This window comes from Zeus faber (genome assembly GCF_960531495.2).
Source record: "Zeus faber genome assembly, chromosome: 11".
NCBI classification, from domain to species: domain Eukaryota; kingdom Metazoa; phylum Chordata; class Actinopteri; order Zeiformes; family Zeidae; genus Zeus; species Zeus faber.
The window spans coordinates 3,611,477-3,755,655 of NC_137205.1; the positions used below are offsets into that span (position 1 = coordinate 3,611,477).

Consider the following 144,179-nt stretch of genomic DNA (forward strand, 5'->3'; position numbering starts at 1 on the left):
CTAGATTCTATCATGGACCTTAGTATTGGAATACAACAACAAAAAATCAATCCCATCATTGTGAATACAATCAAAAGAACTAATCCTATTTGAGCCAATATTGTTCCCCATTTTCCCATACGCAGTTCTAGCCATGACATCCAATCATTCCCATGTCCCGCATTGTCTTTAACCTCCTGTCTTTGCTTTTTAAGTTTATTCATGGCAAGTGTGAATGTTCCGTTCGGTGAAGTATTATTTGGGATAAAGGTACAACACATTTCGCCTATGAGTTCACACACTCCTCCCTTCTCCGCTAAGAGCCAATCTAATGCTTGCCTGTTTTGCCAAGCCACAGCGCTTGTGGCTTCCAACTGTTCACCTAGGGCGGATAGAGCATCATCCGTATAGTTAATAAATCGTTGTTGATTGTAATAAATGTAGTTAATCCATTCTGCGTTTTTTACTAATCCTATTATTGGCATGATGGCTTCAAATCCTGCAGCTACTTCGTTCCTGGCCTTGTATATGCTTGGTATACCTCTGGGTTGTCCTATTTCATCAATTTTAGTTCCCTCATCCGGTTTGTATTCTCTTTTTTTCCTATCTAATCTATTGGTCTCTAAATTTTTGACATCCCTGTCTAATGCCGGAAGTAACACAATTTCCGTTACGACTTGTACTCTTGCACACCTTCCATACCATTGCACAGGTAGCATGGCACGAATAATTTTGGTCCCACAGATCCAAAAATGGTCTGCTATTACTTTATCCTGCTCTAGTAGTACACCTTCATACCACATGTTTGCCATAAATGATTCCGCTGCTATTCGGGCAGGGTCTGTTGGATGTTTATCACTTTTTATCATCGGTGGTGGGCTTTTGTCGGTCTCATACATGGCAACATTCCAGGTTGTCTTACATTTAGCTTCTTCCATATAGCCCACATCTACGGCATTATCTAGCTTTTTGTTGTTTTGATAACAGTCTAATCCTTCCTCTACGTAAAAATCTGTTTCTAACGGAAGTGTTGCCTTGCCTACTTCGTGGGTCAGAGTTACATCCATTTCTATACATTTGTTCATTGTAATTCCCACAGGCCAATTTTTGTGTATCAAATATTGGGAAAACCTTTCTGTTCCTAGAAACATTAAACATCGTAGAGGACACAACTCGTAATGATATTGATTCTCGTCCCAGGATATACTCGTTGTTACTCGTAATTTATTTAGTTTGGCTAGTCCTTCCATCACTTCCTCCTCTGTTCCTTGGATCTGTTTTTCGTTGGTTCTGCATTCTTCCCAATCATGTTCATAGTTTACTACGTATGATGCACTTTGACGATTTTTACTACATAAATAGCAATTATCTGCATCTATCTGTTCCCCAGTAAACTTAACCCATTTGTACCAGCTATTTCCTATTGCTTGATCATACAACCGGTCTACAGTTATTACTTTAATTTTTCGTTTGAAGTGATCAGATATATCTTGTTTAACAGATATATCCTGTTTTATGGCTCTTGTTGTTTTATTTGATCTTTTTTCAGGATGGACATCCTCTAATGCTGTCGCCTCTGTGCTTAAGACATTTTCTCTTGGAGCTATTGTGGTGATTGTCCATTTCGTCTGAAAAATGGATAGGGCATCATCTGTTGTTATCACACTACCCTTTACGGTGGCGCTTGTTATATTAGTATTATTATTAATTATGTCCGAATCCATAGTTAATATTTTATTTGCCTTGGTCATATCATTATTCTCTTGTATTATGCAAGAGGCATTTCGTCTTAATAAGGAAAATATTTTTGTATCTTCACGTATATTTAGAATCTGCAGTTTCGTCATTTCTAGTCTGTAGTGGTTTATCTCATAGTTCCATTGATTTGTAGGTTTGACTGTAAGACACCAGTATGCATGAGTTTTTGAAATACTTATTTTGCATTGTTCTTGTCCCCAGATAATTGGTTTGAACTTCTCAAGCATCATTACCGCACATTGACGTTCTCCATCTGCCATAATACTTAAGATAATTTGTTCATTGTCAAATTTTACTCCTTGTGGGGGTGTTTCAATATGTAAGGCTTCTCTCTCTGACCTCTTTTTCCTTACACTGTTTACTATTCCTCAATATCTCGGGGCTAGCCTTTCCTGCAACACTGTCATGTTTTCTCTGTTGTTACCATCTGATTCCTGGTTGTTCTGCTCTGTTAGTGTGATTTCATCCTTCCTCTGAATCCGTCCTTGGGCCACTGGGGTCTGCCCAAAGCCGTAGAGGATCAGGAACAGCTTCATCAGCTTCAACATCATCATCATCCTGGCTGGGCTAGGTCTGGTCTTGGGGTGGTGGGTCAGTATCGGGTGCGTCTGCATCCAACTCCTCCCCACTCTCTTCCCTCGTCCTGGGCTGCGCAGCTTTCGTGCAGTGGTTGAGGTGGTACCAGGTGGAACTCCCTTCCACCTGGATGGCAGTTGGGGTTGCATTGGTGACTTTGTATGGTCCTTCTCTCCTGGGCTCGTTCCACTTTCTCCGGAACACCCAACACAAATTTCCCCTGTTCAATCAGTTCAGTAACTTTATGATGTGTAAAAATAGTTACCGGATATCCCATCGTGATGGACGAAGCTTTGTCATAAGCATATTGTACCGCAGCTAATCCCTGATGACAGGGTGGGTAGCCTTGTGCTACTGTATCCAATTTTGAGCTGTAATATGCTATGGGTTGATTTCACCTCCCACTGCAGGATTCTTGCATTAGTATTGCTGATGTGTGGCACGGTGGCGCAGTGCATTGCACTGCTGCCTCACAGCAAGAAGGTCCTGGGTTCGATTCCCGCAGAGAATCCATTTCACCGGCCACCATCAAAGCGTGTGTGTGTGTGTGCAAGCATGTGTTGTAGTGTGGTGTGTTGCATGATAAATAAAGACTTCTTTCTTTTCTGATACGTACCCCTGACTCCTATTTGCTACATACAATAGGAATGGTTTTGTATAGTCTGGAGTTGCCAATACACTTGCTCCCTGAAGTTCTCGTTTGATGCTTTCAAACGCTGCCAATGCATCTGCATCCCACATAAGTTTAGCTTGAAGGTTAGGTGTTCCTACGTTCTTCATTATTGCTCTTAATGGTGCAGTTTTAAGGGCATAGTCCTCTATCCAATCTGAAATAAACCCTGTCATCCCCAGAAATGTCATCATTTGTCGTACCGTGTCTGGTTTAGGTGCTTTGCTAATCCCCTCGAGCTGATTGGGTGCTATGGCTTTAGTTTGGTGTGCTATCAGCCTCCCCAAGTATTCAACATCTGTCTGGCAGTATTGTAATTTTTTCCTGGACACCTTGTGCCCCCCTATTGCCAATCGTGTTAATACAGCCATGGAGTCCTCATGACACTATTCCAATGTAGGAGAACAGATCAGGAGATCGTCCACATACTGTATCAGTGTACCATGTAATACCAGTTCGTTCAAATCACTTTTCAACCTGATTAAACAAATGCGGAGAATGTTTAAACCCCTGTGGCATTCTTGTATAAGTGTATTGTTTGCCTTTATATGTAAATGCGAACAAATATCTGCTTTCTTCTGCAAGAGGTACACTGAAAAATGCACCACGTAAATCAATCACTGTGAAATACTTGGCATCAGGAGGAACGTTGGTCAGCATCGTGTGTGGATTTGGAACTTCAGCCTGCATGTCCTCAACAACGTCATTGACAGCTTGCAAATCATGCACCAACCGCCATTTTTGTTTATCTGCTTTTAGCACAGGAAGCAAAGGAGTGTTACAGGTACTTTTTGTCTCTATTATAACACCTGCCTTTATTAGTCCTTCTATGGTGGGAGCTATACCTGCCTCTGCCTCGGGTTTCATATAATATTGTTTTCGCCATGGCAGTTGAACGTTTGGTTTGGTTTGGATTTTTACCGCGTTAGCTGAATGCACTAAACCTACATCGGTGTCAGATTGTGACCATACCTGTCCAGGTATCGTCTCTTCCATTTCTGTCCTCAACTCCATCTGTCTGTCTCTGAGTAGTTGTCCTGCTGTTAGTGGTTCCTGTTGTTTTTGAATCACTTCCACTTCCTGTAAAACGCCTGTTATGTGTGTATAGCACAATATCTTCAAATATTTTTTACAACATGACCGGAGAATTAATTTGTTATCCGTTTCCTCCCATTCGAGTTGTTTTTCATAGGACATCATTGCCCCCAGGTGTTTAGCTTCGAAACCCTTGTTTATCAGTAGGGTAATGTGAGGTGCTCTGTCAGTGTCTGTGAACCAATCTTTGATTGCTGTCGACTGATCCGCATCTTGTGCCGTCATAGCAGCACCTTGTGGTCCAATTACTATGTGTTGCAATTCAATTGCCTGCTGTTGATCATATATCAGGGTGCAATGATATCCTATCCTTGACTCTCTTGCTTGGGGAATTTGAGCTCTAATGTATTTTCCCCATTTGTCCACTGTTTTGCTGACTTGCTCGTGGATCTCACCTATCCAGTAAATATTTGCAGTGTCTGGTTTTGATACCACCATTTGAGGTGCTATCCCTGTTGATTCAATTAGTATGCCTTGTAGTGTGCATAATATTTGTATTCCTTATTTACATAGTGCATCTCTTCCTAATAAATTGACCGGTGTGGTGTCTGAAACCAAGATGGGTATTGTAGCTACACGTTCGTGTAGCTTTAATGTCACTGGAGCTGTCATGGGTGTTAACTGCGTTTGTCCCGAAAATCCTACAGTTTTGGCAAATTTTCCTGCCATGGGGAGATGAGAGGCATCTTTTTTACTTAGACATGTGTAAGTAGCTCCAGTATCAACCATCATCGGTGTGCCTCTATCATTTATCAGAACCTGCAGTGTTGGTTCCGCTTCAGCATGTTTCGTAATTGCTACATGCTGACCTTCCCCCTGAGGATTCTCTGGGCACCCCTAGTACCCTTGACCCATAAACGGTCCTGTCTGTCTCCACTGACCTCTTCCTTGACCTTGCTGACCTTGCCACTGCTGTCCCTGCTGTTGTCTTGGTGAGGAAGGGTTGGTTAAACACTCGTTTCTTGTATGTCCTTCCTGGTTACATCCCCAACATACTATAGGCCCTCTGTACTGTCTCGGGGGCCCCCGTCCCATGGTGTAACTAGACTGTCCCTGCTGCTGAGCATACCTTGGATATTCTCGCTGTCCCCTATACTGGTTCTGTGTGTTTCCACCCCTCGGATTCCCACTATTCTGCGTATAAACATTAACCACAGGTGGGGTGAGTGACCCTTGGCTCTGAGTCTATCGTGCCGGGGGGGGGTAGTGTCTGTTGAAGAGGTAGGATCTGTGGCGGGGCCTATTGGACGTTTTGCATTGTTGCAACATCTGGTTTCACAACAACCGCCTGCTTTTTCTTTTCTTTCTTCGTGAGTTCTTCTACCTGAAGCTGAGTCAGCTTTCTCTGTACCTCTTTGCTTTGTTCTTGAATCTTCTGTTCGTTTTGTCGATATCTCTCCACTGCGTGGACCAGATGATCGCTGAACTCTTTATGGGGCATTGATGAGGTCAGTCCCACCCCATCTCCTAGCTTGCTTTTGCTAGTTGTTAATTACAATACCTTATCTTCACCTATATCTCTATCTATTACTTCTAGAACTCCTTCTCTCAGCTAATTAACTACAATAGACGAAGACAAACACAATTCTCTGACTATGCAGACCCTTTCTCTCTTGAAAGGCGGTATCCCAGATTTACCAACACATAACAAAGCTCCTAACTAACACAAAACAACACAAAATAACTCTTTCGACCAACTGGGCCCTCTCGTCAGAGGGAGTACCCCAGATTTTTAAACTTCAAAACAAACTTAAAATAGATAATCACATGAGTGATAAGCCTCTGAGCACTGTCCCTATGCTTTTAATGGACTTTCTATATGATTACCCGCAGACAAAATTAAAGAGATCTATACAGGACGTCTCTAACCTGCTTACCAAAAATAGATCTTATACAGGAAAAACAAACTTATAATAGATAATCACATGAGTGATAAGCCTCTGAGCACTATCCCTATGCTTTTAGTGGACTTTCTATATGATTACCCGCAGACAAAATTAAAGAGATCTATACAGGCCGTCTCTACCCTGCTTACCAAAAATAGATCTTATACAGGACGTCTCTAACCTGCTTACCAGAAATAAAAGAGATCTATACAGGCCGTCTCTACCCTGCTTACCAAAAATAGATCTTATACAGGACGTCTCTAACCGGCTTACCAGAAATAAAAGAGATCTGTACAGGACCTGTTTCCACACTCTGCTACAATGTGTATAAATCACAGAGCGTTGTGTGTGCATGCATGCGTCAACTTCATTCCAAGCCACTCTCTTTCTCTCTCCTCCTTCTTTACATATATGCTTTTGGTTCTTTTTGGAGAGACACAATACCTACCACCGGGTGTGAGAATCGGGCAGACAATGATCACACAAATTTACTAAACAAATAGGTAAGAACAATGCTTACCTTTTCAAGTTGGGTGGCCACCCGTTTTTGTGTGACCCTTGCCGGTCCCCGACCCACAGCCCAGCAGCCGGCGGGTCCCTGTTCTTCAATCCTGCCGACAACGCCAAATATGTAGTGGAAAAAACCACATCTAACAATTAAACTGAAGAAGAGAAGTTCGAGAGAGTCGAGGTCTGAAGATATAAGACTTTATTATCACTTGCAAGAAGTGACAACAGAATCTGAGTTGGTTGGACAAAGAACTGCCGAGCCGCTCACGGACTCCTTCTTTTAACCTCTTTCTGTTGGTCGAGAATGTACATCTGTTTACTCAATTAGGATCCCTTCCTTCCTCCTATACGGTCAATAGTGCAAAGAAGCCATTTGTCTGCATTCCTCCCGACACTAGTCCAGGCCACATTTTATGAGGGGATGTTTGCATTCACACACCTTCCCATGTCATATGGCCCACAGTCAACAAAGCACTTATTCATGTCTTTGCTGACCCTTGTTTCACACAAACTTACTTCATTCATATAGCATATGGGCAAGATAACGAATGTGCTTTCTTATTTAATGGTAGAATATAATGAACATATTTCTTTTAAATGTACTAGTAAATTTCTCCCATATCGGGCAGCTCCACGCCCCCATCAGGCCCCTGGTCAGGCCCCAGGCCTCGAGCATGTGGACTACAGAACAGAGGGTGGCAGACAGCACCCCCATCCACAGCCCGACCCCCCAGCGAAGAGCGCCCCGCGCACCGAGAGCGCCAGAAGGCAGGTACCCCAGCAGCCCGGTGTGATGACAGGAGACCGCCCCAATGAAGGAGGCCACATGGTGAGCCCCGTGCCTAGCACAGCCAGCCAGATTCAGGACCAGATGGAACGTCCAACCAGCCCTGGCACGACGGGCCAGCCCCCACAGGATGCAGAAGGATACACGACCCCAGCGGCGTGCCGACCCGCCGACCACGGGGCCGAGACCCAAACCCGCAACCCGCACCCAACCTGAGCCCCAGCACCCACAACCACACCCGGAGCCAACACACAGATGCAAGCTGCAGGTACTCCCCGTGATCCACGGGGAGTACCTGAGTGACCATCTCTCTCCTGGCCAGAGCTCGGACGTCGCGGCACTGCAGCGGCGCTTTGCCGACATGTTCTCTGCCCTGCCAGCCCTACGCCCCACATACTCCACCACGTGGAGATGACCCCGGGGATGAAGGTGCGCTCCCAGCTGTATCGCCTGCCCAAAAATTAGTGCAGGAAAATTTGAGAGGCCATGCTGGACATGGGGGTAATAGAGGAATCTACGAGTGAATGGTCCAGCCCCATCGTGCTCGTGGGTAAGACCAATGGGTCAGTGCAGTTCTGCCTAGATTACCAGGGGGTGAACGTGGTGTCAAAGTTCGATGCCTACCTGATGCCCTGTGTGGACGAGCTTCTTGACCGGTTAGGTACGGCTCATTTTTTTTTTATGACGCTGGAACTTACTAAGGGTTACTGGTATGATAGGGAAACCTGCCTATCCTGCCTATATGGTTTAAGTTTAGTTTTGCGTGCCGACGATTATTTATGTTCAAACTGTCATGGAGGAAACCGACTGTGGCGCCGAGAAAGCTGAATAAGACAGCTGGTCAGCAGCAGTGGTCATCAATAGTGCAGTGGGCAATACAAAAATAAAATTCCTCAGCCGGCTCCTGAGAGAAAAGTGCCGAAAACAAGCATGTGCATAGGTATATAAGAGTGTAAAATTGTTGGAGAGAGGAGCTCTTCTGCAGAATTGCTTGGCCTTCATGTTACTTCTTTAAAGTTGTAATAAAGGTATTTTTGAAGTGAATTCCTCGGTTTTTCCTGTCTCAATTTGTTAAGTGTTGTTTTTCCACAAGCTTTTGATTGGCGTCACAAACAAGGATTGAATAAAAGGGACTAATGCAGCTGCTGAGCCACAGGTCCGGGTTCGCACGGGTCACACAAAAACCGAGTGGCCACTCATTTGAGAAAGATAAGCAATGTTCTTACTTATCAATTTATAAAAGGTTTGTGTGATCAGTACCTACCCGATCCTAATGCTTAGCAGTAAGTAAGTAAGTAATTAGTCTCTCCAAATTTCCGAACCATAATACATAAGAGAAAAGAGAAGGATGAATGAATGTGCATGCATTAATCATAACATTCTGTGTTTTACTAAACTGCAGATGAAACATTATGAAAGCCTGGTCATTTGTTAAATTTCTGACAACATTTTTGAAAACTTTGTAGTTGGATAAATTAGTGATAATATTTTCAACAGCTTTGTAATTTACTGAAATTGCTGATAAGGTTTTAGAAAGTTTTTGTTGGTATGCTAAAGTGCTGATTCTGTATTGATTTCTGAAAGTTCTGTGATATAATATTGGTGATATTTTTTAAAAGCTTTTATAATATACCGGACTGCCGAAAAGGTTTTTGAAAGCTTTGTGATTTATTAATAAATTGCTAATTAGGTTTTTGAAAGTTTTTTTGGTATGCTGAAGTGCTGTTGATATTTCTGAGAGCTCTGTAGTTTACTACTGATATTTTCAGAAGCTTTATGGCTTACTGCTGATATTTTTGGAGCCTTGTGGTTCACTGTTGATATTTTTGAAAAGCTCTGTGATTTATTGTAAATAAATAAATAAATAAATAAATACTTATATATATATATATATATATATATACTAATAAATATTAATTAATTGATTAATTGGTTAGTTGATTGATTGATTACATGATTGATTTATTCATTCATTGGTTGATTGATAGATACATTTTTTGATTGATTAATTGATTGATTGATATGTTGATGGATAAATTGATTTGTTTGTTGATTGATTGATTGATTGATAGATTGATAGATAGATGGATTGATTGGCTGTTGATTGATTAATGGGTTAATCGGTTCATTGATTGATTGATTGGTTGATTGACTGAAATAATCATAATAATTTAAAAAATAATAATAATCATAATAATAGTAAAATAATAACCTTTGAACACAGCTTTATGGGTACAAATTAGAGGAAGCAACTATAAAGGACAGGAGATACCGCCTAAGAGAAGAGTCTCTCAAGAGTCTGAATGATGGGAGGAAGTTTTACTTCTGAGATACCGCCTCTAGTAGAGAGGGACTGCTTGGTCAGAAGTGTGTTTTTATTCTGAGATACCACCTCTAGTAGGGAGGGTCTGCTTGGTCAGAAGTGTGTTTTTATTCTCATATACCGCCTCTAGTAGAGAGGGTCGGCTTGGTCAGAAAAGTGTTTTTTTTCTGATATACCACCTCTAGTAGAGAGGGACTGCTTGCTCAGAAGTGTGTTTTTATTCTGAGATACCACCTCAGTTGAGTGTGTGACGAGTGGGCCTGTAAGAGAATACCCTGAGGAGCTATATCCGTAACAAGAGGTCAGATCCAGAGGTCAGAAGCAGAGAGGGAGAAAGAGGGAGAAAAACAGAACATTGGAATAATTAATAAAGTATAAGGAATAAAGAATTAACTTTGCGGTAAAATAAAAATATATACTGGTTTATTAGGAGGAATATTTGCCCATAAGTAAGGATAAAATCCAGGTATGACATTCTGATGATAAACTAAAAGCAAATCAATTAATGTAAAATTATATGTTATATACAGGTGGATTAAAAACGATAGAAATAGATAAATGAATAAGCAAATATTTGAAAATCTTGTGGGTGCCACCTTCTTTCCCCCTCTTGCAGGAGGGACTGGACAGACGAGAATAGCGTGAGGTTGGGTTGAAACCACATATACCACTCCGTCCATGTCAGGGACGGAGGGCTGGATAGGTGGAGTAATTGTAAAAATCATTCATACAACAACAAATTATAATTTGTCATTTTAATCTTGTGTAAAAAAAATTTAACTTGTATAACTTGTTGTTGAAGTTATACATTTTTAATTGTAAAAAATATAATATATATAAATGTAGTAAATAATAATAAATAAAAAAAGTGGCAATAGTTAAGTGTCAGGCACATAAAAAGGAAATGATCATTATCTTGGGAAACGTGTGGCGGATGAGGGAGCAAAACAGGCAACGAAGAGTGTACCCAATTTGAACACATTCCCACACCTGAGGGACCATTCAGACATCTGGTCTTAGACTATTGTGAGAGAAAAATGATTACGATCAACTATTTTGAATGAGGACAAAGGGCTCTACCTCCAAACATTTGTGTCTGTACCCCCAGGAACCCCCCGAGACAATGTCAATTCTAATATGAAAGAATAAGATCACACTTGGCCCTATTTACCTTTTATAGAGATGAGGGACACTCAACAGGGGAACCTAGAAGTGCATTGTCATGCAACCTGCTTCTGCCAGGTCAAGTTTGCAAGTACCTGTTATTTCCATTGTCTAGGAAGGGGGGGCACCCAGGAAGACAGTTGGGGGGGGGGGACGCAGACTCGTTGGAGACTTCTGACCCAAACCACACCCTATTTTTCCTGTATAAAGCCTCCTGTCTTTTTCTGTGATATCAGATTGATCCGAGCGCTGCTTTGTAGCAGTACTGAATCTCTCTCTTTATTCTGCAGAATAAATATCTTGAACATTCTCGGTTGTTGTTTTCTTGTAGCGGGCAGACTAACCTCACTGATCTTTGCAGAAGAATTTCCTTCACACTATGTAGTCATTAAATAATCCATGGGAAAATATATACACTGGTGGTGATTGACAGGTTGAACAGATGGGTGGAAGTGGTTCCCTCAGACCAAGGAACAGGAATGGTGATAAAGTTTCTGACCAGAGAGGTGATGCCAAGGTTTGGCATTCCAACTGAGATGATCTCAGATAATGGTTCATCGTTCATTAAAAAAAACTGTGAAACAGGTGACACAGCATTTGAGGATAAAATAAAGATTAGGTAGTGTGCACCATCCTCAGTCACAAGGGAATGAATGAATGAATGGAACACTAAAGACAAAAATAAATAAAATTTGTGCAAGCGCTAAATTGAATTGGGTAGATGCACTACCATTGGCACTAATGAGTTATCGATGCAGGCAAACAGAATCACGCATCTTACTCTGCATGAGATGCTCCGAGGACCCTACAAAGGTCCACCGCTGGAACAATTGGAAATGGAACTAAAAGAATATATCAGGCAACTAACTGATATACATAAAGTGCTATTCCAACAAGAGAAACGCAGGATTCCAGAGCCCGAGGAAGAGACAGTAAGGGAATCAGGTTATCTGCTTTACCTGAGAGACTTCAGGAGACTGTGGAACGAGCCAAGGAGGGAGGGTCCCTACAAGGTGGTCAGAGTGACTCCAACAGCCGTTCAGGTAGAAGGACACACCACATGGTATCATCTTCACTACTGTAATAGGGTGCCACGACAGGGATTCAGACCGCAACATGAGGAGGAATCAGGCTCTGGTTCCGGAGAGCCCTAGACCAGTCCAGGGCAAGGAGAGCCCCAGGAGGAACCAGCCAAATCCCCAGGCTCTGATCATACTCAGGCTGCTGATGATCAGCTGCGGACCCTCCAACCGCAGGTAGATAAGACGGCCGCGACCGCGACCACACCGAGACCCAAGACTAAGAAGGAGGTAAAGCAGTTTTTGGGGCTGGACGGATACTATAGGAGTTTTGTGCTGGAATTTTCGGCACTATCCAGCCCTTTGGCTGACCTAACTTAAAAAAGTGTGTTGGAAAAATTTTCTTGCGTGGTCGGTAGGAGGATTTCTCCAACAATTTGGTGACGATGATGGTACTCTCTGATTGACTCTGTTGGACCGCTTCATGCCCAGGTTTTGTGCACAACGGCAGTCAGAGACTGGCCGTTAGATATCCAAGAAGGAGTCATCTGGATATGACAGATCCAGAAGAGACAACACGGGATCCAGAACAAATTAAGAAACTTGTGAGGGCGCATACTGGCGCACTAGATAAAATAATATTAATTAATAACTAAAGTCAAATTGATAATACTAATAAATAAAGCTGCCTGTTGGTTGTGTAGTGTATTGGGACACAGGTTTAGGAAATGTGTACTCACACTATCATGTGATTAAAAAAAAAGATGTGTATATATATATATATATATATCTATATACAGCATAAAATGTGCCTTAAATATTACAAAGAAATTCACGCTTTGCCACGCCCACATCGTGTGACAAAAAAAAAAAAGATTTAAATAACTTTTAATCATGAAGGTGTCTTGTAGACACTCGCCAAGTTTGAAGCTGAACGGATAAATGGTCTCGGAGGAGTATGCAAAAGTACAAAGCATGGAAATGACTGGAAAGTGACTAAAATTTCACATTTAATCCAAGATGGCAGACTTCCTGTTGGGTGTCGGTCATGGCGACAATATCACTTTTTTTAAGTCTAGTGATGTTACACAAGTGTCCCAAATTTTGTAAGTTTCATGGTAAAAAGTGAATAAGTTAGATTTTTGGAAATTTTAAAGAGGGTGTGGTCGGTCAGTTTGCCACAGCCATGCACGGGAGCCATATAATATTGATGGGGGTCTTAATGGAATCCCAGTAAAGGTAAGCTCAACTGAATTTCATTCCTGCCATTAGTGATGACGGGAATGCGAGGGCGATCACATGGTGTGACAAGACAACCAGGTGACTGGCAGTGATCTGCGACTTCTGGAGTAAAAGCTGGAACTGCCAGATTCCTGGGACCGTTCCAGATCCTCCTCACCGCAGCAGCAGTTAAGGTGGCAGAATGACCAACGTGGGTACACGCATCTTATTGCAAGAAAGTCCACAAACTTCCAGAGGACCGGATAAACAACAACGGAGAATCATTGGACGTGAACTGAGATCACGATCCCAACATAGGATCATTGGACGTGAACTGAGATCACGATCCGAACGGAGTATGTGCTAGTAACCTTGAAAAGGATGACACCCCGTCAACAGGCCCCCTCATCAACATTGTCATCGTCCTGTTGATCATCCAACCCTGGAACACAGTTCCACAGTGAGACTTAAATAATAGCCGCTCCCCTGCCGCACTCTCGCTCACACCAGATCCAGAAGTAGAGCCCCAAGTGAGAAATGAACTGTGTCACAAACGTAGTCCACCCATGGTTAAATGTTGACTCCACTGGACATTCATTTCAACAAAATATGTGTTGGAGGTATTTGAATCATTCATTAAAGAAGAGTATGGTGCGGATCATTCATGTATGTACTAAAATGCCTCACTCAGTGCAAGCACCATTCCTTCTCTCAGCTATATGAACTTCATGGGAAGAATCTAGATGTTTAGCATGTGCTACAAGTTTTCCAACCTACTAATATGACTAAACTAATATATTATCCTAGATATTGATGGAGACACTAATTTATTTGGCTAAGAAATGCATTTGGACCATGGATTTCTACTCTCATAAAAATATTGATACCTGTAATGATAGTGTTTGATGCTATGTTGCTGTCTAGAGTGTATAATACCTATCCTAATATAATGGCAGGACAGTTTGTCTCCATACCACTAGATGATTGGAAACTACCTTATAATGATTACAGAGATGTTGAGACATTGAAATGTGAAGATGTTTGTCTAAAAATGTCACGACCAGAACTAGGAGAGACCCAAACGCACGACACGGGGAGATGGGAGGTAGGGAAAAGATGTTTATTAGCCCGGACAGTGGAGCTGGCCGGGGGGACCTGGTCAGGTAGGGATGGAGCCTGACTGGGCAGGGATGATGATGACCAGGAGAAGGGGTCCAGGATCTGGGTGGAGAGACGGGGAACCAGGCTGGATGGAGAAGGATGGGCAGCCAACCATCGGTTTGAGAGCGCTGGGAAAGTACTGCTCCTACACCCGTGTCTGAAACGTCCACCTCTACCACGAACTGGAGGTTGGCGTCGGGCTGGGCCAAGACTGGAGCCGACGAAAAGCGGCTCCTGAGGTCGAAGAATGCGGCCTCGGCCACGGGGGTCCACTTGAAGGCCACTGCGGTGGAGGTAAGGGCTGATAGGGGAGCGGCGATGCGGCTGAAGTTACGGATGAAGCGCCAGTAGAAGTTTGCAAACCCGAGGAACCGTTGGAGCTGCTTCCTATTGGCTGGGGTTGGCCACTCTAACACGGCGGCCACCTTCTTGGGGTCCATCTCCAGCCTCCCTCGGCCAATGATGAATTCTAGGAAGGAAATGGACGGAACATGAAAGACACACTTCTCGGCCTGAAACAGACGGTTCTCCAGGAGGCGCTGCAGCACCAGGCATACGTGTTTTATGTGGTCGGAGAGGGATTTGGAGAAAATCAAGATGTCGTCAAGGTACAAAGACAAATGAGTTGAGCATGTCCCGGAGGACATCATTAATTAGGGCCTGAAAGACCCCTGGGGCATTTGACAGACCAAAGGGCATTACTAGACACTCGAAGTGTCCAAGCGGGGTGTTGAACGCGGCCTTCCACTCATCCCCTTCGTGGATGCGGACCAGGTGGTCGAGCTTGGAAAAGTGGGTGGCACCCTGGATGGGGACGAAGACTGAATCCATCAGGGGCAAGGGGTACTTGTCTTTGATAGTGATGTCATTAAGTCCCCTGAAGTCAATGCAAGGACGGAGGGTCTTGTCCTTCTTGGCAACAAAGAAGAACCCTGCACCTAGCAGAGATGACGAGGGGCGAATGATCCCGGCAGCGAGAGAGCTGCGGATGTAAGTTTCCATGGCCTCCTGTTCGGGAGACGTTATACAGGCGACTGCAGGGGAGGGGGGCGCCTGGCAGGAGGTTGATTGCGCAGTCGTAGGGGCGATGAGGTGGTAAGGATAGCGCACCCTGCTTGCTGAAGACCGGGGCCAGGTCCAGATATTGCGATGGAACCGAGGACAGGTCAGGGCTCTTCGGGTCCCCCGGCGGTGCGTCCGGCGGGGTTGAGGCCGAGCGGAGGCGGTGGGCATGACAGTGTGTGCTCCAGGAGCTCACGCTGCCTGAGCGCCAGTCCATCTGAGGGTTGTGGGTCTGGAGCCAGGGGTACCCCAGAACCAGGGGGTTCAGTGGGGAATCTGTGAGGAAGAACCTCAAGGACTCACGGTGGTTGCCGGAGAGTAGCAGCTTGAGGGGGGCTTGACCTGAGTGGTGCGGGGAGAGGGACGGGTGTCAGCCCTAGCTGGCGTGCTAGTCCCGGTCGAGAAAACTTGCATCCGCCCCGGAATCTATGAGCGGAGGAAGAGAGTGTTATATCCCCCCCAAATGAGATTTTATATAGGACAACAGCCTTTTCTCCTTGGTTTATTTCATTATGTATATCCCCCCCACATTGTTTTATACAAAAACAGATGACGGACAAACATACCAAAACAAAAACCCTCCTTTTGTTGTACTCATGAGTTCAAATCATTGTAGTTTAACTTTTTAAGAACTTCAGTAGCAAGATCTGGGTGGGGTGAAGCCACAGGGGCTATCGCTGTTAAGCAATCATGTGAATCTCCATAAGAGTGAAGAAGAGAAGTTGGGGTAAACAGAGTGAAAGTTGTACATGTTGATGATGGAGAGCTTATGTCTGAGAGAAACAAATTGGTTTGCTTCGTAGGAAGATAAAGGCTATAGCATGTAATCAACCCAATGAACCCGGCACCGAGTTGCCGAGCATAGTATGCAACAAGACGTAATTCATTTCCATGAGATTGCAACAACACAGCTTACATTAAACCTAATCTTATTCATCCACAGTTAAAGTAATCCAGCAAACCCAACATGGAGCTGGTGCAAAAAAACACTTGTAAAAGCAACAAAAGGTTCTACCGTGTAATGGCTTGGTAAGCATTGCCTCGTTCCATGATCCAAAAACAACAATAACCACAACAGCCAAGAAAGGCCATGCCAGGGTGCAACACTGAGGAGACAAAATTTAAATTAAATAAATGTCATGACTCAAATAATGAACATTCTTTTGTGCCGGCTGGAGTTATAAGGGGGGGAAAAAAAAAACTGTAAACATCTTGTTCTAAGTATTTTAGGAATTCCTGTGTATCTACGACACAAGTAGATCAATAAACTACAATATTCTAATAAGTGTGCTGCCATTGATAAATTGAAAATTAGTCAAAATAAATTTCTGTAATGTGGCAGAAGAAAACATTTCCGGGGGCTCCACATAACTTCAACAATGAGTTAAGCAACTAGAGAGGGTAAGGAAAAATGTGATTCACATACTAAAACATTTTTATATTTAGCGCTCAATACTATATTCCCATTTTAATTTATTATTTATTTATTTGTATAATTCTTACTTATACCCTTAAAGGTACAATTAAAAACCGCAAACAATAAGCCTGAGATTTCAGCAGTCACCAATCTAATAGAACCCTAACATCATTAATATAATAGGAGCCTGACTGGCGTTGATAAAAAAACCATTTGATCAACTATCGATTTCTCATGGTTAATTTACATTACTCAACTCCTAAAAATAACATATATTATGTGCTCAGCTTTGAACTGCTAGTCTTACCTTTTGGACAGGGAGTATTCAGCTATAAGTCCCATCATTCTGCAGTCTGATTAGAGAAAAATGGAGAGGTTATTTAGCATTCCAATCAAGTTAACACCTTTTTAAAACAAATATATATGTATAATGACAATAACAGAGCCAGCATTCAAATTGAGACCACTTATAACCTAGAAGGGCTATAAATAACATATTTGTCAATTAATGAAACAATCACTTTCGTCTATAATCTGTGCCTAATTATGTCTCTACTTAATTATTGAATTTACAAACTATTCAAAACCTTATCCAAAAATTTTGGAAAATTATTTAATTTAAATTTGGCAATAATCTTAGTAGAATGTAGTTTTTCTTAGAGAACAGGAAATAATCTGTGTACTATAGACAGATTGATAAAACAATGGCTGAGAACACAGAACACAGAAGCCGTCCTTATGGTAATCACACAGATACCATTTCCAGCAGGATCAGGTGGTCAGTCATTCCATAGCTCTCAGTTGGAAGAAATTCCAATTGCGGTTATTCAGTTTCATCTTGTCTGATGCATCATTGAATCCAGTTCCAAAGGAGCACAGTTGATGAGGCTCCTCAACTGTGCACAACATATTTTCCAATTGTGCGTCTGCTGTACTTGGCGGCCAAATACTTAATGTTCGTTGGTGGAGGGAAGGATCAGGAGTCAATGCTTGCATTTGATTTTCCATAACAGAAGCTTTTTCGTTGTTCAGAAAATGTCCCAAGTCTTTTCTTTTTCTATTCAGCATGATGTTGGCCAAACTGGATCTCTGTATACAAGGTTTTCACAGACCTTCTCTGAAATGCCTCTCAGCAGGATATCAGGCTTTTGGTTTTGTGTGAAAAAACCCTAAGGTGCTTAATGTATTGTTCTCATACATTATCATAAGATGAAAGGAAAGGTCTACCACTGTAAGAAGCAGTGTCATAGAGATAATCACTCCAGGGTGCTCTGACAACAGTGTCCCTGAGTGTTTACACAGTAATCCCGAACTCAGCTTCTGAAGATTGTTTCAACAAATAGACTAGACAACTAGAATGTCATATTAAAATAAGAACTAATCAAGAATTATTCTGGTTCTATAATGCACTCTATAATATCTGATGCTTTTATACATTTTAACGATTGAGCTCAATATGGGATATAGCGCTAAATTCCAATCAAAGTCTCTCCATTTATGTACTTGCATGCATATCATCTCAAAATAATTCCAATTGAGCCTATTAAATAATCAAATTTGCAAATCAGTTAAATACAAATAGTAAAAACATCAATGATGTACAAGGACCTTTGAATGCTGGACATGTTATGGCCTTACTCAATTGTAGAGCAGTTCTCTTTGATCTGATCTCTTTGTCAGTCCTCCAAGTCTTCTCAATCAAATGCAGTCACATGTACACTGGTCAAAAGTCAAAACTGCAGTCAGTGGATTCCTGTGTAAACTGCGGAAAGAAAACACTGAATAAATGGGTTAGTTAATTCATCAATATATCATTACAACATATCATTCAATTTGTTACTGCTGTAACACCGCAGACTATCCCTCCGTGGGATAGATAAAGGATTATCTTATTTAACCAGCAGATCACTTTGACACAAGAACACAAAAGGGAAAAATAAAGTAAATTTTAAAAAGAAAAACTCTTTATAAACCAAAAACTATTTAATTTCTGCTGCTACTATGCATCATATCTGCTCTCCGCGATGTCTTAAAACATATTTTGGAAGCAATTTTCGTTTTAATTTATATTGATCAATTTAGTTTTACCAATTTTGCAATGCCTTTCCAAAAAATCTATTAACAAAGTGAGGTGTCTGGGAATGAGTAGCGTCCCAAGACAGTGCCCATTGTATAAAATAATAATTATTAACAGACGATGCCAGGGGTCTCAAGAGAGAGACAGAGCCCATTGTCAGGGGTCCCGGTGATAAGGGAGGTGAAAACGTGAACGGTGACCTATGTAGGGGAATCAGATGGTCAACATTGTATCTGGCTTAGCATTTCAAGATTCAAGATTCAAGATTTTTTATTCGTCACTTACATATACATACTTTCATACATATATGCAGTGAAATGTAATGCAAAGCACCCGGTGATAACACACAATATGTCCTAGGAAAAATTTATTTCTAATAGACCAACTAACTGACTCCTAAAACGTAATACAGTAAGTCGAATACTTATAGAATAAAGTAAAAATATATAAAATAAAATAAAATACAATGAAAATAAAATGAAATAAAATGGAATAGATAGAGGGAATATGCTTATGTATATGGAATATGAAATTTTGTATATACAGATATGTGCATTAAAGTGGCATGTGAATAAAGTGAGTTAGTGTTTGGGATAATACAGCACAGTATACAACAGTATGGCGCAGCAATACGGCATCACGAACAACCCTGAACAGTGACACAGTATGCGGTACAGTATGCTACATATAGTACAGTAGGTAGTGGAGCCTATGTTTATGGCTCAGTGAAGACCCCTGGTGAGGTCAGCATTGACAGTTCTAATGGCTTGTGGGAAAAAACTCAGTCTCAGTCTCTTTGTTCTCGCTGTGTGACTGCGGAGGCGCTTGCCTGACTGCAGCAGCTGGAACAGTCTGTTGTTGGGGTGATGAGGATCCTTCATGATCCTACGGGCTCTGCTACTACACCTCCTGGTGTATAACTCCTGCAAGGGGGGGAGGGTAGTTCCAATGGTACGTTCAGCTGAACGCACCACCCTCTGCAGGGCCCGCCTGTCCTGAGCAGTACAGCTCCCAAACCAGGCAGTAATGTTGCCTGTCAGGATGCTCTCCACTGCTCCAGAGTAGAAGGACTTGAGGATCCTCACCGAGGTGGTAAAGACGCTGCCTCGTCTTTCTCACCAGAGTGTCTGTGTGTACAGTCCATGTTAAGTCCTCTGTGATGTGGACTCCCAGGTATTTCAAGCTGCACATAAAAAGCACCAAAGCACCAAGCACCAAATAGCATAAAAGCACCTGCCTGAGTGTCATTCGACAGAGAATCCATCTGGCTCGGTTCTCTCCTGAGCATCCTAGGCAAGTCCTGTCTGATGCTGTTCTTTTGTAATAAATCTATTATTTTACTCAAGTCAGCGTCAGCGGTCTCTCCTTCTTCATCAACACATCAAATTCATCAAGAAACTACAAAAGCACCAACTATAGTTCTTAAAAAAAAAAAAAAAAAATCACTCCTAACCTTACCTAAGTCGCATTGAATGAACCAAAAACAATTTCCAGCAACTTAAAACCCTGCTTCAACTCACCACAACACTATTATCACAATCATCTCTCTAAACACAATCCAACAGTTCAAACCGTGCAATATCTATTCATACTACCACAGCATAGATCTCTGTTGTACAACATTTGACTATTAGTTAAATTATTCAGTTCTGCAGCTTCCTCTGCTGAACCAATATCCTACTAAAATGACTTTTACACACACTCTTGAGGTGTCTGGAAGGTTTGAGGTGAATAGGTCACTGAGCTCCCAAAGCTGAGATATAGTGCGGGAATAATAGTAAAGTATGTTACTGTAGATTTATTTTAATCAAGTCAGCGTCAGCCGTCACTCCTTCATTCTTCAACACATCACACCCATAAAGAAACTACAAAGTGGCGTCACAAACAGGATCTGTTGGGCCTCATCTGCCGATGCTGCCTGCTCCAGCGGACTGCCGCTCTCAGGGTGAGTGACCTCTCACAAAATTTAGCTGTTATGTGGGCTGGAGCAGTTGTGTTTTTGGCAAAGAGACTGCACTGAGATTATGCGAAATGGAGATGATGTGTTGAAGTGTGAAGTGAGTTTCCATCTAAATTGGGGTTAATTAAGATGTAAAAGACGTAAATAAGGGGAATAAGAGAATAATAAATGAAGAAAAAGAGAATTAAGTTGAAATAGAGAATAGAGACGAGAGAAATAAAAGTTAAAAGTTAAAAGTTGAAATAGAGAATAGGGACGAGAGAAATGAAAAATGAAGTTAAAAGTAAAAGTTAAAGGCTTAAAAGATGTGGAGAAAGTATAAATAAAAAAGTAATTGTAGAATGGTAGAACTAGTAGCCAAAAGTTATTTAAATAACCATGCAAGATTAACGAAGACAGGGCCCGTCTCTCGTTAAACAGTAAGACATGTGTACATTAAATGCTGCGTGAAAGTTGGCCGAATGTAAATATAATATAGTCAAATCTAGGTAAGAAAAACAAGAGGAAATAACCCTGGCCAGGGGAATTGACTCAAAATAAAATTATATGAATAAAGATGAAAAAGGTGAAAGTAAAGTGAAAAAGAGATAAAAGTTAAAAGCCTAAAGTAAGATGAAAAATATGAAAAGTGAAAAAGAGATAGAAGTTAAAAGCCTAAAGTAAGATGAAAAGTGAAAAAGAGATAAAAGTCAAAAGTCTAAAGTAAGATGAAAAAGATAAAGTGAAATAAAAAAGAGTTACAAGTTAAAGGCTCAAAAGATGAAAAATAAAGTTTGAGAAGAAAAGTGAGGGAAAACAGGGCAGAACCTGCTCTGGAGAACTAGTGAACATGCATGATGAGAGAATCTGATTAAAAATAATTTGTTTAAAGTTTGGCCAAAGTAAAAATTTAAAAGTCTGTCCAAAGTGAAAATTTTGAGGAAATTAGAAAAGTAAAAATGAGTCGACATTAAAACATAAAGCTAAGCGCTGTTGAAGTCTCTGGGGGATTAGATGTTCTGCTGGTCAGACATATCTTTTTCTTTTTTTTTCTTTTTGTGTGTGTGAGTGTGAAAGTGCCGCGGCTGCAGAGGTAGAAGAGCTTTGTGTAATGTTTTGTGTATGTATAAGTGACATATAGAATATATATGTTATAAAATAGGTATACATATGTGGTGAGCAGTTGAATAATACATAAAGAGAAACATTTCTTGCCCTTTAGGGATATACATATATGAGCCTGTTTACGGACTTTGTAAAGTTGATAAAAATATATGAGCATTTCTTTAAGGACTTTTGATAAAAATATATGAGCCTTTCTTTAAGGACTTTTAATAAATATATATGAGCCCTTTTTCCAAGGACGTTTGTGCATTTTATAAAGGATATGAACCTTTACAGGACTTTATATAGTTGATAACAAAATGAGCCTTCTGAAGGACTAGAGCCACAGTCTGCCTACACATACATGTACACATCCAGAAAAGAAAAGAAAGTTTGATTTGTGATTTGCGTGTGGGTTTTTTATTTTTATTTTTATGCTTGGGGTGTGTGTTGCTGTGATTTCTGTGAGTCCTGTCTGGTTAAAAGAGCAGATGGTCTTGTTGGGGTGAAGGGAGACTCTGGTTCTTGATGCAAGAAAATGGGTTTTGTGTTTCGGCTGCTGAGAGAAAACAGCTTTGATTTAGGACTGTGCATAACTGCATTGAGCTGGGCTGTCCCTAGGGGAGCCAAAACAGGATGTTCACTCGCTGACGACCGGTCCATAATCTTTTGCTGAATCTAAGAGGTGGAGCAAGGGGTGGTGCTTCACACAAGAGTGGAACTTAGTTAACTCCTCCTGACAAGAGTGGCTGGTGAGCCCCCACCCCCCTCTACTCTTTTCTCTCAGTAGAAGAAGAAAGAATAAAATATAGAATATAATAAAATTTAAATAAAAATAAATAGATAAATAGATAAATAGAATAAAAATAACAAATTAAAAGTGATATGAGATTGACTAATAGACTCTTTGGACTAATAAATGCATTGCATGATTAAAAGTAACCACTGCTTTATTTCAAGTTTGCGCAAAATAAAAAAGCTGATAATGTATGTCACACTGAATTGTATCACAGTGGGTATAAGAATTTAGAGTGAGCCTGAGGCATTGAACTCTTCTGTTGTTCTCTTTCTTTTTACTTTCTTCCTCTCTTTTACTATGCTGAGTGAAAGCTGGGGAAAGACAGAGAAGATGGAATGAGTCTGAACTGAATCATCCGTAGGGCAGATGACAAGACATCTGACAGAGCTTCACAGACACTGAGGCTTGCAGATGACAACGTTCTGGAATCCCGAATCCATCCAAACCAATTTAAAGCCAGTACGGTTTTATCCACAAACTCTTTCAACAGACCTCACCTGCATTTACCTATATGCCTATAAATTTAGTTATAATATATGTGTTTAGCTTGTTTTCACATATGGGTTTGTAGTAGTTCTTTTTCATACATTGCATTTGCAATTATTTAGTGAGAGACTTGGCAACGGACTGACTAATTAAGGCATTTGCCTAATTAATGGAGTATTATTGATTAATTGATTGATCACATATGGAAAAGCTGATTTGATTTAAATACTGTTCTGTGAATATTGGTTTCATTATCTGGGTATGATTTATATATGCTGTTTTGAAAATGAACAGGGATATAATTTTGACGATTTGACATAAATGAGTTTGATCAGATGCATCAGATGGTGAACAAGTGAATTGGCTTTCACAAGTGGGAAGCGATTGGTCTCCTTTAAAGTTGGCAAATTCAGCTGTTGTTGGTTGAGTGTGATTACATGGGGCTTTATTAACAAATGTTAAGATAATTCAATTCAATTTACAATAAAAGAAAAATAAGAGGGTCATTAGGATGTCAAAAATGGATACTAAAATTACAAAAGTAATCACTCCTATTGATGCAGTGCAAAAGAACAATCCCCTTATTAAAGATATTGCAAAAATATCAGGAAAATGGAGCAAGCGTTGGCCTGACATTGAACAACCATGGCCAGTTGAAGGAACTCTTAACCCGGATGTGATTAAAACAATGCAGGTGCTTGTGTCCACATATAAAGTAAATCAAAAGAAAGGCAAGAGAGGAACGAGACGCACAGAGAAAAGAAAAACAGAACTTGGCATTCTGCAACTGTTCGCAAAGGAGGGACAGACATGGTTCGAAGCTGCAAAGGAAAAAAGAGAACAAAGTAGACAAGAAATAAAGAAAAATGAAAAGGAAACAGAAAAATTGATGGAGAAGATTACCGCACCCTTCTCACATACAGTATCTGTAAAGAAGGAGGTGAAGTTCACTGATGTTTATCCCCAGCTCCCAGTGATTACACAGGAAGGCAACTATCTCTGCAAAGATGAAGATGAGCAAATTATAGAGATGGGCAAGGCTAAAACAACCATCAAGATGAATCCGAGCTCCAACAGTACCAAGAGAAGGAACCGTCTGGGAAGCAGACAACGAGTCAGAAGTCTGGAAATAGGAGAAGAGATTGGGAGTGACTCTGACGAAGCTATTGGAGGATACGACCCAGCAGTCAGACGGATGTTGGCTGAAGCCGAGAAAAAAGGAAATTGACCAGTGAGGAAAATGGCACCAGGAACGGACGACACGGATGAAAGTGAACAGGGTGAAAGCGATGAAGAATCAGAGAAAGAAGGTCCTTCCTGTTTTCAACAGTTAGCAGCCAGCACTGTGGTATGGGATGACAGATGCATGGTTTTAAGAGAGATTAAGAGGAGTATAGACAGATGCCTCAAGGACATAAGTGACTCCACCTGTCCAGAAGTTCAACAAGTATTGGAAAAACAATTACACGAATTGCAAATAACAGAGAAGAAACTCCAGAAGAAAAAGCCTCAAAAGCCAGACACGTTGAGGAATGGGCTACGTCCAAGAAAAGGAAAGAGACCCAACAAAATGTGTCCAGTGATAATTACAGGACAAAATTTAGAATACAACCTTAGCAGAATACAGATATGTCTAACATACCTGAAAAGTTACCCACTCTTCAAGATGGAGCACATCCCTGGATCTCAAAGCTGGAAGAGGTTTTGGTGGGAACACAGCCTGCCATAGGAGATATTAAGAGACTTCTGACTAGCCTCATTGGAGTCCCAGCTATGGAAGGGATCCTGCAGACGGCTGGCCTTAACAGATACGTGGCAACTGCAGTATATGACCCAGAATTGTTTGCTGCAAGCAGAGGTCGGATGTGGAGAGCATTGAAAGATGCTTTTCCAACAAATGTACACCCAGACAACATCTTTATCGAGGCATTGGGCTCTCAGGAAAATCCAAGAGCTTATGTGTCAAGAACTCATCAAGTGTGGAGAAATGTCACAGGAAATGATCCAGAACTGAATCAAATGGAGAAATCAATTCTCCGAGCAAAAAAACAGAAGGGGCTGCCTCCACAAGGAAGGAGCAAATTGGCAGAAGTAGTTGGTCTTGGAAGCATGACCAAAAGTATTTATACGGACCACATAGCACATCAATTGGAGCTATATCGGAAAAAGGAGCATGACCAGAAGGAACAGGATCAGGAGACTCTCAGAAAACTCAACCAAATTCAGTTGGTGGATAACAAGAAGAAGGAAAAGAAACAAGCTGTGATTATGCAGAGCCAGTCACAACCAAATCAATTACCACCACAACCACAGCAAGAACAGATTCAGGTTCTACCACCTGTGGTCCCCACTGTCTCCTTTCCACAGCCAGTTTTTGACCAACCACAAACATGGAGAGGAAGAGGCCAAGGAAATTTAGGAAGAGGAAGAGGAGGAAATTTCCAACAGTCTCAAGGAGCGTGTCATAATTGTGGACAACTAGGTCATTTTGTACGTGACTGCTACAGGTTCAGAGGAGGCTTCAGAGGCTTCAGAGGAGGCTTCAGGGGACAACTACAGCCACCCAGGGGACCGGTGAACCCTTACAGGGGTCCGGAACCTGGTTTCTAGGGGTGCCCAGAAGACTTGAAAGGGAGGTGTCAGCTGGTAGTATCAGGGCCGGAGCAAGATCCAAAAATAGAGGTGAAAATAAACGATAAGGCATTGGAAGTAATGGCAGATTGCGGAGCAGCTTTCACCTGTGTTCGGCCTGAAGATGCTATACATCTCCCCATGTCTGACCAATTGGTACGGACAATCGGATTTGAGGGTGTGAGACAGCTGATTCCTCTCACAAAACCAATTGAGCTCTGCTGTAGAAATCGGAAAATCACACTACCTATTTTGGTGTCAGAACATACGGCCATTGCACTCTGGGGAAGAGATGCTATGTGCAAACTAAATTGTACAATACGGTGTACAACGGATGGCTGTCTGGTGGATGTGCCACCTGATGTCTACCACCAATTATTTATCGCACCAGAGACCTAGACTTCTTCAGTATATTGGATTGGAAATCTTAGTCCAGCCAAGATGTGGGAGAAGTTCGTTGTGGCAAATATGCCTGATGCTAAGCCCCCTGAGTACCCACATCACTGCACGCTGAAATATTTCAAAAAAGCTGACCAATTGGATCCAGAAGAATGGTGAGAAGTCAACCGAAGCATGTTCCACTGACCTCATGCTGCATAATTGTGGGACCACAAGGAGCAGCTATGAAGATAAACACCAATGAATATCTTGAGAAAGAGTATGGCATTGAGAAAAGTGTGCCACATGTGACTTTAATGGTGGCTGAAGGATTTGAGCAGAAGCATATAGGAGAAATGATGGCAGAAGCTGAGGAAACCATTTCTGCACCAATAAAGGAGAATCTTGCTATCTGGATAAGCGAAGAACAGAAGTTCATGAAAATAATGATTTCAGCTCAAGGACAAGGACAACCACAAGTGATACAGATGACACATGAGTCAATGTTCAGCGCTAAATTGGACTCAGACAGCATGAGAGAGGAGATGCTACAACAAATTCCAGAATGTTTGTGGTCACGACATAGTACTGACATCGGACTTGTGAAGTCAGCCCAACCGGTGAGAGTTGAACTGAGACCAGGAACCAAACCTCCTACCCACTAAAGGAGGAGGCAATCAAAGGGATTGAACCACAAATTGAAGGACTGTTAAAAGCAGGTGTAGTGGAAATATGTTTGGATCCTCAGAGCAATACGCCTATATTGCCTTTAAAGAAACCAGATGAGTCCTATAGCTTGGTACATGATTTAAGAGTGAGAAATGAAGTGGTGCAGGATTTTCCAGCAGATGTACCAGATCCACATACCTTGTTAGCCCAAATTCCTCCAGAGGCTACACACTTCACAGTGTTGGATTTGTGTGGAGCATTTTTCAGTGTTCCACTGAGCGAAGAAAGTCAAGGGTTGTTTGGATTCACATACAAAGGGCAAACCTTCAAGTACAAGGGGCTCCCTCAAGGATTCAAACATGGCCCGCACATTTTCAATAAAGTATTGCAGGATGACTTGGCTGGGATTGAACAGATCTTGAAAAGTACTGTCATTCAGTATGTGGACGACATTGTCATCTGTTCACCAGATAAGGAAACATGCCATGAGGACTCAATCACACTGTTACAGCTATTGGCAGACAAAGGACACAAGGCCTCTCAGAAGAAGCTACAGTATTGTCAAGAAAAAGTCGTTTATTTGGGTCAAACAATAACCCATGGACACAGATGCATCTCTGAGAGTCATTTGGAAGCCATTCGAATGGCACCAAAGCCTAGAACAGTCAGAGAGATGATGACATTTCTTGGCATTGCGGGATAATCTTCAGCCTGGGTAGAAGATTATGCCTGCCTAACAGGGCCTTTGAGAGCCATGATAAAAGAGACTGGGAATGCTCAACTCCATTGTAACCTCACCTGTATGCAGGAAGGTCTTATGGCATTTGAAACGATCAAACAGAGGCTACAAGAAGCCCCAGCGCTAGCACTGCCTGACCACTCTCAGAACTTTTTGCTGTATGTGGCTACGTCCACTGGAGGCAAATATGCATGTGCAGTTCTTTGTCAGCCCACAGGTACAGGGACAAGCCCTCAACCTGTTTCGTATCATTCTACTGTCTATTCAGAAGTAGAATCGGGGCTACCACGGTGCTACAGAGCAATGGTGGGAGTTTATCTAATGTATGAGAAAGCATCATCAGTAACTATGGGTTACTCAGTGACAATTCTTACCCATCATAGTCTCAGAAATCTTTTGAACTTCGGCAAATGTACATTGACTATGTCTAGGCTAAGAGACTATCATAGGCTCTTAGAGCAGGAAGATGTCACCTTAGTAAGGCGCGTCACGGTAAATCCAGCTGAGAATTTACCAACACCAGGGGATGGAGAGCCACATGATTGTATTCAGGAAGTAGAGAGATATGCAAAGCTCAGATCATACTTGCAAGCTCTCCCACTGTATGTGTCAGATGTGGAGTATTGGACTGATGGGTCCTGCTATCGAATAGGAGACACATTGAGTGCTGGTTATGCAGTGGTCAAAGCCCAGGGAACTGAATTTGTTGTTGAGAAAGCCTAAGTAATACCACAACCTGCTTCTGCACAGCTTGCTGAGCTTGTGGGCCTGACTGAAGCTTGTCTATTGGCCCAAGGCAAGCGAGTGACAATATATACAGATTCGGCATATGCACATAATGTGTGTCATTTATTTGGATCAGTGTGGAAAAATCAAGGATTTAAGAAAACCGATGGTTCTTTGATACAGCATCATGCCTAAATAATGAAATTGTTGCATGCAATGATGAAACCAAAGGAAATAGCTGTAGTTAAGTGTGCAGCACACAAAATGTACACGTCAAGGGTCACACAAGGTAACAAAGCGGCTGATGAGGCTGCAAAAGCAGTTACAGGAGCAAACAAAGCAGGCAAGGTTCTTCTGGTCACTCATGAAGTGGACTTGTAAGATAAAATCACGTTCAGAGATGTGATCGCGATGCAAGAAGCGGTGTCAGCCATAGATAAACAATTATGGTTGGACCGAGGGGCCACACAAGATTCTGCTGGTCTGTGGAGAAATCATGAAGGACTGATGGTAGCACCCCCCCTGACCTACTAGGTCTGATGATTCAGGAAGCACATGGGTTAGCCCATGTTGCAAGGGGGGAGGTAAGGAGAAAAATCATGAAAGAGTATGGTTTTAGGGCACCGTACTTGCTTGAGCAAATTGATTATGTCATAGGCAGATGCACAATCTGTCTTAAAAATAACGTTCGGAGGGTTGTGTTGAGTCCACCCGGTCACATTCCAACTCCGACAGGTCCTATGCGTGAGTTGGTTGTGGATTTTGTTTACATGATAAGACCAGAAGGAGGTCAAATATACATGTTAGTCATCATGGAGAGATTTTCACGTGGCCTGAGGCATGTCCAACCAAGCGTAAAGATGCTCAGTCGGTTGCCAAGTCCTTGTGTCGTGAGGTCATAAGCAGGTGGGGACTTCCAGATCGGATATCCTCAGATAATGGGAAAGAGTTCGTGGATAGAACAGTAAAATTAATTCTGCAAAGATTAGGAATTAAACAACGTTTAGGAGCTGTTTATCATCCGCAAAGCCAAGGAGTTTTTGAAAAAATGAATGGTGTGCTGAAAAATCGCATTGTTAAAATCTGTCAGCACCCAGGTCTGAATTGGGTAGAGGCGCTTCCGTTGGCATTAATGGTGTGCCGTTCAAGTGGGCTCCCCACACCCCATGAGTTAGCCACGGGTAGACGGATGCCAACACCGTGTTTGCGCACAAGTGGAAAGGGTCCAAGCTTAGCCCTTTTAGAATACAAAATGCGAATGTATGTTAACTACATGGCCGCACTGCATAAGAAAATACACACATATGTCTTTGACAGGCATAAACAAGAGGAGGTGCTAGAGCGACATGATGAGAAAAAGTGGAACGCGGTGCAACCTGGAGACAAGGTATTCGTGAAAGTGTTTAGGAGGAAATGGTTTAACGAACGCCGCGAAGGACCATTCAAAGTTGTTCGCAATACAGGAACTGCGGTTCAGGTTGAAGGTTCTCCTACATGGTACCAATGTTCGCATTGTGTTAGAGCGCCAAAAGAAGAGGCGCCACGATCACTGAGCAGAAATGTTGAAAGCTCAAGAGAGCCAACAGAAGCTGCAGACACAGCAGAATTTCATGAGGACCTCCGAGGTCAAGACCCAGAAGAAGGGATTGACGATGATGTGGGTGTGCTTGATGTTGATGAGCACACTTTTGATGATCCCAGAGATGAATTGTCAGTCCCTGAGCAAGAAAGACACTTCGGTGACAATGATTTACAACATGTCCCAGACACAACAGAGTCTAATCCCAGAGATAATTAGTTGTCAAAGACTCCAGAGGGCTGTGACACCTCTCCAGGAAAGTGCACCGACCCAGTTGGACCCAGGAGTCCAAGACAAACTCGAAAAAGGGTTAAACCAAAACGATACGAGGACTAGAGTTGAAGTGATTTTGTGAAAATCAGTTCAGCTGCCATGTCAGTGTACCAAAGAAAATTATGAAAAAGGGGAAGTCCGAGTCCAGTGGGAAGAAAACCATGGGAAGGTAATTGACTTGTCGGGAACGTCACCGCTAAAGAAGTATGTGCTGCTAAATGATTGACGAAGCCTGAAGATGGAGGATGACTGTAGTCTTTATCTACGTAGACCCCAGATTGAAGATCAAGGAGACTACAAGTGTTCTTATTATGATCCTAAATTTGTGAATGTGAGAGAGGATGGAGTGCAAACAAAGCCTGACTACAGATATAAAATTGTGACTCTTGTGGTATTAAATGAAAGTAAAATTGTAGAGCCCAGAGTTGTTGAAGAAGTAGGAAAATTAACAACTGAAGTATCAACTCCCCCACCAACTGAAGAAACAAAGCAGACGTCCGCCTTGTTAGGTTTGAAAGTCACCAATGTTTCAGAGGAATTGCAGTTAACTACTGCTGCGCCTCAGATGATTCCAACAACTCCAATTTCAGTGAATACTGTGATTAGAACTAAATAAGGAAATACAGCTAACCTTCCATGTAAATGTACTGGTGGAAATATTTCCCCCAAATGGAAAAATGCGCGTGGTGAAGACATAGTGCTAGCAGGACCTGATGTTAGCAGTGTGCCTCGCAATCAACGAAAGTATGTGTTGATGAATGACAGGAGAGGGGTTAAAGTTCAAAATGACTGTTCGCTTGTAGTACATAATGTACTATGGGAAGATCAAGGAGAATATACATGCCCATATTTGGATCCAGAGTTTAAATACGTCCCAAGACAAAATTACTGGGAAGCGGGATACAGAACTCATAAGATAATGCTGGTAGTAAAAGGTCTGGTTACTAAAGAAATAAATATGATTGCTAATGAAACCCAAAAACAACTAGTCACACCAAGGGTGACTGTTGGACCGATGACATCTATTTCCTTAGCTCGGGGAATAACTGGTAGTATTAACGTATCATCGTCAGTTACCACTCTAGCTCCAATATTGGCAGAAAAGGATGTTACTACTACGATGATGACAACTTCTACTTCTGTAACTCTCGGTAATCATACAAGGGAGGTTGTGAGGATGAGATCCACCACCTATAAAACACTGATGACTTCTTTGGTGTCTACAATATCTGTAGATAAGACACTGACACCTATCGCTACATCCATGTTGCTATATGGCACAGTTGAAACTTCCTTATGATGTTTTTATCCTTCAGAAGGGACAAAAGACAGATGAGGGTGATTCTGCAAAGACTTCCAAATGTTGGAAGAAAAGAGAGTTGGCACAATTTCCCAATTTGGAGTCTTATCATTGGAGGATATGTTTAGGAGAAAAATGGGCTATAGGATTGTTTCCATGGTATGGGGTTACATTCTTAGCTGATCATATTGATAATATCACATATACTCTACAAGGGTTTGCAAATGAGACCATAAGAGGTTTTGGCTATTTGTCGAACGCCCAGAGGAGTCATCGATTGACGTTGCTGAAACACGACATGGCTCTTGATTATATTTTGGCCAGACAAGGTGGCCTCTGCATGGCCACCTTATGACAGGCATCTCTAACCGGAGATGCCTGTTATACGTTGATTCCTGATGTCTCTGACAATATGACTAACGTCATAGATGCGTTGAAACTTATAAGGGATGTGTTTGGGCCATCAAAAGGAGCTGGGTGGTCAGCTAATGCTTGGCTGCAAGACAAATTAGGACCATTAGGAGCTATAGTAGTTCAGGCTATGGGGGCTGCTCTTCTATCACTGTGTGTGATGTTTTGTTTTTGTACAGTGTTGTTGACCTTTGCTAAGGCCATGATATTGAGATGGGTAGGAGTTATAATGCCGGGAGAAAGTGTTCAGATGCCACTATTGGGTGGTAAGGGCGTCAGTGAAGATGAGGAGGAAATAGTGATAAAGGAGGAGCTAACGCTAGCAGAGAAATACCCATTTTGAATATCTGATTCCATCATTTACTCAACACTATTGTTAATTGAGAAAATGCATGGACAAAAGGGGGAAAAGGAAAATGTAAATCATATATTGGAATAATAAAAGTTAAAGTATAATGCAAAAGTGAAATTATTATACTGTATTTGATGTTTGTGCAAGATACTGGCTGGTGATTCTTTCTTTCAGGACCAGTCAGAGGATGGCTGTGTCCAGAGATCCTAACAGCCTAATGGACTTGAACACTCAAACATGGACACTCGAAAATGGAGGATGGAAAGGGACGGCGGACCCTGAATGAGGACATCATGATCAGGAGTGTCGAGTGAAATATCATTAAAAGTTGATGGTGTTAAAAAAGCAACAGTTCAATACATACATATGTGTCCTGAATGTTTTTATAATATTGGAGTTTGTTTACTACAATGTAACCTCTATTATTGATGAATATCCTGTACTCTACGCTAGATATTTTTAGCAAGACATATTACTTTGATTTGCTATTGTTTTCTTTGAGTTGTCTGTAGTAGGATGAAGTGAATACATTGGGACCTCAGGTATTTTCTTTTTTTGCGGTTTTTGAGGGACATTGGTGCTAGGCAGGGAAAGGTCCACTGGGAGGTCCGATGGGTCGACCAGCCTGACTTTGGACAAATTTTTGATTTATTTCTGAGGCTCTAAATATATGCATTTATATGTAACATCCTATACAGTATTCTAAACCCTTCGTCTTTTTCTGTTAATTGGTTTGGAGTACCCTAGGTGGTTGCCTGGGGCAGAGGGACCGTGAGAGAATTTTCCTGTCTTGATTGATTGATGGATGTTCTAAGAAAGAAAGCTGCCAGATGGGTCTTTCGCTCTCACACTCCACAAATTGGCTGTATTGCTATGACTAAGCATGGTCAGAAGGGTATATTATAACCAATTGTGTTTGTCATTAAGTGATTTCTATTAAGCCAATTAACATTGTATGTTCAATTACTCTTCTCTCTGTCGAGACTTTGTATAGTCTCGAAGGGGGGAATATGAGGTGTCTGAAAGGTTTGAGGTGAATAGGTCACTGAGCTCCCAAAGCTGAGATATAGTGCGGAAATAATAGTAATGTATGTTACGTTCTTCCAGCTCGACCAGAGGAGGAAATGTTTAGATTTATGACAGGACAGAGGCTGAGCGGGCACCTATGGGTTGGAACCAGCTGTAGGATGTTATCTCTGTACAGCTTTAAAAGTAGTGCAGGGTGTCACTTGGCAGAGAATAAATCCGGCTCCTGTTCTCTCCCAGGACGTCCCAGGCAAGTCTGGTATGATGCTGATTTGTGTAATAAAACTATTATTTTAATCAAGTCAGCGTCAGCGGTCACTCCTTCATTCTTCAACACATCACACCCATAAAGAAACTACACTCTTCTCCAAGTTTCATCCTAAACAAAGAATCCCAAATGAATCATGGGCAAACTTTCCAACTTTCATTGTCAAGATTAAAAAAAATAAATAAAATGTGCGAATTCACTTCAAACCTTACGGTATCCTTTCTAGCAATCCTACCAGATATTTCAGATTATAATGCTACTTTTACACCAAGGACTATTGTGTTATGTACAGCACACATACCATGCTTATCTTGCGTTTATACATTTGCTTGTTTCATTGAGATTTTTATCAGCCAGGAGGCTAAACAAAACCCAAGAAACTGATATAATCTCTCCAAACTCATCTCATTCATATGTGCTCCAGAGTGATCAATCGGCCAGACACCAATTTGATCACATAGGATTCATGTGAAAGTGTATTATACTGCAAATAGAGTCACACAGTGGGCCCTTGAACTCCGTTCTCCTAACTATTTAAAACTTACTGAAACTAGTTAGAAAGTAAGTCGTATAGCTGGATTATCAATTCCTCCAAAATGAAAATTAAACAAAATTGTAAAAAAACAATAAAAAAAACAATAATTAAAATTATAATAATAACAATTATCATTATTGTTTTTGATTTTATTTTTATTCCCTTTTTCTTTAAAATCAATTTTACTCTAGTTATTAATTACATTTATTGTATTTCTACAACACCAGAAGTTTCTCAGTGCATCTGCTAGGAGGAATCAAAAATACTCTATAATATTATGTATTCAATAATGTTGAGTTATTTTTGAATAAAAAATATATATTAAAAAAATAAAGATGAACAAACAAAAACCCACGAACCTCTTGATCGATACAGTATTGGCCACTTTTTCGGTCCTCCAGACCAATTATCCGCTACCCCGTCCTTGTTGTGCCACATGCAAACAGGCCATACGTCTATGTGAGGGGGGGATTCCAGAGTTAACAAAGAAGTTTTACTCAGAGCCATTTCTTACACAATAGCTTTTCCTTCGATCTTCTCTGATCGGTACAATATCTGAGTTAGTCCTCACCTTAATTTTTCCAAGATCTCGTGTTGCTCTCTGCTGGATCTGCCAGTCATGTCCAGGCGACTCCTTCTTGGATGTCTTTACAGTCGGTTCCTGCCTGCCGTTGTGCACACAATCTGGGCATGAATAGTTCCAACAGAGGCAAGCAGAGATCCTGCCGACAACGCCAAACTGTGGAAGAAATTCTTCCGCAATGATCGGTGAGGTTAATCTGCCCCCTACAAGAAAACAAAACTGAGAATATTAAAGAGTATTTATTCTGCAGAATAAAGAGAAAGGTTCAGTACTGCTCCAAAGCAGTGTTCAGACCAGTCTGATCTTATTTCTGATCAAGAGGGCTTTATACAACAACAGAGGCTGTGGCTTGGGTCAGAGGTCTGAAAGAGAGGCAATGCACCCATAGGCTCCTCTGTTGAGTTTCTTCATCTCCATAGAAGGTAAACAGGGCCAAATGTGCTCTGATTCTTTCATGTTAGAATTGACACTGTTGGGAGCAAAAACATTTCTCTTAACATAAACTCTGGGGGGTTCCTGGGGAAACAGAGACAAATGTTTTGAAACCCCCCTCTTGAGGTAGAGGCCTTTGTCCTCATTTAAAATAGTTGATCGAATGCATTTTTCTCTCACAATCTATCCTGGCTTGTCCTTCCTCCGGGGGGCAACATACAGTGATGCACCCAGTACCAGTTACAAATGTCCAAATGCAATGGTATGCATGTTTTTGTTGGGGGTCCTTACTGATGTAACATGGAGGAAACCCCATGTGAGCACAGGGAGAACATGTAAACTCCACACAGAAAGGACCCTAAATGGGAGCTAACCCACTGGAACCCAGGACTTTCTGCTGTGAGGCATCAGTGCAATGAACTGTGACACTGTACCCACAGGTGTTAGTAGTAGTAGTAGTTCTTGTGTGTACCATGTGGTTCTGTTTTCACATACGTATAGTTCTTCTTTTTATCTTCTTTTATGATTATTAAGTTTGAGCATTTGCCATAGGTTAGCCACGGACCTTTGACCTTACACTGCACTGTATGTAAAAGAAGTCTTTTTTGGGGACTGCCCATTGTTCTGACTGCCTGTTATTCCTAAACCTCAATAGTGCGAAAAATGTTGGGTTGGAGGGTTTTAGGTAGGTAGGTTTTAGGTATAAAGTTAGAGATGGTTAAGATTAGGTATATACTTAGAGATGGTTAAGTTTTAGTATGAGGTGAGAGATGGTTAAGTTTAGGTATAATGTTAGAGATTGTTAAGTTTCGGTATAAGGTAAGACATGGTTGAGTTTAGGTGTAAGGTTAGAGATAGTAAGGGTAAGGGTGTCATCCGTGTCCAATGGGACATTTTTTGGACTATTGTGGGGTTTCAGAATAAAGGGCCGTTGGAACAATGGCATGGCACCTTTTTTCATGGTGCGTTCAGATTCCTCTGAACCTCTGAGACTTTTTTATACACAGAGACAGCCTAAAACCAGGTCCAGATCTAAAGCTTTTGTACATATGGCAGTCAAACCTGGACTAGGTTATTAGAAGCCTATGTTGAATTTCAAACACAATTTCTGATTTGTGAAAGTTTTATTCTATTTGCGAAATCAGGAAAAGGGTGCATTTTACTGGATTTTTCCCACACTGGTCACTCAGGACCAGGTATATTTAATAAACTACTGCACTTATAGTATAGTTGTCATACCTGGACTAAAATTAAAATAAGTCCATGATGCATTTTAAGCCTCATTTCTGATTTTTGAAAATGTATTCTATTTATGAAAACAGGAAAAGGTGGATTTTACTGGAGTTTTTCGACACTGGCAACTCAGGACTAATCTATGCCCAATCTATTTCAAGACAACTGTACTTATTGTTGTCAACCTGGACTAAATTAAATGGAAAAAAAAGGCCTGTATTGGATATTAAACAACATTTCTGATTTGTAAAACATTTATTATATTTGTGAAAAAAGGAAAGGGTGGTTTTCACTTCTTTTTCTCCACCTAAATCATGTTATCTAATTGTCTTTGACTGTCTTAACAAGATGTTCGCATCCAGAAACTACAATTCCCAATGGCAGTCGAAATGGGAAACGGCGCTTTTGTCCTTGCACGCCACCCGTACTAAGCGTCACGAGACACGACGAGTTTGTTCGTCTGTTGTGCTGAGGGACATGGGAGTCGAGGAGCCGGCAGACGCTGCGTGTTGCTAAATATTACCGTGACTGTTCAAGTAGACTCTCTTAAGCACTACCATGGCAAACATCACAAAAAAGGTCTCTTGGTCCAGCCGACATGACGAGCCCGGTGCTACTGGGGAAGGGACGCCACTGCTCAACGGGTCCGAACAGCCCAGATACTCCAGACAGGTAACTGTTAGCTTGTTAGCTTTCGTGCGAAAATCCACCGAAAAGCAGCTTTTGTTGTTTATTTATTTATTTATTTTTAAACATCATTGCTTTTTAACCGCATGCAGTGTTAAGTGTGGCACGCGAACAGGTCAGTGTGCATGTTGTCTTGCAAAGCTTTTGCAAGCCACAACAAGTGCATCAAAATGCCCCCAAATAGTGATGAGACGTTTGACTGTCTTTTTCCAACTCTGTTCCTGAGGAGTCACTCGGTATAAAGAGTTGTTTCATTCAGTTTGCACGACATGGGAAGAAGGGCGAACCCTGGACGACTAAGAAGAGCCGGTTGGCAAATGAGTTGAGAATGGAATTCTCACGAGAATTTTTTAATTCTGTGAAAAATTGGTTATTTAGGCAGAAGATCGAAACTTGTGGATCCCAAAAAATATTTAACATAATTCTCTCATTTTAGCAGATAAATGCCATGTGTGGGGGACAAAAATAATTGACTTACTGTACGTCAAAATGATTTATTTTTGTGTAATGGAAAATGTGTAAATCAGTGATTCAATATAAATTATCCCCAAATGCATTGGCATCTTTTGCCTTGGACTTTAATCTGGTCCTCAGTAATAACTTTACAATTTGTCAGTCAAAGATTCACTCGCTCGCCCACTCTTTGCCCGAGAGTGATTTCTGATTAATTTAAAAGATCTGTTCGCTATGAGCGAATCGTTCGTGAGGCTTCATCACAACCCTTAAACACGTCGTTATATGTATGCTTCACATGAGTAAAATAAAGGCAATATGAGAAATAAATTCTCTAATTCCTAATTTAAATTCTATCAATATTTTTTGAATGAATCCACTCTAAATCTCTTGTGACAAATGAATAAATAATAAGAAATGTAACAAAACAATCCACTACAACGGTACTTATTGAGTGTATAATTTACATTTGATCCAGTCATATTGAACTTTATTGATGTCTGAATGTATGTATGTATGTATATTCGTAGAAGAAAAGTGACAGAAATAAAATAGCCACTGACCCAAGACAATGTTAAATGGTGTAAACACTGGAAATTCCAACTTCCCTTTTTTTCCTCAAACGGAGTCACTGCAACCAGTCTGTCAGTAAACTAGCATATTGTGGTCAGGTTTTCTCGTTATAAATAGTTTAGAAATCCAAAAAGTTTCAATAATCCATCACAATCAGCCATAAGTACCGCACATACACACGTACTATGTATTTTACATTCTAAATTCATCTCTTTCATCTGCTAGGTGGCACTGATAACATCTGTGAATTATTACATGTTTAATTGTAGAATGCAACACATAGCACGATGTATATTTGTTTGCGGTATGTAATGTCTTTGGTTCATAGCTATCTGGAGGAGGCATATTTCAGATAGGCAGACTGAGCACGGTGGATTTGGATGAAGAGGTGGCATCGGACCAGGTAAAGTCTCAAGTTTGGATTACATTCTCTCAATCTCTTTTTTACTTTTGTCATGCATTGCTTCGACCTTGAAGTTAGGGGCTGGTTTGATGGGTTCTGGAATTCCTAGTGAGTAGTCCTTCATTTAAAATGAGAAAATTTGTCTACTTAACCTCTGCTAAGATGAGGCGAAGAGAATCACTTGTCTTGCAAGATTTGCTCAGATTCCATCTTGGCTGACCATAAAGGATGTGACCATAAAGGATGGGTTTGCTCTTTTCAAACCTCTCCCAACGTTTCTTGACTGTTGATAGTTTTGCTGCAGCTTCTCAATGTTTGTAATTGCAGTCCAATGGCACAAACGCGATGCCTAAGAGGGGAGTAACCCACTGATAAACACGGATGGCAATAATGCAGCTGACTCATCGGCTGTGTTTTTAGAGGTGGGAGCACTTTGTGATTTCCACCGTGACACACACACATTTGAAGGTTAAAAATCCACAATAAAAAAATAAAAGATATAATAAATATAGCTGCAGGCAGCAATACACAGGGTCAAGGTTAGTCGTGTTAGATATGAATTTGTTTCCAGAGTTCCTGTAAAACACCATCACTTGTATCTACACCAATTAACAATTTTCGAGTTCCAAATAACGTAGCATCAGTTTCGCGCAGTCGCTCGGCTTGACATCAGCATTACTACTAAAAGCGAGTTACAATTTTCAGAGTTTCCATTAAACAGCATCTGCTGCGGTAATGATGCAGGGAGTCCTGGTGATGCACAGAATTTCTACTCCAAGTTGATACACTTGCGTGTTACAACTTCATCCTAAAAGTTAGGTGGCTGTCTACTACCTGTAGTCCACAGTCCTTCCTCACCATGTCTCTGTGGAAGGATGACTGTGGAAGTTCCCAACAACACGGTTCCTTTTAAAAAAAATATATATATTTTTTCACCTGTGCTGTCAGCATGCTGGGCATACAACAAGGTGTATTTGCATGCCATTGCCTGCCCATTTGTATGCCCAACAACACAGTTCCATTCAAACGGACGTAACACACTGCATGTCCCTCAGAGGCATTTCATCAACTTTTTCAACTTTTAGGACTAAAATAAAATGGACACGATTCAGACCCATTGCTCTGGAGATGCCAGCAAACTCCATGTGTGAGGACACAAACACAGAATATTCTTTGACTGTTTTAGACTCCTACAGTTTGTGTGTTACGACTGGCTTGAATGCCACAAAATAAGGAGGGACACAACACTGCACCTAACACCGAGTTAGATGCAAAAAGGGTAAAGAGATAAAATATCAAACGAAAGGCCCTGCCGACATCAAGCAGGTAAGACAATATACACACACACACACGCTCACACATACACAACGCAGTTTGCAACCGCTATAGACCGATGGAGTCTACACCACGCACCTCGCGAGACGTAGATTTTCGCCCACAGCCACAATTTGCAATTACTAAATTGGATGATGTCATAAAGCGCTCCGCTCCACAAACTCATCTCACTCCACCACCCGACCAGAAGTTTTAGAATGTTGGCGTATGAGGGTGATGCACAAATGTTCTGTATATGTAGATGGATATGGATCAAACTTAAATATATATTACATTTAGCGACTTACAATTGTTCAAACACTGACGGACGCAGCCATCAGGAGCAATTAGGGGTAAAGTGTCTCGCTCAAGGACACTACAACATGCTAGCAGGAGGAGCCTGGGATCGAACGAGCAACCTTTGGGGATATATGGGGATGGTAGCTCAGGAGGTAGAGCTGGTGGTCTAGTGATCTAAAGGTTGCTGGTTCGATCCCAGGCTCCTCCTGCTAGCATGCTGTAGTGTCCTTGAGCAAGACACTTAACCCCTGATTGCTCCTGATGGCTGCGTCCGTCGGTGTTGGAACAATTGTAAGTCGCTTTGGATAAAAGCGTCTGATCAATGACTAAATGTAAATATAAATGTAAATGTAACCTTTGGATCACTAGACCACCAGCTCTACCGCCTGAGCTACCATCCCCGAAAAACCACGAGATGTCTGAGATGTACCGGTTCTAACAAGACCTAAACCATGTCCTTGGGTTCAGCGATTGTCGTGTTCCAGACACTTTTAACCTGAAAAATGCCAAGGAGAATACTTACAATAATAATAATAATAAAAAATGTCGCTGCTGGCAGCAATACACAGAGTCCAGTTTAGTCATTCGAGGTATGTATTTCAGTATTCCGGGTTCTCAGTGTGGACTGAAAAGAAAAGGTTGGTTCCTCCAATGGTTCTTAGAACTTCCTGCGGTGTGAAAACATCTTCCTTGAACGATTTATAGTTTTTGAGGTTCTGTAAAACGTAGCATGAGTTTGTTTTCCGAGTTTGCTTTAAATGCAGCTTTGGCTCAAGCTGTGTCTAGACGTCACACTCGCAAGTGACTGGAGGGTGATGAGAGATGAAGCTTGGACTCGTATAACTTCTGATGATGATGTCACAAAGCGGCCCGCTCATGAAACTAATGAATCTATGACAGTTTTTCAAAAATTTAAACAAAAACTGCTCATATTGTAGAATGATATTGATCAAACTTCAACGACAAGACGTCTGAAACGTCCCGGTTCTAACGAGACCTCAACCATGTCTGTTGCGTACTACTGTTGTCGTGTTTCAGATGCTTTTAGCCCAAAAAATGCCAAGATTAAAAAAAAAAAAAAAAAACCGCAGAGAAATAAATCCCAGCAATAACAAAGGGGTCCCAAATATAAACATGATCAATGCTAATGTCCATATAACCAGAGCTTTTCCTCGAGCTTCAAAGTTTAGTGCTGATAAGACGTTAATTTGGTTCTATTTGCTTAAACAACAGCAAAAAAAGACACCTAATATAGAGTGGGGGAGGGTGCACTGTTCAGGCCACCTTATATGGAAACTGTCTACTTCAAAGGGACCTTGTGACTGACGCACAAGCAGTTTCATAATAAATCCATTTTCCAACCAGAAAATCAAAATGCAGATCCAGCACTTTCAATTTTCCTTGTGTTTGAGAACTTGTGATCTTTTTTGAAAAAATTATATATATGTATATATATTTTCTGATAATTTTTTTTCCTCGTTTCGAGTGATATTTGCTTACTTTCTTTTTCCCAATGCATGTCAAATGTTAACTGGCTTGTCTGTTTTTCTCTCTGTTTATCCGATTGTTATCTGCATCTGCATCTGCATGCAGTTGTGAAAGCAACTCTTTGGGATTGCCTGCCACTGGCTTGAGTGACTGTTCCTCTTCTTTTCTTGGAGTGACATGGTTTCTGTGGCTTTTACAGCTTTAAAACCGGTCGATCCTTGAAAGCTGTCATTTAGCAAAGCACCATCAAGGCAGCACACAAACACACATACACACTCTCCACATCTCAAGGCAAATGATCACATTTCTTAGTCACCGAGTACATCGTTCAGGGAACGCGGTCGTTGGTCGTAGTGACAAGATTTGGATTCACAGTCGATATACACAAAAACTGAAAAGTGTTAACGAAATCAATCCACATGGGTTGATTGTGAACTCCCCCAGGATCCAGATGTAGGAATATTCTACATTATTCACTGGTGGAGCTACGTGTAATCTGTAGACATACAATCAATACCTTTGTCGGAAATGGCTGAACATCGGATAATAATTGACATCTGTCAATTTTACTGTAAAGAGTCCTCCTGGAACATTTCATGACATATATTATCCTGCCCTTTTCAGCGTTGCGTAGCAACCGACCGATGTCTGAAGTAAAAGCTGGTTCAGTTGAACTTCAATTCAAATAAACATTTACTGTATTTACAGTAAATACCTGCATTTATTGTAACGGGAGTTTACTGAAAATTGACTGCATTTCTATTGTAAATGCACTGCATTTATATAGTTCTTTTCTAGTCTTGCGACTACTGAAAACGCTATACAATAAGTGCCTCACATTCACCCATTCACACACCTATGGTGGCGGCAGCGCCTCATTGAGAGCACTTAAGGGGTTAAGTGTCTTGCTCAAGGACACTTCAGCACCCTACCAGGAGGAGCTGCGGATTGAACTGGCAACCTTCGGATCACGACATAACCTAGTAGCTCTACCTGAGCTACTGCCCCCTACGCTGCCCTACAGTAATGTCTTAATGTGATCCCAGAGGGGTCAAGGGTCAATGGTGTTCCTTAGTTTTCATTTTTCTTTATTTTTCTTTCTGACCTGTCTGACCCCCTCCCATCGCAGGACCATCTGCGGAGCCGGCCGAAAGAGATCCCGCACAACGAGAAGTTGCTCTCGCTCAAGTTTGAGGTAAGAAACAAAACTTGTAACTTAACACATCTGCACTCTGCAGGTCCATACACACAGGGACTGAATACCAAAAATCAAGTGAAACGTGTCATCAGTTCAGAGACTGAAAATAGGATGGGGGGAACCTGGACGGGAAGGCATTGATTGAGTTAATTGATTGAGGTTGACATGAGTGCATGTCGGAGCAAAAAGTCAAACCATGAGGTCAAAGGTATTATCAGTAGACATCTGAGACGGGATTGTGTCCAGGAACACATCCGGGGAAGGCTACCAAAAACATTGAAGTCTACAGTGGTGCACAGTTTGAATGTGTTCTTTTTTTCCAGAGTCTTGACTATGACAACAGTGAAAACCAGCTCTTCCTGGAAGAAGAAAGGAGGATGAGTTATATAGTGAGTTGCTTAGACATAAGCTCATACTGCTATATAGTCACTGTGTTTCTGTATTGTACAGTAAAACTACTATTGCCATTCTTTCCTACCCCTCGGTCTCTGGCTCTCCGGCACGTTGACTTTGCTTCTGTTATTGAAATGTACATACATTTTACTGTCACCCCATCCACTCTTTCTCTGACTTCCATTCTTTCTTTTACTCCTTTGTATGCATGTAGGGTTTCCGTTGCCTGGAGATAAGTCGTTGGGTGGTTTGCGGTCTGATCGGCTTCCTGACCGGACTCATTGCCTGTTTCATTGACATCGTGGTGGAGCAGCTTGCCGGCATGAAGTACCAAGTTGTCAAACAAAGTATCCTCACATGGTCGAAGGTAGAAAATAGGTACTCGGCAGATTTGTATTTTGGACAACGTCTTGATTCAAGCACTCGTGTCAATTTTAATTCCTTAGAGCTTCAGATTATGTGGTTACAACACTTGCACAGTTAACAATGGTCTCCACTGACCATTGAATGCCTTTTGACTGGGGGTATTTGCGAACGATTACTTATGTTTATGGCCTGGTTAACTTCTTGGATAAAACGGTTCCTGAGAGCCAGCTAGAAAAGATGCCATCTAGGTTACCATGATAAACTGATACTTTCCTCTGAGCCTGGTCAGCCCAGGGTAGTTTGACAACGTGCAGCTTGAGTGTTTCTATTTAGAAGTCCAATAAGAGTGAGAATTGTTAACTTTAATTATGCATGAATTTGCCAATATGTGAAAAGGCAATTGACAGGAAAATTTCAATTGCATTTGCGTAAGAGAATGAATAAATAAATTAATATTCAGTCAAGGTAATTAAAGTGTATTCATTAGATTTTTTTTCTTTCACGGTAATTTTCACAATGTTGGAGATGAAAATTGACCAAAGCCACAGTGTGCCGCGTAGTGCCTAAAATGTGCCCTTTAAAGGGGCACATCAGATGAGATTTTTACTCTGTTGTAGGCAATTCATTTTTTTCTCTGAGATACGTCAGATACTCGGATGGGTAAATGCAAAGAACTCATTTCCCCACAGGGATTAATAAAGTATACATTATTATTATGACACAATCCTCGAGAGTTGGAGAGGGCGCGATCGGAGCGAATTTTGTGCACCTGTTTCCCTCTCCAACGGTACAGACGATGCGCGCTAACCATGTGCGTGCCAGTGATGGGTCGCCCACGATCAGTGCACCTAAACCTGTGTATTGGGGACACTTTCTCCGTGACTCTCTCCCCGATAACCCCCTCTCCATGTCTTATGCGCAGAAAATAATCTTTACGAGTCTAGGAGCGTGCCCTGTCCTCTGTGCCCCGTCCCCACATTGTTTTTAGTTGTTTTATTTGGAGGAATGGGGCACAGCGATGGGGGTGCACCGGAAGCCGTGTTCCAATTCAGACATATAACAAATATATTTATGATTCCCCTTATTTATGATTCCTCATTGAAATGTTTTCCCTGTGCATTTTGTAAGCTTGTATCTGTTTATCCTGTTATTGTAATGGACACTGACTGGGGGAGAAAAAAACAAACAAAAAAACCAACTGCTTTACTTGAATCTGTCATTTGAAGGGTTTCTGACTGATGATTCGACTTATATGACTTATATTTTATATGTATTGATATTATGTTATAGGAAATTATATTAGTGGGCCTGAATACACAATAGGTGCACATGCAATGCAATTATTTGCAACACATTTTCTTTTGATTCAATAGATAATATTTTTAATGCATAAAAACAAATGACAAAAAATAGGTAACTTGGTGTTCTTTGTATCAATTTCTTTTAAAAGAAAAATATCTTATTTTAAGGGAATGCAATTTAGTATAAATGGAAAATCCACATGCACAACAATGGATGCTAGTATGCTATTTCTCTAATTATTTCCCTATTTGATATGCCCTTGTGCTTAATTCTCACGCTTATGAATGCGTTGTTTTTTTTTTGCTTGCTTTGCTGTTTCAGTAAACTTTACAGTTTCAGTAAACCTTTCTAAAATTACGTTCTGATTGATTTGTTAGCATCTTTGGCTAGGGTAATTCCAGAGCTTTGACCCACAGATGGAAGCTACTCCCGTGACCCTTTTCCTTGACCCACCAACCCCCCTGTCATAAAGATATTGAGAAGTTCACAGAGGTGGGTGGTCTGTCCATCTCCCTCATCCTCTGGGCCGTCCTCAATTCTGCTTTCGTCATGGTGGGCTCCATCATAGTAGCCTGCTTTGAGGTAAAAAACAAAACCTGAAGCATTTAACAAGGGTGTTTATTTTCCGTGTAAGTTTAAATTCTCATATTTTGGTGTTTCAGTGGGAGATTTACAGAGATTTATATGTGTATATGCACACACACGATTTTCACCATAATGTCCTCTGACCTCTTGCTGTCTCTTCCCCACCCTGCACACTCAGCCTATAGCAGCAGGTAGTGGAATACCTCAGATTAAATGTTATCTAAACGGGGTCAAGATTCCCAGGGTGGTACGACTTAAGGTACGTGTGTGTATTTTTTATTAACATATATTAAGGAAGCACTCGTGCAAATAGAAAATAATCCTTATCAGAATGTATTTAATGTCATTTCCACTATAAATAAGCCATTATCGTTCTCCCTTTTCCTTCGCAGTGAGCCAGTTGCTAGGATTAACAAGCCTGTTGACATGAAATGCTATATTAAAATAGAGACAATACACTACCGGTCAAAAGTTAGAGAACACCTTAATTTTTCCAGTTTTTATTGAAATTTATGCAGTTTAATATCTCAATGTACCCTGAAATTAAAGCATAGAACTTGTATCTAAATCTTTGACTCTTCAAAGTAGCCACCTTTTGCAGATATAACAGCCGAACACACTGGCGAGCACGTGGCATTTTTTCTACAATGGAAATCAAATATTGTTGGGAATGTTCTTCTCAACACTGTTGCAGAATTTCCCACTATTGTGTTGCAATTTTAGGTTGCTTTGCTTTCACCCTTCTGTCCAGTTCATCCCAAACCAGCTCGATGGTCTAGAGGCTGTGCTGGCCATTCCATGATTTGAAGCCTACTGTCTTGTTCTTCCCTTCTAAGGTAGTTCTGACATAGCCTTGGGGACTATGTCAGATGTTTTAGGTCATCATCTTGCTGTAGGATGAACCCTTGACCAACTAGGCTTAGACCAGAGGTTATTGCATGGCAGTGCAAATACTGCAGTAGCACTTTTTGTTCAGGATGCCAATCTGGATCCAGCAAGATCCATCATGTTCCTCCTCCATGTTTGCAGTTGGTCTCACACACTGAGGAACCATCCTTTCGCCTACTCCACGGTGTAGAAAACCCTGCGTGATGAACCCACGGTTTCAAATTTTGATTAATCGGTCCACAAGTAGTAGTCCACTTGTGGTGCTTCATGGCCCAAGAAAGCCTCTTTTTCTTATTTTGTGATCTGAACGATGGCTTTCTTGCTGCTACTCGACCTGTCAAACTTACAGCTCCAAGTCTTGTGTTTGAAGTTGTTGTTCTGTGAGCCACCCATCACGCAAGCTGTTGACTCTCATACCCCTTTTCCACCGCAAAAAAAACCAGTAACACACGGTAACATCTGGCATTTGTCATTAGTGGGAGAGGTTACATGTGGGTTTCAGTCCCGGGACAAATGACCCTGCAATAGACACAGGTTTTTCGGCTCTAGTTCTGATCAGCTCTGATGGAAACAGGACACCCGGGTCGACACGATAATTTTGGCCCCTTACCGGCGTGATGTGACGCTCGGGAAAAGTTCTTGACATTGGTGCATAAATAGACTGGAATATCCGTGTATCATTCGATCATTTCGTATCCAATTTAGAATCCTAAACAGAAGTAAATTACCTTTTTTTCCCACATCTGGGATAATTACATGTTTTGAGTTGAGACCGCTCCATGGGGACCACATCGGAGAACCCCCACGCTCCCCAAGAATCGGATCGTTCACGAACGATCAAATTCTTTTGAGCGGCTCTTTTGTAGGAACGAAGGGAACAGTCTTGCTGGGTGTTGAGCCGAGTGAGTTTTACAGTTTTATGTGGTTGTTTGTTTAAGTTGCTGTCTCTAATGTTTATTTTCCCAATCACACTGGAACCATGACACCCTTTTCTGGCATGTTTGTGACACACCAGAAAAAAAACTGCGTTTCTCCTGGCAATGGAAAAGGTTTCAATCGCCCATTTTTAGCGGGTTTGCCCGCATTGGAAAAAAATAAATAAAAATAACTAAACCCCTGTATTATAATTATGATGTGAAAACAGTAATCAACAAAAGTTGGGACACCTGTAAGAATGTTGTTTGCATCAACTTTCAAGGCTTAATTTACTGCCATTGCTTCTCAACAGCTGTAAGTTGTTAACCCATTACTTGTTCGCTGAAAAAGAGGGTTTTTGAGAATTCTGAAGTGTACATTATTTTTCAGTGTTTGGGAACCTAAACTTTTTTTCAGCCTCTGGCAGTGTACCTTTGTACCATTTCAGGTTATTCACTGGACTTAAATTGCCCAAATTAAAAAAAAAAAAAAAAAAAAAAAAAAAAAAGAACTGGAAAAATGGGGGTGTTCTTACGTGCGTGCGTGTGTGAGTCAATCAGCCAGCATATGTGCTTGTAATGTACACTGATCAGCCACAACCTTAAAACCACTGACAGATGAAGAGAACATTGCTCATCTTGTTCCAATTGCACCTGTCAAGGGGTGGGATATATTGGGCAGTAAGCGAGCAGTCAGTTCTTGTAGTTGAGTTGGAAGCTTGAAAAATGGGCAAGTGTAAGGATCTGAGCGCCTTTGACAAGGGCCAAATTGTGATGGCTAGACGACTAGGGCAGAGCATCTTCGAAACGGCTGGTCGTGTGGGGTGTTCCCGGTATGCAGTGGTTAGTGCCTGAAATGAAATGGAATGAAAGTGGAATGAAATCTAGCCGTCTGATTCAATTCCACAGAGGAGCTACTGTAGCACAAATTGCTGAAAAGGTTAATGCTGGCTATGATAGAAAGGTGAACACAGTGCATCACTGTTTGCTGCATATGGGGCTGTGTAGCCACAGACAAAACACATTTGACAAGTGTTTCAGCAGTTACAAGCATATTCAGAATTGTATCAGGTTGGTTTTACGTTGTAATAAGGTTTATTTTGAAGGCAGAATGTTCAATTTAATTAATTCATCATTCATTCAGTCATTCTAGTTTAGTATTAATTTTAAATATTTTAGGTTTTTTTTAAGCTTTGCCAATACAACTATATCCTCATGTGAATAAAATATATATTTATCTTTATATCTGTGTGTTTCTGATAGACTCTTCTGGTAAAAGTGGGTGGAGTCATCTGTTCGGTGGCCGGAGGCCTTGCTGTTGGGAAGGTAAATAACAAAAAAAAAAAAAAAAAAATAGTAGTTCTTCATAAACTACACAACTGGATGAGGGGGTGTACATCAAACCTGGCTGTCAAAATCTCCTCCACTCTGGCCCAAATTAAAGGATAGGTTCTCTATTTTTCAACCGAAGTCTTGGGTTGTGTTCCTGTAATTTATAACTGTTCATAGCACAACCTAGCTGAATGCGTTACTATTGAGAAGCTTACTGAACTGCTGTACCTTCACAGCGTTTGGCCAACAAAATCTTAAATCTCCTATTTCAAAACAGGAATCTCACATAATATAGTCAGTCTTGTTATATTGAAAACGTAAATACTCAAAATGAATATCCAATGTCCAAAAGTCAATAAAAGGGGACCTGACCTCTAAACCATATCAAGTTAAACATAATACTTTTCTTTAAAATAAAAACAAATCTTGCTTTAAATGTTAACATTTTTTAACAGTTTCTACACAAAAAATGTACGTGCAAAAATTAGGGAACCTTTTTCTTTTATTCATAGTCACTTTTTAAAAACTGTTTGTTAATGGCCAGACTTATGAGTTACTTATTAGGGCTTCAGGGTAAGGGAATATAATTCACATGGACATCACTCCATGCCTTCTAAACTACCAGAATGTGGTGGCTGTTCTGTCTGGAGTTAAACAACCATGGCTCTAAAGAGTTGTCAAGGGACATCAGAATCAAATACTCAGATGAACCCACACACGAGCTACAGAACACTTTCGTGGACGCAGGTCTAGTTGTTCACAGGACAACAATAAAACACACATAGGCCAACAAGGACATCCATGACCGAAGGAAGCCTTACATAAGACACCAATACAAAATGAAGCGGCTGAAATATGCAAAGAAGAACCTTGAGAAGCCTTTTTGAACAGTGTGCTTTGGCTTGATGAAACCAAAAATCAAATTTTTGGCCAAAACACAGAAGGGTGGAGATTTGTAGAGAAGAACAACCAACTATCATCAATTAAGTCAATGGGGGTGGGTCCATTATGCTTTGGAAATAGGAAATAATTGTACAGGTGAAAGGAAGAATGCATTCCAGAAAATATCAAAAGATTCTAGAGCAGGGTTGGGCAAACTACGGCCCGCGGGCCACATCCCGCCCGTTGGTCTTTTTAATCCTGCCCGCCGAAGATTGGTTCAGATTTCATAATTATGACTGCATTCATTTCACCTTGACCTGTAATGCCTGGCGTTTCCACCAGGTAACGCATTAGGCGCAGTGACTTGATTTTGTGGAGCCCGAGCTACTCTTTGTTATTACTCTGCTACTACTCTGAACGCATCTGCAACAATGAGTGGGCCAAAGAAAAGTCGACAGTTAGTGCCGAGTGTTTAATTAGGAATGGACTACTAAATACTTTTTTACTGAAGTCCGGTCAAAGGCTGCATGTCTTATTTGCCAAGAAACTATTGCGGTTTTAAAGGAATACAACATCAGCCGTCACTTTTCCACCAAGCGTGCTAATTACGTTAACAACCAATCATCAGACGGCTACTTCTCAGAGGTTGGCAGCTGGCTTGCAGGCTCAGCAAAACACCTTTATCCGACAAACTGCCATCCACGAATCAAGCACGAAGGCAAGTTATTTGTTGGCATTCAAATTAGCAAAAGCCAGCAAGCCTTTCACCGAAGGGGAGTTTCTCAAAGAGTACATGGTAGAGACAGCAGGTATCTTGTGTCCTGAGAGCAAGAACAAATTTGAAAAAAATAGCTTATCACGCAGGATTGACTCACCGTGTTGATTAATTGACGAAGACTTAGTTCGCAAGCTAAACAAAAAAGCGGAGTCATTTACATTATATTCTTTGGTACTAGACGAAAGTAATGACATAAAGGACACCGCTCAGCTTTTAATTTTTATCAGAGGGATTAATGACAATTTTGAGATAACGGAGGAGTTTTTTGCCGTTGAATCTTTAAAAGGCAAAACACGGGGAGGGGACTTGTATGACAGTGTGTCGGCGGTCATCAAGAGGCACAAGCTACCTTGGAGTACGCTCGCCAACGTTACCACAGATGGATCGCCAAATCAGGAAAACCCTGAGCAGGAGGTAATTTTCCTACACTGCATAATTCACCAGGAAGAACTGTGTAAATCCAGATTGCAGCTTGACCATGTGGTGAATCCAGATGCAAAACTCGTTAACTTTATTCGAGCGAGGGGACTTCCCCATCGTAAGTTTATTACGTTTCTCGAAGAAACTGACACTGATCACGGGGACTTGCTTTACCAATCTAATGTCCGCTGGTTTAGTTTGGGGAAAGTATGTCAACGAGTTTGGGAGCTCAAACAGGAGACTATCTCATTTTTGGAGCTACTTGAGAACGCTGACAAGTTTCCTGAGCTGAGTGACACAGATTGGATTTATGATTTAGCTTTTGCTGTGAACATACTGACACACATGAATGAGCTGAACGTGAAGCTACAAGGGAAAGACCAGTTTGTGCATGAAATGCATACAAAGGTCAGAGCCTTTAAAACCAAGCTAGCTTTACTCTCAAAGCAAATGTCCAACAAGTCATCCGCTCATTTCCCCACACGTTGAAAGGCTACGTTGAAAGAGGCCCCGCAACATGTGAAAAAATACAGGAAATCACTGGATGACCTGCATGAAGAATTCTGCCATCGGTTCTCTGATTTTGGAAAAATTGACAAGTCACTTGGGCTGGTGTCATGTCCCTTCTCACAAGACCCTGAAGTGATTGATCTCCAATTTGACACCGTCTTAAAGGAGAAGTTCAACTCTCTTAAACTGGATGAGTTTTATGCTTCATTAAGCGCAGCCAAATTTCCAAACATCCAGAAGATGGCACAGAGTATGCTGGTGTTGTTTGGCTCTACGTATGTGTGTGAACAGACTTTTAGTGTGATGAACACCAACAAAGCACCCCACAGATCCCAGTTGAGTGAACACCTCAGATCTGTTCTGAGAATTGCCAAAACAAAACTAACACCAGACATGGATGCACTGGCAAAAATGGGTGACACTGTTCCCACATAAAGGTAAGTGTATTAACACTATAATGCTTTTTTTTTCTGTTTATGTTTGATATGTATGCATCGTGTGCTGACCTGGCCCGTCTGTCAATTTTTAAAAGTCAATGTGGCCCCTGAGCCAAAAAGTTTGCCCACCCCTGTGCTAGAGTCAATTAAAACATAGAAGTTGAACAGAGGTTGGCTATTCCAGCAATACAATGACTCGAAGTATACCTCAAAATGTACCATGAAGTACCTCCAGAAAAGACTGTTTTAGAGTATAGCCAGTCCTTAGACTTGTACTGTATATCATTGAAATTCTGTGGCAGGATCTCAAAATAGATTCAAGGAGGCCGACGAATAGTTACAAACTAGAAGTTGCAAGCTTTTAAAGTTGCCAAAGGAGGGATTACAAAGTACTAAATGACATGGTCCCTCAGGTTTTGCAGCCAAGGAAGCCATCTTGCTTTAAATATTGAAGAAAAGTGTCATATACAGGACTCATGACTTCATCTGTTTATAGGACATATGTCAAACTCAAAGCCAGCGGGTCACATTCAGCCCGCAGCACAATTCTATCCGGCCCTCCTAATGATTTGGGTTTTATATATTGGCCAGTCTCCCAATCTCAAGTTGATGTTATTAAACCTTACCTGCCACCTTTTAGGAAGGTCCCATGATACACTCTGGTGCTGTAGTGGCTGCAGGAGTTTCTCAGGGCCGGAGTACCTCTTTGAAACGAGACTTCAAGGTTGGTTTTGGGTGTGTCTGTGTGTGAGAATAGCTACATTTAACGTCATTAATTCTATGTCTGTTCTTAGCGCTGTGAAGCAGCATAAGCTATACCTCAGATGTTTTCCTCTCTTGTTTTTGTATGTGACATCCGTCCACAGAACTTAATACAATTAAAACTTAATTTGACCAACTTCCCCTCCCCCATTGTACTTTTAGCAAATGGTTTTATAGTTCCTTGTAATAACAATTTAAAAAAAAGTTTAAAAACTGTATATTTTCTCATTATAACAACACTCTGAACATTTTAAACAAACATGGATTCATGTGTTTTAAAAAAAAAAAATCTATAATTAAAGAATTTCACTAAATCGTCATTTGAAGGATACATTAGAAAGCAGAGAGCACATGTATTTTTAGACAAAGGGGTCTCAAAGCTCTTTCTTTGTCTGGTTATAGACTGCAATGTATTCATGATCAAAGTATTCAAATTAAGCCGTGTGTGTGTGTGTGTGTGTGTGTGTGTGTGTGTGTGTGTGTGTGTGTGTGTGTGTGTGTGTGTGTGTGTGTGTGTGTGTGTGTGTGTGTGTGTGTGTGTGTGTGTGTGTGTGTGTGTGTGTGTAGATCTTTGAGTATTTCCGGAGGGACACAGAAAAAAGAGATTTTGTTTCTGCTGGAGCTGCTGCTGGTGTTTCGGCTGCTTTTGGAGCACCAGTCGGTAAACTGATCTACTCACACTACCAAACACAGCAACCAATTTCCTGTGCTAGACCTACAGTTATGTCATTGTTTAACCTTCCCTTTATTTATACAGATAAAGTCCCATTGAGATCAGGATCTATTCTCTAAGGGAAACCTGTTCACATACAAACATAGTAGTGGTAGTGTATATATATATTTAGTAGTATAGTGTACACCCAAGATGGAACCAGATAGGTAGAATTCGAATACAATTTGAATTAATTGTTGGTCAACACTAATCATTACAACACTGGCACAATCAAAGCCCAATGGACACAGTAGTATGGCTTCATGTCCTGGGAGGACCTTCTAGCTTAGAAAGTGGGCAGGGCTTGGTTCAGAGGAAGCATACTCAGGTTAAAGAAGGAGAGAAGGGCTTTCAGGGGCTTTTTCTATTGTGGCACAAGGGATGATACGCTCAATAGTTCAGTCTTTCTTTCTTCTTAGTCTTAAGCCGTCTCCTCCCGCAGGCGGCGTTCTGTTCTCCCTGGAGGAGGGGGCTTCTTTCTGGAACCAAATGCTGACATGGAGGATAGTAAGTAGATCCCAACACACACTGCTTCGCATATCGAACAAGGAGCAATAGCAAACTGGTTAAAAGACTGCAGAATTAACAACAGTTAATTAACCCTTGTAAAACCCCTGTCCACTGTTGACTTGAATTTCTGCTCTACAGGACTTTGAGTTTCTTTCCCTATGGGTTGTATCTCATATATTTTAAGACAGCTTCAGTCTGCACAACTTTCAAAATCCTAACCTTCCAGCGCTGCCGACGTATTTTTGCGCACACTACATGACAAGTCCCAGACGAGATGCTCACATTACACAATCCTGCATTTAGCATGGGTTACGCAAACACATGCAATACTTGGCAGTCTTCACTCGAGTGACAAAAAACAACCAAAAAAATTATGGAGCTCTGCAATGAAAGGCTTGTTGTTGCAGTTGACCGTGCACACATTTGCACACCCATTTATTTTGTGCTGACAAAAAGGGGAGGGAAAAAAAAGGACAAGACGATCACTTCATAAATTGTGAAGTGCAACGGAAATGCCTAATATTCCTTTATTTTTAAATACACGACATGTATTCCATATACAATTCTATATTAGTCCTCTCCCTGGTTTCCTGTTGTGCTTTCATTGACTATTGCTGTTCTCCCAATTTGTCAGCATACCCCTTAAAAATTACAACTACGCAGATAAAATCAGGGATAGATCAGCTCACATCACATTGCTGATCTGCTCAGACTTGAGCAGCGGGGATGGGAGCGCACAGCAATCAGGCTCCTATGAGGGATTTCTGTCTCAAACCTCAATTTGTCTGAAACAGCCAGATCGTGATTATGTTGTGTAGTCTGAGCCTGGCAGTATCCATCTGTCTTAGATTGTATCTTGCATTTTATGTCCCGTGATTTAGCTTAGGTTCTTCCCATATTGATATGGTGAGAGTGTTGGATGTTGACAGTGGGTAGAAAGGCAGTAGAGGTTCATTATTCTCCATATAGATTGTGTCCTCCACCAACCCATACACTGTTTCTCAAGTGAAATTTAGAGGAAAGTGCCACAATACTTTTAACTCCATGCTGAAATGTGATTGTCACGTATGCTCGCCATGAAATTAAGCCAATTTTTCCACACCGTTTGTGATTGAGTTACTGCAGTCTTTCTACTGCAGTAGGAAATCCTCCACCTTAAAATATTGGTTTGAGTTGTCACTATGTTCACTTTCGATCACCATTGCTAATGCTAGCTAGAAGTGTTGGTGAGCATGATGTCTAACCACACCCTGATTGGATATCTCTCTTTCACTCTCCCAGTTCTTTGCTTCAATGATCTCCACATTCACTCTGAACTTCTTCTTGAGCATCTACAATGACAAGCCGGGGGATTTGTCCAGCCCTGGTCTCATCAACTTCGGACGTTTCGAGAGCGACGTGAGATTGGAAAAGCTCATTCTAAACTGATCGCATTTTTCCCTGCAATGAGATGGACTTGTACGCTTAATGGTCTCCCCAAGAAAATTCTATATCTGGTGCTTTGTCTTGAAAACCCATATGATGATGCTTCTTCTGTGCTGCGTGTCTGTAAATGCAACTTCCTGTTTTCTTTCACCTCAGAGCGTGGAATACAACCTCTATGAGATCCCACTGTTCATTGCCATGGGAGCTATAGGTACAACACACAATCTTTCTGTCTTTATCATTCACTGCTGGTTAAGGAAGTAGATAGTGTTTGGGGGTTAAATAAGATTAAAGCTCCATTAATTTCAGGTGTTAAGGCAGGAGATGTCAAAAAATACATAAAATAAAATGTATCTATAAACATAAGTTAACAAGGTTGTACAGCTTATTATACTAACCAGTGAGCCGAATGTGAGCAGGTGGCTGTTACGTCGAAGACACATACAAATGGTGTTAAGCGACGATGCATAGCAATACATACAATGATAGTACTAGTAAATATGCTGTTATAGTAAATATGTGCGTAGCCCTATTGCATATATATGTATTGTCATGTATTGTGTAAATAATGATGACATTGTAATACAGCAATACTGATAATGAGCATAATCGTAATAATAATATTAATATAATAATTTCATCATTTATCTGAAGGGGAGCTAAGAGAATGATCCAAGTTTGGAAGTGAGGGGAGCAGAGGAATGGATTGAGCAATTATTTCCCTGAACTGGGCCATTTATTTCCTGACATGGACTTGCCCCTCCCTCCTACCCTTCCGTTATTGTTAGTAAAGTAGATGTGTAGTTGTCCATGTGCAAAAATATAGTCTGGATTTACAATCCAGATTGGTGGTGCAATGGTCCCAATGGCCATGTACATTATATAGGGGGTGTTGACACTGTCCACTCAGCTAAAGTTAATAAATAATGAAAATATTGAAGGGGTTCCCTTGCTGATGTTGCCATATTTTACTGTATCACCCTGCCGGAAGGCGTTGGACTAATTGATTGAACTTTGAGGAATCCCATAAATATACCATTGTTAGTGTCCAAACGTTTCACTGTACTGCAGTCAAGTCAGCCACAGCGGCATTTATTTCTTGTTGCGAGACTATGACTTTAATTATGGTACTATCGATATTGCAGACTCGGGAGTGATAGATCGATGATGGATAAAAAAAATATATAAATCTTTTTTCAATAGGTGTTCTTAAAGTCAACTGCTCCAAGCCCAACATGCATCATGATATGTAGACAGTCAAATGTAAAAAAACAATGTTAACATTGCAAAGAAACCTGTTTGCCGTTTACTGATTCATATACTTACAGACTTTGCAAGATGTGTGTTTTTTTTATATGTACAGTACATTTAACCCCACAGCATGAAAGACCTTATCGCTTCTGTTTTTTCTGCACAGGTGGGCTGCTGGGAGCTCTGTTCAACGTCCTCAACTACTGGCTCACCATCTTCCGAATCAGGTGATGCAGTGTGTAGGAGATAGTGATGGATGTTGTGTGATTATGGGTTGTACTTTCCATAAATGTGTTACAAGATAGGTTTGCTGTTTTCAACCCAGGCCTAATGAAAATGTTGGTGCCCAACTGTGGCAGTTCTGCCTGCCACCAGCCACCGGTGCAGCATTTTTAGGGACCTCCAGCACAGAGACACAGACAATGGGCTAGAAACCACACGTTTATTTGTAGAGAGTGGGCAAGGTGGAACATGCCCAGGATCAGATCGACAGCATATCATGAGAAGGGCTCCTCTCTTGTGTGTGTAGGATGGGGGTTTTACCTGTTGCTCGTTCGACCAATCAACAAGCAACAGGTATACAGCCACACTGATCATGGGCCCCAATTACCTAGACCCAGCACTGGTGTGGCTTCTCAAACCACATGATCCCCACACCACGCCATCCATCCATCCATTTTTTCTCCACTTATCCGGGACCAGGTCGTGGTGGCAGCAGGCTGAGCAAGGAGCTCCTGGCCCCCTCCTCCCCGGCAACCTTTTCCAGTTCCTCCTGGGCCGAGGCGTTCCCAGGCCAGCTGGGATATGTAATCCCTCCAGCGCATTCTGGGTCTACCCTGTGGTCTCCTACCAGTTGGACGTGCCCGGAAAACCTCCAAGGGAAGGCGCCCGGGAGGCATCCTGATCAGATGCCCGAACCACCTCAACTGGCTCCTTTTGACGCGAAGGAGCAGCGGCTCTACTCCGAGCGCTACTCTAAGGCTGAGCCCAGCCACCCTACGGAGGAAACTAATTTCGGCCGCTTGTATCCGCAATCTCCTTCTTTCGGTCACTACCCAAAGCTCATGACCACAGGTGAGTGTTGGGACGTAGATGGACTGGTAAATTGAGAGCTTTGCCTTCCGGCTCAGCTCCCTCTTCACCACAACGGTCCAGTACAACGCCCACATCACTGACGCCGCACTGATCCGCCTGTCCATCTCAGGCTCCATTTTCCCCTCACTTGTGAACAAGATCCCGAGATACTTGAACTCCTTCACTTGAGGCAGCAACTCGCTTGCGACCTGGAGGGAGCAATCCACCGTTTTCCGGCAGAGAACCATGGTCTCAGATTTGGAGGTGCTGACTCTCATCCCGACCGCTTCACACTCGGCTGCAAACCGCCCCAGTGTGTGCTGGAGGTCACGGTCTGTTGAAGCCAACAAAACCACATCATCTGCAAAAAGGCAGAGATGTAATTCTGAGGTTCCCAAACCGAACACTCTCCTCACCTTGGCTGCACCTTGAGATCCTGTCCATGAATATCACAAACAAAATCGGAGACAAGGGGCAACCTTGGTGGAGTCCAACACCCACTGAAAACGTGTTTGACTTTGTGCCGAGAATGCGAACACAGTTCTCACTTTGGTTGTACAAGGCCCGGATGGCTCGTACCTACGACCCCGGTAAATATGTTCTGATTGGACACAAGGATTAGTCTGATATATTTGCAAGGAAATTTGGTGCAATTTGTGCCCTGTATGTATTTCCACCAGGTAATTTCCTCCTACTCATTTCTGCATTCAACTTGGTAGCGAAATTACAAAGTTAAACTTTTTTTATTATTACAAAATGACTATTAAAAATTACAAAGTTTAAGAACTCATGGTGGTAAATAGCACGGAACATTGGTTTGGAAATTACAGAATGTAAATAAAAGCCGCTGGCTTGAATTTATTTTTATTTTTATTTTTACAAATTATTATTTTTTAGATATGTTTTGCGCGAGTGGCTCAAACTGGAATGAGCAGCGTGGCGAGATCTGGGTAACACAATAGAGCATGTTTCGCACTGCAACCCTGAAATTATCCGGAGGAGCTGTGTGAACGCAAATGTGTGCCAGCCATCACCCTTGTACAAAGTCCACGTAATGTCCAATTGAGCAGTATGTGTGAGCAGAGCAGGTAATTGTCCGAAGCATTCACAGTGATCAAGTAGGCGTGTTGATGACGTCTCTGTCATGCGGCAGTTATTTACCTTCGTGTGGATCTTAGTGCACAGAACGTAGCGGCTTTGTACTCCTTTCTGCTTTTCGTTTATATTCCTCCAAAAACTTTTCCTAAAGCTCTGCAGTGTCATTGCCATTAACCCAGGCTCCGCCCCTTGTCTAAACCAAACAGTTTTTCCAGTAGGTCTAAATGCGTCTGACATGGACAATCTCCCGTTGTGCGCTGCATGTGTGAAAGGGCAACTCTGGACAATGTCCGGACCTGATTATCCGGACATTGTCCGGAGTGCATGTGTGAAACAGCTTAGGATGTGCAATAGTACTAAAACATGGCGGCACTGCCATCAGGCTTCTGGGTCCGTCTGCAGTCAGCACGGCAGAACTATGAATAGCTCACCAAAGTCATAGACACTGCAGAGGGAATACGCTGAACCATTTTGTGGCCTTCAGTGTTCCATAAGGGTGTTCTTATTTTTATTTTTATGTTTTTGTTTTTGGTATGGCAAAGACACTGTTGAAAAATGTGTACACTGGTACAAATTAATGTTTGTGTGGGCATGTTCTCTTTCGTCAGGTACATCCACCGGCCCTGTCTCCAAGTAATGGAGGCCATGTTGGTTGCCGCAGTGACAGCCACGGTGTCTTTCGCCATGATCTACTTTTCCAACGACTGCCAGCCCCTCGGACCCGACCACTCTGAGGAATACCCGCTGCAGGTACACGCACACAGACTTGGCCAGCGGCACACCTTGATGTGTTACGTTGTTCGAAAGTCTAAAGAATTTCTCTTGTTCTTTAAAATCGATCTTGGCGCTCTAATGTCTACAGGAACCTAGCTAGGTTTGGCATTTTGGAAGTTGCATGGGAGTTTTTGTGTATTTTGTTTTATTTCCAAACAATCACAACAATACTTATTTTTAGTCTCTCTTTTCTCTCTCTCTAGTTGTTCTGTGCAGATGGAGAATATAACTCCATGGCGACAGCCTTCTTCAACACACCTGAGAGGAGTGTCCGCAGTCTTTTCCACAACCAGCCAGGTAAAGATCTGCAGCTGGACGGAGGGATGGAAAGATAGAGATAATGTGTGTCTTCGAAAAGCCAGAATGCAGTCATTAAAGAGTAACTTCACCCCACAGTTTGAGCCTCACTCTACCAAGCTCCAATTTTGCATAAAGAGATTTTTTTTTTTTTTTTTGTTTGTTTTTTTTTTTTTGTCATTTTGAAGAAAAGCCAATCTTTGCAGTGTATATTTACAGGTTTGATTGTGGAAGGAGCATTGAGAAGTTTAGTGTATTTATTTCAGTTTGCGGTTCTGCAAAAATGGAAAATAAAACACTCCCATTTAAGGTCAAAGTGAATGTTTAGAAGTGGGTTGGGGGATTATTTACATATTCAATAACCATACAAAATTCGAAGTATACTATAAGTTTTAGGCCATACCACACAGCTCTGGAGCCATGGACTCTATTCATAAATCACCCTTTAAAAAATGTCAGTCACTGGTCTCCAATGAGTCGCACACATTACATTATTACAGTTGAAAAACATAGACAATTCTGTGACATTGTCTTCTTACCTTCCCGAGTAGCGTTTCCAAGTGTAGTTTCTTTGTTGTTGATGATGTGTTGATGAAGAAGGACTCTCCGCTGACTTGATTATAAAATGATGTTTATTACAAGTAAGAACAGCATCAAACCAGACTTTCCATGGACTGTCTGGGAGAGAACAGACGGAAAATGTGTTCCCTCCCGATGGAACTAGGGAGTGTGATTTTATGCTTGTCCAGAGACAACGTCGCCCATCTGATTCCAATCTATGAGTCACAGTTCACATTCCACCTCCCTTATCACCGGGGCCCCTGGCAATGGGCTCTCTCAGTTGAGACCCCTGGCAACATCTGTTGGTAATTATATTATACAATGGGGGCTTTCTCGGGACGCCACACATTCCAGACATCATATTCCCCCATCGCGACTACACAAAGTCTCGACAGAAAGAAGAGTAATTGAACTTATGTTAATTAGCTTAATAGAAATCACATACTAACAAACAAAATGATTATAATATAACCTTCTGACCATGCTTAGTTGTAGCAATACAATAAATTTGTGGAGTGTGAGAGGGAAAAACCCATCTGGCAGCTTCCTTTCTTAGTACCTTCATCAAACAATCTAGACAGGAAAATTCTCTCACGGTCCTTCTGCCCCAGGCGACCACCTATGGTACTCCAAACCAATTAACAGAAAAAGAAGAAGAATTTAGAAAACTGTATAGAATGTTACATATAAATGCATACATTAAGAACCTCAGAAATAAATCAAAACTTTGTCCAAAGTCGGGCTCGTCCACCCATCGGACCTTCCAGTGGACCTTTCCCTGCCTAACACCAATGTCCCTCAAAACCTCAAAAAAAGAAAACACCTGAGGTCCCAATGTATTCCCTTCACCCTGTTACCGAAACCTCAAAGATACAATACTAAATCAAAGTAATATGTCTTGCTAAAAATATATTGTGTAGAATACAGAATATTCATCAATAATACAGGTTACATTGTAATAAATAAACTCCGATATTATAAAAACATGCATGACACTTATGTATGTATTGAACTGTTGCTTTTGAACACCATCAGTTTTTAATGATATTTCACTCAACATCCCTGATCATGATGTCCTCATTCAGGGTCCGTCATCCATTTTCAGCCTCCATTTTTGAATGTCCATGTTTGAGTGTTCAAGTCCATTTTTCTGTTAGGATCTCTGGACACAGCCATCCTCTGACTGGTCCTGAAAAGAAAAATTCACCAGCCAATATCTTGCACAAACATCAAATACAGTATAATAATTTCACTTTTGCATTAAACTTTAACATTATAATTTCACTTTTGCATTATCCTTTAACATCATTCCAATATATGATTAACATTTTCCAAGTCCCCCCCTTTCTCCATGCATTTTCCCAGTCAAGAATTGTATTCAGTCTATGACGGAATCAGATATTCAGAATGGATATTTCTCTACTAGTGTTAGCGCCTCCTTCATCACTATTTTCCTCCTCCTCCACCACCCAGCTCGTTCTGATGGCCCAAACGCATCCTTTGTAAGTTTCAACGCATCTATGACATTAGTCATGTTATCGGCGACATCAGGGATCAACGTATAACAGGCATCTCCGGTTAGATTTAAAGCCACGCAGAGGCCACCTTGTTTTGCCAAAATATAATCAACAGCCATGTTGTGTTTCAGCAACGTCAATCGATGACTCCTCTGGGTGTTCAACAAATATTCAAAACCTCTTATGGTCTAATTTGCAAAACCTTGTAGGGTATATGTGATATTATCAATATGATCAGCCAAGAATGTGACCCCATACCATGGAAACAATCCTATAGCCCATTTTTCTCCGAAAGATATCCTCCAATGATAACACTCCAAATTGTGAAACTGTGCCAAGTCTCTTTTCTTCCTACTTCGGCAGTCTTTATAGAGTTACCCTCATCTGGCTCTTGTCCCTTCTGGATAACAAAAACATCATAAGGAAGTTTCAACTGTGCCATATAGCATCATCCAATCCACCCATACGGCAGAAATAAGTATGCTTTATCATCACATACCCACCAAATATCTTTAAATGTTCCTATAGTCACATTACCTGGTAAAGTTTGATTCTTTATGCTTAAAGTTTTACTCTGTCGACGATGTGGTGCATGAAAAGGTCACTGTATATGTGTCATCAACCGTCCTTTGTACACTTTGTCCAAATTGCATCATGTAGCTTTCACATTCTGATATTCCCATAAACATACCATCTCCACCATGAGTATCCTTTGAACAAAAACAAGCGCAACCTTTCGCAGGGGTCACTTCCATAGCATCAGGTATTGCTGTTCTAATATCTTCATACTTATCAAGAAGATTTAAATATGATTATTCTTTCAACCAGGAACACCTACGTCCAGGTCTAAATAGATTGACCGACACAGCCATCCATATATCATTCTCTGCTTGTTGTTTGAATAGCAGCAGGGTAACGCATTACTTTGACATTCAGACGTCAAAGGTTCAGTCTCTAGAATTGAAGGCCATGTGCCCGGAGCTGGCACTCTCACCACACACGGACAATTTGAATTAGTAGTCATTCTAACGGAGTGAGTTATCCGTTGGAACCACAGATTTTTATTTGCCCACGGGTCTGCTATTTGCAGCACCGAGGAATCAAATCCACGTGCTTTCCACAGGGTTTCTCGCTTCTGTAAAGCATGAAGATGTTAAGTCGTGTCTTTTGATGTCCACTCAGCATCAAGAAAATCATTGAATACATCCGACATAGTCCTCTGAACTATTTCACCTGAATCCCTATCAATCTCCTCAGCAATTGGCTCTCTAATTACAGATCTCTCCTTGCTATTGTTCAAATTAATTTCCAACTTTACCATAGGCTTCTGAGTTATATTTACCAACTTCTTAAATGATGGAGATGTAGTGATAGGTGACAGCGTCTTATCTACAGACTTCGTAGACACGGAAAAAGTGGTCATTGTTTTATTGGTAGTGGATCTCATCCTCACAACCTCACTTGTATGATTACCAGGAGTTACAGACGTAGAAGTTGTCATCATCGTTGTTGTAACCTCCTTTTGTGCCAATGTAGTAGCTAGAGTGCTAACTGACGATGATACGTTAATAGTACTAGTGATTCCTCGAGCTAAGGTAATAGATATCACCGGTGCAACATTCACCCTTGGTGTAACTTGTATTTGAACTTCTTTTCTTTTATGAGTTCTATATCCTGCTTCCCAATAATATTGCCTTGGGATATATTTAAACTGTGGATCAAAATATGTGCGTGTGTGTGTGTATATATATATATATATATATATATATATTCTCCTTGATCTTCCCATATGACATTACCAATGACAAGCAAACAGTCATCTTGAACTTTAACCCATCTCCTGTCATACAACATATACTTTCGTTGATCGCAAGGCACACTGCTAACATCAGGTGCTGTTAGCACTATGTCCTCACCATGTGCATTCTTCCATTTTTTGTATGTATTTATTAGATTTTAACAATTTTGCACAGTCTTTTTTTTTTTTTTTTTTTTACAAAGTCACATTAATCAGCAAGTTTATACCATACATTTGTACCAAGGTGTAAGACATCACAAAAAAAGAAAGAAAAAATAATATCACAAATACAATAACAAGAAAAATTAAAAAAAAAAAATTAACGTGAGAGCCCCCCCCCAAGACAGGCGTCCAACAAACAATACCAAACATATATAAAATACAAACAATAAGTCTTATGGTATTTCAAAAGTTGCAGTCGGGGAATACATGTGATGTTACATTACAGTCTAGTGTTCATCTTATAATCACGTGAGCGTTGCAGAGGGCCATTTATTCATCCCCGGGTTCTTCTATCAGATGTGCTATGTCTGTCCTCTCCAGATAACTTATAAACGGACCCGATATGTTATTAAAGAATGACTCCTTGCCCTTGATAATGTACGTAATTCTTTCTAAGGGCAGGGTTGTAGATAACTCACTGATCCATTTATTCAAACTTGGCATGCCCACTTTTTTCCATGACAGAGCAATTATTCTTTTTGCCAACAATATACCAATTTCTAAAAATATGCAGTGTCCTTCTCTAATATTATACTTTTCTGGATATAGGCCGAGTAAGAAAAGTTTGGCATCTAAAGGTATTTGTATTGGAAGAATATCCTGGATGCACATCCTCACAGCCTCCCAAAACTTTTTTACTTCATCACATTGCCAAAAACAATGAAAAAGAGTACCGTTTTCCTTCTCACACTTGATACAGATATCAGGAACGTCACAGTTGTATTTATTGAGTTTTTCTGGGGTATTGTAAGTTCTCATGAGCCAATTGTACTGCAGTAATTTAAGATGAGTGTTGATTGTCTGTGATTGTGCTTTGATTGGTTTGGCTCTCTCCCAGTCCTCAATGATTATGTTGTCATGTAGGTCTTCTCTCCAGGCCTCCAGCCTCTTTACCGATGACTCTGAGGACTCAGCTACTAGAAGGTTATAGATCTTGGAGTTTATGCCCTGCCCGGAATTGTCCGTACACATTACCTTTTCTACTTTTGATAAGGGTGGGATAGATAATGATTGGCCCTGTTGTAATCCGGATGAAATTCCGCAATTGTAAAAATTTGAAAAAGTGATTACGAGGGGTATTATAGTCAGCAGTTAATTCTTTAAATGATTTCAGATGTTTCGTGACTGGGTTAAATAAATCTCCAAATTTTTTTTATTCCATTGTCAGACCAGAATTTGAATCCTGCATCGGATTTACCTGGAGGGAAAAAATTGTTTCCCCAGATTGGACTAAAGAGTGAGAGAGAGACATGTTCCCCAAGATGTTTGTTAACTTGTTTTAACACAGTAATCATATTTTTAACAATGGGGTTCTTTATGGTTTGTTAAGCCTTTTAATATTATCTGAGTACAGGAAAAGGGGAAGAGGTAGGCTCAGCTGTTGGCTCTCCATCTCTCTCCAAAGAGGGGCTTCCTCTTCTGAAAAGTAAACCATCAGTGTTCTTAAGTGTGCCGCCCAATAGTACCAGAACGGATTGGGGCACTTAAGCCCCCCTCTATCATACGGCAAGAATAGCAGTGACAGTCGCAACGTGGAGCGTCTATTGTTCCATATAAATCTAATGAAAAGTTTTTTTAGGTGAGAGAATAGATTACTCGGTGGTGGCAGTGGTAAATTTTGAAACAAATACAGCAATTTTGGCATTACATTAATTTTAAGGACATTTATTTTCCCTATTAACGGCATTGGTATAAATTACCATCTATCCATCGACTTTTGGACTTCATGCATTAAAGGACTGTAATTAACTTCTACAATATTCTCAAGATGGGGTACAATTTGAATGCCCAGGTATGTAAAACAATCAACAACTTTAAATTGAGCAGCTTCCTGAGGTGGGGATTTCCTTTCTTAATGGTTTAACGGCATAATTGAAGTTTTAGATATGTTTATCTTATAGCCTGATATGTTTCCAAATGTCTTGATCAAGTCTAACAGAACCGGAATAGATTTTCCCATATTTTTTAGGAATACAAAAATATCATCTGCATATAATGCAAGACGGTGCTCCTGTTCCCCTATCTTAATTCCAGAGATATGTTTATGAGTTCTTACTGCAATAGCCAATGGTTCAATTGCTATAATAAATAATAATGGGGAAAGAGGGTCCCCTTGTCTGCATCCTCGTTGTACTTTAAAAGGTTTTGAGATATTACTGTTAGTCAGTACTTCTGCGTATGGATCAGTATAGAGCAACTTTATTCATTTCCCAAAATTCCCTCCCAGGCCAAAGCGATCTAGAATTTCAAAAAGGTTAAGCCACTCGACTCTGTCAAACTCGTTCTCAGCATCTATCAACAGAAAAGCAGTATCTTGCGCCCCCTTTTGGCTGTGGAGAATATTCAAAACCTATCTGACATTATGGAAGCCTTGTGTGCCACGAATAAAACCACACTGGTCTTTCCCAATTATCGTAGGTATTATTTCTTCAACCCGTCTAGCTAAGATTTTACACAGCACTTTCAAATCGGCATTTAGAAGGCTGATTGGCCTCATATTCTCGCATTTATTATTTGGTTTACCAGCTTTCGGCAGTAGAGTAATCATGGCTCCTCTTTACGAGAATGGCAGGATTCCATTTGAAAACGATTCTTTAAACATTGCCAATAGCGGTCCTTGCAACCTATTTTTGAATTTTTTGTAAATTTCAATGGGTAGACCGTCAGGCCCTGGTGATTTACCTACTTTAATACTATCAATTGCTATGGACATTTCCTCTAAACTTACAGTGGGGCAAAAAAGTATTTAGTCAGCCACCAATTGTGCAAGTTCTCCCACTTAAAAAGATGAGAGAGGCCTGTAATTTTCATCATAGGTATACCTCAACTATGAGAGACAGAATGGGGGGAAAGAATCCAGGAAATCACATTGTAGGATTTTTGATGAATTAATTGCTAAATTCCTCGGTAAAATAAGTATTTGGTCACCTACAAACAAGCAAGATTTCTGGCTTTCACAGACCTGTAACTTTTTCTTTAAGAGGCTCCTCTGTCCTCCACTCGTTACCTGTATTAATGGCACCTGTTTGAACTCGTTATCAGTATAAAAGACACCTGTCCAGAACCTCAAACAGTCACACTCCAAACTCCACTATGGCCAAGACCAAAGAGCTGTCAAAGGACACCAGAAACAAAATTGTAGATCTGCACCAGACTGGTAAGACTGAATCGGCAATAGGTAAGCAGCATGTTGTGAAGAAATCAACTGTGGGAGCAATTATTAGAAAATGGAAGACATACAAGACCACTGATAATCTCCCTCGATCTGGGGCTCCACGCAAGATCTCACTCCGTAGGGTCAAAATGATCACAAGAACGATGAGCAAACATCCCAGAACCACACGGGGGGACCTAGCGAATGACCTGCAGAGAGCTGGGACCAAAGTAACAAAGGCTACCATCAGTAACACACTACGCCGCCAGGGACTCAAATCCTGCAGTGCCAGACGTGTCCCCCTGCTTAAGCCAGTACATGTCCAGGCCCGTCTGAAGTTTGCTAGAGAGCATTTGGATGATCCAGAAGAGGATTGGGAGAATGTCATATGGCCAGATGAAACCAAAATAGAACTTTTTGGTGAAAACTCAACTTGTTGTGTTTGGAGGAGAAAGAAAGCTGAGTTGCATCCAAAGAACACCATACCTACTGTGAAGCATGGGGGTGGAAACATCATGCGTTGGGTCTGTTTTTCTGCAAAGGGACCAGGACGACTGATCCGTGTAAAAGAAAGAATGAATGGGGCCATGTATCGTGAGATTTTGAGTGAAAACCTCCTTCCTTCAGCAAGGGCATTAAAGATGAAACGTGGCTGGGTCTTTCAGCATGACAATGATCCCAAACACACCGCCCGGGCAACGAAGGAGTGGCTTCGTAAGAAGCATTTCAAGGTCCTGGAGTGGCCTAGCCAGTCTCCAGATCTCAACCCCATAGAAAATCTTTGGAGGGAGTTGAAAGTCCGTGTTGCCCAGCGACATCCCCAAAACATCACTGCTCTAGAGGAGATCTGCATGGAGGAATGGGCCAAAATACCAGCAACAGTGTGTGAAAACCTTGTAAAGACTTACAAAAAACGTTTGACCTCTGTCATTGCAAACAAAGGCTATATAACAAAGTATTGAGATGAACTTTTGTTATTGACCAAATACTTATTTTCCACCATAATTTGCAAATAAATTCTTTAAAAATCAGACAATGTGATTTTCTGGATTTTTTTTCTCATTTTGTCTCTCATAGTTGAGGTATACTTATGATGAAAATAACAGGCCTCTCTCATGTTTTTAAGTGGGAGAATTTGCACAATTGGTGGCTGACTAAATACTTTTTTGCCCCACTGTATGTCTTGCCCTAATTCAATCCGGTTTACTTCTGATGCCCTGGGTATATGAATTCCATCTAAAAAATTGTCCAATTTAATTTTGTAATGGATTACCTCAGAACTATAAAGCTTCTAAAAATATTTCCCGAAGGATTTGTTTATTTCAGTTGGTTCCTCAATGTCGTGTCCCTGGTCATTTTGAAGTATAGAAATTAGTCTTTCGCTCTGTAACTAACTGTTTGATACGCCAAGCAAGCACTTGCCGGATTTTTCCCCCTGATCATAGAATGTTTGTTTTAGGTGAAGCAGACTGGATATTGCTCTTGATGCAGAAATCTCATTATATTTTGTTCTTAACAGGAGTAGTTTTTGATGAGTTTCAGCAGAGCGTGATTGGTAATGTTCATTCTCCAGTACTTTAATTTCGGTTTCCAGCGTCTTTGTCTCCTGGTATGTCTTCCTAGCTTTAGAGATAGTGATTTGGATTATTAGGCCCCTGATGACGGCCTTAAAGGCCTCCCACCTAATACTGGCTGAAGTTTCTGTTGTATTTGTTTCAAAGTAGAGTTTTTTCTGTTCATTTAAGAAGGAAACAATGCCGGGGTCGGTCAACCATTTCTGCTTGAAACGCCATCCCTCACTAATTGGAAATCTTGATAAACTATGGAAGTTGGAGCGTGGTCCGAGAATAGAATAGCGTCATAAGAGCAATCTTTAATTTTATATTTTAAGCTGGCTGATATCAGAAAAAAATCAATACGGGAATACGATTTATGTGTGCTGGAGTAACATGAAAATGTAAAGTCGCTAGGATTTGTCTCCCTCCAGATGTCTATCAAATTCATATCCTTCATGAAATGGTGTATTACCCCCCTACTTTGAAGATGGTCAATTCCTGAGCTTCTATCCCTGACTGGATCCAGGGTACAATTAAAATTTCCTGCTAAGATATAATTGCCTTAAAGATCGGACAAGGAGAGAAACAAGTTCTGAAAAAATTTTGGGTCATCAATATTTGGGGCATAAATATTTGCCAAAATATTTTTTCCCTTAAGAATATTACCCTGAATGATAAGATATCGACCCCCCTTGTCTTTAATAATCTTATTTACCTGTAAAGGGATAGACTGGTGCACCAGAATAATAACTCCTCTTGCTTGGGAAGTAAAGTGGGCTGAATATACACTGCCTCTCCACCTTCTCCTAATCTTTAACTCATCATTTTGCATCAGATGTGTTTCTTGAAGGAACACTATATTAGACTGTATCAGTTTGATTCTATTCATCACCTGTTTAACTTTCTTGAGTTTTTGTAGCCCTCTGCAATTTCATGAAGTAATTTTAATTTTTAGCTCACTAGACATTTAATGAATGGAAATGATTCTCCCCGACGTTTAAAGCAACTACCATAAAGGGAAAACAAAACATGACAAATACAAACTTGGATGGAACAACCAATGAACATTGTGTAAACATACCCCTTAGCCCCTTCAGGTTACCTGACCTGAATACCCTCCCCTTAAATCATATGACTTCCAGAAAGCTAATTACTGTTCTACCCTAAAGTGAAGAACAGCGTAGCTGTGCTATCAACCTTTACCTCAAACCTTAACTCCTGTGCTACTACATGGAAATAATATATATATTTATAAGGAAAAAAAAAAGGAGCAGAGATACATACAGTATATTTGTACATTTGTAAACAGAAGGTTTTCTCTGTATTACCTGTTTTCCCATACAGACCTTCATATCTGGCGAGACAGAGTGTAAAAGTAACTAAGGCAGTTTATCCCAGTAAACACTTCTAAACAAAAAAATAGAACAGTTCCAAACTGAGTGAGTTCTACACAAGCCATAAGTGATAACTGCAATCGCTAATTACTAAACCGTGATAAATGTTACCTTCAAATTGACATCAGCGTTTGCAATGTAGGGGTTTAGTCCTTTCCATGCTCCTCTGACTTGATCCTCCTGATAAAGCCTTCTGCTTCGCTTGGGTTGTTAAAGATGTGAGATCGTCCCTTATGTGTAACAATAAGTCGAGCAGGTGGGATTATACCATACCGAAGTCCTAATGATCGGAGCTGCCGCCTCGCCTCGTCGAACTCTTTTTGCTTCCTGTGCACGCCTGCTGCCACGTCTTGGTAGAGCCTCACCTGGTGGTTCTTGTAAAGGATGTGTCCTTTCGACTTGGCTGCTCTTACCACCGCTTCTTTATATTTCAAAAACTTCATTATAAGCGTTCGGGGTGAAGCGTTGGTGTCTGTTCTCCGACCGATGCTGTGTGCCCTCTCCACCGTGGGTTTCGCACGTAGCTTCAGAGCCTCCGGGATCCAGCTCTCCAGGAAAGTACATGCATCTTCGCCCTCTGCTCCCTTTGGTATATTCACCAGCCTCAGGTTTGAGCACCTAGATCTTGCTTCCAGGTCCAGTATTTTCTCTTCCAAGTCTTTATTTTTACCTTCTAGAGATTGCACTATAGTTTGGAGCGTTGTTACGCTGTCCTCGGTGGTGGAGATCCTCGCCTCTGCCTGCGTCACTCGCTCTGCACAGTCCGAGACGTCCTGCCTCACGTTCTCAGCAGTGAATAAGCCGTCGAATTTGATGGAAAACTCTGTTTTCATGTTGTCAATTGCTGCCAGTATGATGTCGGCTTTGGCTCCCGACTCATCCGTTGCAGTTTGGTCTTGTGTTGTTGCGTTCTCATAAGTGCTATGCTAGCTATTTTGTCCATCTCATGGTCCGTCTCCATAGCTTTAGTGCGAGGAGTAGCCGCCGAGCTGGCACCCGGCGAGGTGAAGTTCGACATTTTAGATAAGAGTTGATTATTTTGGGTTTGGCTTGCTTTTTTGTTTAAGCGAGGCATAACCGTAGAGTAACTGCATTAAAGTGACCGAACAGAAGTTCTCAAATACAGTTTTGAAAAGGATTTAAACACTAAGGTAGCGGAGCAGGGGAATACGCGTCCACTCAGCAAGCCGCCAAAACCGGAAGTCAAGCATTCTTCTATTTAGGGGAAATATTTCCACCATTATTCCATTTACTACATTTACATGGCCGCTGAACTGCCTTTCCCAAAGTCACTTCAACCCTAGTCCTCGTATCGCTTTGGTCTAACCCTTTTTCGGGTTGGTTTGGACTCCTTGGTCCAACTGGGTCTGTGTGTTTTCCTGGAGAGGTATCACAGCCCTCTAGAGTCTGAGCCGACTCATACTCTCTGGAATTAGACTCTGTTGTTTCTGGGACATGTTGTAAATCAATGTCACCAAAGTGTCTCTCTTGCTCTTGCCTCTTCTTTTGGCGCTCTAACACAATGTGATAAATGGTACCATGTAGGAGAACCTTTAACCTGAACCGCAGTTCCTGTGCTGCGAACAACTTCGAATGGTCCTTCGCGGCGTTCATTAAACGACTTTCTCCTAAACGCCTTCACGAATACCTTGTCTCCAGGTTGCACCGTGTTCCTCTTTTGCTCAAGTCTCTCTAGCACCTCCTCTTGTTTTGCCTGTCAGAGACATAGGTTTGTATTCTCTTATGCAGTGCAGCCATATAGTTAACATCACTCGCATTTCATCTTCTAAAAGGGCTAAGCTTCCACTTGTGTGCAAACAAGGTGTTGTCATCCGTCTACCCGTAGCAACTCATGGGGTGTCATGCGCAAATCATGGAGCCCACTTGAATGACACACCATTAATGCCAAATGGAAGCGCCTCTAGCCAATTCAGACCTGGGTGCTGACAGATTTTAACATTACAATTTTGCAGCACACCATTCAGCAACACCTTGGCTTTGCGAATGATAACAGCTCCTAGACATTGTTTAATTCAAATTTTTTTGCAGAATTAATTTTACTGTTCTATCCACGAACTCTTTCCCATTATCTGAGGATATCCGATCTGGAAGTCCCAACCTGCTTATGACCTCACGACACAAAAACTCTTTACGCTTGGTTGGACATGCTTCAGGCCACGTGAAAATCTCTAACTAACATGTATATTTTACCTCCTTCTGGTCTTATCATGTAAACAAAATCCACAACCAACTCACGCATAGGACCTGTCGGTGTTGGAATGTGACCGGGTGGACCCTTCACACCCCTCCGAACATTGTTTTTAAGACCGATTTTACGTCTGCCTATGACATAATCAATTTGCTCAAGCAAGTACGGTGCCCAAAAACCATACTCTTTCGTGATTTTTCTTCTTACCTCCCCCCTTGCAACATGGGCTAACCCATGTGCTTCCTAAATCATCAGACCTAGTAGGTCGGGATGTGCTACCATCAGTCCTTTATGATATCTCCATAGACCAGCAGAATCTTGAGTGGCTCTTCGGTCCAACCATAATTGTTTATTACATTTCACTGCATATATGTATGAAAGTATGTATATGTATGTGACAAATAAAAATCTTGAATCTTATCTTAACAATTTCATTATCTGAGCATGATGCTGTATCAGACAACCATCAGTTTTCTCAAATCCTTGATTTTTCCACACTGATCCAAATAAATGACTCACATTATGTGTATATGCAGAATCTGTAGATATTGTCACTCGCTTGCCTTCGGCCAATAGACAAGCTTCAGTCAGGTCCACAAGCTCAGCAAGCTGTGCAGAAGCAGGTTGTGGTATTACTTCTGCTTTCTCAACAACAATCTCAGTTCCCTGGGCTTTGACTACTGCATAAACAGCACTCAATGTACCTCCTATTCGATAGCAGGACCCATCGGTCCAATACTCCACATCTGACACATGCAGTGAGAAAGCTTGCAAGTCTGATCTGAGCTTTGCATATCTCTCTACTTCCTGAACACAATCATGTGGCTCCCCATCCTCTGGTGTTGGCAAATTCTCAGCTGGATTTACCGTGACGCACCTTACTAAGGTGACAGTTTCCTGTTCTAAGAGCCTATGATAGTCTCTTAGCCTCGACAAAGTCAATGTACGTTTACCAAAATTCAAAAGATTTCTGAGACTATGATGGGTAAGAATTGTCACTGGGTAACCCATAGTTACTGATGATGCTTTATCATCCAATAGATAAACTCCCACCATTGCTCTGTAGCACAGTGGTAGCCCCAATTCTACTTCTGAATAGGTAGTAGAATAATACGACACAGGTTGAGGACTTGTCCTTGCACATGCATATTTACCCCCAGTTGACGTAGCCACATACAGCAAAAAATTCTTAGAGTAGTCTGGCAACGCTAGCTCTGGAGCTTCTTGTAACCTCTGTTTGATCGTCTCAAATGCCATATGACCTTCCTGCGTCCAGGTGAGGTTACAATGGAGTTGAGCATTCCCAGTCCCTTTCATCATGGCTCTCAAAGGCCCTGTTAGGCAGGCATAATCCTCTACCCAGGCTGAAGAATATCCCGCACTACCAAGAAATGTCATCTCTCTGACTGTTCTAGGCTTTGGTGCCATCCGAATGGCTTCCAAATGACTCTCAGAAATGCTTTGTGTCCATGGGTTATTGTTTGACCCAAATAAACTACTTTTTCTTGACAATACTGCAGCTTCTTCTGAGAGGCCTTTTGTCCTTTGTCTGCCAATAGCTGCAACAGTTTGATTGAGTCCTCATGGCATGTTTCCTTATCTGGTGAACAGATGACAATGTCATCCACATACTGAATGACAGAACATTTCAAGATCTGATCAATCCCAGCCAAGTCATCCTGCAACACTTTATTGAAAATGTAAGGGCTATGTTTGAATCCTTGTGGGAGCCTCTTGTACTTGAAGGTTTGTTCTTGTATGTGAATCCAAACAACCCTTGACTTTCTTCGCTCAGTGGAACACTGAAAAATGTTCCACACAAATCCAACACTGTGAAGTGTGTAGCCTCTGGAGGAATTTGGGCTAACAAGGTATGTGGATCTGGGACATCGGCTGGAAAGTCCTGCACCACTTAATTTCTCGCTCTTAAATCATGTACCAAGAGATAGGACTCATCTGGTTTCTTTAGAGGCAATATAGGCATATTACTCTGAGGATCTGAACATCTTTCCACTACACCTGCTTTTAACAGTCCTTCAATTTGTGGTTCAATCCCTTTGATTGCCTCCTCCTTTAGTGGGTACTGGTTCTTCCAAGGAGGTTTGATTCCTGATCGCAGTTCAACTCTCACCGGTTGAGCTGTTTTCACAAGTCCGATGTCAGTACTATGTCGTGACCACAAACATTCTGGAATTTGTTGCAGCATCTCCTCTCTCATACTGTCTGAGTCCAATTTAGCGCTGAACATTGACTCATGTGTCATCTGTACCACTTGGGGTTGTCCTTGAGCTGAGATCATGATTCTCATGAACTTCTGTTGTTCACTCATCCAAATAGCAAGATTCTCCTTTATTGTTGAAAAAATGGCTTCCTCAGCTTCTGCCATCATTTCTCCTATATGCTTCTGCTCAAATCCTTCAGCCACCATTAAAGTCACATGTCGCACACTTTTCTCAATGTGGTGCTCTTTATCAAGATAATCATCAGTGTTTATCTTCATAGCTGCTCCTTGTGGTCCCACAATTATGCAGCACGAGGTCAGCTGAACATGCTTGGGTTTGACTACTCAACCACTCCTCCGGATCCAATTGGCCAGCTTTCTTCTATTTAAGCGTATAATGATGTGGATACTCAGGGGGCTTAGCATCAGGCATATTTGCCACAATGTACTTCTCCCACATCTTGGCTGGCTCTAATAGTTCTGGACTAAGATTTCCAATCCAATATACTGAAAAGTCTCGGTCTCAAGTGCCATAAATAATTGGTGATAGACATCAGGTGGCACGTCCACCAGACAGCCGTCCGGTGTACACCGTATTGTACAATTTAGTTTGCACATAGCATCTCTTCCCAAGAGTGCAATGGGCGTATGTTCTAACACCAATATAGGTAGTGTGATTTTCAGATTTTTATAGCTGAGCTCAATTGGTTTTGTGAGAGAAATCAGCTGTCTCACACCCTCAAACCCGATTGTCCGTACCAATTGGTCAGACATGGGGAGATGTATAGCATCTTCAGGCCCAACACAGGTGAAAGCTGCTCCGCAATCTGCCATTACTTCCAGTGGTTTATCATTCATTTTTACCTCTATTTTTGGATCTTGCTCCGGCCCTGACACTATCAGCTGACACCCCCCTTTCGAGTCTTCCGGGCACCCCTAGAAACCAGGTTCTGGAACCCTGTAAGGGTTCGCCGGTCCCCTGGGTGGCTGTGGTTGTCCCCTGAAGCCTCCTCTGAAGCCTCCTTTGAACCTGTAACAGTCACGAGCAAAGTGGCCTAGTTGTCCACAATTATGATACGCTCCTTGAGACTGTTGGAAATTTCCTCCTCTACCTCTTCCTAAATTTCCTTGACCTCTTCCTCTCCATATTTGTGGTTGATCAAAAACTGGCTGTGGAAAGGAGACAGTGGGGATCACAGGTGGTTCAACCTGAATCTGTCCTTGCTGTGGTTGTGGTGGTAATTGATTGGGTTGTGACTGGCTCTGCATAACCACAGCTTGTTTCTTTTCCTTTTTCTTATGATCCATCAACTGTATTTGGTTGAGTTTTCTGAGAGTCTCCTGGTCCTGTTCCTTCTGGTCATGCTCCTTTTCCCCATATAGCTCCACCTGATGTGCTATGTGATCCGTATAAACACCTTTGGTCATGTTCCCAAGACCAACCACTTCTGCCAATTTGCTCCTCACTTGTAGAGGCAGCCCCTTCTGTATTTTTGCTTGGAGAATTGATTTCTCCCTTTGATTCAAATCTGGATCATTTCCTGTGACATTTCTCCACACTTGATGAGCCCTTGACACATAGGCTCTTGGATTTTCCTGTGGGCCCAATAACTCAATAAAGATGTTGTCCGGGTGTACGTTTGTTGGGAATGCATCTCTCAATGCTCTCCACATCCGACCTCTACTTGCAGCAAACATTTCTGGATCATACACTGCCGTTGCCACATATCTGTTAAGGCCTGCCGCCTGCAGGATCTCCTCCATTGCTGGGACTCCTATGAAGCTAGCCAAAAGTCTCTTAATATCTCCCATGGCAGGCTGTTTTCCCACCAAAACCTCTTCCAGCTTTGAGATCCACGGATGTGCTCCATCTTGAAGAGTGGGTAACTTTTCAAGTATGTTATACATCTCTGTATTCTACCTCTGTATTCTGTCCAATTATCACTGGACACATTTTGTTGGGTCTCTTTCCTTTACTTTGAAGTAGCCCATACCTCAAAGTGTCTGGCTTTTGAGGCTTTTTCTTCTGTAGGTTCTTCTCCGATATTTGCAGTTCTCGTAATTGTTTTTCCAATGCTTGTTAAACTTCGGGACAAGTGGAGTCACTTATGTCCTCGAGGCATCTGTCTATACTCCTCTCAATCTCTCTTAAAATCATGCGTCTGTCATCTCCTACCACAGTGCTGGCTGCTAATGGTTGAAAACAGGAAGGACCTTCTTTCTCCGATTCTTCATCACTTTCACCCTGTTCACTCTCATCCGTGTCGTCCGTTCCTGGAACCATTTTCCTCACTGGTTGATCTCTTTTCTCCACTTTAGCCAACATCTGTCTGACTGCTGGGTCGTATCCTCCAATAGCTTCGTCTGAATCACTCACAATCTCTTCTCCTATTTCCAGACTTCTGACTCGTTGTCTGCTTCCCATCGGGTTCCTTCTCTTTGTACTGTTGGAGCTCGGGTACACCTTATGGTTGTTTTAGCCTTGCCTATCTCTATTATTTGCTCATCCTCATCTTTGAAGAGATAGTTGCCCTCCTGTGTAATCACTGGGAGCTGGGGATAAACATCAGTGAACGTCACCTCCTTCTCATAAGGTGGGGGCTTCTTTTCAGATGCAGTATGTGAGAAGGGTGGCTTAATCTTCTCCATCAATTTTTCTGTTTCCTTATCATTTTTCTTTACTTGTATACTCTGTTCTCTTTTTTCTTTTGTGGCTTCGAACAATATCTGTCCCTCCTTTTCGAACATCTGCAGAATTCCCTGTTCTGTTTGTCGTTTCTTTGTGCGTCTCTTTCCTTTTTTACCTTTCTTTTGATTTACTTTATATGTGGACACAAGCACCTGCATTGTTTTAATCACATCCGGGTTAAGAGTTTCTTCAACTGGCCGCGGTTGTTCAATGTCACGCCAACGCTTGCTCCATTTTCCTGATATTTTTACAATATCTTTAATAAGGGGATTATTCTTTCACACTACATCAACAGGAGTGATTGCTTTTGTAATTTTAGTATCCATTTTTGACATCATAATGACCCTCTTATTTTCTTTTATTGTAAATCGAATCAAATTTTTAAAAATTATTTATAAAGCACAGTGTAATCACACTCAACCACAAACAACTGATTTTACCAACTCCAAAGGAGACCAATCGCTTCCCACTTATGAAAGCCAATTCACTTGTTCATCATCTGATGCATCTGATCACACATTTATCTTTAATTATCAAAATTGTATCAGTGTTCAATCTCAAAACAGCCTCAATCAAGGTAAACCATACTCACATCACTCAACAGTATTTAAATCAAATCAGCTTTTCCACAAGTGATCAATCAAATCAATAATGCATTAAGTAGGCAAATGCCTTAGTCACTCCGTTGCCAAGTCTCCCACTAAATAATTGCAAATGTAATACATGAAAAAGAACTACTGTAAGCCTATATGTGAAAACAAGCTAAACATGTATCAATTATGTAGGTTATAACTAAATGTATACACATATAGGTAAATGCAGGTGTCTATTGAAAGAGTTTTTGGATAAACCGCATTGGCCTGATTCACTGCATTCAGAATTTCTATGCGCTGTCATCCACAAGCTTCCAGTGTCTGTGAAGAACTGCCAGATGTCTTGTCATCTGCCCCTTGGATGATCCAATTCAGACACATTCCATCTTCTGTCTTTCCCCCAGCTTTCACTCAGCAAAGTAAAAGAGAGGAAGAAAGAAAACAAGAAAAAAAAACCACAAGAGTTCAGTGTCTAAGGCTCACTCTAAATTCTTATACACACTGTAATTTAATTCAGTGAGACATGCATTAACAGCTTTCTTATTTCTCGTACATTTGAAATAAAGCAATATTTACTTTTATTCATACAACACATTTAAATCTAAAGAGTAGATTAGTCAATCTGATATCACCTTAAATTAATAATTTTTATTCTATTTATCTATTTAATTTTTATTTTTTCTTCTATCATACGGAGATTAAAAGACAGGAGGGGGCTTCTTCACAGCCCCTCTTGTCAGTAGGAGTTAACTAATCTCCACTCTGTATGAGGCACCACTCCTTGCTCCACCTCTTAAATTCAGGCACAACTTCCAGTCTGGACTGGTCGTCAGCGAGTGAACATCCTGTTTTAGCTCCCTCAGGCCACGCACAGAGACAATAATCAGAGCTGTTTTCTCTCACTCAGCAGCTGAAACACAAACCTATATTCTGGCAGCCCAAACCAGCTTCTCCTTCTATTTTAACAAGACTATCTGCTCTTCTAACCAGACAGGACTCACAGCAAGCACCGTCACACACACACCAAGCATAAAAAGACAAAGGAAAAAACTGACACTCTAATCAAACAATCCACAAGTCCTACTTATAAAATCAGAACAGGAGAATTTTCTTTCTTTTTCTGAATGTGTCCATGCATGTGTAAGCAAACTGTTGCTGGTTGGCTCTACTCCTTCTCTCAGAAGGGTCATATTTTTATCAAATGTATAAACATCCTGTAGAATGGCTCATACTTTTATCAAATGTACAAAACGTCCTGAAAGAAAGACTCGTACTTTTTATCAAATGTACAAAACATCCTTCAAGAAAGGGTCATAGGTTTTATCAATTTTACAAACGTCCTTGAAAAAGGCTCATGTTTTATCACTCAAGAGGCAAAAATGTCTTTCTTTATGTATTACTCAAACCACTCACCACATATGTATACCTATTTAATAACACATATATTTTATATATCATTTATACATATTCACGAACAATACACATTTCTTCACACATCTTTTGCCGCGACACAAACACACACACACACACACCTACACACAACCAAAAAAGAAAGACATGTCTGTCCAGCAGTAGTCTGGTCCTCCAAAGACTTCAACAGTGCTTAACTCTATATTTTAATGTTGACTCATTCATACTTTTCTAATTTCATCAAAATTTTCACTTTGGCCAAACTTTTAACAGATTATCTTTATAATCAGATTCTTTCCTCATGCATGTTCAATGTTGGTTCTCCTAGGCTGGTTCAGCCCTGTTTTTCCCCACTTTTCTCCAACTTTAGTTTTCATCTTATTTCCTCCTTTAAGCCTTTAACATCTAATTCTTTTTCACTTTCATGTTTTTCATCTTATTTCATATTATTGAATATTAAGCCAATTCCCCTGGTCAGGGTTATTTCCTCTTTGTTTTTCTTACACAGATTTGACTATACTATATTTTCATACGGCCAACTTTCACACATCAGCTAATGTACACATGTCTTACCGTTAAGAAGATATGGGCCCTGTTTTCATTAATCTTGCATGGTTATTTAGTTACTTTTTATTACTTATTCTGCCATTCTTCTATTACTTTTTACTTCAACTTAATTCTCTTTTAACTTATTTATTATTTCTCTTATCTCTATTCTCTATTTCTCTTTTTCTTTGTTTAGTACTCTCTTATTTCCCTTATTTACATCTTTTACAACTTAATAAACCCCTATGTAGACGGAAACTCACTTCACACATCAACACATCATCTCTCATCTCCACACAATCTGCTCTTGTCAGTGCAGCCTACCTGCACAAAACACTACCGCTTCTCAGACCACACAGCAGGTCGTATTTGTGAGAAAACACTCACCCTGAGGTTTTTCAAGTGGTGACTTTGCTGAATCTGACGGCAGTGGCAGGTGAGGCCCAACAGATCCTGGTTCGTTTCACCAATATGTAGTGTCTTTGTTGTTGATGATGTGTTGATGAAGAAGGACTCTCCGCTGACTTGATTATAAAATTATGATTATTACAAGTAAGAACAGCATCAAACCAGACTTGCCATGGACTGTCTGGGAGAGAACAGACGGCAAATGTGTTCCCTCCCGAATGGAACTAGGGAGTGTGCTTTTATGCACATCACCCATCTGATTCCAATCTATGGGTCACAGTTCACATTCCACCTCCCTTATCACCGGGGCCCCTGGCAATGGGCTCTCTCTCGAGACCCCTGGCAAAATCTGTTGGTAATTATATTATACAATGGGGGCTTTCTTGGGACGCCACACATTCCAGACACCTCACAAGCATGCTGATTATGGCAAGGCTCCTTTGATCGTCTAGGCTCTGGATGAGAAATAAACAAAAGATAATAATATACCTGCAGGCAGCAATACACAGGGTCACGTTTAGTTGTTAGTACTTATTACATTTTGCCGAGTTTCCATAGTACCGGGATCAGACTACACAAATTCAGCCTTATTTTATATATTTTATATATTTGCGTAAGCAGTTCTGGCGGAATGCAGCACTTGGCAAAATGACTCATTGGATGGATTGTTACAACATTTAGCCATCTGCTACTGCGCAGCTGTAACATAAGGTGAGGTGGATTCAAGTTTAAATCTTCAATTTTGAAACACAAATTTATACAGTGGGCACGCTATTACAGGGAAAGGCTTACGGTTCAGAATCATGGTTGCTTGATACCGTGGTTTACCTTAAAACAGTATACAGTTACATCCCTAATTAAGATTGTTCCTGGATCATGCAGTGCAGACACAAAGGAGAGGGATGGTTCCTCCGAAGGTTCTTAGAACTTCCTGCCTTCTGTGACCGATTATAGTTTTCGGGGTTTTGTAAAACACAGCACAATTTCAAAAATTCGGACAATAATGATGGGGGCTGGACCCTTAATTACATTGTGGGGACCCCCTGCAATTCCCCATTATTCATCCTAACTATGAACTAGACTAGACAACTTAAGACTAGAAACGTATTGTTTTGTTAAGAGCATTCAAAACAAACCTTTAAATTTCCGAAATTTAAAAGTTGTGCCTCTCCTCTCTCTGGCAGGAACCTACAACCCGCTGACCCTGGGTATGTTCACCCTGACTTACTTCTTTCTGGCCTGCTGGACCTATGGTCTGGCAGTGTCTGCTGGTGTCTTCATCCCCTCCCTGCTGATTGGAGCCGCTTGGGGCCGGCTCTTTGGGATCCTGCTGGCGTCCATCACCTCTAGCGGCTCAGTGAGTATCAGTTTTTGAGCCCTTGGCTTTGCATTTCAGTTTTTTTTTTAATTTATATTTTTTATTTTATTATTTTTTTGTGAGTTTATTTGTTTTGTTTAGCTGTATCTTTGTAATGTATCAATCTTTTCCCCCTCATTTATCGACACACAAGTATGCAAACGCTTTGCATGACACTTAACAGTGATTTTGCGTGAGGGCGGGCACCTCCCATTTTTTAGAACTCTGCCATGCGCTTCAGTTCATTCAAGATGGACGCATCTGAAGCAACATTGTGGGAAGAGGTGTGTAGGTACAATCTGTACAATCCATCCATGCATGACCAAAAACATAACCAGACGGCAGTGAATTCATGGAAGGCGATAGTGCTGTCTCTTTCCAAAGATTTGGACATTTATTTAATACCTTGGGACTTTTTTTTCGTAATGTTTAGACCGACAATTGGCACAAACTTACGACTATATATATAAGAACAAAAACATGCACTAACTACAATAAATATACATACACTTTGTATTTAAATGTACTGCTCTTTTCTAGTTGATCAGATCCTTCCCTCAGGACTTCTTTGTAATGTTTACAGGAGTTCTTTCAGTTTCCCCTGGGCAATGTGCAACTTAAAGTATGCTTGTGCTCTCTGGTAGTGCGCGTGCCATGAGTCGCATGGTTTGCTTGCGCCGACTAACCGAGACTTTATACCTTTGCATTGGCGCGCCGCTGCACGCCACCTGCGCAGAGAGTGCAGGGTGTTTATAACTTGCACGTTCTCCATTGCAGTATTCGTAGAAACCACGGATGGCAGTGGAGAGAAAGTACCGTGTAAAACAGGAAGTAGTAAATGAAGAAGAGTGCCAGACAAACATGTCTGCATGCATCAGAGTTTGTGCCGAGGAGGAATTGCTGTTCATGGTTGTACGAACCGACAAAAGCGCCGAAAAGGAGCTGACCTTATGTCCTGCTCAGCATTTTATCACAGAGGAACTTACTCAACTATGGAACGGAGTCACAATGTGTAATTCTCCCTAATTGCAAGATTCTCTAAAAATAAACTGCACATAAATACCAATAACGATGTGTGGTTTATGCTACAACCCTGGTGTTATGAATGAAGAATGAGAGTTCTTACTATGCCTTAAACTGTCTCCAGACAGCTCCACTGAATGAAGCTGAAAGCCCTTTTTAACCAACTGTGATGTGGGGATGGGATGGTTTGAGCTGCCGCACCTGACCTGGATCTAGGTAATTGGGTCAGTGTGACTGCATACCTGTTGCTCGATGGTTGAGCTAATGAGCAACAGGTTAAAACCCCTATCCTCACATAGACTTATGATAGGAGCCCTGTCATAGCATGTTCAATCTGCTCCTGGCTAATTACACCTAGCCTTGTCTCTACAATAGACTGATGTCTACAACCCATCATCTTCTGTGTCTCTGTGCCGGATGGCCCTGGAAAACGCCACTTGGGTGGCGCATGGTAGGAGAAACTGCCACAACTGCCCAATCTCAACTTGGCCCTGACAGGCTGTCGTTGGGCCACTAGGACCCCCGTCATAACCAGCGGGTGCCTTGCATGAACCTGACGGTGCCAAGCCTTTTACATGCAGGCCTTGGAGGAAACCGAGTATGACCACAATGTTATAGCGTAATGGGTCGTCTCCATGTACCACACACTTCCGCCCACAGGCTCGCTCTTTGGATGTGTAAAGCACTCTCGGTGATGGGGCTGTAACACTCTGAATTATTTCCACCAGACAAATGGGTCGTCAGACCTCTTTCATGAGACTGCAGCTAAAGTGGCGCCCTTGCGCAGGTACAGTGTAGGAACTGCACTGACCACAGCCGACCTCCTTGTCAGAGTCAGTCATAAACACATCAACCTTGAATCCAGATCAAGACACAAGTACACAGTGTGCCAGGCTGGATCCAGAGCGCTTTATTTTCCCAATTCACCAGAAAACCCAGGCTGTGATGCGAGATGGTCGAGCAGTGCCCCCATGTGGGGGTGTGTCAACTTGCCTCAGCCTGCTATTATCAGGAGATCATCCAGATATGACAAATCCTTTTATATGCTGGGTGCGCAGGAGGGCAATAGCAGCCTCCACACAAATAGTGCATATTTTGGGGGCTAGAAAGAGACCGAACGGAAAAACACAAAACCCGTATGCCCTTTCCTGCAAGGCAAACCTCAGATATTTCTTGTGCCTTTCCACAATTGGTATGTGAAAGTAAGTATCTTTCAAATCCACCAATGTGAACCAGTCTCCCCGTCGCATAGATTTGAACAGGTAACATTCAAAGTGGGAGCTTTCAACATTGTTTTGTTTAAAATTCTCAGATCCAGAATTGGTCTCAGAAGAGCAGTCTTTTTTTTTTTTTTTTTTTTGGAATGAGGAAATTTCTCCTGTGAAAACCGCACTTTCTCTCCCTGTCCACTACCGGTTGAATAGGGCCCTTCTCCAGCAAGAACTGAATTTCCTATTCCAGGATGATGGACGTTGACTCCCAAGATTTCCGTCAGTGTGACTCCAGCCGGTGGACTGAGGGCAAACTCCAGCACATAGCTCTTTTTGTGTTGTCCTCTCTACCCAGGGAGAAACTGCATGTGCGTACTCCATATGCTCACACAAGTGGAGAAACATGCTCTGGTTTCTGGTAGTGATGGTACCAGGGTGGACTCGCCCAAAAATTTAGTCTCCGGCCACATTTTCTGGGAAGAGAGGCTCACATCTGTGTTCATGTGTTGGGTGACATGTCCTGGCTTTGGGTTCATATTTTCATTTCGGGCCATGACGCTCATGTCTCTGAGTGGACGGGGGACCTAGATAAACACACTGGGGAAAAAAGACTGTCTTTTGTGTACATTAACCGCTGGCACGGGACTTGATATAGCAGAATGTCTTTTTCTTGCTAAAACTCGAGGTCGAGCCGACAATCCAGTAGCACGAATCCCCTTTTTAGCAGCTCGGGTCTTTCGTACCTTTCTGCCACTCATGGCCAAAGCCTGCGGCTGCTGAGGACAGCGTAAAGGATTCCTGTTCCAGCCACTCATCTGGTCAGCAGGGGAGGCTGGAACATCTCATGGAGCCCCTCTGCAGTGCTGCAGCCTGCCCTGCAGCCTTGTAGGAGCCTTGGAGGACTTCACTGCCAGATTCGCTTTCAGCCTACACACCTTGGACAGTAGCTTTTCTGTGAGGGAGGGGCACAGGTGGGCAACTACAGATTCTTCCAGGGGGGGCATTGTCAGGTAGCCCAACTCTGGCTTGTTGTCATAGGTCGACCACTGGTTGAATGCCTGGATGGGGGAGCGTATCTTCTATGGAGTGCCACAAGATGACCTCACCTCCTCATCCCTCATTCCCAGCCTCTGTAAAATAATGGACCGCTATCACATTGGTTATGTGTTCAGTTCAGCCTTCTCTGTTCTGGATTTACACAGAGCTCTGTTTTCCCTCCCGAATAAGGGTTCCTTCTGTGGGGAAAATCAGATCTCACTCCTGTAATCTCAACATAATTACCTTATGCCCTCATTCAACACACACACACACACACACACACACACACACACACAAACATTGGCACTGATAACTCCCCCAGGATACTTGGCCACGGTAGGCAATGGCAAATTCATTTCAGGCAGACATGTTTAGATGGTCTGTTTTAATTGACCATCCAATTTTCAATAAAAGTATACTTTTGAAAGAAAAAGTGTGCTACATTTTAAATGGCTCTAAATTTGGTCAAGCATTGGCAAGTTGGAATACAGAAACACTTTTATATTGTGGAAGCAAACAGACCCTGTGGCTTTGTTGGTCCTCCATCCATTTGCATTCTGAGAGCTGGCTGAATGAAGACAAGTGGGGAAAACTTTGAGGGTGATCTGGGTGACTGGGATGAACAGTTAGTTTGATACTTCTGAAAAAATGCACTTATTGTAAGTCGCTTCGCGCAAAAGTGTTGGATGACGTTTTCAACTCCCTGCAGTTTACCTCTTCTCAAATGACATGGACAAAATGTGACATTGAGTACATTAATGGCAGCAGTTGTAGACCAAGGATAAAATATCCAGAAGACAGGGACATTTTATTTTATTTTTTTAAAGGTACAAATGAGGATTTCCATTCCACAAACCTTTGACTGCTCTGCTCCTAATGACTGACTGTGACCCTGTGCCTTGTCAGATCTGGGCCGACCCGGGGAAATACGCCTTGATTGGAGCCGCGGCTCAGCTGGGTAAGTGACTACCATGTTGCTGCACTCCCAATATTGTCACAGCAACTGAGAACTGTCTTGCCTTGTGAACAATCTTCCTCAACATGAGAATTCTAACATGTCACTTTTTTTTTTTATTGTTACTTTCTCATTACATCATGTTTTGTATTTTCCCATTTCAATAGAAAGGTATGCTCATTATATGTCTATTTGTTACTGTGCAAAAGTTTTAGGCACTTAAAAAAATGCTGTAAAGTGAGGATGCTTTCAAAAATAATGTGATGAATATTTTTTATTTATCACTAATCCAGACTGACTCGATCATGTTGAGGTCTGGGCTCTGTAGGGGCCATGCCATCTGTTGCAGGCCTCCTTGTTCTTATTTTCACTGAAGATAATTCTTCATAACTCTGGCTGTATTTTTGGGGTCGTTGTCATGCTACAAACATAATTGACACACTAATGCAGAAGATATAATATAAAAATATAAAAATAAAATAACCGTCTTAGACAAATGTTTTTGCGAAAAATCTAAAGTGCTTAAAACTTTCGCAAAGTACTGTATGTATGTACAGTACACAGCATAAATCATCCCCCTCTGAAACCTAGCAAATTCAGCTATTTCTCTATAAATAAGACATATTTGGGGTCCCTATGACTATATTTATCAGTTACCCATGAAACATGTCAATAACAGGAGATTATGATTTGATTATCAAAATGACAAAAGGCCATGTTGCAAAAATGAATACACTCTAAGCTCAAAATTAAACGTTTTGTGGTGCTAGTCAAAGGCAATTAATCAGCAGATGAGTATGAACCATCAAACTCAAGCAGGTGTAATTGGTTAACAATTAAGAGTGGTACTTAACCCACAACAATGGCACCACATGGAAAATAATTGTCTGGAAAGTTATTGCATTGCACAAAAGAGGACAAGGGCACATTGTTATTAAGTGAAATGCAGAAGAATCGCAAAGCAAGTGTCTCAGTGCTGGCAAAAGCTGTGGAAAGCCAAATTGAAATGACTTTCTTCTTACACAGTAAGACCAGGGGCGGAAATTACGGGGGGGGGGCAGGGGGGTCTGGGCTCCCTCTTCCTGGGAAAAACAGAGTTGTCATCCCCAAAAATAATGTAAGACAATGTGCGCATCAGGGGCGCGGAGAGGGAACAAATGGGGAGCAATTTGCACACTTGTCTCCCTCTCCGCTGGTACCGACAATGTGCGCGCTACCGATGAGGTGCCTGCAATCGGTGCACCACAACAGTGAATTTGCAGATGTACTGCAAAATCTTGAAAGAGAAGATGCTGCTCTCTCCACACCCTGGGTCTTCATGCACTTTTGACAATGACCCTAAACAATCTTTTTAGGCCACCGCTGCATTCTTAAGGAAGAATAAGGTGAAAGTGCTGCAGTAGCCAAGAATGTCACCTGACCTCAACCCTATTGAGGACCTGTGGGGAATTTTAAAGTAAAGCAGCCCTCCCCATCAAACATCAAGTCGTTCAAGGAGGTTGTCCTCCAGGAGTGGAACAGGATCGACGTGTTAATGTCATGAAGTTGTACACTCAACGCCAAGAAGCGTCTATGCAGTACTTAAAAGTAATGGAGGGCATACTAGGAACTAGAATATTACATATTTGTAGTATTGAATTAAGGGTGTACTCATTTTTGCAACCCTTGATTTTTTGCAAAGTTGCCTCATTCACTTATTTTGCAGTTACTGATGACGTACCGTATTTCCTCAAATATATACCAGTAGTCAAATAAAAACTGGGCCTCAAAAAGATGCTGGGTGCGTGGTCTACACAAACAAATACAAGCCTGTCTCAAATTTTAAAAATGGGGGGAAAACTGCTGCTCTGATGCGGAGCTCCACTCCCAAACAAAACAAATGAAAACGTATTTTTATTGTTAAAGTATGTAATTTACTCCAATTCCTACTAGAAAACAACACAGCACAATAACCACAGCTATTAAAGTGATGAATGACATTATTGAGGCATGTGACTGCAATATTGTGCAGTGCTTTATTGTTTTGTCCAAGGCTTTTAACACAGTTGACCATGTCACCTTGGTGGACAGACTACAGTTTTGAATTATCAGGGCATGGTGTAAGTTGGTTTTCAAATTGTAAGAGGCTAAAACACAATGTGTCCAGCTTGCTGGGTCTTCCTCTTCCTTCCTCCCTGTATCAAAAGGCGTGCCCCAGGGTTCCATACTAGGACCACTGCTGTTTTCCATATATATGAATAATGTTTGTGATAATTTATCAAATGACCCGTTCCATTTTTATGCAGATGGTACAGTTATCTATTGGTCATCCTCTTCAGCAGTACAAACCCTTGAATTCCTTCAGTCTCCCTTTGATGTGCATGTCAATAGAGTTTCCAGTTGTCATGGTTTTGATGCACTGTAACCCAGAAGTAGTTATTGTTATTAATCAATGTCCAGTACTCTGGCATTTAAAGTGAAAGTAAAACGTTCTGCCCAAGCATTTGTATTTAGAACTATGGATGATTCAAAGCGCCAGTCGACGTTAATAAATAAATAACACCATTAAAAATGTGCTAGATTTACTTGGTAACCTTTGACAGCCTAATGTGCATAAATAATAATAATGTATGCATACCATACTGATGTAATGGCTCATAGCAACAATGGCCTTTGCTCTGCAGGGGGCATTGTGAGGATGACTCTCAGCTTGACCGTCATCATGGTGGAGGCAACAGGGAACGTCACGTACGGCCTTCCCATCATGTTAGTCCTCATGACTGCCAAAATAGTAGGGGACTACTTTGTAGAGGTGAGTAAAATAATTGAAATAACTACAGTATACACACAAATGTACACTTATGTATGTATTTCACTCCATCCGTTTGATAATCAATTGATAATACTGAGTGCTATACAATACTGCCAAACAGCTATTACCTTAAGACAGTGGTCTTCAACTGGAGGTACTCCAGGTCACTTTTTTTTTTTTTTTTTTTTTTTTTTTTTTTTCTCCTCCCCAAAATACATTTTTGTGAAACTTTGTGGGGAAAAAAAACAAAACTATCCTAGACCAAAAAACAATATTGAGTAAACTCCAACCATTACCACTAAAATGGCTGCGGTTCATTTCATATTTATTTATATAAAGACATTCAAAAACCTCTGATTTTTCAGGAAAGTACTGTTTCTGACAGACATAACTGATGCATGGCTGAACTTCAATAAAAACACAAGGGAAATGGTACTTGTGAAACAGTTGGATTAAACTTCTTGGCTTACAGTTGATGAATTCCTGTGTTATTAGCCTGAAGCAGCTTTGTGAAAAGGCTGCGTTGGTCAAGGCACATAAACATTAAGTGGATTTAGGCTGGTATTTTTGTCCCAACCTGACCATGACCTCAAACCTAAAAGACAAAGACAAAAAGACAATTTTTACCCAAGACAACTAGTTGTGTATAGAAGAGGACTGTTTAGACAGCGATCCAGAAGTCCACATGCCACTAACATCAGAACTGCTGAGTTGACCTACTGTAGGGTCTCTTTAATCTCTTAAAGTAAATGTAAACTTGTCTGATCTCCCAAGAACATGTTTGGGTCCATGCACAGCACAGCACATTTCTGATTCCACCCCTACGATTAATAAAGTGTTTTATTATCTTATATGGACAATAATTATGCGATCATATTCTGTTTTGAGGAAATGCTGTGTATCTTCATGCAAGTTGTAGAAGAGAACCGTGACAGAAGAATCGTCCCTCACGAGAGCTTTTTTGGAGTCTCCTGCTCTCTGTCTAAATGAGTTGCCGTAAAGAGATGGGACCTTAAATATCGTCACAACCTGATTATTGCCAGTAGTCGTAAATATTAGCGTTCGTGTAAACAAATACGTGTGTCTATCCTCCAGGGGCTTTACGACATTCACATCAAGCTGCAGAGCGTTCCTTTCCTCCACTGGGAACCTCCTGCCACATCTCATTGGCTCACTGCCAGGTAAGACCTTCTCTGGTTTGTTCATCAACCAGGTTTGAGAGCCTAGTGAATGTTTTTTCACCAAGATTCAGGAACTGACTGAGGAACCGTGTTTAGGCCCTCTGAAACCATATTATGAAGCATGTGGTTAATGATCAAGCAATCACCGATGAGATTATTCTATTTCAACATTTTTCTCATTTCATGTTTCATACTTCTGCCTCCGGTGCTTTGCTCACTCTTTAAAGCTGAATCAAGATTTTCGTTATTTTAAATGAAAACATGCTGTGCTTGTAAGGGGGGGTAAGTTTTATTTAGGATTTAAATGTATATTTAATACAACACAGACAATTATATTATATATTTATAGAACCCAGATGTGTTTTTCCCTTCCAAACTGGATGGACTTATTATAGCTACTCCCTAAGTTCTGAGCCTCTCTCCTTGATTGCCCTGAGATTTAAAGGATAGTGCCACCATTTTTTTAACAGAGGCCTTATTCAAATGTGAAAACCTTAAAAAATGTTAAATCTCCCTTCAAAAATGGGAAACCTAACTAAGGGTGCTCTGATTGGTATTCGTTCTATATAGTTTGACAGGTGTCAAACTAACTGCTGATCAGAAGAGCCGATCAGATGATGCAAAACACGCAAGACAATTTCTCTTTCCTGTTAGTCACATACTTTTCTGTTTCATTCAATAAAGAATTGGAGTATAATTTTAAAAATGTATAAAATACGTTTGGTTCTGGCCTCGCCCCCAGGTACCGCCCATGACCCTGGGTGTGCCTGCAGCTAAAATGGCTTCACCTGTCTGGCAGTTCTACCAGGTGTCTGCACCATGCCCACATGTAGACAGTGACTTTTTAGCACAGCAGGGAATTTTGTAGATAAGAAGATGAACAATCTGTCTGCCAAATATGTGGAGATTCTTATATTTATAAAGAAAAATATGCCAATGATGCTTAAGAAGTGAGCTTCGAGAGATAAGAATCATCTCTCTGTCTCTCAGACTGAATATTTTGGCTATAGCCTTTTTTTGTTGCAGTTTTTAAAGTTGGAGTAAATTGAGGCCCTGTCTTTGATTTTTATTTTTGTTGCCTCAGTATATATTACTTATTGTTCTAACTTTGTGTTGAATACATTTGCGTTTATACTAATTTTTATTTTATAATTTTTTTATTACACTTGAAAGCTATATTGTTAAGCTCTTAGCTGCTATTTTAAAGTTGTCTTTAAGAGACAGTGGAATATGTTGCACATGTTGCCTACCAATAAATAGTTACTTCTCAGATACTTTCTCATCTCTTAGTTTTATTACTTAATATAAAATGTTTTATAAGAATAGTTAAATAAATAAATAATGCTACATGATAAATATAAATTTTCAAATAGACCCTGTAGTCTGAGATCTATATTGGTGATACTGCTTTCAGCGATCGGAGCACCCTTAAACCTAACCTATCCTTTAAAAAAAAAAAAAAACACCTCAGCACCTCATATCCAAAAATGCAATGGATAAGGGATGTGGAGTGACAAGTGTCACTCCACGCTGGTAGACCCACTTAGGTTTTGTGACAGAACTTTCACTTCAGTGATTTTGTTTCGCAAATAGGGCTTAATTGTTTTTGTTACACAAGACCGCCACCAATCCCTCTCTTTAGAGAAAGATCTTACCATGTTTTGGTCTATAAACAACTAATCATTATTACAACTCCCAGGAGGAGAATCACCACGGATGAGACAAGTAAACATAGAAACAAACATGTACATGGAAAAACATAAACATAGAAACATCAGACGACAGCATGTATCAACAAAACAGAATGAATTAACTCTATTCAGGAAAGTGTTCAGGGGTGTTCAAAGCAGGTGGTGTTTCTGTCTGTCTGTGTATGTGTCTTGTGTATGTACTGTATGCATGTGTGTGTCCACCGGTAAGTTCACTGGACAATTAGTTTTGGTCTATGAGGTCAGAATTATATTGTAGAGCCTCCAAGCAGCGGAACAGCCACCATTGAGTCCCGCAGCTGTAGACACTCCACGACCGCAGGAAGGTCCCTAGCACCATGCCTGAAGCCACAGAAGACCCCAGACCCCAGAGAAGCCAGGAGCTGCGGAGTAACACCCATGCACACCCCTGAGGAGCATAAACCAGTCCCAGGGAGCAGGAGGAGACCCTGCATGCCGGAAGTGCACACATACAATCCACCCCCACGTGTAGGTATACGACGCACGTGCAGAACCCGGGCTGCAGGCGCCAGGCACGGACCACAGGCCAGGAGTCAGGTCCTGCGCTGACAAACCAGCCGCCCGCCCCGCAGGTGAGCCGGATGCCCCAACCACCCACAAGCCAAGAGCACCCACCCACGTAGCAGAATGGACACCCCGATGCCAGAACACTGTCACTGCCCCCTCCCCCTGCAGACAGTCAGATATGTGGGCCCTCCGCCACCTGCCGCAGAGAAGCCACACAGCGGGAGATAGGCCGACAGCCGCTTCCCGCACCACAACCCACACCCTCGATGGCGAGCAGCCTCCACGGGGCCCTAGAAAAAAAACCAGCGGCACTCCCTGCAGCTTCGCTGGGTTCCAGATGGACAGAAACCACCGGCCACCAGGGGCAAGCGGCCAGGACCCGAACCCAGCCGGCCAACCACACCCCCACACCAACCCACCAGTGCCCTGCCACTCTGGTAACCCCAGTGCTCAATGTGTGCTGTTGGTAATTGCATTTAAAATAGGGCTTTATTTTTAGAGCCCCGCCATTATTTTACTTTTTTGACCACATCGGGATCAGCAGTAATGCTGCTGATGTGTCCCAATTTTTAAATAAGTATAATACACAAAAAAACATTGATTATTAATCTTGACCTGTCTGTTTCACGGCATTTTTAAGTTACTCACTGAAATATGGTCAGAAGGTCGGCTAGCCATTATAAATCCATCCATCTACCTGTACTCGGTGGTGGGTTGTATGTGTGCACCCCTGGGGTGCGGGGTCTCCTCGTGTTCCCTAGGACTGGGGTCAGCTGTAGGGGTTGCTCCGCGGGCATCCGACTTCTCTGAGGGCCCAGGGGTCTTCTGTGGCTGCAGGACAGGGTGCTATGGGCTTTCCTGCAACAGCGAGGTGTCTACACAGTTGCGGAGTTCGGGGGAGGAGGGGCTTCAGGGCCCTTTCCGCTGCTTGGAGGCGCCACAACATAATACCCACCTTATACACCAGGCCAATTGGGATAAGTCCTGTACACTCACCGGTGGACACCTTATACACACAAACAGGTCCCATCACTCACGCACACACCACCACGCCTGCTTCGAATTCACCCCAGCACCCTCCTGGTTGCATTCCTCTCCTTTCCTCCCTCATTTACTGCCATGACTATGACAGGAAAAGGCCACGTGCCCAATTGTAGTTCCAGTTTTCCTGGACCTGATCAACTCTGTTTTTCAATACCTGTTGTTGTCTTCCAATGTTTATGTTTTTGTGTAAATGTTGTTTGGTTCTATGTTTAATTGTCTCACCCGTGGTGAATCTACCCCTCTTGGAGTAGTGATCAGTTGTTTATAGACCCAAACATGGTAAATAGTGGTAAAATGCTGCTCTTGTCATCTTATAGGTCATCCACAAGACAGAGGAATTGCAGCAATTCTTGATGTTTTCAGAATTAATAAAGATTGCGTTGCAGGTTGAGAACTTGAACTCCACTTGCAGACTAACTCTGTCCTGGATGCAATGGCATACAAATACTCTTGTGTTGTATGCCCAGCATGCTGACAGCACAGGTTTAAAAAAAGAAAAAAAGAAGAAAAAATAAAATCCATCCATGTTTGTTTACACTCGCCTTTAGACATGGACACGGCTTTCCAAGGAGGAAGCGATGCTGCGTTCATGGAAAACTCAAAAAACAAATTTGTTTTGGAAGTTCACTGGAACTTGGAAAAAAATCATATTTTACATTTTTTCATCATATCAAAAAGTACTTTGTGTGTCTTTATTAATTTCTTTGCTTAAAGGTTTAATGTTCTCAAATAAAGAAACTTCAATAAAAAAAAAAATTCAAATTGATTTGAAAATTTTGCACTTTTTGACAAAATATCGATAAAACCATCGGTAATCAGTGGGCTAGGACCTGCCCCACCCCCACCTCCCCACCAACATGTGAACTGTGGGAATTTTTTCTGCTGTGCATCCGTGTTTCCCGTTTCTCCAAACGAAACAAATAGAAAGTGTTTTTATTTTAGATCATTTTTTATTTCCATTTCCTAATTGAAAGAAACAAAAAAAGCCTTATGTCCCGTGCCACATCACACATGGCAGCTTAACACCCCCCCCCCCAGATGTTATTGTATAATTCTCACTCTGAAATGCACCTCCCTCTTTCCCCCATCATCCCTCTTTTCTCTTCTTTTTCCTTCTCTCGCTCACCATCTGCCAGAGAGGTGATGAGCTCTCCAGTGACCTGTTTCAACAGGATAGAAAAGGTGGGTACCATCGTGGACGTTCTAAGCTACACTTCCACCAATCATAATGGCTTCCCAGTCGTCATGCACCATGCTGCCAGCGATGAGGTAAAAAAGTACCTACGTTGTTTTTGATACTCCCCGTCTCTCTTCTGAGAGCCATTATATGATTATACTTTTCTTAAGTAACTCTTAACTGATCTGACTTATTTTTTCTCTTTATATGACAAACAAATTGCTCAACAGTAGGCATGTTTATTTGTACGTATTGTGATTGTTATTCAACTACCCGGGTGAGAGTGGTCCTCTACTGCCCCCTGGTGGAGTTTTATTACCTCCACAGGAACGTAGGAGTAGTTCAGTTAGAAAGACAGTACACAAAAGAACATGTCTCGTGAAAAATGTGACTTTAACTAAATGGCTCCCTAATGGAAGTATTATGGGATGTTCAGATGTCTGTGTGACAAACTTCAAGGTACCCACAGACGACACGTCTTTCTACATCCTAATGTTGCGGGGTGTTCACACTACAGAATGTTTTTCTTAAAAAAAAATGTCTTGCAGACATAGCAGTGTTAAAACTATACGATGCATCCCGGACTGGGGTGTTCACACGATATGATCCTACACTTTGCGAGTGGCGATAGCAACCATGCACAAGAATGGAAGAGACCTGGGTATTTTTCCACAAGCCCCGCATACTGCACAACTCCAAGTGGACAACATGCTTGGAGGCCTCAGCGAGCAGCACCATGTCTGGCCTTGGTGCAGCGACAGCTTCTGGGAACTTGAGTTGCTTCCCCATGTCAACCTTCAGCTCCCAATCTTGTGCCATTGCAATGAGGTCAACAGGAGTGGTCCTGGCAGCTGGTGTTGGCTTCTCTGCAGCCCTGGTAAAATTGTTGAATGTCTTCACTGGGCAGAGGCACTTGCATTGACTTATCCCGCTGTAGATAGTATCCGCAATGGCCTTCAGGACCAGGTCGGGATGCCATCGGTAGTGCCCCTGGCCCAGGGCTTTCAAACAGCCTCTAAGGATATGCTCCAGCGCTCTTCTCTTGAGGGACAGTGGGCATGCTGGTGTCCCCACATTGCCCCAGCAGAAAACATTGGAGGGACTTGGTAGGACGTAGTAGTCCCAGCCACTTCCGTAGGAACTTGCTGAAACATTTTGAATCCCTCAACTGTGGAGATCGGAACCTCATAGACCAAGAGAAGCCAGAGAAGCTGTGAGAGGACGCAATGTTGGTATACTCAGACTTGAAACTTGCCTGACTTCAGCACAACAATGTCCCTCTTCTTTCAGGCTTCCTTGATCCACTGGGCAACTAAAGCTGTGTGCTCCAGACACCTTGATACCCTCAGAATCCCTTGTTTCAGGATTGAGGTGTCAATGTAGGAGTTCCTTAGGAGGTAGTCAGTCAGGCACCTGGCAGAAATGCTAAAGTTCAAGTTCAAGAGATTATTTGTCACATACATATACTGTACAAACATATATGCAAGAATGTCTTTCCTTCAACACTGAGCAGGGAGATGGTTCTGAACTGCTCGATGTTCATCAACTCCTCCTCCTTCAAAATCCACACCCTTTCCGCACACATCCACTGATGAGAAACCTTGCCCCTCCAGATCAACTTCATGATCCTCCAAATGTGGCTGTCGATCTCAGCTTGGGAGCAGATGAGCTGATCGCTGTGCTTTTGCCCCAGAAGTTGTTTCGCTCAGCTCCTCTTGACTACAGGTCCACAGAGTCCACCATATAAGTTTTAGGATAAACTCATAACACACAAGTGTATCAGCTTGTAGTAGTAATTCTGCATGTCACCAGGACTCACGTCATTACGTCAGCCATGCTGCTTTCAATGGAAACTTGAAAAGTTGTAACTCTTATTATTATTATGACAGCGCACTTCAGAGACAACACCTTTGTTGCAGGGAGAGGTGTTGTCGGCTGTGTTTTAGATGGATCGTGTGATGTTTAAGCATGCTTGAACTTATTCATGTGTATTTATAGGAAAGGTTGATTTTTTTATACATTTTAGAAAAATATTAACTAACGATCATGACGTTTCAGTTTTTTTATTTTTTATTTTTTTTTGCCACGTGTCGATGACCGTCAATCGCCCCATTCTGTGTTTTGTCATTGTATTTTTACAGATCATCCTGTCAGTAAATAACATTGGATGTTTAAATGTCAGTTCCTTGTGGAGTGTAAATAAAACTCTTGGATTGTTTGAAGTTTTCATGTATACTCATTCATGTTCTACATAACGTTTTCCGCATAGAAGGGTACAGCTAAACAAGATTCTCTCCTACAGCCAGCGAAGCTCTGCGGTCTCATCCTTCGCTCACAACTTATTGTTCTCCTCAAACACAAAGTAAGACATGTTCTACTTCCCAGCTTGTGTCCCCTAACACTACTGCTCGCATTGTTAAATATTCTGGCTCAATTTATGTGTGTTATGTTATTTATGTTTCATTCAAAAGTACTTCAGCCTAAAAATGTTGATCCCTGTATAACAATACTGTTTTTGCCAATCATTTTGAGTGAGCAGACTGCTGATCCCAGTTAATTGCTTAGCTCAATGGAATTTTGTAAAAACAGTGTAACATGTCTGTTACATTAGATTACTAGAATTACTTTTACATGTAAGAGTATCTGTTGGTGTTGGTCATATAGGAAATTTGCTAGCTTCAAGCAGGAGGTTGAAAGCATACCAAATATATATAATGTCTGTCCTGCCGGTGCCCCTGACCAAGGCACTGGCAAAAGAGCTGGAGTTGGTACCAAGGCACTCTACTGTGGCTGCCCACTGCTCCTAGGTTTAGGGTGGGTCAAATGCAGACGACAAATGTCATTGTATCCTACTTTTACAATGACAATAAAGAGATATTCAAATTTTTAATTTATTAGGATGGGATCTACAACTATTTACAAATAGTTAATAAACAGAATTTTCCCACACAAATAGATGATGAACCTACCAGACATCCTGCTAAGTGAAGGCCTCAGTTGTCTCAAGTTTTTTCCTTGTTTCCCAACAGGTGTTTGTGGAGCTGGCCCGCTCCAGGCTGACCCAGAGAAAGCTCCAGTTGAAGGACTTCCGAGACGCATACCCGCGTTTCCCGCCCATCCAGAGCATCCACGTTTCTCAGGATGAGCGGGAATGCATGATGGACCTCACAGAGTTCATGAACCCCACGCCTTACACGGTCCCACAGGTAAGGCAAAATGATAGAATGTCGCCTGTCATTAGCCAGTGGAATGAATGTGAAAGTTTATTCTTTCCTTTGAAATGTATTAAAAAGTTAAAGCATGGTTAATGTAATGCTGTGTACAGGAGACATCTTTGCCTCGTGTATTTAAGCTGTTCAGAGCACTGGGACTGAGACACCTGGTGGTAGTGGATGATGCGAACAGGGTAAGCGTGAGCTGCATCATAAATATCACAGGGAATTTACAATGACGTTGATGTACAATAGAACCCCGCTTATCCAAACTTATCAGTCCACGGATTCAGCTGTCTGCGTCTATCAGTTTTCAGGCTCCAAAGCACTAAAGAATATATTTTTGTTGTTTTAATGTATATTGAGGACTTCAATACAAGCATTAATATAATAAAATGTATAAATTGTAATATAAATAGTAATTCCTTGAGTGCATAGTCTTTAGTATTCTGACTTTTCTTTGTGAAGAAGAAGTGAAATCATTGCATCTTAATCTATTAAAGTCCTTCTTGCATAGTTCCAAATTGAGGTTCAACACATTCAGAGTTTCACAGGCAGCGTCACAGCCTTCAGTCAAAAATATAGCTGCATTTATATCTCACTCTGAGATCTAATTTTTTCACAGAGAATTTCCCCAAAAACGTTCACAGTTTTCACAGTAGGATAAGATATATTATACTTGTAACATCAGTCGAGGGTTATTTGATGTTGGTGATAACTGCTTCACAATTCTCTTTCATCTTGAACCATTTTGTAGGTGGTGGGGCTGGTGACTCGGAAGGACTTGGCCAGATACCACCTGGGCAAACACGGCCTGGAGGAACTCCAACTGGCGCAGACTTAATTTCAACACACAGACACACAACCAGACTTGAATTATCAAACACCAAGCACTCTCCTCTTATGGACTCTTCCCAGGATCGCCTTCACTTGTTGCCTAGATACCTGATGTTAGCCCTGCCCCTTTTCGCCTCCATGCCAATCGAGCTATGTACTATGCACTGGCCAAGAGGTTTATGCCACTTATTTATTGTTTTGCAGTGACAAAATTGTGGTCTGGGCCATACATACTTGTTTTACCACATGGTTATAAATATATAGTCACCTTGAGCCATTTCAACTGTGATAAAATAATTTGCCAAAATTGAGTTTGCAGGTTGTTTTTCACTTCAATCAAAATGTTTGGACCAGCCATTTTGAACCTTCCAATTTGCTATAATCAAAACCAGCATGGGCATCTTCTGAATGGGATATATTTATCGGCATAAAAATATATATAATTAAAAATAATCATTAGTTACAATACGTGGCAGTCCCCCCCGCTCTCTGCCCATTTATATTACAAAATGTTCTTTCATGATCTCTGAAAGTTCTACGGTTTTCTTGCCACAGTACAAACAAGGTTAAAAATTTAAAACAGAGGTCAATGTGAGGTAATGTTTGTACCAAACTAGCAGACAGCATAGAGAGGCAAGTCTTTTTCAGTTACTGAAGACACTTCTGTCCTTTCCCAGCTCCAAAGAGGTGGGGTGTTTTCGTATGAGAAACCACATGAGAAATGGTGGCGATTCTTTTTCCCCCTCTGGAGCACGTTCCACTGATGCCTTAATTAACCACATGCTATGTAGACGAAGGGCCCAGGAACCACCTTTTTTAGGGGTCCTTATCCATGTTTTTTGTTTTTATGTCTATTAAAAGATTCAAACCTTCTCAGACTTGTTTTATCTTCTTATTTAGCACTGTGTGGAGAACAGTGTTTTTTGGGGAGGTTTTTTGTATTTATTGTTGATGGCGTTGGCATGTTTTAACATGAAAATTAGTCAGTGTGAGGTCAGAATGAGCCAGAATTATGCTTGTTTTGCTTCATACGATGATGGCTTAGGCTATTGTTTAATCTCTTTTTTTGACATGCTGTCCCTCTCAAAGTGCTACATAAAACCTCTTTAGAATGAAAAAAAAAAAAAATGACAAGATGTGGGGTGCACAAAATTGTATTTTCATCTACCAAATATTTGCACTTTGACCTTCTATTGTAAATATTGCTTCTGCCCCTACTCTATTTCAATTATTAAATTAACAAAGTTTAATAGTCAGTATTCCATTGGCACGTTTGAACTCAATTCAAGCTGTCACAAATGACACTTTACATCACCAGTTCAAGACGGGGATCATCTTTTTACCAGATTTCAGTGCCATTTTCATAATTAATCATTGTTCCATTGTTGGTTTAAAATCAAGCCTTTCTGGAATTGCTTCTTTGGAGTTTTGCACTGTCGATGTGTTTTCAATTTTCTGTACTTTTTTTTTTTTTTGTCCCCTCGTGGTTTCTCTGCTTTTGTTCAAACAAATAATGCTGTATTTTATAACTGAAGAACCATTTTGTGAACAAATAAAGTTATGTATTAATATGTGAATTAAAATGTCTCAGTTCATTTGCCACCCACCTGTTTTTAAAGGGCTTATTTTAAAGGTCACAAAGTGCAATGGGGAACTGTGTAAAGATGAAAATGTTTATTTCTGCACAGTTGTACCATTGCTCAAATCATGTCACTTGTGATGATGTATTTTAACATTAACGTCTACTCGGCAGAAATATCTTAAGGTAAAACAGTTTGAGCAGAATCGAACGTGTTGACTACAACCAACTCCAAAGAAACAAATCTTGTAAGTAGTATCCAGCTTTATTAGTGTATTAAATTAATACGTTATTACGCAAGGGGGAAAAAACATGCACATAAATTCACATAGCACACGGAATACAAGGTAGGTTGAGCAACAATTGTCCATTATGCCAACAAAATTGATAATGAGTTCCACTATAGTCACTCTTTTATGTTTGAGTCAGCGCAGTTAACAAACAAACTCAAGCTGCTATTACTGCAGATAACCTTCAATGGCCAAACAGATTTCGAAGCATTATCAACTAGAAGAGAGACCCACGTCCACCTCGCTGTGTCGTCTGGTAATCCATTTCCTTCATCTCTTCCTAAAAATATTCAGTGATTTTCTTTGTCACTAACTACCAGTGGCGGGCTGTGAATTTTACACCTAGGCCATCAGTGGCGTCCTATCTAAATCAATCCACCTCTTAATACCATCATTATGACACCATGCTTACAGATACCATCAATATTAAACAGAAACGCAGTAGAACAGGACGTTGCATCACAGACAGGTATTTTATAGAGCAAGAATGAATGCCATTATTAAAGCAGGAAACCTAATGAACACAATTCAACAGGTTTTCTTTCACTGCAGTCATTGCTGCGCCACATACATATATAGCAGAAGCATCAATATTAACCTGATATGATGACAAAATGACAAAAATAAGAAAACGTAAAAAAAATAAATCACACTCACCTAAACATTTGATTATTTGTACACAAAATCCATTCTCCTCTCTTTCCTCAAGAAGAGTTCAATGACTCTGTTGTACAGGTTATGTGTGTTTCAACTCCAACAATAAGCCCTGGTTATCTATGTGTTTCAAATCCAAGAATAAGCCCTTTTCAATCGCAATGGAGGCTAATGCTGAAAGTCGAGTCTGTCCAGTCATAAGTTTTAATTCTCTTTAGGGCGGAGAATGTCCGCTCGACAGACGCAGTTGACACAGGGATAGTCACCGCCAAACACGCCAATGTGTACAGCTGCCCCATGCTCTCTCTCAGATTTTTCTGCTGAAGGAAATGAAGGAGATCAGCGGGACTTTTAAAATCAGTCATGGCATACATTACAGTCAGTTTTGGTTTTAGCTGAGACGGATCGAAAAGTGTTCCGTGATTCTGCGTTAAGCTGGCGAAGGATGTTTGCGGGAATTTCTTCCGGTATGTCTGAAACTGCTGGGGGTGTAGGAGGGACAGAACCATCAATTTTCCATGGTCTTGAAATCGATTCCGTATCTGGCAAAGAATGTTGTACAGAATATTGCTGTGAAGTTGTTGGTAGTGTGCGCGAAGATCTCCGTGAGCTGGGCCTCTCCGTGCGCTCGGAGCGCTCGAGATGGCGCTGGTGTCGCCAACTCGAAATCTGATTGGTTAAAGGAAGCTTCGTTGCCATTGATTTTAAGTTACAAGCGCCCGCACTGTTGATTCTGAAGGCCTCAAGGCAGATTTATTTGACATGGCAACACAAGATGGATGAAATATTATTGGATAAAAGCTCTAACGTAAACATACACTACTAGAAGAAGCGCAAACAAGAGAAATACGATGAAATTAAGATAATAAACATTTGGGAATAATTAAATGAAGAAATTCATTTACATATTCATGAAAATAAATATATTAAAATGCAAGTCAGTGATTCTGATAGTGTTTAGGCCAGCAGAGAAGGCCTTGCTGACCTGACCTTCCACCACTGCTAAGTACTAATGTATCACTGCTCTGACCAGCTAAATTTTCCCAATGGACCAAATGTTTGATGTGCATGGACCACAAACTTAAACTGCACCAAGTGACATTTAGGATCGGCATAGTTTGTTCTGGTTCTATAGTTATAGAGTTATAATAATGTGGTGATGTGCATTTATATAGGACCAAAGGCTGTGGGCCGAGTCTCTGGTCAATGTGCGTAAAGGTGTCTCTTCTGCGTCCCCTTCAAATTATTCCATACTGTGCCAGCTTGTGAAGCTCCAGGTGACTGAAGGCCTCCCAGGGACAAATGACCGCAAAATCTATAGAGACGGACGGAAATGGTCGATCCCTGAAGACAATTGGCTAACAAAGGACCATTTTTTGCAAAGGCGCGGTAGCAAGGTAAAGCCGTCTTACACTTAATCTGGCAAAGGTTGGAAACCGCGTGCACAGAGCTCCAATGCTCTGCAGAGTGGAAATATTTGTGTCCGATAGAGCATCTGGGTGATGAAATCTCCCAATTTATGCCACGCGTGACAGTACTGCGTCTCGACCAGAAGCCACTGTTGCTAAAAAACTGTCCGTTTGAAAACTAGATTCCAAGGATGCTAGCCTAAGTTTGAAAGTTATCAATATCAAATAACTGTCACATTTGATGTTACCATATTGCCCAGCAATAATACTGTACTCAGTAGGACGTCAGGGGAGGCCAAACTCTCCCATTTAAGACTTATTTCAAACGGGTGATGCAAAATCTAGACTTGTGCACTATAACAATGGCAAGGGTGACGGTGACTGACAGATTTAGTGTAAAGGCAGCTGGAGCACAAGCACAGTAACATGAGTAACATGAGTAATCAGGGGTCTGTTTGGTTAACGTATGCCAGCGAGCCATTATAGAAGTAAAGGAGGAGGAGGAGGAGGAGGAGGAGAAACATTAATACACCATTTTGTAAATGAGTCCTTCTGTTTTACTTCCGTTTAATTTACCTTTATTGCCACATTTGCTTTGCTGTGCTTAATCCCAAGATGGTTTATTTGATATCTAACATGATACTGTTTATTAATTACTGCTAGTATTAATAACAGTTTCCAGTGGAGGGATTTGGAGGATCCTACTACCACAAACATTCAGACATTCATTCCATTGTTTATTTAATGCCCCACCCCCAACTCCCTTCTTTGGAGGCTTGCTCCTGAACTGGCGGCTCATCTTCTGCTTGAACTTTGGGGGTCCCCGGGGTGGGGTTGTGGGCCTCCCCGGTCACTGTCGTGGGGGCTGTGACCTTGCTGTAACTGATGCTGGAGCTGGAGCTGCAGCTGCTCATGACAAGTCCCACTCGCTCTTTGTCAGCTTGTGATCGATGGAATACTTTGAAAGGGGAGCCAAGAGGGTCCTCGTCTGGAAGTAAAGCCCAAAATGACTGTGTTCTCTCTCACCCTCTCTGTCTGGAGATACCTCTGTCTCTCACTGTGCAAGTGACATTGCTTCCTCCTTGCTCCCTTGTCTGTACAAAACTACCATTGTTCTCCAGTTAAAATAAGATTTTCTCGGTGCAGCAGAGGAGTGCAGGTCTAAGCTTTAAATATACTCCTGAGACCCCCGTTTTAACACCATGGGGGGAAGATTAAAACAGTGGAGCGGGACAAATTGTCTCATATCTCGTCAGGCAAATTGGATAGTAGCTTAACCCAGTTGGGAGGCACAACATTCTGAATTTCATTCATAAATCTGCATGGTCCTAACAGGCGATCTGCAGTGTTCCCTGACACGTGGACATCAGAAAAATTTGATCAATAATACGGTTTGAAATGATGACAATTGGAAAACCAATTGGAACTTAACACAGGAAGACTATTTCTCATCATTGGAACAAATCATAGGATATTTCAATCACTGCAGTTTCTTCCACAGTCTGGCACACCCTCAGATATCCAATCCTGTTGCTGCCTGCAAGTAGAAAAACAAGTAGCTGTGTTCATTCAGTCATCCTACCATGCTCTACCATCTGTCCTTTTATATATATATATATATATATATATATATATATATATATATGTAGAGAGAGAGAGAGAGAGAGAGAGACCCTGTTAACTTTTAGAGTGTCGGCCGTCACGTTTGCGGACCACAGAAAAGAGGGTGGCAGACGGCCCCCTCGGCCACAGCCCGGCCCAGCGACAAGCTCTCCGTGCACCGAAAGTGCCAGAGAACAGGTACCCAGGCAGCCTGGTGTGATGACAGGAGTCCGCCCCCCCACTGAAGGAGACCACATGGGAAGCCCGCACCGAGCGCACCTGGCCAGGCTCAGGACCATACGGAACGTCTAACCAACCCCAACACCCTGCCCACGGCGCAGGTGTCCCCAGCAGCACACTGACCCGCCGACCACAGGGCCAAGACCAGAACCGACAAACCAATACATGGACACCAGCCGCAGGCACCCCCTAGGATCACCCACCCCCTAGGAGCACCCACTCCGGAGGCCGGCCAGCTAAACCCAGGGACAAGAGCAGGCGCAACCACCCAGCCCCCCTAACACCCCTGTGGGCCCCCCCCACAGCAACCGGGCACCTACCCAACCGCAGAGCCCCAGTAAGACCTGAAGGACCCCTACATGCCACAAAATATCACGACATTGCCCCGACTTAGGAAGCCTCAAGTATTAATGGATGGAGTTATATCGGTGATAAAAGTAGCCCATATTTCATGAAATTAATCAACCTTGTTTTTGGATATTGTCAATATTTTTTTTATTGAGATGTATTCTATTAATAAATGTAACCATTGGGATGTGGTGAGATTATCTCTGTTTTTCCAATTGAGTAATGTTATTATCTTGGAAATTGTTAAGGCGATCAAAATGGCTCCGAACAAATGTCTTTATACACAATACCCATTTTGAACATTTTGTGTTGGGTGATATGTGCTTTGTGCAAAATCTTATATTGGATGAGTTGCATTTTGGAATTGTGGGTCATAGAAAAGGTGTTATTGCAAATAAGCTTCCACAGGTTGATATCGGTGGAAACAGCAAGGTCTCTTTTCCATTCCATGGTAGGTAAAGATAAAGTGTCATCTGGTTTAAATAAAAGTTTGTATATTCTGGAAAATTTATTTTTAAAAATAACTATATGAGTAAGATGTATAATCATCGGAGGAGGTTGTAGGATGTTGTTCGTTAATTTGATTTTAACTTTTAGAGACTGACCACCGATGTTGTACCTTTGGGTTAAGGTTGGGAAGGATATAAGCAAATTGTTTTCAAAAAAGTTCTCCAGATGAGTAATTCCTTGTCTTTTCCAAGATCTAAAGATTATTGGTCTGTTTTTAACCATAAAATCCAGGTTGTGCCTGATTGGAGTGAATTTGTTTGGAGATATAGTGTGACCACTGTGTTTGTTTAATCTCCACCAAGATGACAGAGTCGTTGTGCTGAATGGGGTTTTAAAGCAATTATGTTTCTTTATTTCTTCAGTAAAGAATGGGAGATCCTTATTGATAAATCTGTTTGTTCAATGTCTTGCCTTCCATGGCCCAATTGTTGCTCTGGTTCTAACCATTTAATTATAAATTGAAGATGGTTCGCTAAATGGTAGTATCTGAAGTTTGGGGCTAATAGGCCTCCACAGTCCTTGTTTTATCTGTAGTGTTGCTGGTTGAATTCTCGTTTCTTGTATTTCCAATTGAATTGATTGATTATTGAGTCTAGAGTATTAAACCAATGTACTGTTGGTTCGACTGGCGTCATTGAAAATATATAGTTTATTTTTGGTAGTATATTCATTTTTTACTGCTGCTATCCTACCAGTAAGTGAGATGGGTAGGTTGTTCCCAACGAGTGAGGTCTTCTTCAATGGATTTAAGCAATGAAGTAAAGTTAAGTTAAACTGTCAGATTTGTTAAGTTAAACAAATCTGACAGATTGGTGGAGATATCAATACTAAGGTGTCTAATGTTGTCCGTTGGGATGGTTAAGGGGAGTTTCTGGGTTACAGCATACAAGTCTTCCCCACTGAGTGGTAAGACCGTGGTTTTACTCCAGTTAATTGAATAGTCTGAGAACACTTAGGGATGATATTGGTTTCCGTAAATCTAACAAAAAATCATGTGCATACAAACTGATTTTGTGAACAGAGTTTCCTGTTTGTATGCCAGTGATATTACTGTTTTGACGGATGGCCAGTCAAACACTTCAGTCCAAACATGTGCTGTGTTTATTCAGCCCTACCATGTGCTGTTAATTCAGTCGTCCTATCATGTACTGTGTTCATTCGGTCCTAGTGTGCGCTCTGTTCAGTTTTTCAGAACTAGGTAAATCTGCTTTTTTTTTTGGTATTCTAAGCCAATTGCAATCCCCTCTGGGTGGAGCTCTGTCCTTGCTGCAGGGTGGTTGAAAGTCAGAGTTTTTTACCTGGTCAAAACATGGTAAGACTGTTCTCCAAAGAGGGGGCATTGTTGACTGAGCCTTACATTTAAGTCATTCATTCATTCATTCATTCATTCATTCATGCATGCATATAGCTGGTATGGTGAATACTCATTTAATTTAGTATGAAAATTCAACATATGCCATTTATTAAATAGCATTCATTATTTCTTGCATTGTCTGGCTTTTGTCGTGTTCAAAATTTCGAAATCCGGAATGATGCAATGAAACTGGAACTTTGAGCTTCAGAGAGTTTATTGGATGGTTTGAGATTCAACCATAAAAAAAAACTGACCAGGAGTCCGCTTAAACTTTTCCCCGCTCATTCTTTTGTTACTAACGACACCCCCCCCCTTTGTGGGGCAGTCCCTCCTTTGTTATTTCCCATCTCCCGAGTATCTAGTTTCAGACTCCCCGCTGTGTGTGCGCCAGATTAACCGTTTCAGTGTCAGTTTCGAACCTGTTGCGTAGTTACACCCAGTGTCTTTATACATGTTTTCATTTTGGCTCTGACTGATCATTGAAGCTGTATTTCATAATTACCCACAATATGAATGACAGTAATAATTATAGTATATAAATACATTCATGTAATGTATACTGTAGTATACACACATATATTTTTGCTGTCGAGGATTAGTTCAATCTGTAATGTTATATAGAATATATATATATATAGAAGAAGAAAGAAGAAACAGTCTTTATTCGTCACGCAACACACCACACTACAACACATGCTTGCACACACACACACATGCTTTGATGGTGGCCGGTGAAATGGATCCTCTGCTTTTGACCCATCCTGGCTTGTCCTTCCTCCGGGGGCACAGCCAGGAGCAGTGGGCAGCGTACGTAGACGCGCCCGGGGACCAGGTGATAAGTGTCCATCACTGGTCAGACGATGATGGGTGCATGTTTTTGGTGGGGGTCCTTACTGACGTGAGGTGGAGGAAACCCCATGTGAGCACGGGGAGAACATGCAAACATATATATATATATATATATATATATATACATTTCCAATTCCCTCCTTGGACACGTCAGGTGTCCACAGCAAAATATGTATAATACAATGAAATAATTCTGCATAGCATGATGTGCACAGTGCATGGCTCCAGTAGTGGTTGGCAGGGAAAACCCCATTTGTCTCAGCAGGAAAACCTGCCAACATCCGTATTATTGAACGTGCAGACGGCATTCATTCACCACCTAGACCATTTACAATAAAAGAGCAAACTAGCACAGAGTAATTTTTTTTTTTTTTTTTTTAAACCTGTGCCTGTCAGCATGCTGGGCATACAACACAGAGTACTTGTATGCCATTTGCATCCAGGACAGAGTTAGTCTGCAAGAGGAGTTCAAGTTCTCAACCTGCAATGCAACTCTTTATTAATTCTTAAATCATCAAGAACTGCTGCAATAACTCTGTCCTGTGGATGCCCTGTAGAATGACAAGAGTTTGGTTAATGCCACAGACACACGTAAGTTATTCGCCACCTTCAAGTCTCTGCTTTACCCTCCACCACCTCCCCCAGCTACTAACCTCAGTTCCGACTGCCTTGCCTCCTTTTTTACTAACAAAGTGGCAGCCATCAGCAGCCAATTCACTAAACAACTTACTCACAACCTGTCTTCTCCAGCCCTAGGCTCATCGTTCCCTGGTTTCACCCCCCTCGCTGAAAGTGAGGTATCTAAACTACTAACATGTAGCCGTCCCACTACCTGTCCGCTAGATCCGATCCCATCCAACCTCCTTCAAGCCATATCACCGACTATCACCCCGGCAATCACACATGTGATTAATTCTTCCCTAACTTCCGGCACTTTCCCTTCCGCTTTCAAAGCAGCTCGGGTCGCACCACTGCTCAAAAAACCCTCACTCGATCCCAATCAAGTAGGAAACTATCGGCCGGTCTCTCTCCTCCCATTCCTTTCCAAAACCTTAGAGAGGGCGGTCTCTAGACAGGTTACAGAGTACCTGTCAAGAAACAACCTTCTTGATACACTTCAATCTGGCTTCAAAAGTGGTCACTCCACTGAAACAGCCCTGTTGTCTGTGACAGAGGCCTTAAAAACTGCTAGAGCTGCTGCCAAATCCTCGGTTCTCATTCTGCTAGACTTATCAGCTGCTTTTGACACTGTCAATCATTGCATACTCCTGTCCATACTCTCAAGTATGGGCATAACGGGCAGTGCACTTTCCTGGTTCGAATCTTACCTTACTGGGCGCTCGTTCAGTGTGACATGGCGAGGCCAGCTGTCTGTGCCTCACAACCTCACCACAGGGGTGCCCCAAGGCTCGGTGCTAGGACCCCTCCTCTTTGCCATATACACCACCTCACTGGGCCCGATCATCCGCTCACATGGCTTTTCATATCACTGCTATGCGGATGATACTCAACTCTATCTGTCCTTCCCGCCAGACGACCCTACTGTCTAGACGCGGATCTCGGATTGTCTCGCTGACATATCCACATGGATGAAGGATTATCATCTTCAACTAAAGCTGGCGAAAACGGAACTGCTGGTCTTCCCGGCCAAACAAGGTATTTATCACAACATTGATATTAAAATCGACTCTCTATCTCTTGTTCCTACCAGGGCTGCAAGGAATCTTGGTGTCATTATTGATGACCAACTGACATTCTCGGACCATGTTGCCGCAGTCTCCCGGTCCTGCCGCTTCGCACTACTCAACATCCGAAAAGTCAGGCCGTACCTGACCCAATATGCCACTCAACTGCTGGTACAAACCTTGGTGATGTCCCGTCTCGACTACTGCAACGCCCTCTTAACAGGCTTGCCGGCCTGTGCGGTGAAGCCACTTCAGATGATACAGAATGCGGCGGCGCGACTGGTGTTCAACCAGCCAAAGAGGGCACATGTCTCTCCGCTGCTCATCGAGCTCCACTGGTTACCTGTAGCCGCCCGCATCAAGTTCAAGTCTCTGATGCTGGCCTACAGAGTGATTGCTGGGAATGCTCCCGCCTACTTAAATGCTCTTGTAAGAGCACATGTTGCCCCCCGGATGCTGCGCTCGTCAAATGAGCGTCGCCTGGCTCTGCCGGCCATACAGCCACGGCAATCCAGGCTATTCTCATTTGTAGTGCCACGTTGGTGGAACGAGCTGCCAAAAATGACCAGAGCGGGGACCTCCCTCTCTGTCTTTAAGAAGCACCTGAAGACCCAGCTCTTCAGTGAGTACCTCCTGTCCTAATCTACAATTACTTTGCACCACCTTGCAGTATTTATTGTTACACCAATGTTGTTGTTACACTAATCTCTGTTGCAATGTAGCTGAATGTTATTCTCCCTTGTAAGTCGCTTTGGATAAAAGCGTCTGCCAAATGACTAAATGTAAATGTAAATGTAATGTTATGGAGAGCCACCACCAACCCCCCTCTTTGGAGAACTATTCATCATGTTTGGATCTATAAACAACTGATCACTACTCCAAGAGGGGGAGAATCACCACAGTGAGACAAATAAACATAGAAACAAACAACATTTACACAAAAACATGAACATTGGATGACAACATGTATTGAAAAACTGAATTAGGTCCAGGAAAACTGGAACTACAACTAGTCCCGTGGCCTCTTCCTGTCAAAGTTATGGCAGTAAATAAGGGAGGAAAGGAGAGGAAAGCACCCCCAGTTGCTGGGGTGCACTCCAAGCAAGCGTGCGTGTGTGCGTGTGTGCATGTGTGCATGCATGCGTGCGTGGGTGTGTGTGTGTGTAAGATGTCCACCGGTAAGTGTACATGACTTATCCCCATTGGTACTGGTGTAGGAGGTCGGTATTATGTTGCAGCGCCTCCAGGGGAGCAACCACGTGGAACCCCCCCGGGCCCAAACGCGCCCCAGTGCGCCCACCTCCCGTACCTGGTGGCAGCCAAACCACAGCAATCAGTCAAGGGCTGACAGGAGACCGCCACACACAAAGGAGGCCATGGTGAGCCCTGCGCTAGCGCAGCCAGCCAGGTTCAGGACTCAGGTTGACAGGCCCAGACGGAACGCCCAACCAGCCCCAGTTGCTGCAGGTACTCCCCGGGAGAAAGTCTCCCCCCACCACCCCCGGAGACAGGCCAGCTCAGCTCAGGCAAAGAAGCGGGCGCCGCCCCCCCCAGACCACCCAACTCCCCTTTGGGGCCCCGGGATCCCCCAAGATAACCGGCCCACGCACCATGGATATCCCCAGAGCCGCCTGGGCAGCCACCCAAACGCGGAGCCCCGGCAAACCACATGCCTCAAAGTGCAACGACATTGCACCGACTTAGGAAGACTCAAGTATTGAATGATGGAGTTATGACAGTGATAAAACTAGCCCATATCTCATTAAATGAATCAACATGGTTTTGGGATATTGCCAATAGTTTTTCTATTGAGATGTAATCTATTAAAAACTGCAACCATTGGGATGTGGTGAGATTATCTCTATTTTTCCAATAGAGTAATATAATTTTCTTGGCCATTTTTAGGGCGATCAAAATGGGTTGGTGGTGTTTCAGTGGTGGGTCGACTGAGGAGAGGTCACCGAGAAGACATATAGACGGGGAGAATGGAATGCTGCGACCCAGAAGGGTTGATAGCTCCTTGGTGATGTTGGTGCAGAATGCTAGGATAGGTGGGCAGAGCCAGAAGGCATGAAAGTAGTCATCTCTGGTATCAAGGGAACATTGAGAGCAAATGTCTTCATCCACAAAACCCATTTTGAACAGCACAGAGTAATTTCTTAGGAGCAGTGTCTCCCTGGGTGTGATACTGGATCTCACAGCTTTTTAGCTCTTCTTCTACCTCATGCGAGATGTGCTGACTTTGTGAACTTTCTCTCTTGAACCCTGGTCAACTAGATGCAGTCATCGTGGACGAGGATGTCGGGGTCCTGGTGCTGGGGAAGGGGGTCCATACCTACAGAAACACAAGTGTTGCCACCTTCCTCCTGTCTCAATGCCATGTACGTTTGTAATTCTGGTTTTCCCAATGCAGTCATGATGCATTTTTCACTAGAGTACAAATGCATGGTATACAAGAACATCCACATACAATTAACAGAGCAGCAATGATCGCAATGTTGATTAAGCATGAAAAAATGAGGCCTTTTCATTTGGAAAACATCGAGTCGAACTAACCAGTGATGTGATCATCTATTCCTGCATTTTCTTTTAGTTCTACGCTCAGTGATCGGAGTAGCAATTCCTCCTACTGGTTCCTGTGTTTATAAGCACATTACTCCATGCCCCACAATCAATATGGGTACCTTAAACCTCGTCCAGCCACCAGTCACTTGTTAGTCTGGGGTTGATGGAACACACATATTTCTCATTCCACTGGTACTGCTCCTACCCTGTGGAATCACACTTTATTATGGAACAGAAATCAACCTTGAAAGCCAGGGTGTGCCCTTCATAGGCCTGAATGACAGGAACTGTTTCTTTAGTTTGGCCCCACTCTGCGACCTTTGTCATATACTGGTCATACGATAATTGGGGTCCCACTTGGTAAGAATAAGTATACTGTGTAGGGTCAAGGACTTCTACTAGGGCAGCTCTACCTCCTGAGCTACCGTCCCCTGGCATGGGGCGACGTGTCAATATCTCGTTTGGGCTGAAATGTGTTTGACTATGGGGAGAGGCTGTCTTGGAGTTGTAGAGGGGGGGGGGGGTTCCGGTGTGTTCCTTCATCGGGTAGCAGGGGGTAGAGGGATGGGGTGGTGAGTGGTTGGAGTGTGGCGTGACCTTGGTGGGCGGGTCCGGGGAGGGGCGGTAGCTTGTCTTGTTGTGGGGGGCAGGGTTCCTCTCCGGTTTCTACCACCACCCTGATTGGGATCGAATTTCCCAAATTCTTGAGCATGAAACTTTGGCTCTGTTCTGGCCTTGAGCACAGCTGCAGCTCATTACGGAGCTCAATGGTGCCGGCTCTGGGGGATGGGGTCTTTACCATTATGCCTTTGAATGGCAGGAGAACAAAAGACATGGGAAGAAGGGGGGAGGGGGGGAAACCTCAGATGTTCGGATCTCAATCCGTTTCTGGTGCAGCTGCGCCAATAGTGGTCATATAGGTTATCACAGGTCAATTTTTTAATTTTATTTTTTATCCTCCCCTTTTATCTTAAGCAATTTGAGGAGGTTTTCATACACATACACACACAAACTCTCTATCACACACGCCCAGACTCTCAAACACACACAATCTCTCTCAAACACACACAATCTCTCTCAAACACACACACTCTCTCAAACACACACACGCCCGCGGTCTCTCTCACATACACACACACACGTGGTCCCTCTCTTTACACACACACACACACATGGTATACACACTCTTACTCACACAGCTGGCAATAATATTTCATGCTTAGTCACGTGAATTGGGCCTTTCACCCTTTAATATTTGGTTTCTCTAAGAACCAGTCCTTCCACCACTAAATGCTCGGTTTCTTTACTATAAAAATAAATCCGGGCCTCTCACCCTTAAATACTTGGTTTTCTTAAGGAAACAAAGAAATCCCCCAATACATAGATACAATACATCCCCCAAAACCACAGAGTTGTTCGTCCAGCCTTAAACAGTACAACACTTCCACCTAAAATCTCTATCTAATCTATGCAGACTTCATGAAATGTCTCTGCTCACCTTTAGCGGCATGGAAGTATCGCAACCGTTCAGGCTTTCGGAACTCCTCTGCAGTCTTGTAATGGGATCACGTAAGGGTCACCAATTTGTCATGTTCAAAATTTCCAAGTCCGGAAAGATGTGATGAAACTGGAACTTTCCCCACATCGCCAGACTGTTCAGCAGCCCATTTTTTAATGAATGCCAGAGCATTCAGCAGAACTTTGTCCTACAACAAGTTAAAATGTATTTCCCTCGATTGAAATCACATGGCAATTTTGTTCGTGAGATTGCCTGCTTAATTCATGAATTCATTTATTTTTTCATTGTTCATGTATTCAATGTATTGTTATCAAACTTGCCTCTCATTTCTAAACCCTGCTTATATTGCCCAACCTTACAAAATGAGAATAAAAAACACTTTCACCATCAGAAATGTGTTAAAATATATATTATTTTGATAGTAATTAAAATTTTCCACATAAACATAATACGGGAACATAAGAAAAGTAAGCTATGAACATAATCAGCACACTATCATCACCCCCAATTCGAATACCCTGAGCCCCGAGCTTAGGGGCTTCACTTCTTGAAGTGTGTAAATCCTCTCACAAAGTGACAGCAGCTGTAATTGAGAGCTGTAGGAGTAAGGGCTTTATAGTTTTTGTTTTGTTTTTACATTATGTCACAAGACATGGCGTGAACAAATAAAAGATGTATGATGCAGCGTTTGCAATTGGAGGGCTGCCATGAGGTAATGGATCCAATGGTGCTGGGAGGCCGTAGGCCTAACAGTAATCTCAACCTCCTGGGCAGGGAACAACTGGGGTTGGTAGCCCAGAGAGCATTGGAAGGGCGACAGGCCAGAGGAGGCGTTGACTAGGGTGTTGTGGGTGTATTCGGCCCATGGCAGCTGGTCGCTCCAGGAGGTGGGGCTGGTGGTTGTCAGGCAGCGGAGCATGGCCTCCACCTCCTGGTTTGCCCGCTCCGTCTGGCCGTTGGTCTGGGGGTGGAAACCGGAGAAGAGACTGACCTGTGCCCCCAGGGCCGAGCAGAAGGTGCGCCAGACCCGGGAGGTGAACTGGGGTCCTCTGTCCGACACCACGTCGGACCCACTTCCTCGCCCTGGGCTGGGCGAGGAAGTGGGCCACCTTAGAAAAGTGGTCCACCACTTGGATGGTAGTGTTGCCCGGGATGGTGGGAGACCGGTGACGAAGTCCAGGGCGATGTGGCCTGGCGGGAGTTGAGCCGCTTCGCTGTCCGGATATAGGCCACGTTCTTATGATCAGTCCAGACGACGAAGGGGTGGATTGCTCCCTCAAGCCAGTGGCGCCACTCCTCCAGGGCTAGTTTGACGGCCAGGAGTTCCCGTTTGCCCACATCATTATTGCGCTCGGGTGGGGTGAGCCTGCGGGAGAGAAAGGCACGGGGGTGGAGCTTACCGTCGGTTGGAGAATGCTGAGACAGTACCGCCCCTACCCCCGTGTCTGAAGCGTCCACCTCTACCACGAACTGGAGGTTGGCGTCGGGCTGGGCCAAGACTGGGGCCGAAGAAAAGCGACTTCTGAGGTTGAGGAATGCCGCCTCGTCCACGGGGGTCCACTTGAAGCCCACTGCGGTGGAGGTAAGGGCTGAGAGGGGAGCGGCGAGGCGGCTGAAGTCTCGGATGAAGTGCCGGTAGAAGTTTGCAAACCTGAGGAAGCGTTGGAGCTGCTTCCTATTGGCTGGGGTTGGCCACTACATCACGGCGGCCACCTTCTTGGGGTCCATCTCCAGCCTCCCTAGGCCAATGATGAATCCTAGGAAGGAAATGGAAGGAACATGGAAGACACACTTTTCGGCCTTAACAAAGAGACCGTTCTCCAGGAGCCGCTGCAGCACCAGGCGTACGTGTTTTACGTTGTCGGAGAGGGATTTGGAGAAAATCAAGACGATCAATGTCGTCAAGGTACACAAAGACAAACAAGTTGAGCATGTCCCGGAGGACATCGTAAATTAGGGCCTGGAAGAACGCCGGGGCATTTGACCAAAAGGCATTACCAGATACTCGTTTCCAAACGGGGTATTGAATGCGGTCTTCCATTCGTCCCCTTCACGGATGCAGACCAGATGGTAGGCGTTGCAGGCAGTGTGAGTTCTTGGAGCACACACTGCCATGCCCACTGCCTCCACTCGACCTCAACCTCGCCGCCGGACCGGACCCCAGGAGCCCTGACCTGTCCTCAGTTACTTCACAATATCTGGGCCTGGCCCCTGTCTTCAGCAAGCAGGGCGCACTATCCCTACCACCTCATCGCCCCTACGACTGCGCAATCAACCGCCTGCCAGGCGCCCCCCTCCCCTGCAGTCACCTGTATAACGTCTCCCGGCCCAAAAAGGAGGCCATGGAAACCTACATCCGCGACTCTCTCGCTGCAGGGATCATTCGCCTCTCGTCGTCTCCGTTAGGTGCAGGGTTCTTCTTTGTTACCAAGAAGGACAAGACCCTTCGTCCCTGCATCGACTTCAGGGGACAAAATGACATCACAGTCAAGAACAAGTACCCCGGTCAGGTAGGGATGGAGCAGGGCTGGGCAGAGATGATGATGACCGGGAGGAGGAGTCCAGGATCCGGGTGGAGAGACGGGGAACCGGGCTGGATGGAGAAGGACGGACAGACTTGGTCGACGAGAGGAGACTAGCAGGTAAGGGGAAGACGAAACAAAGAGATATAGACTAGAGACTTGAAACAAGCACTAGGAGCTCAGAACTTGGAAGTAGGAATGGAGCCAGTAGCTGTACAACTCGGGTAAGCTAGTTGATGGTCTGGCAAAGAATGACTGGGAAGCTGGAGACTAAATACTGTGTGGAGTGTTCCAGGTAATTAAAAGTTCAAAGTTCAAAGTGTACTTTATTGTCAATCGTACCATGCAACACGTAATTACACAGAGGATCAAAATTGCGTAACCCCATGGTCCAAATGTGCAGTAATATTTGTAACACATAACATATAACATGAAAGTGCAAAAAGAAAACAACAATAGACACAACAACACAACAAGACTAAGGATAGTCTTAATATACTCAAGAAGTCAAATGAGGTATGTTATTTAGGTAATAAGGTGCAGTACAAAGCTAGCAGCAAGAGGATATATATGTATACCAAGGGGATACATATGTATTGTAAAAATGTAAATATTGTGCAGTCAGTTGGTCTTTGTGGGTGTCATGTTCATGTTGTGTTTGGTGAGTTTAGTAGTCTGATAGCCTTTGGAAAAAAGCTGTTCCTGAATCTGGTGGTATTGCACCGCATGCTGCGGTACCGCTTGCCAGAAGGTAGGAGGGTGAACAGTTTGTGTGCTGGGTGGGTGTGGTCCTTGATGATATTGGTGGCTCTCTTGCGGCAGCGAGACAGGTACAGGTCCTGGATGGATGGCTGTGCTGTTTAGGTGATCTTCTCTGCTGTCCTCACCACTCTTTGTAGGGCTTTCTGGTCAGTAGCAGAGCAGCTGCCATACCAGACTGAGAGGCTGCTGGTAAGAATGCTCTCAATAGCACCCCTGTAGAAGGTGGTGAGGGCAGAAGGGGGGAGGTCAGCTCTCCTCATCTGGCGAAGGAAGTAGAGGCGTTGCTGTGCCTTCTTTATTAGGGAGGTGGTGTTGATTGACCATGTCAGGTCGTCTGTGATGTGCACCCCCAGGAACTTGAACTTGGTGCTCTCCACAGACTCCACTGCACTGCCATTGATGGTGAGTGGGATGTGTGGTGTGTGTTTCTTTCTGAAGTCCACAGTTATTTATTTTCTCTTGTTTGCATTGAGATGTAGATTATTGTTGTCACACCAGTTGATGAGTTGATGTACCTCCTCTCTGAGTCGTTGTCGTCACTGATGAGATGACACAACTGTTGTGTCATCTGCAAACTTAATGAAGTGGTTCGAGTTGTATCTGGCACAACAGTCATGCGTTGCCAGTGTGAACAACAGAGGGGACAACACACATCCTTTGGGGACTCCAGTGTTCACAGTGATGGTCTCTGAGGAGTTTTTGCCAACTCTTACTGTCTGTGGTCTATCAGTAAGGAAGTCCCGTAGCCAGTTGCAGAGTGGGGTGCTGATGCCTATTTCGCTACGTTTATTTACCGGGTGTTGGGGGATGACTGTTGAAGGCGGAACTGAAGTCAATGAACAGTATCCGCACGTAATTGTTTTTGTTTTCCAGATGAGCCAGGCATAGGTGGAGTGCTGTTGCTATGGCATCATCAGTTGAGCGATTGGGACGGTATGCAAACTGGAATGGATCAAGTGTAATGGGGAGACTGGATGTTATGTGGGCCTTGACCAATCTTTCAAGGCACTTCATCATGATGGGCGTGAGTGCTATGGGTCGGTAGTTGTTCAGTGTTGAGGCTGGGGATTTCTTGGATAGCGGTATGATGGTGGTGGCTTTGAAGCATGCTGGTATGATGGCTTGGCTCAGAGAGGTGTTGTAGATATCCGTGAGAACATCTGTAAGTTGGTCAGCACAGTCTCTGAGCACACTTCACGGTATGTTGTCAGGACCTGCAGCTTTTCTGGGGTTCACCTTGAGTAGGGTCTTCCGCACATCAGCATGGTCCAGGTGAAGTGTTACGTTGTCCGGGCAGGTCCGGCTTTTATTGGTGTGGTGGTGTTGTTTTCCGCAAAACGGCTGAAGAATGTGTTAAGTGTGTTGAGGAAGTCTGTGTTGTCCTCGCACGGTGGAGGGTGTTGGCCTGTAACCGGTGACTGACTGGATGCCTTGCCACAAGCGACTGGAGTCTTTTGTGTCTGTGAAGTGTGATTGGATTTTCTGTCCATAGGGACGCTTGGCTGTTCTTACGCCCCGGTTCAAGTTGGCCCTAGCAGCTCTGAGGGCGTCCTAGTCCCCGGACTTGAAGGCAGCGTTCCGTGCTCTCAGGAGTGCACATACCTCCCTGGTGAACCAGGGTTTGTAGTGATGTTTTTGATGACGGTCACATCGTCCACGCATTTGTGTATATAGCCTGTCACAGACTCAGTATATTCCGTTAGGTTGACATGATGGTTGGTAGTGGCAGCCTCCCTAAAAACAGGCCAAACTGCGCATTCAAAACAGTCTTGGAGAGCTGAGGTTGCTCCTTCTGGCCATGCTCTGATCTGCTTCACAGACAGCTCACTCCTGGTTAGAAGTGGTTTGTAAGGTGGCATTAGCATAACAGAGAGATGGTCCGAGTTCCCCAGGTGGGGGTGGGGAACAGCTCTGAATGCCTGTTTAATTTTGGTGTATACCTGGTCAAGAATGTTCTCTCCCCTGGTTGCAAAGTTCACATGTTTTGGTAACGTGAAAGTACTGTCTTCAATTTGGCCTGATTGAAATCACCAGAGATTATATAGACAGAGTCTGGATTAGAGTTCTGCATTGAGCTCACAGATTGATACAGTGTAGACAGTGCGTCCTTAGTTATCGCACTGGGTGGAATGTAAACAGCTGTGATGTAGATGGCTGTGAATTCTCTGGGCATGTAGAATGGTCAGCATTTAACTGTTAGAAATTCTATATCCGGAGAACAGTGACATAAGACAATTTTGGCGTGAGTGCACCAGTTGTTATTGATGAAAATACATACACCACCTCCCTGAGATTTTCCGCTGAGAGCATGGCTCCTGTCCGCCCGGAACGTTGTTAGTCCATCCCCTTGAATGGCGTTCTCCGGGACGTTCTGACTAGAGCAAGAGAGCAACAAGCAACCATTATAGTCGAGAAGTGCTTTTAATTGCAGTTCTGGTAATGCCCACTAGATGCTGCTTCAGATGACCTGAAGAAGCAATACCTAGTATTAAGTCAATATTTTTTTCAATTTTGAGACTTCTCAAAGTCTCAAAATCGAAGGATACTTTTTCTAATGGGTGTCTAATGGGTGGGTTGTGACTTCTCACAAACAGGATATGAAACCTTTAAGCCCTTAAGTATTTTTGGGGTATAGTTGTTGCCTTAATTGACAGGTCTTTTGTTCATGTTGATCTTGCTCTGTTTCTAGCCAAAATGATGGCAAGCATCAACCCAAACTCAAAATTTACACTCATCTCCTCAGACACCAATGGATGACATCACAGATAAAGCGTCTTTTTTTTTCTACAGTCTATGCGATGGAGATGATTCCGTTGTAGATAATGACAATGCAGTAACTCACCTGATTATTTTTGTCTCTTTTTTTCCCGTTCAGCCATGCTTTCTATAGCATATGTGCTTGTAATGTACACTGATCAGCCACAACATTAAAAGCACCCACAGGTGAAGTGAATAACATTGATCATCTCGTTCAATGGTACCTTGTCAAGGGGTGGGATAAATTACACAGCAAGAGAACAGTGAGTTCTTGAAGTTGATGTGTTGGAAGCAGGAAAAATGGGCAAGGATCTGAGCAACTTTGACCCAGACCAAAGCGCGAAATTGTTTGACGACTAGACGCTAGATGACTGGGTTAGAGCATCTCTAAAATGGCAGGTTTTGGGGGTGTTTGTGGTAAGTACCTACCAAAAGTGGTGAAAGAAGACAACCGGTGAACCAGGGACAGAGTCATGAACACCCAAGGCTCATTGATGCACGTGGGGAGCTAAGCCCATCTGGTCTTATCCCACAGAAGAGCTACCGTAGCACAAATTGCTAAAAAAGTTAATGCTGGCTATGATAGAAAGATGTCAGAAAACAGAGTGCATAGCAACTTGCTGTGTATGGGGCTGCGTAGCTGCAGACTGGTCAGAGTGCTCATGTTGACTCCTGTCCCCCACCAAAAGCGCCTACAATGGGCACATGAGCGTCAGAACTGGACCATGGAGCAATGGAAGAAGGTGGTCTGGTCCGATGAATCACATTTTCTTTTACATCATGTGGATGGCCGGGTGAGTGTGTCAATTACCTGAGGAAAAAATGGCACCAGGATGCACTATGGGAAGAGGGCAAGCAGGTGGAGGCAGTGTGATACTCTGGGCAATGTTTTGCTGGGAAACCTTGGGTCTTGGCATTCATGTGAATGATACTTTGACACGTACCACCTACCTGAACATTGTTGTAGACCAAGTACAGCCCTTCATGGCAATTGTATTCTCTGATGGCCGTGGCCTCTTTCAGCAGCATAATGTACCCTGCACACTGCAAAAATTGCTTACGAATGGTTTGAGGAACATGATAAAGAGTTCAAGGTGTTGACTTGGCCTCCAATTCCCCAGATCTCAATCCGATCACGTCTGTGGGAGGTCTTTAGAGGTGTTGGAGTCGATGTCTCGACAGGTCAGAGCTGTCGAGGCATCGAGGAGGACCTACACATTATTATTCAATTTTATTCATTATTACTCAATGTATTTTTGTCAAAGCACAACACTTAACCCGAAACCTACCATGCACGCTGAAAAGTGAGCATGTCGGTGTTAACAATGTCATATCAAAGTCAGAGAATGCTAAATACAGTACATGGTTAAAAGTTTGCACATAGACAGTGTATGTGTGTGGAAGCAAGGCTTATATTTGCTTGCATGGATTGAACTTGTTTTAAACTTGCTACATACTGCACCTTTAGTGCAGTGTGTAGAATTTAGTGTCATCTAGCTGTGAGTTTGCAGATCGCAACCAACTGAATACCTGTCCCCATGGCGGTGCAACATGGCAGCCGTGGAAGAGACGGTGGCTGCGAATCTCACGAAAAACGTATCCCTCTCTAGAGCCTGTCTTCAGTTTGTCTGTTCTGGGCTCCTGTAGAAGAAACATTACAGCCTCCCTGAAGCGTACCTGCACCCATGTAGACAAAAACGGCTCATTCTATAGTAACGAAAAACATGATTCTTATTTTTCATGGCATTATACACTAATTAAAACATACTTATTAATATTATATTCCATTTCTGCCAAGTCAGGCAAAAACATTTTATGTGCTTGACATTTTACGTCAATTACATCAAGACCCACATAATTCAAGATTCCATATCAATCCGAAATATAGGTATAGTATATAATACACCGATCATCCACAACATTAAAACCATTGACAGGTGTAGTGAATAGCATTGCTCATCTAGTTCCAATGACACCTGTCAAGGGGTGGGATATAATAGGCAGCAAGTGAACAGTTAGTTCTTGAAGTTGATGGGTTGGAAGCAGAAAAACGGGCAAGCTTAAGGATCTGAGCGACTTTGACAAGGGCCAAATTGTGATGGCTGGACGACTAGCATCTTCGAAACGGCTGGTTGTGTCGGGTGGTCCCGGTGCAGTGGTTAGTGCCTCCCAAATGTGGTACAAGGAAGAACAACCGGTGAACCGGCGACAGGGTCATGGGTGGCCATGAGCTAATAGAAGCGAGTAAGGAATGAAATCTAGCCGTCTGGTCCGATCCCACAGAAGAGCTCCTGTAGCACAAATTGCTGAAAAAGCTAAGGCTGTCTATGATAGAAAGGTGTCAGAACACACAGTGTTTTCTGCATATGGGAGTGCCTTTGCTGACCCCTGTCCACTGCCGAAAACGCCTACAATTGGCAAACTGGACCATGAAACAATGGAAGAAGGTGGCCTGGTCTGATGAATTATGTTTTCTTTGACATCATGTGGGTGGCCAGGGTCAGGGTCCGATCAGATTGAGCACCTGTGGATATGCTGAAACAACATGTCTGATCCATGGGGGCCCCACCTTGCAATTTACAGGACTTAAAGGATGCTAACATATGGGTGCAAGAGGACACCATCAGAGGTCTGGACGAGTATATAGAGTACTTTGACAAGTCAGAGCTGTTGGGGTGGCACGAGGGGGAGCTACACAATATTGGTGGTTTTGATGTTGTGGCTGATCAGTGTATATTTATATATAAAATACCTTTATAATATATTTCTTGCAGGAGATTCCAAGTCTGCTCCATCCCTTTCCTGAGTGGGTCCCTGAGCAGTGGAAGACCTCCTGAATGGCACACTCAGTAGTGCATAAAAAATAGTTCAGCCCTCTTAATGACTACAGGCCAGTGACACTGATCACATGTCATGACAGTTTGTAAGTTTGCAAGGTCTGGTTGTTCATACTCTTGTGTTCCTGTGAAGGTACTACACCTGACTCCACCAGGGGGCAGGAAAGGACAAATCTGATAGGGTAAGGAGAACCACAATACAACCACAATAGGTCACAAACAATCATAACAACTTTGATCAACATGTCTTTTAAGGATGCTACCATTTCCCAACGGGACTCTATATGAGACTGGACTCGCAGCTGATACCACAAACCCTACAATCCATTTTGGACCATGGCTGATGTTCTTAGCTAACACAGCATCTCCTTCTGTAAATGTTCTGCATTTAATGGCTGTGTTATGGTTCGCCTTTTGTTCACCTTGCATAGTTTCACCTGCTTCCTCAAGTCTGGGAATAGTAGATCTAGTGTGGAACGTAGTTTCCTGCCTAGCAACATTTCTGTTGGTGAAAGTGCTGTAGTAGACTGGGGTGTTATACAATAGTTAAACAAGATATGTGACACTCTAGCTGTTAAACTACCGTCAGGGCTGTTTTTCATCATATCCTTAAATGTCTGCACAGAAATCTGTGATAGTAGTTGAGTAGTCCTAGAAAAGCTCTGAGCTCTGTGACAGTGGCAGGCGCTGGAGCTCTCTGAATTGCCTCCACCTTGTTTTTGAGAGGATGGATACCAGTGTGCATATGGGGCTTAAAGGTGTGCACACCACAGTGCACCTTACTGTACTGTATGTAGCATATTGTACTGCGTACTGTATCACTGTTCTAGGTAACTGCATACTGTGCTGTATTGCTGTGCCGTACTGTTTTAACTGTACTGTATATCTCCACATACACGACCTCACTTTATTCGCATGCCACTTTAATGCACATATCTGTACATACAGTACATAATAGCCTATCCCATATACATAAGTCTATTCCCTTTATTTCTATTTTGTACCTCCACTCTGCATTACCTTTGAGTTATTTTGTTTCATTTTATTTTATTCTATATTATTCTATTTACTTTCTGCATTACGTTTTAGGAATCTGTTAGTTTCAGTTAGTTAGTCATGTAGAAATTAGGTAGCTATTGTGTTCAGTCTAGAGCATATTGTGCATAATCACCTTGTGCGTTGCATTGACATTTCACTGCATATATGTATGGAAGTATGTATATGTATGTGACAAATAAACCTGCTGTATCTCGAATCTTGAATCAGTGGCGTAGACCTTCTCCCCCAGGAACCCCACCTCCTTCCTTATGAAGCTGCACCTGCCCCTCTTCAGGTGCAAGCTGGCATCCTCCAGTCATTGTCGCACTGTTGCCAGTATCTGCAAGTGCTGGTGGTCATCAGGTCCTGTAAGGAAAATATAATCCAGGTAGATAGCTGAATTTGGAATTGCCTGGAGAATAGCCTCAATGGTTCTCTGGAAAATCGCTGGACTGGATGATACTCCAAACGGTAAACCTGTGTATGTGAACAGGCACTTGTGTGTCTTCACTGTCATCAGCTTCCTGGATTCCTCCTCCAATGGAATCTTTGGCTAGGTGTGGCTCATATCCAACTTTGTGAACATGACTCCTCTGGACAAATTTGCAAACAGGTCTTCTGGTTTGGGGATTGGATACTGCTTTGCGACTTTAAATGTCAACTTGAAATCCCCTCAGATTCTAATATTTTGGGCTTTTCTACTGGCACTATGAGCGCCACACATTCTGAGTGTTTCACTGGGACTAATATGTGATCTCTCTGCAAATTCTCATGTTGAGCTAGCATATCCTTCAATGCTAACCTTTCCTCAAGGAATTGATGCACTGGCTACTATCTGTAGCTGTTTCATCCAAGTCCTGCATAACAGATTTGGCCCTGAGCCTGGCACTACAATATCAGATAGCCATTTGACAAATTATACACTATACTGCGCTGTTACTTGGCCTCGACCACGAGTAGGCACTGGCTCACCTCTATTGGTCTTTCGTGGTATTTCACATTGCTCTAAAAAAGGCACCTTTCCCTTTTCTCATAGTCCAAGGTACTCTGCATCTGTCAGAATGGTAGCACGACAACCTGAATCCAATTCAAACTCCACCTGGTTGTGTTTGAGTTCTATTCGAAAAGGCTAGTCTCCTTCTCTGTCCTGTGACATTCTATAAATGGTGAATAGCTCTTCCTCTTGATCTTCTAGCTCTGAACTTTCTTTTATGTGGTGTGTGCCAAAGTTTCTGTGCCCCCCTCTAGCTACCTTCTGCTTGCCTCCCCCCTTAACCCTGGGTTTCCCCAGGAGGTGATCTGACCCTACATGCTCTACAAATGTGTCCTATTTTACCACATTTGTGACACTTTTCCTTTATGAATCTACACCCACTAGCTAAGTAGTCCCCTTTGCACCTGTAACATGACTTAACCTGGTCCGCTCTAAACTTGTATGTGTTTAGCATGTGTACATTAAACTGGCTCTTCTTCCCAACCCCATTAGCACTGTCTAACCCTTGGATTTCTTTTATATTGTATCTTTGTTAGCAGTCTCAATAGCCTGGGCAAGACTACATGCTTTTTCAAAAGTGAGCTCAAGCTCTGATGGGCAGTCTGGGTATCCTGTCTTTATTGATGCCACATTCAAGTCTATCTCAGCATCTGTGTTAAGTTATAGCACCAGTTACAGTCTTGCGTGAGTTTCCTCAAAACCAGCACATAGTCATCGACAGACTCACCATAATGTCGATTCCATAGGTCAAAGTTCTACAATCTTGCTTGTCTTTGGGTTGTACATCTTGTCACTGGGCTTCTCTGGGGTCTGGATATTCCTCATCAAGCTCTACGTTTGTGAGCTAACAGAACTTAACAACGTTGCCTTCTTGTCGATAGCAGTAGTAATGTTTTTTGCCCCAAATAGTAATCCACGATCTCACAATATTCTTCCCATGATTGCATTTTGAAATGAAAAGCAGACACATTCCCGACCACATTCATGGTAGTTTAGCCATAACTTATCTTCTGTGGTGCTCAATTAATCCTCATTACCAAATGTAATGTCCTTAATGTGGATATAAATGATGCATTCTGGGATTTTTTTGTTGTGCAACACCTTATATTTCGCCATGTAAATTTATTTCGCTACTACAATTTATTAATCAACCTCTTTGACAACCAAATACAATTACACATACTTATACAATCTCCACTCGACCGACCCCTTTAAAATGTATTTGTGCATTCACTATTGATAACTACCTCTACCTTGTCAAACTACCATTCGGTCTCTGTCAAACATCCTGTCTGAGCTGCTCGGGCCAATGGATGAGTGCACTTTAAATTAGCTGGGTTATTCTTTCTACACACAAAGCTGAGATAAATGTTCCCCTATGCAATAGGCTGTCAGAAAACCATTCAGGCACAGCTTATACAGTGTATAATTCACTTACTGTCTGTGCGTGCGTGCGTGCGTGTGTGCGTGCGTAACCTACCAAATCAATGCATACTACACATGCAATATCCGTCTGTGAATTAAATTTTTTCTGTGTGTCACTATATTATTATTGTTCTTGGATTTGACAGCATACTAGCATCTGATTAAAATGGTAGTGAGTGATGACAGAAGTATAACTCTCAAAAAAAGCAATGCTTCCTGGGAGCAGTAACTGAAGTATCATTACATAGTGTTCAAATGTTGGATTTAATTCAATGTTTTATTCAATTTACTGGGCAAAAAGCTTATTTATCAGATGCAAGCTTTCTGATACAGCCAACATCGTAAAAGACTGCTACATACTTAAAAAAAAAATCGAAATCTGTAACCCAAATATTTGTTTGATTTCTGTTTTATGTGAACACAGGATTTTATGGATAGGTTTGTAATTTTTCAACCCCAGGCCCAAAATGTTGGTTCCCATTATTTGTAAATGTTCATAGCAGATTCAGAATTATACTTTGTTCATCAATAGAATAATTCACTCGATAGAGTAAATGTGTTACCACAGCCAGCACAACATAAAAGCATACCAACGACAAATCAAATAGCATTTAGGCACAAACAGCACAACACAGAAGACAAATCCACATAGGTCTGGTAATTTTATTGAGAGCTTTGATGGCCGAGGGCACAAAACTCTTGCCAGAGAATCTAGTGCAGCTTCTACCTGTGCTTTATTGCAGTTCAATGGGGCAAACATTAAAGAACAGAACAATCTTTATTTTTCACACAGCACACCACACTACAACACATGCTTGCACACACACACATTCTTTGGATGGTGGCTGGTGAAATGAGGCCTCTGCATTTAACCCATCCTGGCTTGTCCTTCCTCTGGGGCCACAGCCAGGAGCAGTGGGCAGCATACGTAGACCTGCCCGGGGACCAGGTGATGAGTGTCCATCACTGGTCAGACAATGATGTGTGCATGTTTTTGGGGGGGTCCTTACTGACGTAAGGTGGAGGACACCCCATGTGAGCACGGGGAGAAAATGCAAACTCCACACAGAAAGGCTCCTTCTTGCTCTGAGGCAGCAATGCACTGAGCCACCGTGCGCCACCGTAGCACATGGCGCGCCAACAGCTAACATTGTTTTTAAAGCGTTAAAAACAATGTTAGCTCTCCTTTTCGAAAACAGGAAGCTCACATTATAGTCACACGTGTCCATTTTTTTGTCAACTTATTTTGAATAACAATACTATCACATATTGTATTCAAAACAACTTTTTGAAATTGCCGCAGTACATTGAAACTTAACTGGCTGCAGTAGGTTGCAAATAGGAAGTGACGAGAAACAAGTTTCTCTTTATGTATTATTTAACTGCTCACCACATATGTAAACCTATTTAATAACCCATGTATTCTATATATAATTTATACATATACATGAGCAATACACAAAAATCTTCACACCTCTTTAGCCGGCACACTCACACACACACACACAGGCACACTCACACACCAAAAGGAAAAAGACATGTCTGTGCAGCAACACATCTGATTCTCCAAAAACTTCAACAGCGCTTGACTTTATACTTTAATGTCGACTCATGTATACTTTTCTGATTTCATCAAGATTTTCACTTTGGCCAGACTTTTACATTTTCACTTTGGCCAAACTTTTAACAAATTATTCTTTGAGTGATTATCAGATTCTTTCAGCATGCATGTTCGATGTGCACTCATTCTCTTAGGCTGGTTTTCCCCATTTTTTCCTCAAACTTTATTTTTCATCTTCTAAGCCTTTAACTTGTAACTCTTTTTGCTACACTTTTCTTTTTCATCTTACTTTTAACTTTTATCTCTTTTTCACTTTTGATCTTACTTTAGACTTTTAACTTTTATCTCTTTCACTTTTCATCTTTTTCATCTTACTTTAGAGTTTTAACTTTTATCTCTTTTTCACTTTTCATCTTTTTCATCTTACTTTAGACTTTTGACTTTTATCTCTTTTTCACTTTACTTTCATCTTTTTCATCTTTATTCATATAATTTTATTTTGAGTCAATTCCCCTGGCCAGGGTTATTTCCGCTTTGTTATTCCTACCTTGATTTGACTATATTATATTTTCATTCGGCCAACTTTCACGCAGCATTTAATGTACACATGTCCTACTTTTTAAGAAGATACGGGCCCCGTCTCCATCACTCTTGCATGGTTATTTAAATAACTTTTGGCTACTAGTTCTGCCATTCTACAATTACTTTTTACTTCTACTTTCTCCACATCTTTTAAGCCTTTAACTTTTACTTTTAACTTCATCTTTTATTTCTCTTGTCTCTATTTTCTATTTCAACTTAATTCTCTTTTTCTTTGCTTATTATTCTCTTATTCCCCTTATTTACGTATTTTACAACTTATTAAACCGCAATTTAGACGGAAACTTAATTCACACATCAACACGTCATCTCCATCTCCGCACAATTTGCTCTTGTCAGTGCAGTCTATCTGCCCAAAATACTACCGCTTCAAAAACCACACACAGCTCAATTTGTGAGAAAACACTCACCGAGAGTGGTTATTCACTGGAGTAGGCAACATCACCCAAATTGTATTAGTTACCCCTGTGGACACCTGGAATACCATCAGCGCTGTTGAGACCTGACACATCATCAGCTAGTGCATTCCGTACTGCCTCCCCCCTTGAATGGTTCGATAAAGGGATTTCCCCAACAGCTGTTGAGGAAGCTCCTTCATCTGCCCAATCAACTGCCAGCAGGAGGGCACAAGTGGAGTCAGGTGAAAAGTGAGTCAAGTGCAAAGGGAGGTCACCTGAATCTCACATAGGGCTGCAGAAGCTTGTTGTTCTAGAGCAAATGGCAGCAAAAGTTGATACTGACCAAACTCCGGATGCATTCAATCCATTTGGAAACTAGGTATTTTACTGAAACGGAGGAAAATACAAGACCCAGCCAGTCTAACTAGATTGAAAAGGAACATCATGAATATGATATGATACCCACGACGCTGAAAGGAATAGACCCTCCTCCTCACATGCACCACAAAGACCATCCCCACCGTTCCACCCCATCATTCCACCTCCGCCACCTCAGTACATGCCAAATCAAGGTTCTCAACCTGAAAGATTTTTGCACATTTTTGCAAAACTGCGATCTGAATGAAAACCTTTGTAATGCTATGCTTCTTCAATTTTGTACTATATGTTCACTTGCTTTTTTGGATTGTGGGAACAGAAGTTCATATTATGTAATTGGAGGCAGATGATCCCCTGTGGCGACCCCTAACGGGAGCAGCCGAAAGAAAAAGAAGAAGACAACTTTATTTTTTAAACCTATATAAATGTGTGAAACAAAGATCATAACATAGTCTGTCTGAACATGCAATTGAAACAATTACATCACAAACTATGTGAAACTTGTATTTCCTTTTTTTTTTTTTGCCAGTGCTGTCAGCATGCTGAGCATACAACACAGAGTATTTGTCTGCCATTGCATCTTGGACAGAGTTAGTCCGCAAGTGGAGTTGAAGTTCTCAACCTGCAATGCAACTCTTTATTAGTTCTTTAATCATCAAGAACTGTTGCAATCACTCTGTCCTGTGGACGACCTGTAGGATGACAAGAGCACAGTATTTTGTTATACAGAACCGCCACAAATCCCCTTCTTTGGTGAACTTTTTTACCATGTTTGGGTCTATAAACAACTAATCACTACTCCAAGAGGGGGAGAATCACCACCTATGAAACAAATAAAAATAGAACCAAACAACATGTACATGGATAAAACATTGTGGCAGTTCCCCCTACCACCTGCCTCCAAGTGGCGTTTCAGGGACCTCTGGCACAGAGACACAGAAAACGGGGGTTTGTAAACACCAGTTTATTGTAGAGAGTGGACCAGCTGGAATTAGCCCAGGAGCAGATAGAACATGTCACACACACTCGGGCTCCTATCCCGAGTGTGTGTGGGGATGGGGGTTTTACCTGCTGCTCAAACCACACCATCCCCACACCACATAACCCCGACACCAAACTGAGGCCAGGGAGAATTACTGGCTCTCTATATATTTTGTACTCTCAGTTTGCTTTACTGTAGCAGGCAGATTAACCTCACTGACCGCGCAGTGAGAATTCTCCAATAGCGGGCAGACCGCAGGTCGGCCAGGTCCTGCCCGACAGACCGACACCCGGCCCAAACCACCTGCACCCCCTGCAAGGGCGAGGCCCACCCCACCACAGCCGACCAAGCATCTCATCCAGCCCCAAGCCCCGAGTGCCCATCCATGCGGAGTGGGCTCAGCACAGGGCACCCGGATGTCAGCCCCCCCTGCCGACACAAACAAACTGCCAGATGTATGGGCCCTCCACCAGCCCCGGTACCCAGGCCACCCGCTGCAGAGAAGCCACGCAGCAGGAGGAAAGGCCAACAACCGACAGACCACCAATTGACAAACTGCAGATTAAAGCGACCCTTAAATTTCTGTAACATTCTAAGCTAAGCTTAGACTAGCTTTGGCAATGGGAGAGAAAGGCAAAGCACAACCAGATCAACGCAGGGGTGCTCCGGGCCAGGCAGCGGCTATGCCGAGCCCCCCCCCCCTTGACCCGACCATGCCATAGCACGCCCACCTCCCTTACCCGAAGACACCCAACCCACAGCGACCAGCCATGGGGGTAGAGCAGCCCCCATGCGCCCCCATCAGGACCCTGGCCAGCCCACGGCCAACACGCATGCCAACCACAAAACAGAGGGCGGCAGATGGCCCCCTCATCCACAGCCAGGCCCCCCAGCGATGAGTGCAGAGTGCCAGAGAACGTCTACCCAGGCAGCCTGGTGCGATGACAGGAGTCCGCCCCCACCATAGGAGACCAGATGGGGAGCCTTGTTCCGAGCACACCCGGCCAGGCTCAGGGCCCCGCCAGGTCACAGGACCAGACCGAACGTCTAACCAGCACCAGCCAACGAGCTACCCCCACCCCCCATGGGACGCAGAAGGACACAAAGCCACCACCACCAATGGGGTGGGCGACCCCAGCAGCGCGCTAACCCGCCAACCACAGGGCCAAGACCCGAACCCCCACCCCCGACTCGAACCCCAAACCCACAATCACGCTTCAAACCAACACACGGACGCCAGCCGCAGGCACCCCCCCAGGAGCGCCAATGCCCCAATGTTGCAGCAACAGCAGCAACAGAAACAACAACAGACACAGAAACAACATCAACAGGAGAAACAACTCCAGCAGAAACAACAGAAACAGCTGCAAAAGCAACAGCAATAAATGAGACAACAACAGAAACAACACCAGCAGCAACAACAAGAACAACAGCAAAACTAATAGCAACAACAGCAGCAACAACTAACGCTAACTAAACCAAAGTCCACATTCCAAAATCCGAAAAACAGTTCAGGCCATTTAGAGCTTCATATACAAGTAACAGAATCTTAAAATCAATTCTAGTTTTAACAGGGAGCCAATGTAGAGATCTAAGAACAGGTGTGCTGTGTTCAAACCTTTTTGTCCCAGAGAGAACACGTGCAGCTGCATTTTGGATTAACTGTAGCCGCTGCACAGCTGATTTCGGGAGGATGGCCATTACAGTAGTCCAATCTCGTTAGATTGGAAAAAGTTCTGTGACAGCCATGCATTAATATCATCAATATACAGAGTTAGGGAGTGTATTGGGAGTAGATCATCAGGAGATAGGGATATGTACAGTTGTGAATCATATGCATAACTATGGAAATTTATTTTGTGTTTCTTTACAATATGTGCAAGTGGGAGCATATAGAGGTTAAACAATAATGGGCCCAGAATCTAACCTTGGGGCACTCGACATATAATATCCACTTTGTTCGACACAAAATCTCTAATGGACACAAAGAACTGCCTGTCCTGTAGGTTGGTTTTTGAACCAGTCCAGAACCAGGACAGATAGGGCAACCCCTTTTTGTAATCTCGCTAATAAAATCTGATGGTCAACAGTGTCGAAGGCAGTACTGAGGTCCAGGAGCAGAAGAACAGATTGTTTTTTAGCATCAGTGTTTATGTGCAGATCGTTCAGAACTTTAATAAGAGCTGTTTCTGTGCTATGGTGAGGTCGAAAGCCAGATTGATAGGTGTCTAAAAGGCTGTTTGGGGTTATATAGTTGTCAGGCTGAATGTAAACAGTTTTTTCAGGTATTTTGCTGAGGAACGGCAGGTTGGAAATGGGCCTGTAGTTGGCAATTACTGTTGCATCGAGATTGCTTTTCTTCAGGAGTGGTTTAATGACAGCTGTTTTAAATACTGTAGGAAATATACCTGATTGAAGAGAGCCTTTTAAAATTTTCTGATACCTCATGTACTAGGCAGTTAAAAACAGTTTTAAAAAATGTGGTAGGGAGAGGGTCCAGGCAGCAGGTGGAGGACCTGAGCTGATCAACAATAACGTCCAGTCTTTTTATGTCTAAGGGGGACAAAGTGAGACATGGCAGTCATATTACTGGAGAACTGGAGGGTAGGTTCATTCTGGATGTTGAGGCACTAATATTCTGTCTCATAGCTATAATTTTCTTACTGAAGAATATAGCGAACCCGTCACATTTTTCAGTGGAGAGCATCTCTGACAGGGTTGTAGATGGTGGATTAATAAGTCGATCAACAGTGGAGAAGAGCACTTTTCTACTGTTGATATTTTCATTAATGAATTTAGAGAAGAAAGACTGTCTGGCCTGTTTAATTTCTATATTGTATTGATTGACTCTATCCTCCTGAAATGTTGTCTTTCTCAATTCCGCTCCATTTCTCCAGGGGGCTTTTTGTTTTTCTGTTTTTAGTTTTAACAATGTTATCAATGATATTTTGTATTTTGGAGATTAATTTGTTCACAGGATCCTCAGTTGATGATGCCATAAACAGTGGTAACTCATTTACAATGATACATGTTAATGATACATTTTTTTATTGTTCGGGTACCCCTCTGTTGTACAGGAAGAGAAGACACGTCAAAGAATATACAATAGTGATCTGAATAGCAACATGACATAGGGTACAGTGATATTTAGTCCTTTTCATATGACCAAGTCCAGAGTATGCCCTATTGTGAGTGGGTCCAGAAACATGCTGGGTGTGGTCAAATGCCTCCAATAGGCTAATGAAGTGTTCTGAGCATCTGGGTCTACTTGAATGTCAACATGAATATTAAAATCACCTGAGATAAGCGCGCAATCATAATCAAGTTCAAGTTCAAGTTCAAGTTCAAGAAATTATTTGTCACATACATACACATACGGTCGTACATATATGCAGTGAAATGTCATGACACCCGGTGATTACGCACAATAAGCTCTATAAGCTCGAAAAATACGTAAAATTCTCAAATGTGCGTAATCGTCACGCGGTGCTCGCGCAGGCGGCCGCAAGGAGTGGAGACCTTGGACAGTAGCTCAGAGAATTCATCAAGAAAGCCACATTTATATTTTGGTGGCCGATAGACATTGATGATTAAAATAGGGCACTGCAGTTTATAGATAAAGCAAGGTGTTCAAAAGATGTAAATTCTCCGAGGAGGATTACCTTGCAGGTATAGTTATCAGAGAAGACAGCAGCTATTCCGTCGCCTCTCTTCTCAGCTCTAGTGGTTTGGATGAATTTGAAATTAGGAGGTGCTGTCTTAATGAGTGCGACTGTGCCATTTCTGTCCAGCCAGGTCTCAGTCAGTAGAAAAAAATCCAAGATATGGGTACTTATATGCTCATTAACTAAAATTGACTTATTAGTTAGTGACCTGATGTTTAATAAAGCCTGTTTTATTGTTCTGGCTGCATGGCTTTGCGGGGGACTGATAGTTGGAGTCCGAACTGGTAGTAAATTGTTTAGATTCCTGTATGTTACAGGGAAGTTATGTGCTTTCGGTCTATGGTTTATAACTACAGGAATTTGTAAAGCAAAGTCATTATTGTCAGTCGAGTGGATCGGACTCACCAAACATCAGCAATGAACAGAGGATTTCAGCGTAAGTTCGATGCGAGGAGACGTGATCCGTGAAAGTTTGGATGTACTACATCATGTATCATCTCATATCTTGTATTAAGGGAACAGTGAGAAGAAACGTCTTTATCCACAAAACCAATTTCATGCTCGTCGCATGAGGAATTAGGACTTTTTGATGGATATGGACATATCACTCTAACTTCCACTCAAGCTGGGGCAGCCATACTCATTGATTAAAAATACACCATTTACAATGACGAACGTAGAAGCAGGGCGCAATGTTATTGTGGTGGGGCATCTTTATACGTTTCCGGTCATCTTGGCCAATATCTATGTGCCAAACTGGGACAACCCCACATTCTTCTCCAATCTTTTCTCTCGTTCACCAAACGTGACATCACACCACCTTATTCTTGGCGGTGACACACTGTACAGTCTCTCCTGTCTTGCACCGTAGCTCACCCAAAAAGACTTCCCTGTCCAAATCAACACACTCTTCTTTCTAAAATCATAATGCGTGGCTGATGTGTGGCAATTCCGTAATCCTACTTCTAGAGGATACTCCTTCTCCTCAGTCTATAAGACCTACTCCTGTATAGATTATTTTTTTCCCGGATAAAAGACTCTTTCCTGTTGTTACCAACTGTGATTATTGAGCCATAGTTTTTTCTGATCACAGCCCCTTAACTATTAAAATGCTTATCCCTAATACACAGTCAAGTTACTGCCCTTGGAGACTAAACCCTCTGCTCCTGTCAGAGAAAGCCTTCACCCAATTCACTATGTCTACTTTAACATTCCAACTCACGAAGTTGACCGAGCAACTTTCCAACCCCCTGGGAGTATTAGTGTCAGTCATGTTAATCGTAAAGAGTTGTGTACCCGAGATCTATTAAGGTCAAGGCGTAACAGCAAGTGAAAAGTAAAACAGACATCTGGCAAGTCGTATAGATGAGCTTGCCTGTCATCCTCCCACCTTCCCCCCAACAACACCTTCAAAAACAAGGTGAACATAGTACCCTTCCAAAACAAATCCACACAAATACGTAGTGTTTGTGTTGGAAAAGCCTAGAGCCGACTGCTCAAGCTTCCGCCGAACATCTTACATGAAAGTATTTCAGATAGCGCATTATGATATATTAGAAACTTCTGCTGCATAATAAAATAAGACAAAAAACGAAAAAAAAACAACCTAAAACTGGTAGGAAAAAAAACAATGATAATGCCCTTATACATGTCGCCCCATCAAAGTAAGCCCTGTAATGCCTCAGAGCATCGCAAGCTAATGGCTGTGGGTGAGCAGTGCTGTATATAGAAATAAATACAATTTGAAGAGAAAATTATTTTTTGATTTATTTTGTTAATTTTCTTAATCTATTTATTTTTAAAGGCGTACGGGTGGCTCTGATACATCACATAGCGACCTCTCGACCCTTGATAGATATAGACAAATAAATTACTTTCCCCTTGGGGTATAATGTAAGAGAAGAAATAGAGATACGAACTATACTGCTTAATAAAATAGGACTGGAACTAATAGCCATATCAAGAGCAGTGATAGTGTGTTTAAACAAGTATTGTCCAGTCAAAAGTTGGCCATGGAATGAAACAGAGCATCACTGGCCTGTGACCGAGGGTGACCAGCCGTAGCGCTTCTCTTAGGAGCATCGACACCGAGGCAAGAGAGCTTAATTAATTCGTCTCAGTATCCTGATGTTGCAGCTCCTCATTTTTCCCTCCATGTCGTCACATTTCGCTTGAAGCTCTGTCATCCCTGCTTTCAAGTCAGTCACCGTAATCTGTAAAGCTGCCACTGGATGCTCCAGTGAATTTATATTTGCGCAGATTTGACGCCATCAATCCGCATAGTCTATCGTCTGACTTTTAGAAATACGTTCAGGGCAGAATTTATAATGTTTTGTTATGAAAAGCGCTCATTATCTTAAAATAAAACAGAAGTTCAGCGGGAGCACAAACCAAATGCGTCCTACCCCATCGCCAGCTCAACTGACACATCTTGAATCTTGTAGACAAGAATGCCAGGTTCGACAACCCTGTACATGTCATCCTGCCATTTGTCTGCTAATTTTTCTTGCCTTGTTCTCCTTTATTTGCCACCAAAAGACGATCTTCTATGGAGAGATAGGTGACCTTGAGGCGCTTGTTGTATTGGGGAGCCTGATATTGCTGCTTGGCTGATGAATGTTTCTGAAAAACCTCCATGGTACTTTTCAGGCAGGATAATAGGGCATATGAGTCATAGTCTGTCACTGTGGGGTCATTCAGGGTGCGTGACCAGTAGTTTCATGAACCGTGGCATTATATGCAAATGTAAGTGATTGAATCTGCTGTGGTGTTTTGCTCTGAGGGGAAGGGTACGAAGCATATTTCCGATCTATGATTCATTCATTCTGTGACCCCACTGCCAATAGGATGATAGGTGGTTCGTCTGAAAGTTCAAAGTTTGCCCCTTGATCGGAATGTATCCTTTCTGGGAACACATAAACACAAAACACATGGTTCCGAAGCTTTTTGGCTTCTTGTTTTGCTGTCTGGTTGGCACAAGGGAACGAATGGGCAAGTTTTGTGTCATGGTCTGTGACCACAAGGACATCCACAGATCGCTGCTTACTGTCTTCTGCTGACCAAAAATCCGGGCACACCAATTCCATAGTGGCCGAACTTTTGATACTTACCAGGGGTGCCCGAGTAGAAGGTTCTGGAGACTTCCCAAAAACACATCACTGGCAGCATCTGACATGCACCCTTACATCCTTTTCCATATCAGGCCAATAAAAACCTTGCCTTGCCATTGAGAGTGTTTGGTCCTCACCTTGATGACCTTCCAGATCATGGATGCCTGACAATGCCTTGTTATTGTGGCTGTGCGGGAGCATGTATTGTAACCTCTTCTGTTTCGACATTGGATCTTTCATCACTCTATACAAAGCCCCATCAAGAATCTCCAACTTTTCCCATTTTTTGACAAGACAAAGAACTTTTGAGTTGGCACCATGTGTTTGCCGCCTAGATGGGTGCTTTCTGGCTACGACAAAGGGAAACACCTTGGAGATGTTGGGGTCTTGCCTTTGGCTCTGTTGTAGCTCTTAGGCAGAGAATCTGGGCAATGCATCTTGACCACCGGAAAGTTGTTAAATGTGTTGGGCCAATTGAATTGCCCTGGACTCTGCTGTGACAATTCAGTCGCAGTGGGCCTGACAAAGAGCTCTGACTTCAGCTGCATTACAGACAGTTTTGGAGAGTGGTTGTTCTGCAGAATGATGGACCTGACTTTCACATAATACACACCCGTTACAATGGTGCCGTGACCCAGATTTGGATGCACTCATTACACAGCTGGCTGAAAAGCTAGGTCAATCTATTACAGCTCAGTTGCAGTCCAACACAAGCACACAGAGCACTAGGAGTCAAGTACGGCCTTCAGAGATGATGCTATCTAATGTTAAGCTCGTCATACAGTCAGACATGAAAGAACCTTCTAAATTTAGGGGTGATCGCTCAGACAGATTCACAATTCATGAGTGGGAAAATCTTATGACCCTGTACTTGAAGAAGCAGGCAGTTCCAGTCCATGGACATTCACAAGAGATCCTAGCTAGGCTTATGAGCAGAGCAGGAGATGTGGTAAAGATTAAACTTTGTAACAACATCTATTGACCACATTCAGAATCCCCATGTGGTAGTCATATTCTGAAACTTCAAAAATTTCAGTGAGTCGATATACTCAAACATGCCCTTAGCTGATTTTCATGATGCACTACCTATGCCATTTAGGATCAGGCTAAATAAATCAATCAATGTGATGTTTGAAAAGTTGAGAAGACAGGGATGAAACATTGATGATCCAAACCATGAAGTCTCTATGATGTTCATAAGCACTGTCCAGACCTAACAATCTCAAGCGTCAGATTTAAATCTGCAGAGTCATGGTCAGCATCCGAAATCCAAGAGAGGCTTGATGAGCACATGCAAGAAGACAAAACTTGCGCGATAGCTAAGCTACATAAACCAAACACAATGGAGCGTATAATTCACTCCCAATCTCAGTCTTGAGTTCCAGCATCAGTGCTTGCAAAAACACCTGCTGTACTATCCACTGTGTTGTCTGTGGCACCTCCAGCATCCTCCACTTCACTGCTTGAAGACTCTGGTGAGTTTATTAGACTGAATAGTAACACAGCGGACCCAAGTGCCCACTCACCACAATACAAAAGCCCCTAGGCCACAGTACTTCCAGAGAATGTGCAAGATATGTGGGAGGCCAGACCATTCAACTGCAGATGAGAGAACAGATGTCTAAGGTGTCTCTCTCCTGGTAACTGGAAAAGGGACTGCCCCCAGCAGACAAACCAGTGTCGCTTTAACCTCAATAGTTGCACTGGTTTTAAGAACCAGCAGTTAAACTAGATAACCTGCACCTGGGGAGGGGAGGTGGGGGTGTTGTGGATGAATCCCTCATTGATGACAGTGACATCATTAGCTTGTATGAGGAGAGCTGCACCATGGCACTGAAGGAATCCAGGATAATCATTGAAAAGGTTTGTGAAGCAGATCACCTTCCACCGGGTTCACCGACTGGGACACCACATGGGGGTCTGTCCCCGCTCCATCACTGCCACATTTGAACACTTCGAGCACAAGCAGCTGGTTAAAAGCAAAGGACGGGAGCTGAAAGGAACCACACTGGGCATGAACAACCAATTCCCCTGGGAGATCAACGACCGACGGAAGGCGCTGTGCCTGATCCTGAAGGAGAAGCGGCAGAAGGGTAAATGCCTATCGCTGGCTGTTGATAAACTATATATACTGTAGATGCTCTATTATTCTGAGACTCCTCCACCACACCCTGGTTATTTTGATTTTTATGTATGTATTCTGGTAATTCTGGTAATTATATACTGCGATATGTAGAAATTAGCATGCTATCTATGTCAGGATTTAAAATATCACTCACTCTCATCATCTCATCCTGCTAATCACCCCTCCCTACTTCTCTCATCATCTCACCTCCCTTATCCCTCCCTCCCTACTGCTCCCATCACCCTCACTCTATTCTATCTCTCACTATATGAATGTCTAACTCTGCAATGTTCGATGTTTATCTTTGTCTTTTGTCATTTGTTTGTGTAGATGCGTATCCCTACAAACTTCCTGCAATACGAGCACAGCAAAAAGGAATGTAAAGGCAGAAAACCCAGACATATCTATGGGAAACCATGGGCATGGTAGTATAGCTATTACCTTGGATGCACTGTGCCATCACCCCCTAACTAATTTCAAAGATACCCATTATGTTTGTTAATTGGAATGTGAGGCTCACCTGCTAAACGTAGCAAAATCCTAAGTTACCTCACCAGGAGGAACCCCAGCTTCTGTTTACTGCAAGAAACTCATCTCACTGCATCTGAGCACCTCATATTCAAAGCTAAATGGATTAATCAGATGTTTTCTGCATCATACAACTCAGAAAGAGAAAAAAAAAAGGCGTTTCTATGTTGATCAATAAAGGTATCCCGTATCAAAATAAAACCACAATATCAGACCCAGAAGAGCATTACATAATGATTCGTGGAATTTTAGGTAAAATCAAATTAACCATAGCTAATATTTATGACCCCAATGAGGACGATCCAAATTTCTTCACAATATATTTTCAAAACTTTTAGAATTCAATTATAATATTGGGAGGAGACTTCAACACAAGATTCAAGATTCAGATTCAAGAGGTTTATTCGTCACATACATATACATACATATATGCAGTGAAATGTAATGCAATGCACTCGGTGCTAACACACAATACACAGTACTGGATCCAAGTTTAGACTGTTCTCAAACCAGAAATAATCACAAATCCTGGCGTTCGTTGGACACTATACAACAATATATGAGGGATCTTGCTCTTGTCGATTGTTGCCAATCAAATAATCCACATTCTAGATTAGTTTCAACCTCATAAATGAAACCAACTGGAACCCTCCTGGCAGGTGACGGTTTAATGCCTAACTTTTGACAGATAAAGAATTTAACCATTTATTTTCCAGAGAATGTATTTCCTTCATTGAACTGAATGACTCCCCAGATATATCACCATCCTTACCCTGGGAAACAGCTAAGGCAGTTCTAAGAGGTAGCATTATTTCATTCTCCACTCACAAGAAAAAGAAAGAAGAACAATGTCAAAATAAACTCGAACAACAACTAAAGGAGTTGCACTTCCAACAAACCCAGTCATCCACTGAGCAAATCTAAAATGAGATCTGGACAATTACATCTCAACTAGTATCATCCATCAAAAGACACAATTCCGCATGTAACAAACAAGAGCAAATTATTTTGAATTCAATGACAAATCAGGTAAATTTCTTGCCAATCAACTGAAACGCAATAGAGAAAAAACATATTACAGCCATCCAAGATCCACAGGGTAGGATAAATACATCCTACTAGACATCAATAACATATTTAGAGACTTTTATCAGAATCAGAATCAGAATCAGAAATACTTTAATAATCCCAGGGGGAAATTACTTTTGTTACAACTCCAATCTACATACAACATATTTACATACAACATATTAACATACAACATATAATAATTATTAAGAAACATATTTATATATAAATATACAGTATTTATAAACATATCTATATACACATGGTAAAGTGTAAAATGTACAGTTAAAAATGTGCAAGAATAAGAAAGTGCAGAAGTGGATATCCGTCTGACTCTCTGAGGGAGGCGTTGTAGAGATTGATGACCACAGGCAGGAATGATTTCCTGTGGCGCACTGTGGTGCATCTGGGTAAGAGGAGTCTTCTGCTGAAGGTGCTCCTCTGCTGGGCCAGTGTGTCGTAGAGAGGGTGTGAGACATTATCCAAGATGGACTGAAGCCTGGACAGCATCCTCCTCTCTGCCACAGTCGTCAGGGTGTCCAGCTCCTCTCCTACGACATCACCGGCCCTCCTGATTAGTTTGTTTAGTCTGTTGTTGTCGAAGACTCTCAGTCTTGCCCCAGCATGTGACAGCGAAGAAGATCGTACTGGCCACAAAAGACTTATAGAACATCCTCAGCATCGTCCAGCAGATGTTAAAGGACCTCAGCCTCCGTAGGAAATAGAGTCGGCTTTGGCCCTTTTTGTAGACTGCCTCTGTGTTTCTGGTCCAGTCCAACTTGTTATTGAAGTACACCCCCAGGTACTTATAAGATTCAAGATTCAAGATTCAAGATTCAAGATTTTTATTTGTCACATACATATACATACTCCCATACATATATGCAGTGAAATGTAATGCAACGCACCCGGTGATAGCACACAATATGTCCTAGGAAAAAATAGAAAATAAAATAAAAAGTAGAAAATTCCTTTCTCATAGACCGACTAACTGACTCCTAAAACGTAATACAGTAAGTGGAATACTTATAGAATAAGATAAAAATATATAGAATAAAATACAATAAAAATGAATTGAAATAAAATGGAATAGATAGAAGGAATATGCCTATGTATATACAGATATGTGCATTTAAAGTGGCATGTGAATTAAAGTGGCAAGTGAATGTGAATAGAGGGAGTAGTGTTTGGGATAATACAGCACAGTATACAACAGTACGGCGCAGCAATACGGCATCACGAACAACCCTGAACAGTGATACAGTATGCGGTACAGTATGCTACATACAGTACAGTAGGTAGTGGAGCCTAGTGTATGGCTCAGTTAGGACCCCTGGTGAGGTTGTACTCCTCCACAGTGTCCACAGGGACCCCCTGAATGGAAACAGGGGTCACGGATGTTTTTGCCCTCCTCAGATCCACTATGAGCTCCTTTGTCTTAGTCACATTGAGCTGCAGATGGTTCAGCTCACTCCAGGTGACAAAGTTGCCCACAAAAGTCCTGTATTCACTCTCATCACCCTTTTTAATACAACCAACTATTGCTGAGTCATCCGAAAACTTCTGAAGGTGGCAGGAGTGCAATAGTTGATGTCTGAGGTGAAGAGGTTGAAGAGGAAGGGAGAGAGGACAGTCCCCTGTGGGGCCCCAGTGTTGCTGACTATCCTGTCCGACACACAGTTCTGTAGGCGTACATACTGTAGTCTGCCCGTCAGGTAATCAACAATCCAGGACATGATGGGGGCCTCCACCTGCATCGCAGCCATCTTCTCACCCAGTAGAGCTGGATGGATGGTGTTGAAAGCACTGGAGAAATCAAAGAACATGACTCTCACAGTGCTCGCCTGCTTGTCCAGATGAGTGTAGACTCTGTTCAGCAGGTAGATGATGCTGTCCTCAACTCCCAGGCAGGACTGGTCGGCGAACTGCAGTGGATCAGTGAAAGGCCTGACCATAGGCCTTAGCTGCTCCAGGACGAGCCTCTCGAAGGTCTTGTGGGACGTCAGAGCTACCGGTCTGTAGTCCTGAGGGCCGCTGGGACGCGGCGTCTTCGGCACAGGAAAGAGGCAGGACGTCTTCCACAGCACAGGGACCCTCTGGAGGGGCAGGCTCAGGCTGAAGACTTGACTGAGTACTCCACACAGCTGGGGGGTACAGGCTGTAAGCACCCTGGGAAATACAACGTCGAGGCCTGCAGCTTTGCCGGAGTGGAGTCTCGTCAGCTGTCTTCTTACCAGGTCAGCGGTGAAGGACACTGTAGAGGTGACGGTTGGGGGAGGGGTGGGGTCCTCAGGTTGTGGGGGACATGATGTAGAGCAGGGGGGAGGGGTGGAGTAGGTGGGTGTGAATTGAAGCGGTGAGGAGCAGACAAGGGGTCTGTAAGGAGGAGGAGTAGGGGGAGATCCAGTGGCAGTAGTTGTTGAGCAGCCAGCAGCAGAGACTTGTGGGAGATTGGCTGCAGTATCAAACCTATTGAAAAATAGGTTCAGTTCATTGGCCTGGTCCGCACAGCCCTCCAACCCCATGCCACCAGTCTTCTGGAACCCAGCGATGGTTCTCATGCCACTCCACACATCCCTCGTGTTGTTTTGCTGGAGTTTTTTCTCCAGCTTTCTCCTATAACTGTCTTTTGCCTCCTTGATTCTAAGTTTGAGTACCCCCTGCACTCTCCTCACCTCATCACGGTTGCCATCTCTGAACGCCCTCTTCTTTTCCTTCAGGATGGCCTTAATGTCCTTAGTGATCCATGGTTTATTGTTGGCGTAACAGGTGACAGTCCGAGCTGGGACATTGCAGTCCACACAGAAGTTGATATAGTCCGTGATGCACTCCGTGAGCCCATCAATGTCCTCCCCATGGGGCTCACAGAGTGCAGGCCAGTCAGTCACTTCAAAGCAGTCCTGCAGTGCCTCATAAGCCTCCTCTGACCACCTCCTCACAGTCCTTGTGGTCGTAGGCTTCCTCTTCACCAGAGGCACATAGCAGGGTTTGAGGTGAACCAGGTTGTGATCTGACCTGCCCAGAGGTCAGATCACCCGGTCCGCCCGGACGGTGTGTAAGCCATCAACAGATCCGTGTCCGTAATGTGCCTGTCTAGCCATGTCTCAGTGAAACACATCAGACTGCACTCCCGGTACTCTGCGTGGCTCCGCGTTAGCGCCATTAGCTTGTCCATTTTGTTGCTAAGAGACCGTACGTTTCCCATAACAACAGAGAAGAGACACGGCTTAAATCTTCTCCTCTCCATAAGCCCGTCCCGTCTCGACCCTCCACTCATCCCCCGACGTTGCTTCCTTCCTCTACATCCCTGGTGTGTTTTTTTCCAGAGTTCAGATGGTATATCAGCTGGTCTGGCCACTATGCCGGCTGGCATTAGCGCGATCAGTTGTTCTCGAAACACGAAAACTTTATAAAAAAAACTTTGTTAGAGAGAGCAGGACTTCACAAAGTTAGAGTGAAAAAAAACAAGAACGAACAAAAGAGAATTAAAGGTAAGAAAGTTAAAAAGCAGACTCAAAAATTGGAGCAACGTAACAGGCAACAAGCAGCTTTCGCGCATGCGCACTCAAGGACAAGCTATATCAGATATATATCAGATAATAAATCTTATATATCAAACATTCACTCATTCCTTGAGTGAAGGAATTCTATAAACACTTCTGGCCACTGATATCCTGATTATTCATCAGAATGGTTACAGAGATTAAGTCAACTTCCACCATGCCTCCGCACATGAATACTGCTGTCATTTCGCTTTTGCTCAAACCAAATAAGGACCCAACCCACACCTCCACTTATAGACCTTATAGGCCTTATTAATTGCGACCTTAAGATTATTAGTAAAACACTAACCAACAGAATTGAAAAAGCAATTCCATTTATAATTCACTCAAACCAAACAGGCTTTGTCAATGGTAGACACTCCAGCAATATGCGTTGTTTATTCAGTCTGATCAGCATATCTCAAAGGAACAACAAAAAAACAACAAATACTGTAATTGCTTCTTTAGATTAATTCTTTTCAATCCTCAACAAATTTGGCTTTGGAGAGTCACTCATTCAATGGATCAGCATCCTCTACAACTCCCCATCCGCTTCTGTCATCACCAATGGCTACACTTCACAGCGTTTCACTCTACAACGCAGCACACGACAAGGATGTCCGCTCTCCCCTTTACTATTTGCCATCTTCATTGAACCCCTCGCGGGGGCCATCCATCAAAACAGTAATATTGTAGTCATACAAACAGGAAACTCTCTTCACAAAATCAGTTTGTATGCAGACAATATCTTGTTGTATGTACGGAACCCAATATCATCCCTACAATCTTATATCCCGTTCAATCTTACCAATAATAGACCGATAATCTTCAGGTCTTGGAAAATGTGTTCCAGATTACTGATCTGGAAGACATTTTTGAAAACAATTTGCTTATATCCTTCCTAACCTTAACCCAAAGGTATCATATTGGTTGCGGCGGCTTCCTTCAATTCCTTCAACTACAGCAGACTCTAAAAGTTCAAATCTAATTTACAAACAACATCCTAGAACCACCTCCGATGACTGAACATCTTACTCATATCAGTAATTTATAAAATCCATTTTCCAGAAAATACAAACTTTTATTAAATACAGATGACACTTTACCTACAATAGAATGGGAAAGAGACCTTGCTGTTCCCACCGCTATCAACCTGTGGGGGCTTATTTGCAACAACACCTTTTCTATGACCCACAAATCCATGTTGATTCATATAATGAAATATGGGCTACTTGTATCACTGACATAAGTCCATCATTTAATACGTGAGTCCTCCTAATTTGGGGTAATCTCGTGGTGTTTTGGGGCATATGTGGTCCTCCTGGTCTGCCGGGGCTCTGCGGTTGGGTGGGTACCCCGGTGGCCCTAGACGTCCATGGTGCATAGGCATGTGGCACGATGGCACAGTGCATTACACTGCTGCCTCACAGCAAGAAGGTCCTGGGTTCAATTACCGCCTGGGGCACTGTTGGTACCGTGCTCCGGTGGGCTATCTTCCAATTATGGGCCTTTCTGTGTGGAGTTTGCATGTTCTCCGCGTGCTCACACAGGGTTTCCTCCATGTAACAACAGTAAGGACCCCCACCAGAAACATGCACTCATCGTCTGACCAGCGATGGACATATGGAACTGGGTGTGTCATCAAATG

General features: G+C 42.4%; 2 protein-coding genes across 4 annotated transcripts; one reads left to right on the top strand and one right to left on the bottom strand.

Annotated features, from left to right (window-relative positions):
• The first annotated feature begins 36,657 nt into the window (after nucleotides 1-36,657).
• Nucleotides 36,658-99,187, top strand: clcn7 (chloride channel 7). 3 transcript variants are annotated; one of them, XM_080009009.1, is made up of 25 exons: nucleotides 36,658-36,840; nucleotides 38,210-38,284; nucleotides 42,516-42,581; nucleotides 42,908-42,973; nucleotides 43,192-43,324; nucleotides 45,118-45,227; nucleotides 45,409-45,489; nucleotides 48,296-48,358; nucleotides 52,032-52,115; nucleotides 52,721-52,814; nucleotides 53,308-53,372; nucleotides 54,657-54,773; nucleotides 54,957-55,011; nucleotides 56,218-56,278; nucleotides 58,832-58,973; nucleotides 59,201-59,294; nucleotides 80,757-80,929; nucleotides 85,108-85,159; nucleotides 87,820-87,947; nucleotides 89,043-89,128; nucleotides 93,546-93,678; nucleotides 95,889-95,948; nucleotides 96,616-96,792; nucleotides 96,912-96,992; nucleotides 97,556-99,187. In XM_080009009.1, the coding sequence occupies exons 1-25, from the start codon at nucleotides 36,727-36,729 to the stop codon at nucleotides 97,640-97,642; spliced, it is 2,397 nt and encodes a 798-aa protein (XP_079865135.1). In that variant the 5' UTR covers nucleotides 36,658-36,726; the 3' UTR covers nucleotides 97,643-99,187. The 3 variants fall into 3 exon arrangements, with proteins under 3 accessions (XP_079865135.1, XP_079865136.1, XP_079865137.1); XM_080009010.1 differs by lacking the exon at nucleotides 38,210-38,284; XM_080009011.1 differs by lacking the exons at nucleotides 45,409-45,489; nucleotides 48,296-48,358.
• A 2,209-nt stretch (nucleotides 99,188-101,396) lies between these two features.
• On the bottom strand, nucleotides 101,397-111,522 carry LOC307236927 (retinal rod rhodopsin-sensitive cGMP 3',5'-cyclic phosphodiesterase subunit gamma-like; the record flags this gene model as incomplete). Its single annotated transcript, XM_080009519.1, has 3 exons — nucleotides 101,397-101,473; nucleotides 102,321-102,409; nucleotides 111,455-111,522. The coding sequence occupies 3 exons, from the start codon at nucleotides 111,520-111,522 to the stop codon at nucleotides 101,397-101,399; spliced, it is 234 nt and encodes a 77-aa protein (XP_079865645.1).
• Between the last annotated feature and the right edge of the window lie 32,657 nt (nucleotides 111,523-144,179).

Coding starts and splice junctions, on each gene's coding strand:
- clcn7 (XM_080009009.1), top strand. CDS start 36,727: ATGGCAAACATCACAAAAAAGGTCTCTTGGTCCAGCCGACATGACGAG. Junction 45,490..48,295: donor CCAGGGTGGTACGACTTAAG/GTACGTGTGTGT, acceptor TGTTTCTGATAG/ACTCTTCTGGTAAAAGTGGG. Junction 56,279..58,831: donor CTCACCATCTTCCGAATCAG/GTGATGCAGTGT, acceptor CTCTTTCGTCAG/GTACATCCACCGGCCCTGTC.